This window comes from Sarcophilus harrisii, chromosome 2 (assembly GCF_902635505.1).
Source record: "Sarcophilus harrisii chromosome 2, mSarHar1.11, whole genome shotgun sequence".
In the NCBI taxonomy this organism is placed as follows: Eukaryota; Metazoa; Chordata; class Mammalia; order Dasyuromorphia; family Dasyuridae; genus Sarcophilus; species Sarcophilus harrisii.
Window position 1 is genome coordinate 445,849,724 of NC_045427.1, and position 144,179 is coordinate 445,993,902.

At 36.4% G+C, this 144,179-nt stretch overlaps 4 protein-coding genes and 1 pseudogene across 5 annotated transcripts; 4 read left to right on the forward strand and 1 right to left on the reverse strand.

Moving 5' to 3' along the window:
• The first annotated feature begins 2,588 nt into the window (after positions 1-2,588).
• Positions 2,589-48,041, forward strand: PTGS1 (prostaglandin-endoperoxide synthase 1). Of its 2 annotated transcripts, XM_031954249.1 has the most exons (11): positions 2,589-2,693; positions 3,037-3,108; positions 30,936-31,052; positions 31,226-31,366; positions 32,151-32,294; positions 33,547-33,728; positions 36,304-36,387; positions 36,946-37,192; positions 39,625-39,911; positions 43,755-43,902; positions 47,128-48,041. In XM_031954249.1, the coding sequence occupies exons 1-11, from the start codon at positions 2,687-2,689 to the stop codon at positions 47,481-47,483; spliced, it is 1,785 nt and encodes a 594-aa protein (XP_031810109.1). In that variant the 5' UTR covers positions 2,589-2,686; the 3' UTR covers positions 47,484-48,041. The 2 variants fall into 2 exon arrangements, with proteins under 2 accessions (XP_031810109.1, XP_031810110.1); XM_031954250.1 differs by lacking the exons at positions 2,589-2,693; positions 3,037-3,108 and adding an exon at positions 14,709-14,879.
• Positions 48,042-66,951: 18,910 nt separating this feature from the next.
• Positions 66,952-69,401, reverse strand: LOC100917649 (annotated as a pseudogene).
• A 35,428-nt stretch (positions 69,402-104,829) lies between these two features.
• Positions 104,830-105,759, forward strand: LOC100917912 (olfactory receptor 5V1-like). Its single transcript, XM_012540914.1, has one exon. It carries the CDS (start codon positions 104,830-104,832, stop codon positions 105,757-105,759), a length of 930 nt encoding a protein of 309 aa, XP_012396368.1.
• An 18,403-nt stretch (positions 105,760-124,162) lies between these two features.
• Positions 124,163-125,160, forward strand: LOC100927649 (olfactory receptor 1B1-like). The gene has a single exon (XM_003759044.2). The coding sequence runs from the start codon at positions 124,207-124,209 to the stop codon at positions 125,158-125,160; it is 954 nt and encodes a 317-aa protein (XP_003759092.2). The 5' UTR covers positions 124,163-124,206.
• A 5,359-nt stretch (positions 125,161-130,519) lies between these two features.
• LOC100928167 (olfactory receptor 1B1-like) lies at positions 130,520-131,545 on the forward strand. Its single transcript, XM_012540841.3, is given in 2 exon segments — positions 130,520-130,616; positions 130,619-131,545. Coding segments are annotated over 2 exon segments (966 nt in total). The 5' UTR covers positions 130,520-130,552; the 3' UTR covers positions 131,521-131,545.
• The last annotated feature ends 12,634 nt before the right edge of the window (positions 131,546-144,179 follow it).

The window sequence follows — 144,179 nt, forward strand, 5'->3', positions numbered from 1 at the left end:
CAGTGGCTAGAGCACCAACTCTGAAGTCAGGAGGACCTGGGTTCAAATTTGACTTCAGACACTTCACACTTCCTAGCTGTTTGACTCTGGGCAAGTCACTTAACCCCAATTGCCTCAGAAAAAAAAGATGTAAGTTGCCTTTATATAAACTAAAATTTCCATGTATTACTCCCCTCTTATTTCAGAAAACCATTCCATAATAGAAAGAATGTTTTAAAGGGGAAAAAAGGGGGGGGGGGAAGAAGAGCAAATATAATAGGCAAAATTGATCAATACATCAACAACATCTATTCATCCATCTGGACCTGATGAGGATCTCTCATCTCTGCAAAGGAGTTGGGACAAGTGTTTTCTCATTTCCCTTATTTGGAGCCATGCTATTCTTTGTAATTTGGTATTCACTTTTATTTATTGTCCTTTCCATTTCCATTATTGTAATCATTGTGAAAATTATTTTCTTAGCTCCGTTTATTTCACTCTGCATCAGTTCATGTAAAATTTTCCATGCTTCTATATGGTTATCTTATTCATCATTTCTAATAGCACATTATTATTCCATTATATTCATATACCACAATTTGTTTAGTCATTTCTCTGATGGACACATGCTTTGTTTCCAATTCTTTGCTATCACAAAAAGTTCTCTGAATATCTATAGGTGAAGCGTTTAAGTGCTTACTTTGCTGGGGATGCCAATGCAGACAAGAATCATTCGTTTTCTTGAAGAGCTTAAAATCTAAAGGGAGAGAGGGAATACAGAACGGCAGCACCAAGAGATTGATGAGCCAAGATGGAGTAAAAGCCTGCCTTTGAACAGGAGAAAGCCAGGGGACCTAGGGACAAAATCTGATTTGGTGAGTGGGGAGAAAGGAATATAAAAAGTGTGCTTGGAAATAGGTATAATATTCTATGTGAGAAGTAGAAAGTACCTCAGCAATCATCTGATCCAATTTCCTCACTTGTCTGAAGTCCATCCAGGGAATGGATTTAACCAACATGATACTAAGTAGCAAAGTCTGGACCAGAAGAATCCAGATCTCAAGATTTTTAATCCCGTTCTCTTTAAACTACATACACCATGTTATTTTTTGGGGAGGAGGAGTAGGGCTAAGATAACTGTTAAGGCTAAAGGTGTTTATTAAACATTTAGGCCCAGATGAGGCCAGGAAACACCAAGTTTATCCCTGTACCATTCTTTAAAGCTTCTGTGGTAGCACTTTTTCCTTATGAAAAGGAAGGAAAGGGAAGCATTCTATATAGGATGTTTTCCTAAGAGAACCTACTAAATCCCTCCACCAAAGCAATAAAGTGATTCATTTCCTGAAGTGACAGTCCCCTTACCTTTTCCTAAGGGAGAAACTTTATTCTGGGTTGAATGGGAGGGAAAACCTGTCACTCTTTTCTCCAGAAGGCAGGTCAGTGTCCTTTGGTCTCCCATTCCTCTTCCTTCTTCTCCTCTATCATTTCCCAAATCTGTGCCAGGTCCTCTTGTTAGTGCCTTTTAAGGGAGAAGCTTGGGAGTTGCCTGGGTGGGGACAGAAGACTAGGTGGATCATCCTTTTCTTGTGGCAGTGTTCCCCATTGGTTGGCTAGGATTGGAAGGACAAAAAGATCTTTAAGTATCCTAATTTTAAAGGAGTTCTAGAGAGACTCTGGAACTATGGTGCTTATTGTTCTTACACTTTTATTATCATATGTTTTGGAGTAGGAAGAGATCATGTGATGGAACCTACTCATTTTTCAAGATCATGAAATGGAGACCCCCAAATGGTGACTTCCTCAAGACCACAATGATAGTAAATTATAGAGCTGGGATTGAAATTTAAGGTTTCTTTTATTTAGTTCAATTTCTGTGCCCTTTCACTATTCTTTGCCTTGGGAATGAGGAAACTGAGGCAGGAGAATGGGTCAAGGAGAGAAATGAGAAGTAGGCAAACCATTTTGTCAGGTTAGAGTCAGAGGACCTGTGTTTGCACCCCAACTTTGCTACTTAGTAGTTGCTAGACATCGCGCAAGTCATTTCCCTTCTTAGATCTTAGCTTCCTTCTCTAGAAAGTGGATCAAGGTGGATTAGATAGTCTCTAAGGTCCGTTCCAGTTCTAAATCTTATAATTCCACCATCCTGTTTGAGGAATAATAGTTTATGTAATGTTGGCAATGGAAAAGTTCCAGAACCACACCACTTGGGTGTGGAATGGGAGATAGTGAGGTGTGACAGATATAGGGAGGCAGAGTTCAGCTCAGCAGAAAGAATTTGGGAATAAATAATCAAAAATTAAATTTATCAGAAAGGAGCTTCTCGCTTTGCAGGTAGTGAAGGACCCGTTCCCAGAAGAATTCAAACAACCCCTAGTCAGGGATGCTATAGAGGGCTCTTGGCGGGAGTTTGCATTTGCTGGTCCCTTTCATTTTTTTGTGAGTCTATGAAAAGTTCAGGAAATCGCCGCCCAGACTCCCCGACAATTCCAGAGCCTCAGGGGCCCCAACTAACCTCCTCCTGCTTGTCTGAGGGGGCAGGGCTGGCTGGAGATTTGGCGAATGCCAGAGAGAGGAGAGATGACTGGGAGGAGCCAAGGCGGGCAGTCCAGGGAGACAGGGGGTGGAGCCCGCATTGGTCAGGTTTCTTGGTACCGAGCGGACGAAGGCAGGCTGCCCGCCGACTTCTAGACTCAAACTCCTGCCCATAATGAGCTGTGAGTTCGGTCAGGGCAGCCTATTGGTCCCAGCCGGGGCTTCTCTGTGTTCCCACTTGTCTTCCCCGCTCTCCCCTTTCCCTTACTTTTTTCTGTCTCTCCTCTCCCTCTTTTCTCCTATTTCTCTTTCCCTTTCTTTTTATTATTGCCCTCGCCCCCCCCTTCCCTCTCTCCTCCCCTCATTCCTTCCCATTGTCTTCTTTCCCTTTCCCTTTTTTCTTTCCCTCCAATCTTTTGTACTCTTTTGCTCTTTCATCTCCTTTCCCTCTTCTTTTTTTCATCTCCATTTACCACTCTCTCCTCTTCTCTCCATCTTGACATTTCTCACCTCTTTCCTCTCCAGGGCTACATCTCTCCTTCAGTCTGTTGTTATTGCTGCAAAGTGTGTCTCCTGCTCCAGGGACCCCTGCTACAGGTAGGGCTCCTTTTGGGGAACCTGGAGGTGGGGAAGTCTGTTCCTTGGATGCAGATGGTTAGTTGGGAAAGAGGCAAGAGGATGTCCATTTAGGGCTTTGAAAATTCTGAGGGTCAGGAGAAAAGATGCATTCTAGTGATCAGTTCTGGGGTCAGGGAGAGGAAGTCTGCTATGGATTCGTCCTATTGATACCAGTTTATGCCCATTCCCAGCTTCCCACCTTTCTCCATTCCTTGGAGAGTTGGAAAGTCACTTCTCTCTAGAGCTCAGTTTCCTTAAGGAAATGAGACTAGAAAGTCTTTAGAGTTTAGCTTTAATATTCTGTTCTTTGTTTTCACCTTCTATATTCTAAGGAATTTTCTAGCCCTAACATTCTATTTTCTAATTAAGGCTCTTCCAGATTCAGTGTTCTATATTCTTTTTTTTTCTTTTTTTTAATTTAATAGCCTTTTATTTACAGGTTATATGCATGGGTAACTTCAGTGTTCTATATTCTAAGGTCTCTTTCAGGTTTAACATTCTATATCTTCAGGTCTAGGGGAGAAAATAAGGTCTCCTGGGTTTGAGGGAGACAGTGCCTAAGGATGATGGGATATGTTTGAGTTGGGCAAATTCACTCTGTTCTCCAAGGAGGGTGGTTTGAGGGGCAGTGGCTCAGTTAGAAGAAACTTCCCTTCACTTCATTTCCCTCGTCTTTCTCTTCCTCTCTTCCCTATTCTCCTCTTCTTTTTCCCCACCATCCCACCAAGGAGCTGCCTCTGACCTTTCCATTTACAGGCACTGTCCACTGATGGGGCCGTTTCCTGCTACAAAAGAACAGGTAGGCTCAAGAATGATGGGATGAGGAAAGGAGAAAGAACAGAGAAGGAGGAAGAGAATGGTGTTATTTTAGTCTCCTCTGAGGATCCCTTCCTCCTCTGCCCTCATGGAATGAAGGGAAGGATCTAGGCTCTGAATCCCTGTCTCCATGAGGGAGACTACTGACCTCTTAGCCTCTGTCTAGCTATTCTACCTTCTCTTTGTTCTTACTGATTACCCTCTCTCCTCTCTTCCCCACCCAAAATGATTAAGTGAATTGATTACTTTCCTGGTGTGTTACTGGTACCTGCTTACATTTGAGTTAGACTTAATTTTCTTCTCTGTGAAATCAAGTAAACGCCAGTGGAGTTTTCCAGATACTTGTATATACATCTCTGGCATTCCTACTCATATGGGAGGGTCTATAAAATATTTTTCTTGCTCTCATGATATGATATTTGTATAGTATTTTAAGTTTGTAAAGACCTTTACGGCTTTTTCCATGCCTGAGGCAATTGGAGTTAAGTGACTTGCCCAGGGTCACACAGATAGAAAAGTGTCTAAGGTCAGATTTGAACTGGGGTCCTCCTGATTTCAGAGCTGCAGCTCTAACCACTGCACTAACTAGCTACCCCTTTCATCTTAACAGCCCTGTAAGTTAAGTACTATTTTCATTTCTCTTTTACAGATAAGGAAATGGAGGCAAATAGTGGTTAAGTGACTTACTCAGGATCACAAAGCTAGGGAGTATCTGAGATGGGATTTGAACTTGTATTTCCTTGCTTCAGGTCTAGCCTTCAATCCATTTCAACTACCTGAGCATTCCTGGTTCATACCCAGAAATCCTTTTGAATTTGAAAAGGTAGTATATGGTATTTTCTGAAAAGAGCACTGTAAGGATAGGATAATCTGGGTTTCAATCCCAGCTCTGCCACTTATTGACTCTATCATTTCATCTTTCTGGGCCTCATTTTCTCCCATTGTAAAGGGATTGGTTTAGACTAGATGATCTGTAAGCTCTAATATTTTGTGTTCATGAGATCATCAAAGCAAATGTTAAAATTGGGAGAAATTTTACAGACCACATAGAGATTATCTAGTCTTACTTACTTCCTTATTTTACAGATGAGGAAAGTGAGACCTGAATAAATTAGGTGTAGCATGTGAATTGAAGTTAAATTCAGAATGGGAAGATAAGAATTTTTCAATTAAAAGGAAGGGAGCCCTTTGCAACAATTCTGTGAGGTTGTTAATATAAGTATTATTGTCTCTATCGTATAATTGAGAAAATTGAGTCTCAGAGACTTTGTGATTTACCAATGATTCTACAAAGACCAAAGTTCTAAGCCCCCTTTCAAGATTTAAAATACTATGAGACTTTCAATTGACTCTGTCAAAAGCACTGGACCAGAAAATCTACCCTTTTCATCCCAGCTCACTTCCTGATGCTTTCTTGACCTTAAAGGAAGCCCTGAGCTGGGATTTCATCACCATGAGGATGATGGGGAAGGAGAGAGGCTTATAATCTTTTTTCCTCCAGTATTAGGTTGAAGTAGCTTTGGGCCTGGGGATCTGGACAAAGTTTCTCCAAATAGGATGCTAGGAAATCACAGGATCAGAGACCTTAGAGTTAGAAGGAATTTTAGACATCAGAGAGCAAGTGTTTTTAATTCTCATTTTATACCTATATGAACAATATGGGGAATTTTATACATGTAAGGGGAAATTAGGGCTAGTATTTTGGTCTCTGCTCTAAGGTCCTTACGGCTCTAACATTCCACGTTCAGTGTTCTAACTCTACAATTTCAAATTATTTTGACGTAGAGGGATGTTGGGCATCCTTGCAGGATGTAGAGGCCTTTCACTCCACGCCTTCCATTTCCTAGGTTTTGGAGGTAATCCAGAGGGTGTAGATGACACGCTCAGGGTTGCACAATGAGTTAAGAATTAGAATCCAGATTTCCTCACTTCTGTGCTCTCATGCAACATATTTTTATTCAGGCTTCAACTTTCAAGATTCTATACTAGGCAATGAGTCATATTTAACTCTAGTCTCTCCCCAAATCCTATGAATAGTCAAGTTTTGATCAGTTTTGCCTTAAAAAAAAATCCCAACCCCCCCCCCACCAAAGCTTAAACTCTCTCCTATCTCTTTTCCTTATCACCCATACCATATCTGTCTTAATTCAGGGCCTATCCACTTCTTCTTCTTCTTCTTTTTTTTTTTTTTTTCCTGTGAGGCAATTGGGGGTTAGTGACTTGTCTGGGGTCACACAACTAGGAAAAGTTAAGTGTCTGAGTTTGGATTTGAATTCAGGTCCTTCTGACTCCAGGGCCAGTACTCTATCTACTGTATCATCTTAGCTGCCCCTAAGTTATTATTATTGTTATTATGTTTTTTTTTTTTGGCAAAATAATTGGGGTCAAGTGACTTGCCCAAGGTCACACAGCTAATAAATATTGTGTCTGAGATAAAATTTGAACTCAGTCCTCCTGATTCCAGTGCCAATGCTGTATCCACTGAGGCACCTAGTAGCCCTGCCTTATTAACTTCTTAGCCAGACTATTAATTATTCTCCTTGCTGTTAATCTCTCCCCTTGATAATTCATCCACTATGTTTTCTGACTCAAAAAGCTCTGGTAGCTCTCTGTTGTCCTGAGAATAAAATATGAACTCTTCTGCTTAATCTCCAGAGCCCTTCATAGTCTGGTTACAACTGATCTTTCCATGGTTATTATACATTAATCTCCATCACGCACTCTATATTCCAGCCAAACTGGCCCATTTGTTGTTCATCGGTTATAACATTGCCATTTCCCACTTCTGTGCCTTTGTATAGGCTAATCCTCTGTGCTTGGACTATACACCCCCTGTTTTTTTCCTCCATATATTGGATCCCTGCTTCCCTTTGTAGCTCAACTCAAATATCAATTTCATGTTTCCCTAGTCCCTGTCCCCAGATGCTAATTTTCCTGTCTTCCATGATTTTGTATTTATTTAGGTAAATGCATATTGTTTCCCTCCTTAGAATGTAAGCTCTCTGAGGGCAGCGGCTGTTATCTTTTTATCTATAATACTTTGCAAACGCCTGGCATATACTTATTGATTGATTGACAGGTAGGGTCTGATAGTATATCTTTCTACTGAAAGTTTCAATTTGGAGAGTGACTCTATGACCTACAGCCCCTCCCTAGATCTTGATTTCTTTCTTCATTGTGAAAATGAGGGACCAATGTTCTAGGCAACATTTTTTTTTAATGTAACAGAATAATGTTTGTTATCATATTGCTTCTAGCCCTAGTATTCAATGTTCTATGAATTGATGGATGAATTTGCTTATACATAGGGAAGGAAGAGAACATTCTGGTCAGGGGGAACAGTGTGAACCATAGCATGGTTGCAGAGAAACAAATGGTGTGTTTGTGGAGCTGCTTAACTCAGCTTGGCTAGAACATGGAGTATATGGAAGGGAGAGGATGAGAAGTAAAGATGGAAGGAGAAGTAGGAGCCAGTTTAGGGAAGGGCTTGAAGGCCACACTAAGGAGCTGGGAGGAGGGAAGACAAATACTATTGTATCAGGTGATGAGGACTTCTTCTCTGTGTGGAGGCATTTTAGTTGAAGAGGAGACAGTTCATTTTTCATGTATGAGAGAATTATTTTCTCAAAGAGAATGAAATTAATTTGAGGGACTAGGAGCCTGAATGCCTCTGCTCAGTGTGTCTAGCAAAAAACCGAATCCCTTGAAGGCCTTAGTCTGTACTGGACCCCTTCTCTCATTGTACTGAGGTAGAATGCTTTTCTTCTGCCTTTCATTGTACCCCCCAGCATTTATTTATTTAACACCATTCCTGGCACATAAGTGTTTATTGACTCAGCTCCCCTAGTCCAGCTCCTTCACTTTAGAGAGCAGGAAACTGAATCCCAAAGAGGAAATGTCTCAAGTTAGTCAGCATAGAATTGGGATCCAAATGCAGCTCCTTCTTACTCTAAGACAGCACTGCACCATGACTCCTGGGCCAACATGGCCCAAACCTCTCTTTGTGAAGATTAGATACTGTGACAGGTTGCAAACCCTTAGGACAGGGAGATGATATTGCATGGGCTCATTTTAAGTGAGGTATGTAGTACTTAGAATTTCCATATCAGCCCATAAAAGAGGTACTAAAATCATGGTACAGGATTCTCTTTCTTGGAAAAACTTCTGCTCATTGGGGGATGCTGTAGAGGAGAAAAGAAGTACCCAGAACATTGGCTTGGTATCCCTGAATTTAGGAGACTCCCTGAGTTATGAACCTTTCTGCTCTCACATCAGTGGAGCCAGGAATTGGGGAACGTGCTCATGTGTGGAAAGATGGAATGGGGTTAAGAAACCCCCTAATCCTGTTAGTATTTTGAGATCCCATGGACACAATCTATCAGGGTATGGAAAGACCCAGGCAAAGTCCAAGTGTTTTTTGGGCTGGTGTCTGTGGGAAGGAATGTGGGATGATTGCCAGCCTTGCCTATCCCAAGGCCCCCCACTTACAGACCCATTTACTTACAGAATGCAGGCTGTGATTACATTTTATCCAGCTTCCAGGGACCCCCCCAGCCTTTTCTCATTCCAGTTCCCACATAGAGGAGAGGGGAGAAGGAGGCAAGACTAGGGTTCCTTTTAGGCTTCCTTCCCCCCCCCCCCACTCTTCTCCAACTGGTGTTCCACTTATTAGACAGGATATAATGAACAGCTGTAAGTTGCTGGCTGATGATTTCAGGCCTTGTCTGAATAGCCTGGCCATTGGAGGGATTAGGTAAATTAGACAAAACCGTCTCCCTCCTTCCCCCCAAAGAATCTAGCATCTTTTGTTTATGCTATTTTAGTATCTTTGGGACTGGGCTTCTGCAAACTACTCTAAATATTATTCTTAGCAGACTATGGAAAAGTTAATCCAAGCCTCTCTCCACCTTACCAAGACTGAGTGATACTCCCTTTTTACTTTCCACAGAGGTCTCCTCTCCTCACCCCAAGTTCCACGCATTTAACTTGAGGAGACTCAAATCCCACCATGTCCATGTTCTGCTCTGTAGTTTGGGCTGAGATCCCGAGGTATGGGGAGGGGAAGTCAGAGAGGAAAGCTTGAAGGCACAATGATAGGTGAGCTGAAAACAGAGACGACTACAGGCATTTTTCCCCAGAATGATATTTGTTAGAGCAAGATGGGACCTTAGTCCAAAGGTCAGCAGAGTTGGAAGTGGAATTCGAATGTTAGAAATTGAGAATAACCTTAGAACATAGAATGCCAGAGATTTCGGAAACCTTGGAACATAGACTGTTAATGTTGGAATGGAATCTAGAGGTCATTGAGTCCAATTCCTAAATTTAATAGAGGATTAGAGTGGGCCCTAGGAAGTGGCTTAACCAGACAGTCAGACATTGAATAAGTGATTTTTGAGACCCTGGTCTGGGCTCTTACTCCTACAGGTGTTGTCAAATCCAAATGAAGAAAGAAATCAGCTCTGGTGATGATATGAGGGGTTTAGGTTAGATAGAAGGAAGTCTTTCCTAAGTGGGGATCATATGTAGGAGAGGTCTGGGCTGATACTTCCCTTCCCAATTTTTTTTTTCTAAAAGCTATTAACTCTGAGACTTTCAGGCTGGTGGTGAAGGATGGTCCTTGCTCAATCCCTCCCCCATTCCAAAAAGAAATCCAGAATGAAAACTTAGGAAAAACTCTGCTAGAGTTGAGTTCCAGGCTTGAGGCCATGGAACCAATTTGGGGGTCTTCTGTATTTATTTATTCAGTATAACGAGGATGTGTGGGTTCTTTCTGAAGATCAGGAAATGGACAATGTGACTTTCTAAGGTCATTTAAAGTAGTCAGGGTTTGCAGGGATCCTGGAAATCCCCTTCCTCTAAGCTTGGTCCTCTAGGAAAAAGTGACCAGAGCAAGGGAAAGTCAAAACCAAGCCATGTAGGATAAGCTAGGTCTCAAGGGGGCCTCTTACAGCTATTCTGGCTTCATCTTCATGTTACTATCTGGACTACCTTACCCTAGGCACAGATCACTGCAGCCTTGTAGACAGTTTTTAGAGAGAATAGGAGGTGTGTGTGTGTGTGTGTGTGTGTGTGTGTGTATGGAAAATGAGACCTTAGAGCCCTTCTACTGGGGTGGATTCCTCAGCTGTGTACGTTGTAACTAAGAGACCTTTAAATGTCCTGAAGCTACTGATACTTGTTGCAAAAAAATGAAAAAAAAAAAAAAAGGAAGAGGATGAGAAGGAGAATAAGGGAGAGGAGAAGAGGGAGTGGGTAAAAAAAGGAGGAAGGGACAACAACAAAGAGAAAAAATGAAGAGGAGATGGGGACTAAGACTAATAGGAGAAAAGGAGAGAAGGGAGACTAAGGTTGGGGTAGGGAAGAAGCTTATCTATTCTCCCACAGTCTGGTTGTTTCAGTCTTTGACTTTTGGGGGACACTGGGAAACTGGAGCAGTGTGGCTGAGTATCAGGGTCCTGAGTTCTCTGATAACTCAGTTACTGGATTTCATGGAGCAGAGATCAAGGCTGGTAATAGAAGACACTTAGACTAGAACAGGATTTGGTCCTCCAAGGCCTGCTGTCCTGGAAACCTGGAATGTTACAACTGAGACAAGTTTCTAGAGACTGTCGAGTGTAATACCCTAATTTTACAGATGGAAAAACTGAGGTGATTTGCCCAAGGTTACTTATCTAATTACTGACCACGAGTAGAAATCCAGTCTCCTGGTAGTCCTTCCAGATTTGATCAATTCATGGGGTTTCTATGGTAAAGGAAAGTACCCTAACTCAGGATCCAAGATCTGGGTTTCTGTCCCTCCTCCGCCACCCACTGTCTGGATCACTAGCCCCTTCATCTCTTAGAACTTTGATCTTCTCTATAAAATGGAAATAATGATTGCAAGGAGTAAATTGTAGAAAACATCACATAATGTTACTGAATTTCATTCTCCTCATAAAATGGGGATCAATAATGCTTGTTCTGCCTACTTTACAGGTGATAAGGAATATGCATGAGAAATGGGAGTTATTATGATTTTTGTTCTTTGACGTTAGCTCTCTAGGTGTGGGAAAAGGAGGCTTTCAAGAGGGCAGTTGCTGGAAGCTAGCAAATTCTTAAGCAGTCCGTTTTGGGTAAAGTGTAGCAGTACTGACAAGAGTCTTTTTCCTGGGGAGAGAGAAAAGAGGCTGACATTCAGCAAGATCCCTACTATATTCTGGATTCCAGCTCTGATCTGCTCATGTATGAGTCTGATTGATAAAAAGTGAAGCCCCCTGGAACTTCTCCTGAGTCCTACTTTTCTCCTTTGCCCTGAGTCTTCCTTTCTTTAATATTTTTCTATGCTCTCAGTCGCCTACCTTACACTAAATAGTGCCCATTGTGCACTGAAGGATTAAGCAAAATAATTTGCATTATTTTCTCATGCTTTCTCATGTTGGACTGGGAGTGGGAAAGGACTTAGACCATTGACATTTCTGTTTACTCACTTTCCTCAAACTGTAGATCAGGAGAGCTGGAAAGGACCTTATTTACTGGAGGAGAAAATTGAGGCCTAGGAAATTAGGTAATTTTATCAAAGTCTTATAGCTAATAATTATCAGAAGTATACTTTTATCCCAAATCCTCTGACTCTAAAACCAGAGTTCTTCCCATTATACAAGTTTGTCTTGCCTTGAATGGAAGGCCTATCTAAGGATGGGAATGGCTGTGGTATCTGCCCCTTTTTCCTCTTAATTTTGTTTACACACTATACTTCTCTTCCTTTCCTCCTGTTCTCATAATAGATTTATAGGTTATTATAGCTAAAAGAGATCTTACAATATCAGAGCTGGAAAAGACCTCAGGATTTGGAATATTACTGAGATGTTAGAACAAAAATGTCAGAACATAGAGAATAAATTTAAAAGCTGGAAGAAACTTTAGAATGTAGAGCTGGAAGATTTTAGAGGTAGAAGAACCCTTAGAAATCACATATACCCTATGTCCTATTTTATAGATAATGAAGCAGGCTTAGAGAAGGAAGTTATTAATATTTAAAGTTTCTAGGTGACCGACTCACTATTTTTTTAAAACTATTTTTCTTTTATATTATTCTTTTTTTGGGGGGGGAGGGGGGAGAGGCAAGGCATTTGGGATTAAATGACTTGCCCAGGGTCACACAGCTAGGTAGTATTAAGTGTTTCAGTTGGATCTGAACTCAGGACTTCCTGACTCCAGGGCTGCTGGTTTTTCCATTGCATCATCTAACTACCCCTCCTTTTTTTTTTTTTTTTTAATTATTATGAACTTGACATACACCAACAAACACGAACATTTCCATATGAATCTGAGATCTTATTACATACTACTATTTTTTGACGTATTACTTTTAAATTTTTTTTATTAAGGCTTTTTATTTTCAAAATATATACATAGATAATTTTCAACACTCACCCTTGCAAAACCTTGTGTTCCAAAATTTTTTTCCCTCCCTTCTCCCTATTTCTTCCCCTACATGGCAAGTAATGCAATATATATTAAATATTTTAAGTGAATTTTCATTTTTTAAGTGAATAAATAAAATATTTATTTCAAAGTTATTTTTCTTGTTTGCTTCTTTCTCTAAACTTCCTTCTGTTAACTACATTTAAAAAATGCTCACTGACAGTTTTGTTTCTTTCCTTTATTCTTGGCTTTATTTCTATTCTTCCTCCTCCCTGGTTCTCCTTCCAGAGCTCTTATTCCTTTCCCAACAATAAAAAAACAAACTCTTCTGTGTAACAAAGAAGTGTAGTCAAGTAAAACAACTACTATTCACAATGAGCAAAAATGTATCACCTGGAGCAGTTAGGTGGTGCAGTGGATAGAGCACCAGCCCTGAAATCAAGAGGACCTAAATTCAAATCTTATCTCAGACACTCAACACTTCCTAGCTGTGTCCTATCTCTGGCCAACTCACTTGACCCCAATTGCCTCAGCCAAAAAAAAAAAAAGTATGACCTGTTCAATATCTTGAGTTGATTACCTCTTTGATTACCTCTTTGTTAGGAAGTAGGCAGCATAATTTATCAATGGTCTTGTAACGAAGTGTTACTCATTGCATCGATCAGTTCTTTTCTAGTTGTTTTTCTTGTTTTGGGTCTGCTCTTTTTGCTCAGCATCAGTTCATATAAGTCTTCCAATTTTCTCTGAATTCATTCTTTTTGTTATTTTTATGAGTAATATTATTCCATTATATTCACATGCCATAATTTGTTCATTGTTGTTTGATGCTTTTCAGTTTTGTTCAACTCTTTATGACCCCATTTGGCATTTTCTTGGCAAAAATATTGGAGTGATTTGCCATTTTCTTCTCCAACTCATTTTACAGATGAGGAAAATGAGGCAGACAAGGTAAATCACTTGTTCAGAGTCACAGAGAAGGAAATGTCTGAGACCAGATTTGAACTCAGGAAAATGAATCTTCCTGACACCTGGATCCATGCTATATTTATTGTACCATTTATAATTTATTCAATCATTTCCAGTTGATGAACAGTAACTCCTTTTCTAGTTCTTTTCTATAATAAGAAGTGCTGCTATAAATGTTATGTACATATCTTTTCCTACTTTTTCTCTTTTTGCTGATTATGCTTAATATTGGTAGGTTAATAAAGGGTCTGCATACTTCAGTGATATTTAGTTTCAAATTGTTTTCCAGAATGGCTGGATCAGTTAAATTCATAGCTTCACCAATGGTACATTAGTGTATCTAGACTTCTTCATCTCCAACAATTATTACTTTCCTTTTTTATGTTAACTTTGCTCATCATTGTGAGGTAGAATCTCAGAGTTGTTTTAATTTGAATTTTTCTTATTTGTGATTTGAAGTATTTTTTCATATGGTTGTTGATAGAATGGATTTCTTCCCTTGACAGCTGCCTGTTTCTATCCTTCGACCATTTAATGTCTATTGGAGAATTGCTCTTGTTCTTATATATTTTAATCAATTTCTTATGTATCTTGGATGTCAGAGAAATTTTTTGCAAAGATTTTTCCTTTGTTAAATTTTTTTTGCATCTATTTATGTAATGATATGTTTTTTTATTGTTTTTATTCTTAAAATGATCTATTTTGTAATTTTCCTAATATTGAACTAAGCCTTTATTCCTAGTATAAATCCAACTTGGTAATGGTGTATTTATCTTCTGAGAATGTTGATGTAGTTTTCTTCAAGCTTTTTTCAATTTTGTTCAATATTTTTGCATCTATATTGATTAGGATTAATGATCTATAGTTTTCATTTTTTGTTTTGTCTCTCCCAAGTATAGTTATCAAGATCATAGTTGTATAATAGAAGAAATTTGGTAGGATCTTTCCTTTTCCTAATTTTTCAAATAATTTATATGACATTAGAATTCATAGTTCTTTGTTAGACTCCACTTGTAAATGCATTTGGTCCTGGGTTTTTTCCTTTAGGATTTCATTTATGTCTTATTCAGTTTCATTTTCTGCAATTAGGATATTTAATCTCTCCATTTCTTGTCTATTGATTGTGTCTGTGGATAACACTGACATTTCTACTAGGCTACCTCTAAAGATATAAAAGAGAAAGGAGAACAGACTCATGTGCAAAAATATTTAGGATGAATTTTTTTATTATGGCAAAGAACTGTAAACAATTGTGAAATGGCTGAACAAATTATAATATGTGAATGTAACAGTACACAAAGGTTATCTATTGTTCCACAAAACATGAATGGAATCATCTCAGAGAAATCTGGCAAGTCTTGTATGAACTGATGCAGAAATGAATGGAACCAAGAAAATAGTTTATAGAACAACAACATTGTTAAGTCACACAATTTTAAAAGATTTAAGAACTCTGATCAGTACTGTGACCATCCATATTCCAGAGTACTGAAAATGAACTAGGCTACCTCTCCTAACAGAGGTGATTGATTCAGAATGGAGAATGCAGTATGGATATGGACAATGTGAGAATTTGTTTTGCTTGACTATACACATTTATTATAAGAGTTTTCTTTTTCTTTTTTCTTTTAAATTAAAATTTTTTCTTTTAAGCAGGTAGACAGGAGAGAAAATAAATGTCTCTTAATTGAAAGATAAAATGAAAAAAAGTCAGAAGTTTTATGCTTGTATACATGTTTGTTTTGTTTTGTTGGTATATATGGCAAACAGTTCTTTTCCTTTTCATTTTAAGTTTAGTTTCTTTGTTTTAAAAAATTGGCTAATAGTTAATCCATTTTTATTATTTTTAATAGCTCTTTGTTTTACCTACCAAGTCTATGTCTCTTTTGACTTCAATTTTATTAATCTCTTTTTTGCTTTTCAGAATTTTTATTTTGATGTTTAGCTTTTTTAATTATTCCTTTTCTATTTTTGTTGTTGTTGTTTAGTAACATGCCTAATTCATTGATCTGTTCTTGCTCTTTCATTAATGAAGATTTTTAGATATATTAAATTTCCCCTAAGGACTATCATAGATGTGTCCCCAAAATTGTGATATGTAGCTTCATTTGTGTAATGCAATTTGAAAAAAATTCTCAATGTTTTGCATGATTTACCTTTGATCCACCATTTCTTTGTCATTAAATTATTCTCCATTTTAGTTCAAATTCTTTCTTCAGAGGTCCTTTATTGATTATGCTTATGTGTGTGTTTTTGTGTGTATTGTGATCAGTAAAGGATATGTTTAGTATTTTTCTGCATTTGTTTGTGAAGATTTTATGCCCAAGAATGTGGTCAATATTTATAAAGGTATCATGTACATCTGAGAAATACATATGTTACTTTACAACTGCTTTAAAGTACTTTTTGGTCTTTATCTTTTTATTTTTAAAAATTTTAAGTGCCTAGACCTGAAAAAATAAGATTAAGATCTCCAGCTATTATGATTTTATTATTTCTTCCTATAATTGGATTCATTTCCTCCTTAATATACAGATTTAGGAGCATTTCAGGTATATATCTATACATGTGTTAAGTTCTTATATGCTTTTATTATTTATGATTTTTTAAAACATGATATAGTTTCTCTGTTTATCTCTTGCCTATTTTTATAGTTCCCTTGTCTGAGATTATGAATGCTCCTCCTGATTTTTTTGAAATCATTTGAAGCATGATAAATTCAGCCCCTCATTTTATAATCTATGTGAATCTTCATGTTTCAAATGTGTTTCTTCTAAACAATACACTGTTGAATTCTGCTTTATAATTTATTCTGCTTACTTCTTTTATGTGGGTGAGTTCATACCATTCACATTCCCAGTTGTGACTGCTAATTATGTATTACCATGCATCATCTACTCTTTTAATCTCTCTCCTTTTTTTCTCCTTATAATCTTTATAAAGAAGGTGATGAAAAAGGGCTCTGAGCAACAGTAATGACCTACAATTGAAATGATTTTCTTCAGCTCCCCTGACCCTCTTCTCTTTCCTTTAAACAGACTAATTCTTACTCTTAATTTTTTTCATTTTAATTCTCCCTTAAAGATCCATACTTTGGAGTTGAAATTTGTTTTGTTGGTGACTATTCTTTCTTCAATATAACTTTCCTTTAAAAATTTCTTTTCCTTCCTTGTCCCTACCTGTCTCCTTGTTGAGTTTAATGTATTGTTTTCTACTAAACACTGTGTGTGTTCAGCTTTCCTGTGTACAGTTCAGATAAGAATGCTGTTCATGTGAAGTTTCCTCCCCATCTCCTTTTCCATCTTTTTGTATTTTTCTTCTCAAGCACTTTGATAATGAAAAATATCAGGTTCTAGTCCCTCATTCCACTTATCCAAATGTATTCCTTTCACTTGCCCTTTCTTCTCCTAAGATAATCAAAACAACCAAATCACCTTTAGGCCTTTGTTTAATTCCCTTTTTTAACCTTAGAGACATCAGGGTTCCAAAATGACAATTTTTTTTTCTCTTCCTATGCTCAAATACTTTTACTTTTCAAAATGTCTCCTGACTTATTTGCATTTCAAAGTTTCTGCTTACATCTGGTCTTTTCCTCTGGGATGAAATTGACCTGTTTTACCAAAAGTTTATTTTTTCCCTTTTAGGATTAGACTCTATATTTCAGGGTAAATTATTCTTGATTGTAAATGCCTATCATCTGCCTTCAGGGACAGTTAAAGATCTCTTCTTTACAGTAGTAGCTGTCATATATTATATGACCCTGGTTGTAGTTCCTTGGCACTTGAACAATTCTGTATAGCTTCCTTCAGTATTTTTAAATTTAACCTGGAAGCTCTCAATTTTGGCTATGTTATAGTCTTGAGCATTATCATTTTGAGATTTATTTCAAGAGATGTTCAGTAGATTCTTTCTATTTTTAGTTTGTACTCTCATTTTAATAGATATTATCAGTTTTCATCTGTTTTTTTTTTAAATCATGATCTGAAAAAAGTCAGAAGATTCTTCAGTCATCCTTCCATGAGTTGTTTACCAGATCTATTATTTTTGATAGTAAATTTTTTTTCACTTTTTAAAATAATATTTGGATTTTGTTTTCATACAAGACATCCCCAAAGTCTTAGTGAAATTTTAAGCTATAATGATGACAGCATCACAAATTAAGTTTCCATCATTCAAAACTGTTAGCTTAATATTATTAAAAATAACCTCCCCATGACCTGAGTGCAATTTTGTGCATTTAGAGCTATAAGATAGTCTTTTTTAAAATAATAGCTTTTTGTTTTTCAAAATATGTGCAAATATAATTTTTAACATTCACCCTTGCAAAACCTTGTGTTCTATATTTCCTTCCCTCCCTCTCTCTTCCCTCCCATAGAGAGCAAGTATTCAATATAGGTTAAATGTACAATTCTTCTAAACATATTTCCACATTTATCTTGCTGCACAAGAAAAAATGGATGAAAAAGGGAAAAAAATGAGAGGAAAAAACCAATCATGCAAACAACAACAACAACAAAAAGTGGAAATACTATATTGTGATTCACATTAATTCTCACAGTCTTCTCTCTGGATGCAGATGGGTTTCTCCATTGCAAGTCTATTGGAATTGGCCTGAATCACCTCATGTTGAAAAGAACCTAGTCTATCATAGTTGATCATCACATTATCTTGTTACTGTGTACGATGTTCTTCTGGTTCTGCTCATTCACTTAGTATCAGTTCATGTAAGTCTTTCCAAGCCTCTCTGAAATCATTCTGCTGATCATTTCTTATAGAACAATAATATTCCATTATATTCATATACCATAACTTATTCAGCCATTCCCCAACTGATGGACATCCATTATGAGATAATATTATGTTAAACTTTTAATAGCATAAAACTGCACTAACATTTTGGGATACCTTGTATTTCTTATTATTTCATAAAATAAGTTATTTCTGTCTGTTCTATTCTAATAATTAGAGACTTTCTTATATTGACAAGGTTTTCTATTTTCTCTTTCTTCTTTCCCCTAGGACTTTTATTTCATTTGTAATTTCATTTGTAATTTCATTTTCTCTCTTTCTTCACTTCTTCTAGGTATTATTTTTAGTCCTTGAGGCAAAGACATCTTCCCTACCTCAACCCTAGGCTTTGCTTATAGTTGTAGAAATACATGCTCCTTGTACTATAAACATACTCACATTTTAACTATCTCTAGATCCCTGCTATACCCCATAACATCCAATATCTTCTGTTTACTCATGTCCACAGCTTCACTTCCTACTTTGAGATAGTATCAAGTCCAGTCTTTGCTCCAACATGCACTATTGGAGTAGTGGAGTCCTGTGTCATCTTGACTTGATTTCCTAAGTATTTTAGAGCCCTGGCAGGTTTTGTGTAGGCCCCTGTACAGCAATTAATTTCAGCTCCCTGAGATCTGTAAGGCTCTTTGAAACATCTCCGATCACAGCATAGTGAGCTTCCATTATCCTTGCAGCGTCCAGGTCTGAGAGCTGTTCACTGTTAGGATGCTGAGGCTTCCTGCCACAATGAAGCTTCTGCATCTGAACACTGCAGTCTTTCTGTACAAAAGTATGGAGTGCTGCATGTTTCAGGTGCCCCTTGGAGAATCTTGAGTCTATACTGAAGGCTTATCTTTACTTTCATTGGCTTTTTTGAGGGGTCAGGACCTGTTTCTCAATGCCTGAGGGTTTCTTGATAGAGTAAAGCATTTGCTGTAGTTTCCTTTTTTTTTTTTTTTTTTTTTTTAGCTTTCTTGATTTTTTTTGATCTTATATTCTTTTTACATCTTTGCTGAAATATAGAAGTGAGAACTAGCTTCTCTGCTATCATTAACTCAAAGTCAGTAGATTCACACTTAATCTGCTGGTATTCCCTCCCCCAAACCACACTCCAGGCTATCTCCTCTATCCCTTTGTGTTAAATGTGATTATCTTAATGTAATATCTGCCTGACCCTGGCAAAATAGGAAGGAAGCCTGAGTCTGCTGATAATGGAAGGATCATTGAGTTGAAAGACTTAACTGCCATATCTGCTACTAAATTGCTTTATGATTTTGGACTAAACATTTCATGGTTCTTTGGATCTCATTTCCCTTAAATGTAAAATGAGGCAATTGGATGAAATATCTAATAAGGTTCTTTCCAGTACTAGAGCAGTGATCTATGATTTTAGGCAAATGTGATCTGATCCCCCAATTTTTACAGATGAATAAGCGGAGGCAGAGGTGGAGTATTTGTTCAGGATCACAGTTTTAAGTGATGGGACCAAGTAGGCTTCTAACCCAGCTTCTTTGACTACAAAGGGAGTGAATTTACTACTGCCTCACACAGGCATTTGTGTTGTTTGTCCCTGAGTGTTTCCAGGCTCTGTGAATGGCAACAAGGGGATAGTTAGAATGATTGTAAGTTCTTTCTTGCTCTGAGAGCCTGTAACTTACTTAGTACACACTTGAAAATTTCCAAGCATTTCTGTTCTGTTTTCTTGGCCTCTTTCTGCCCTCCCCTCCTGCACCTTCCTCCCTGACCCTCCCAACCCAGTGAGAATGTGGCGCCAGCCAGAACTGGGTGTGCCCAGCTAGGGCTTTAGGAGGGGGGGTTCAAAATAGCGTGACTTCCCAGAAACCAGAAGCCTGTCTTGTCTTCTCTTGCTTTCTCACTGTATTCTAGCCATATTACTGTTCCTTCTGTTTAGGGGTTGTTGGGGGGGGGCAGGAGGGGAAGGAGGAGGACTGTCATATTACCCCCCCCAACTTTAAATCCAGATGTGGCAAGCTTGGGTCACAGCTGGCAAGGGGGAAGGTCTGAGAGTGGGAAAGAAGGGAGGAAGCGTGGGAAGTTGGTGTTATTTTGAATGAAGTAACACTCATTTAGGAAAAGGGGTATGTGTGTGTGTGTGGGGGGGAACAGCCAGGTCTGTGACTAGAGGGAAAGAGAGATTAAGATAGAAACAGGAACAGAAGAGGAAGGACAATCTGACCTCTGAGTGGACAGAACACAGGTCTGCACATAACTCTTTTTCCTGAGACTTGGAGGAGTTGCAGTGGGAGGATAGGATAGTGTCAACAAAGGATGGTATAAATGGCAACTAGGTAATGCAAAGGAGAGAGGGCTGGATGGGTAGGCAGTGAGACCTGAGTTAAAAACCAGACTTAGATACTTATCACCTATGTGACCCTGGTCTAGTCACTTGATTTTTCTCAATCTAAATTTCCTCATCTGTAAGATGTGGATAATAATATCTTCTTTCCAAGATTGTTTTGTAAGGTCAAAATGACATATTGTTTGTAAGGCTCTATATAAATGACCTACTATATGCAGTGAGGTGATATAGTGGATAGGGAGCTGAGCCTGGTGTCAGGAAGACCTGAGAATGCATTCTCAGCCATTTACCCTCTGACTCAATTTCCTCAACTGTAAAGTAGGAATTATAATAACAAGCACCTATCTCCCAGAGTTGTAAAGATCAAATGAAATATTTGCAAAGTGCTTAGCATGGTGCCTAGCACATAGTAATCACTTAATGATTATTCTTCAATTCCTTTCCCAATATATAGGTTAGGAAACCCAGGGGATTTTCACTGATTCACATTTACTCTTAATTGAATTCTTTTTGGCTTTCAATTTCAGCATCTGTCAAATGGGATGATGATACCTTTATTTGTTTACTTTGCAGAGGTATTGTGAAGATCAGATAGATAATGGGTTTGAAATACTTTGAAAAATCTATCTTAGAAAATGAAAGTTATAGAATATGAGAGTCATAAAGGATCTATAGAGTATCAGACCGAAAGACTTGAGAAACCACCTACTTTAGAGCTCTCATTTTATAGATGAAGAAACCGAGATTCTGAGAAATAGTTATTTCCAACATTATTCAGTAAGTAGCAGCAGAGACAAGGCTAATTCAGGCCCTGGTTTAGGATTATTTCTGGGAATTCCAGGGCATCATAAAAACCAGGGTAGTGACAGAATAAATTAGGCATTGGCTTGGTAAACTCTTTAGCTGACTTGATTAGTTTCCTTTTTCCTGGGACACTAGATAGACAGCTTGAGCCGGAGAGATGGAGAAGGAGAGAAGGAGATGGCTTGAGGCAATTTCCCTTCCAAGCCCTCTCAGGCTCAGGCTGCTGCTTCTATTTTGTAGCTCTACCGCATATCTCTTCTCCATTGCTCCATCTCCCCAAATATTGTCCTCCTGCCAGTGGGCCTGAGTCTGACTCAGCAGGAAATGTTTATTCCCAAAAGCTACAGGGTAGTCTTTTATCAGTTGTTTCTTGGCCTTTGGTGTCATGAACCAGGCCTTGAGAGGCAGTGAAATAAGTAGCTTTCCTCAGGAGCCTGGGGTATGGCCTGAAGGATAGCTGCAGATGGAAGCCACAGTGAACCCTGCCATGGGTTCAGAGAATGGCTGAATTAGAAAGAAATCTCAAAGGCACTGTGATCAATCTGTCTCTGATGAATAATGCCCTCTTTGTGTCCCTAATAAATAATCACCAGCCCCATCCCCTCTTCTCTATCTATACCTGTGGGCACACTCCCCTTTACTGCCTTAATCTCTGGGAAGGGGGGGCTGAGGCGTGACTCACTTTCTACATGGTATAGCCTTTCTCCATCCCCCAAGTTTCCTTCCAAATGCAGCATGGCTAATGAGTAGATGAATCTGCATTTCTACTCTCACTGAACTAGGCTAGTCAATGCCTTTGTGGTTTGGATCTTCACTGACTTTGGGCAAATGTCTGTGTGGAATCTAGGAATTTTGGTGGTCCTTCTCCTGACTTATTTGAAGCTTACAACATCAACAATCATCACCTTTCCCCTAAAATAGGAAAGAGCAGACTCCAAAAAGTAAAGAACAGAGGCTATTATTCATGAACCTCTAGTCAGTCTTGGATGGGAAGTATCTGAGACTTTTCTATCTCTTTCACCCAAACAGCAGGGCAGGAAAAATCCTATTTACCTTTCTCTTGAAAATGAGGGGGGGTGGGTAGCAGCTAGATGGTGCAATAGACAGAGCACCAGCCCTGAAGTCAGGAGGACCTGAGTTCAGATGTGATCTCAGATACTTAACACTTCCTAGCTGTGTGATCCCTGGGCAAGTCATTTAATTCCAATTGCCTCAGCAAAAAAAAAAAAAAAAAAAAAAAGAAAATGAGGGAGGGGAGGGAATGTGGATTGAAGCATAAAAGAAAATGAGGGAGGGGAGGGAATGTGGATTGAAGCATAGTATTTTTGCCCTTTTTTTTTTCTTTTCTTTCTTGTGTTTTTTTCCCTTTCTGGTCTGATTTTTCTTGCACAACATGACAAATATGGAAATATGCTTAAAAGAAATGCACATATTTAATCTTTGTCAGATTGCTTGGGGGGGTAAGGGAAGGAAAGAAAAAAATTTGGAACATAAAATTTAAAAAAATGAATATTGAAAACTATCTTTACATGTATTTGGGGAAAAAATAAAATACCATTGGAAAAAAAAAAGAAAACTTGGGGAGAATTCCATTACCTCCCAAGGCAGCTCATTCTACTCTGGAGTAGTTCTCATTATTAGGAAACATTTCCTTCTATCATGCCCCAATAACTCCCACCTGTTGTTTCTTTTTTTTTCCCCCTATTCTTTAGGGTCAAGAAGAACATCTTTCATGTGAGAGTCTTTCAAATACTTGAAAGTAACTATGATGTGCCCCCAAAGTTTTTTCATCTTTGGGTTGAATATCATTTTTCACATAATATGATCTTGAGATATTTATTATTACTAATTGCCTTCAAATTTTGCTTTCTTGTCTTTTTTGGAGGGGAAGGAGGAGGTGGTAGTGGTGAGACATTTTGCCTTTTGCTGTTACAGTGTTTCTCTTCTTCCTAGAACAGCCTTATCTTTCCTCCAAAACAGCCCTCAAAACCTTTAATGTCAGCTAACATATTTCCTTTGAGTTTTCTCTCTTCTCCAGTTTTCTCTTTTTCTAAATATCCCCAATATTGTTAGCCAATGTGCATCTAACATGAACTCAAAGTCTTGGGTGCCCTTCTTTGGGCACTTTCTAGTTTATCAGTGGCCTTCTTAGTCTGTAGTGCCCAGAAACACAACACTAAAGTTGAGGTCTGATGAAGGCACTATGCAATGGGACTGTTATCACCTTAAACTTCTGTATGCTACTATGCCCACTTAATCTAGTCCAAGATTCAGATAACATTTTAGGTTTGCCTATCATAATGCTGACTCATGTTGAACTTGCAGTCCACTAATCCCTCAGATTTTTTTTTATAATAATAGCTTTTTATTTTTCAAAATACATGCAGAGATAGTTTTTTAACATTCACCCCTGCAAAATCTTTTGCTCCAAATTTTTCTTCTTTCTTTCTTTCCCTTCCTCCCCCCTCTCCTAGACAGCAAGTAAGCTAATATAGGTTAAACATATGCAATTCTTCTAAACATATTTCCATATTTATCAGATTTCCCCCCCAAAATATCATTGTTCTTCCCAGCTTCCTATAGCTTATAATTGTGAAGTTGATTGTTTTGTACGTAAGTTCAGGACTTTTATCACTACTGAATGTCATCTTATTGAGTATAGCCCCATATACTAGTCTGTACAATGTACAATATGTAGTGTCCTTTTTGGATTCTGTCATACATCGTGTTAAGTGTCCCTCCTAGTTTTGTAAATCTGCAAATTTGATGATTATAGGGTCCTGGGGTCCTTCACTGGAGACCTCCTTCCATGTTGATATTGCACCATTAGCAATTAATGCTTTGATCCTGGTCAACCAACCAGTTCTGAATCCAGCTGGATGTATTGTTTTAAAATTCATATTTCTCTATCCTGAGGCAGTAAGGTTATACAGTGGGTAGGATGCTGACTCTGGAGACAAGAAGACTGGAATTCAAGTTCAGCCTCAGTCACTTATTAGTTGTGTTTCACTGGGTACCTCATGTAACTTTTATATGCCTCAATTTCCTCATCTATAAAATGGGGATCATAATATGATCTAATTCCCAATGTTTTGTAGGGATCAAATGAGATATTTGCAAAGAATTTAGTGGTGTGACTCTAAGTAAACACTTAAGACATTAAGTAAGCACATAATAAAAATTGATTCTTTCTCCTCCCCCCTCCCTTCTTCTCTACAAAAATAGTTGGAAACTTTAATCAAAAGCTTTGCTTAATACCTTTCTGTGTACTTTTATATCCATTTTTTCATTAGAGCTTCATAATTGTCCCACAAAGTAGGGAGAACATATTCATAAGAAGTACAACAATTATTATACTAAATATAGTAAACAAATATGCTTTAATAAATATAACAATATAATCAATATAGCATAATCATTAATTATTATAATACTCAAGAAATGAGCAAAGGAAAAATGCATGTAGAAGAGCCAGGACTTGGACTCAAATGTAATCAATGTGGACTTGTAGTCAGAAGACCTGAGATCGAATTCAGTTTCCTACCTTTCCCATCTTCTTATAACATCCCATGACCACATACTCTGTGATCCTAGTGACTCTGATTCCTATTCTTCTTTACACAAGACACCCCATCTCCTGACTGAGCATTTTTCCTTGCTGTTGTTCCCCATGTCGGTAATGCTCTTCCTCTTCATGTCTGTCTCTTGGCTTCCTTGGTATCCTTCAAGTCTCAGCTAACATCCCAACTAATGCCTCCCTTTCTGTAAAAAGCCTTTCTAGGTCTTCCTTATTCTGAGTAGCTTCCTCTGATATTATATCCAGTTTATTCCTTTGTCTTTCTTGTTTGTACTAGTTATTTGCATATTTTCTCCTCCCTTAGATTGTAAACTCCTTGAGGACAGGGACTGTTTTTCTCTTACTTTATATCCCCAGTGGTTAGCACAATGCCTGGCAAATAATAAGTACTTAATAAATGTTTATTGACTTTACTTGACTTACTTTCTTTCACTTACTGGTTGTGTAACTGTGGACTTTATGAACTTATTTTCCTCACCTAAAATAACAGGATTAATATTATTCCTCCCAACTCCCTTTTAGTAATGTTTTGTGAAATGTACTTTCACAGAGCACCCTAAGCTCTAACAAATATTATCAAAGTATGAATAGGCATTTATTAAGTTCTGGTATTTCCAGAACCTGTATTAGGCACTGGGGATATCAATTCAAAAGCAAGACAATCCCCAAGTTCCTCAAAGCACTGTCATTCTACTGGAACAGGTGTTTTTTGTTTTTTGGTTTTTTTTCACTGCAGTCTGTGAATATTGTAATTGGGAAGATGGATTGGAAAGGGGCAGAAGCTAGATTTAGGGAGATCTATTAGGAGAAAATTATTGTAGTACTCCATGTGAGTGGTGATAAGGACCTGAACTAAGGTGCTCGTAGTATGAGTCAAGAGAGGGACATCTTTTATATAAGATGTTCTGGAGGTAACGTTGACAATTCTTTGCAACTGATTGGATAGTGAAGGTGAGTGAGTGAGGTGTGGAGGCCGAGTTTTAGATTTTGACTCTGGATGACTGGAAGGATGATACTGCCATCAACAGAAATAAAGAAGTTAGAAGAAAGGGTGGCTTTTTTTTTTTTACATTTTTTTTACATAAAAAAAATATGAGGATCTCCATATACAAAATAGAAGACAAAGAGAAGATTGTTTATGAAATTGTGAATTTTAATTTTATGCTTCTTGTTTATTTAAAATGTATATAATAAATTCAGCCCTTTCCTTTCAAAACAGTCCTGCTTATTTATTTGCGTTTCCTTCAGAACTTCTTTCTGCATTCCTCTGAGTGCTTTTAAAAATGTTTAAATGAACCTCTTTTTTTCCCTTTTTATTTTTTGGACATCATTCTTGCTACCCTAGTTATATTTCTTCCTTAATTAAAAAAGAATAAAATCCTTTCTTACAAATAAGCATGATCAGTCAAAATAAATTCACACAATAACATGTCCAAAAATGTGTCTTTTACTACAATCATTGCTGCTCTCTGTTAAGTAGGTGAGTAACATTCTTCATCAAAGTTTCTCTGATGATGTGACTGGTCATTGTTTTAATCATAATCCTTAGGTCTTTTGAAGTTTTTTTTCTTTACAGTGTTGTTATCATAAACAAATTTTCTTCAAGTTCTGCCCACTTGACTATATCATTTCATATTTTTCAGGATTCTCTTTTGCTGTTTCTTATGACATTAATGCACCACAATTTCTTCAGTAATTCCTTGAATAATGGACCCTCAGTTTCCAATTTTTTGCTTTTATTTATTTCCTTTTATTCTTCTCTTCAGAATCCGGAAGCTATTTTTCTTATAACTATTGTCCTCCTTCTTAATTTCTCCCATCCTATTTTTGTCTGTTGTTCTGTTGAGTTTGATTTATTTTTATGCCAATCTCTTTGTGTATGTGTGTATGTCTTTAGCTCTTATTTGTCTAGTTCAGATACGAATAAAGTTCATCTGCTATCTGCTGTCCTTACCATTTCCTCTACAACTTCACATATCCCCTAATTATGAAAGCTATTGAGTTTACCCCATTCTTCCTCTTTTAGATTCCTTCTATTTTCTCTTTTGTTTCCCATCTGAAACTCACAGAACAGACTTGAACATATTAATGTTTCAAAAGGACACTTGTTTTTCTCTTCCTTTTAGGATATTAAAACCCTGCATCATTATATAGCCTCTTCTAATTCCTCAAACAGATTTCTTTTTTTCAAGGTTTCTCTTCAGTCTTAGTTTCCATTTCAAAGCCCTTAATGAGCTTTGGACTTTTCATTAGGAATGCTTGAAAGTCCTCTCATCTTTTAAAGATCCTTTTTTTCTTTTTTGGTGGTAGTAGAAGTAGGAGTGGGAAGAAGGGTTAATTCAGCTTTACAGGTTTAAGTTAATCTCACCTGCAAACCCTCATTTTTACCTTTTGGAATATTGCATTCTAAGGTCTCTTCTTAGTTGTAGTGAAAGTTGTCAGGCCTTGTATTATCTTGACTTTGGTTCTTTGCTATCTGAACTCTCTGACTGCTTACAGTATTTTTTCTTTGACAAGGAAGCTCTGCATTTAATGGTAATATTCCTAGGTGTTTTCATTTTGAAATTTCTTTTTAAGAGGTGATTGGTGGGTTATTTCTGCTTTTATTTTGCTCTCTGACTCTAACAGATCTGGCAAAATTTTCATTTATGTATTGTTTGAAATATATTGCTCAAGGTTTGTTCATTTTTTAGTATTTAAATTATGATTTGGGGGAAGTTTGTAATTCTTAGATTGTCTATCCTTGATCTTTTTTGATTTCATATGTTTTTGAGGCCAGATATCTTACATTTTCTTTTATTTTTTCAATATTTTGATTTTGATCTAACATTTCACATAATTAAATGGAGTCACTGATTCCTCTTTGGTCAATTCTAATTTTAGGGAATGCATTACTTAGTACAAAACTAAGATTTACTACTTTCTATTCTAAGCTTTTTAGAACTAAGCTATTTATTTATTCAACACTTTAATCTTTCAGTTCTTTGCTCCAAATTGAAACCTTTTGTTTAAATTTTTATCCCTTGCTGTATTTCTTCTAGGTATTTGTAATGTTCAGGCTAGCTTTCTAGAGGTCCTTCAGTTAGGCCTTGATCTCAGCAGGATAGATGCCTAGAGAATGATCAGGAATAGAGTCTAGAATCTTTATTACGCCCCAGTCTTGATCTTAGTGGAGGAGTGCAGGAGAGCCACCAGGAGAATGGGCAAAAATGGAATGTCTCATTTCTAGTCCTTCTTAGCCCTTAAACACCTTGGTTTGATTACATCATTATAGCATATTATGTATGTGTGAACTAACGAACTATTATATCACCATGCTAAGTATTAAGGATATGGATACTAAAGAACCATCATCTCATCAATTCCACTGAGTTAACTCCTTGTTGTAAGTATTCTTGCTTCAAGTATACTTCTCCAGAGTTTCAGCCCTTTACAGATATTCATGTTACTCTTGCACAAAAAAAAAAAAAAAAAAAAAAAAAAAAAAAGATTCTTCTTGCAGTGGCTTTGGAGTTATTTTCTCCTTCAGCAGCTGATGGATTGGAAAGAATGCTAGGCATGGAGTCAGGAAGAACTGAATTCAAAAAGAGTTTCTGACACTTACTAGCTGTGATACCCTGGGAAAGTCACTTAATCACTGACTTGTCAGTTTCCTCAACTATAAAATGAAGGTAATGATAGCACCTACTTTACAGGGCTTTTGTGAGGATTGAATGAGTTTTTATTTGTAAAACATTTAGTATAGTGTCTAGCACATAAAGATTCTTAATAAATACTTACTGTTCTCTTTACTTTTCTCCTACTTGGATTTTTTGATATCTCTGGATATCTTTGGATATCTCATAATTTTTTATAATAGTCTTTCTATATCTTCTTGTTTTTACTCATGTCTCTAGCCTCAATTTCTGAAGTGGGGCTTTGTGCTATATCCAAGATCCATTTCCTGTTTCTTTTTTGGATGTGCCGGCCAACCTTGTTTGGTTTTATTTTTGCCTTGGATTAACTCTGATAATAGTGAAAATAATAATTATAACAATAATAGCATCAAGCATTTATGTGACACATACTGTGTAAGTACTTTACAAATATTTCTCATTTGATCCTCATAATAACCTTAGGAGGCAAGTAATACTGTTATCTCCATTTGACAATTGTAGACATAGCTAGTCAGTATTTGAGGCAAAATTTGAACTCAAGTCTTCATGATTACAGCCCATCACTCTATCCACTGTATCATCTAATTGCCTAACCTCTACCTCCTGGGTTTAATTCCTCCCAGGACCTTTGAAATTCAAATTATTAGATTTTCAGAATCCTTTATGGTATCTCAAATCAGAGTTCTAGGATCCTTGGAACTTCTGGTCTGAGTCCTACTGCCATTCCTGGATTGGTCACTGCCACTCCTGGTTGTCTCCGAAGTCCTTGTAGGTAATTTTCCATCCCTCTATCCCTCATTGGGATTTCTTGTGGGCAAATCTCTTCTTCTTGCCTCTGGATACAGGACCTTACAGAGCATACACCTCTGGCCAGTCTATGGTCATACAGACAATTTGTCACACTTCTTTGTACCTATGCTGGCTTTCTTTGCGTCCCCCTTTCCTGCTGACCGTGAACTATTTATGTAATTCTGGGAAGATGTCATTCACTGTAGCTTCTTATTAGATTTCTTGTTCATTATTTGGTGTGGTGTGTTTTTAGATTTTTATAGGAATGGTTATGAGGGAACTAAGCTGCCTCCATTCAGACAGTCCTTTTGATTGGATCTGAGATTGATTTTCAACATGTTGAGTTTGACATGCTAATGGAACATCCAGCTGGAAGTATCCAACAGGGAGTAGGAGATGCAAAACTGCAACTGGACTTTCTCCCTCTAGAGAATAAAGAGGATGTTTAGATATGAGAGTCATTTGCATAAATATGAGTTGTTGCCATGGAAGCTGATAAGATCACAAAGATGGATAAAAGAAGATTAGGAGGGCCCATGACACAGCCCTTGGATAGGGGTGTGACATGGGTTAAGATCCGGTAAAGGAAAATAAAAAAGATTAGTCAGGGAGATAAGAGAGCCACAGAACATCAATGTCACAAAGATTCTGAGAGGAAAGCATTAGTGGTCTTAGTCATTATTGGTTCTACCAGGTTCCTTTTAGATAGTTTAGAATTCAGGGGTCCTCAAACTACAGCCCTCGGGCCAGATGCAGCAGCTGAGGATGTTTATCCCCTTCACCCAGGGCTATGAAGTTTCTTTTCTTTTCTTTTTTTTTTTTTAATTTAATAGCCTTTTATTTACAGGTTATATGCATGGGTAACTTTACAGCATTAACAATTGCCAAACCTCTTGTTCCAATTTTTCACCTCTTACCCCCACCCCTCCCTAGATGGCAGGATGACCAGTAGATGTTAAATACATTAAAATATAAATTAGATACACAATAAGTATATATGACCAAAACGTTATTTTGCTGTACAAAAAGAATCAGACTCTGAAATATTGTATAATTAGCTTGTGAAGGAAATATGAAGTTTCTTTATTTAAAGGCCCACAAAACAAAGTTTTTGTTTTTACAATAGTCATCCGGCCCTCCAACAGTCTGAGGGACAGTGAACTGCCCCCCCCCCCAATTTAAAAAGTTTGAGGACCCCTAGTAGATGCCTGAATTCTATGGGATGTGAAGTGGTGGTTGGGAAGCAGATGGTGTCAAAATGGTTTATGAGGTGGGAAGAAGGAAAGCTAGGGTCCTGGCAGATTCCCCTCAGAGAGGCCAGTGATAAATGGGGAAAGGGCAGGGGAAAATCTGGTGCAATGGATTTGGAGTTGGAGGAGCTGCATTTGAAGCTTGCTCCTTATTATTTGTGTGACACTGAGAGAGTGATGTAACCCCCTTAGGTATCAGTTTTCTTGTTTATAAAAGCAGGCAAGTGCTTTTTGGATGTGGTGGCCATTTATAGCCTCTTTCAACTCTAATTTACATGATCCTAAGTACATGTGCCACTGTGGCATTTGTCAAGGGGGAGAATCTGGGTACTTTTGAGTCTTCTGGGGTTGATCACTGGTGAGTATATGGGGAGTATTTTATGGAATATTTAGAGATGTTTCTTTTCCCCATAATTCTGTAAACTCTTTCCCCACAGTGAACCCCTGCTGTTACTTCCCATGTCAACACAAAGGTGTCTGTGTGCGCTTTGGCCTAAACCGCTACCAATGTGATTGCACCCAAACTGGCTACTATGGCTCCAACTGCACTGTGCGTGAGTATTGCTCCCTGGGTCCCCATCCTTTACCATCTTTGCCTCACCTCTCCTTCTTTCCTTGACACCCCTTCCCCCCCATTCTTCCTGCCCTCCTGTATCTCTATATTCCTCTGAGCCTGCACTGGAGGATGTCTGATGAGATTTCTGCCTGCTACTCTCTCCCATACCAGCGGAGCTATGGACTAGAATCCGGGAAGCCTTGCGCCCCAGCCCTTCTTTCTACCACTTCATCTTGACCCATGGTCGCTGTATCTGGAACATTATCAACTCTACCTTCTTACGAGATGTTCTCATGAGACTTGTGCTTACAGGTATGTCTCTGTTCCAATCCCTATCACATCTTTGGGAATCTGCATCCATGAGTATCCTTCTTTATCCTCATATCTGAAAGGAGCTATAGGGGTATTGAATATAATGTATTAGAAAGTGTTAGGCTAGAATATAGTGTTTAATCTGAAAGATACCCTAAAACAAACAATGCTAGAAATTAGAAGGTTAAAGTTAGAGAAATTAGAATGTTAAAACTGGAGGAGATGTTAAGACACAGACTATCAAAAATTAGAGCCAGAATCTTTATCCCAATTTGTCAACTTTCCCCCTCACCAGGGAGGCCAATGGGGAGGTCCTGGATCTGGAGTGACTATATTGGTTCAAGGGACAGCAGCTTCAAAGGGAATTTTTAGTTTGGGGTTTGTCTGGGCCTTGGGTTCCGGGTAATCTATGGAACATCAAGATGTTCTGCTTTACTAAGTTAGAGGAATTCACTGCATCTGATAAGTTCAGCAGACATAAATACTAGAGTCAGTTTGATGTCAGATAAAGCTTTTACCAACTATGTTGGAACTTTGGGGTTCCTTTAATCTTATGTCTCCTATTTCCCCCTTCGTACTGGGGCACTGTTGTTCCTGCATGAGAGGGCTTGTCTTCTTTTCAGCCTGCGCAGCTTCTTAAGGTCAAGAGTTCTCTCTCTCCCTCTCCCACTGGGTGTGCTTTGAGCACAAGGATCCTCTGTCCCTCTCCTATGGGAAATCCCTGAGGGCAGTGACCTAAAAGTCTTTATGCCTAAGGGATTGTTCTGTCCCTCTCTTCCCAAAGTTCGAGCAAACCTGATTCCTAGTCCACCCACCTACAACTCGGAACATGGCTATATCAGCTGGGAGTCCTATGCCAATTTGAGCTTCTATACTCGGGTGCTAGCCCCTGTACCTGAAGACTGCCCTACCCCTATGGGGTTCAAAGGTAATTTCTTGGCTTAGGGGTGGTGGTAACCCAGGGGTTCAGCATTGAGTGATGGGGGGGTCTTCTTAATCCCAGGCTATATTATGGTCAAAGAATTTAGAGCTGGACAGCATCTCAGAGATTATCTGATCTACCTACTATATTTATAGATGAAGAAACTGAGGTCTAGGGAGCTTAAGTGACTTTCTCAATCTCACCCAGCCAAGAAGTAGATGAGTCTGAGCTCAGTACTCTGATCCCCAAATCCTGAATTCTTTCCATCACATCACAATGAAGATATGACTGAAGGGAGCTAGATTATTGTTTTGCTGCCTTCTGCCTGGTCAGACTCCATCTTTGTTGCATTCTGGGTTCTGCATGTTAGGGGGATGTTGACAGTCCGGCAGAGTTTCCAAGGAGGACAAACAGAATGGTGAGACCAAACTTGGAATATTTAACCTGGAAAGGAGAAGACTTACAAAGGACAGGATGTAGTTCTTCAAGTACTTGAAGGGGCGTCATGTGGATCTTAAGGACAAAACTAGTAGCAAAGGGTGAGGTGGAGGAGGTGAGGAAAGAAGTTGCCATAGTAGAGTTATATTTCAATTCAGCATAATTAAAACCCCCTGACACTCATAATTGGTCAGAAGTGAAATGGGCTATGCCTTGAAAAGGAGTGAGTTCCCCCTTCATTAACAATCTACAAGTATAACCTGAATCATCCCTTATTGAAGATACTATAGAGAATGTCCAGAAGCCATTTGTACTAGAGGACCTCTAAGGGCTGTGATTCTCTCAGCTGAGTCTCAGGAAATCCTCATGAAGGGAAATTATTCTATCACAGATGAGGGAACTGAGACCCTGGAGATATTCAGTGACTTCCTTAGCATAACACAATTGAGTTAGCTTAGAGAAAGGTCATAAGCCAGCTTCCTAGACTCCTAATAATTTCCCTTCCTTCCTTCCTTCCTTTCCTTCCTTCCTTTCCTTCCTTCCTTCCTTCCCTTCCTTCCTTCCTTCCTTCCTTCCTTCCTTCCTTCCTTCCTTCCTTCCTTCCTTCCTTCCTTCCTTCCTTCCTTCCCTCTTTCTTTCTTTCCTTTCTTTTTTCTTTTCTTTCTTTCCTTTCTTTCTTTCTCTTTTTCTTTCCAATCTGGCTCAGATGAGCTGAGGGTGGGTGGGCCCAAGAGGTATTGAGGAACCAGGCAATATTCTTTGGTTGACTGGATTATGGGAACCTCCTCAGCCTGCTCCACCATGACTCCTTTCCTCATAGGAAATAAACAGCTGCCAGATCCAGAGTTGCTGGCCCGACGCTTCCTGTTGCGGAATGAATTTGTGCCAGACCCTCAGGGGACCAATCTTCTGTTTGCCTTCTTTGCCCAGCATTTTACCCATCAATTCTTCAAAACATCTGGCAAGATGGGCCCTGGCTTTACTAAAGCCCTGGGCCATGGGGTGAGTTCCTTAATTCTATTCCCTGTATAATAATGCATACATACACGTATATGTTATATGTATGTATATGTATGTGTATATATATGTGTGTGTATGTATATATATTTGTAGTCAAGTGATCTGACTGTCACTTTGAGCTAGTGATTTTCTTTGGGATCTCAGTTTCCTCATCTGTAAAAGAAGGGAAATGAACTTGATCATCAAAGTCTCTTTTGGCATGGGAGAGATCTTTGGAGAGATCTTTCTGTCAGACCCCTAGGTTGTCATTCCATCAAAGTCAACTTGTATCCTCTTGCTCTGTTTCACTGCTCTAAGGGAGATATAGTTCATAAGAGTTACAAGTATCACCTTCCCATGTAGAGATACAAACAATTAACTTTATTGAATGAAAACTTTTCCCCTTTCCTGTTTACCTTTTTATGCTTCTCTTGAATCTTGTATTTGAAAGTCAGATTTTCTGTTCACCTCTGGTCTTTTCATCATGAAAGTTTAAAAGTCTCTTATTTTATTGAATATCCTTTTTCCCTCCTGAAACTTTATGCTTAATTTTGGTAGGTCATTGGTTTTTGCTTGTAATTATAGTTTTTTTGCCTTCCAGGATATCATCTTCAAAGCTTTATGCTCTTTTAATGAGGAAGCTGCTAAATCCAGTGTAATTTTAACTGTGACTCCTTGATATCTGAATTATTTGTTTCTGGATGCTTGCAGTATTTTCTTCTTGACCCAAGAATTCTGGAATTTGACTATAATTCCTGGGAGTTTTCATTTTGGGATTTCTTTCAGTGTTGTTTTACCCTGCTATTCAAGTTCTTTTTTAAAAAATGGCTTTTAGATAGTCTAATACAGTGGTCCTCAAAGTGTAGACCAAAGAATTGTTGGGGTCTCTGAAACCCTTTCAGAGGGTCTACAAATTCAAAATTATTTTTTATTTTTAATATAGTAAATAGCTATAAATATAACCCATGTGAACAAAAACTCTTTGAACAGATCCTCGATAGTTTTTTTTTTTTAACAACATGAAGATACTGAGAACAAAGGTTTGAGAACCACTGGTAATACTACCACACTATCTATTCTGTATCTGTTTTAGAGATCAGTTGTTTTTCCAATGAGGTATTTTATTTTATTTTTAAAATTTTTTTCATTCTTTTGATTCTGATTGATTCTTGATTTCTCTTAGAGTCCTTTGTTTCCACTTGCCCAATTCTAATTTTTTAAAAATGATTTTTTTTGGGGGTTAGCTAAATGGCACAGTGAATAGAGCACTGGTCCTAGAGTCAGGAGGATCCGAATTCAAATCCAGTCTCAGATACTTAACACTTACTAGCTGTGTGACCCTGGGCAAGTCACTTAATCCTAATTGCCTTTTTTTTAAAAAAGGGGAAGAAATTATTTTTTTCAGTTAACTTTTGTACCTTCTTTTCCATTTGGCTGATTTTACTTTTTAAGGAGTTGTTATCTTTTTCCAAGTTGATGACTATTTTTTCTTTTTTTTTTCTTTTTTCTTTTTTTTATTTAATAGCCTTTTATTTACAGGATATATGCATGGGTAACTTTACAGCATTAACAATTGCCAAACCTCTTGTTCCAATTTTTCACCTCTTACCCCCACCCCTCCCTAGATGGCAGGATGACCAGTAGATGTTAAATATATTAAAATATAAATTAGATACACAATAAGTATACATGACCAAAACGTTATTTTGCTGTACAAAAAGAATCAGACTCTTAAATATTGTACAATTAGCTTGTGAAGGAAATCAAAAATGCAGGTGTGCATAAATATAGGGATTAGAATTCAATGTAATGGTTTTAGTCATCTCCCAGAGTTCTTTTCTGGGCATAGCTGAGTTCAGTTCATTACTGCTCCATTGGAAATGATTTGGTTGATCTCGTTGCTGAGAATGGCCTGGTCCATCAGAACTGGTCATCATATAGTATTGTTATTGAAGTATATAATGATCTCCTGGTCCTGCTCATTTCACTCAGCATCAGTTCGTGTAAGTGATGACTATTTTTTCATGATTCTCTTGCATCCCTCTCATTTCTTTTCCCAATTTTTCTTCTACCTCTATTATTTGGTTGTTAAAATCCTTTTTGAGCTCTTCTAGGGTGGACATTTTTGGGCTTGAGATCAATTTATACTTATTTCTCTTTGAGTTTTACATGTAGGCATTTTGACATTGTGGTCCATCTTCTGAGTTTGTGTTTTGATCTTCTCTTTTGCTATTGTAGCTTTCTGTAATCAGGGCTTTTTTTGTTTTGCTCATTTTTGAACTATTTTGTGACTTTTAAAGTTGAGCTCTGCTCCTGGGACATTATCTCAAACTTCTTGATTTGGGGCCATTTGCTGGTTGTGCCAGGGACTCAGTTTGCCTACTGAGCTAGGATCACCTGATCTGGCTGCAATTGGGATTTCATAGAGCCCTCAGATTAAAAGAATCCTTGTGGGGTCATCTACGCTCTTACGTTGGTCCTAGTGTTTACATTTTGTTCTCACCTCTCTCCAAAGTCCTAATTTACAGGCAGGAAAAACCTGACCATATTAATTGAGTCCCCTCTCTGGTCTTCTTAGGTGGACCTCGGCCACATTTATGGAGACAACTTGGAGCGCCAGTATCAACTCCGTCTTTTTAAGGATGGAAAGCTCAAATTTCAGGTAGTCTTGGGGTTCTGCAAAATAAAGTCTGAGCCCTTGCCAGCTCTGGAGTAGCCAGAAGGAGGAGTAGAAGGTTTGGTATAAAGTGGGTTTAAGTGCAAAGGACTTCCTTTCTTTTGGATATACTTTGGGTGAGAGACATACAGGTCAGAAGTGGAGATGCCTAATAATTCTTTGATCCCCTATCCCTCCATGCTATGTGAAACAGTGACACTTATAGTCAGATATGCAGAATGGGTTCAGGGGCAAGAAGAGGGACAGGCTAACCTGATGTTTGGAGAGGGGATATTACTTACTGCTGACTTCAGATTTCTGCAAAACTATCACATGGAACAGAAATTTAAATGGGTAACAGACAAATTTGAGCTCAGCATAAGGCTTCTTATCATCAGAACTATCCAGCAATAGGACTGGTTGTCTTAGGAGATATTGAATTCTCTGCCACTGGAGAGAGCTGGAAGGTCAGTTACAGCATTGCTCCTAAGACTCCTCTTATGGGTAGGATTCTAGAGGATATGACTAAGTTATAGGTGACCAGGTCCTTTGATTCTCTTGTAGATGGTGGATGGGGAGATGTATCCACCATCAGTGGCTGAGACTCAAGTGTCCATGAAGTACCCCGCAAATGTGCCTGAAGCTCAACAGATGGCCGTGGGCCAGGAGGTGTTTGGGCTGCTCCCAGGCCTCATGATGTATGCTACCATCTGGCTTCGGGAGCATAATCGTGTCTGTGACATCTTGCGAGATGAGCACCCCACCTGGAATGATGAGCAACTCTTTCAGACAACCCGACTCATCCTCATAGGTGAGGGGAAGCTCTGTGCCCAGATCCAGATTTGTCAAGGAGATGTTGGAGGTTCCTTTCCCCAAAGCCTACATTGGGAGCAGCGGTACTGGGGAATGTGATGAAACAAAAAGAACTGGTCTTGAGGTTGTGTTTTGGCTATATTCCAGGTATTGGCTATGTGAGCTTTGGCAAGTGGGTAGGGCTCCCTTGCCTGAATCTCTGAGGCCTTTTTGCACTGCTGACATTCTAGGTTCTGTTTTCTAAGATTTCATATGTGGAGCTCTATTCTGGGTAGGTGGTACAGAGGATAGATCAATTGACCTGGGGGAGGAAGACTGGATCTCAAAATTGACTTTAGATACTTACTGATCATCTTAGCTTGGATAAATCATTTAACTCCTGACTCAATTTCCCCATCTGCAAAATGGGGATCATTAGATAGCACATACCTCTCAGGGTTACTGTTGTGAGATTAAATGAGAAAAATATTTAACATGTACTTTGAAATGCTATATAAATGCTAACTATTATGTAAAGCCTGTTAATTTTCTCCCCTAGGATATCTTGTGTTAGCCAGGCCTGCCTCTGGAAAGCTAGGCTAAGGGATGAAGGTCAAAGGATTTAGGATCCTAGTTCCTGTTCCTCTAGGCAAATTTGAAATTCTCATTGATCATGGTCTCTTCTAGTTAACAACTACTTTCTTTCCCAAGGGGGAGTCCAGCTCAATATAAATATGGAAATGAATTAAATGTATTTCTCTAGCTTTCCCATTGTAATTAATTACTGAGCTAATCTTCCTTAGTAATAGAATTAGCTGAATACATGTAGATTCTTATAACCTTTTATTTATAAGTTAGCTGGTCATAAAGTTTTATCACATGCCAGCCATGTGCTAGGCATGATGCCAAGGAGAACACAAAGAAACACAAAAATGTGTTGTCTCAAGAAGTTCACAATCTAATGGATGAGATAATATGAAAATAACCATATATATACATATATATAACCATATATATATATATATATATATATATATAAAATATGCACAGAGTAGATGGAAAGTGAGCACAATCATAAATCAGAAGGCAAAGGCATAAATAGGACAAGTACTTTATATATTCACAAGCTTTCCAGTGCTGGTAGTAACATTAAGTAGTATAAATTTAATATTTATTTATTTTATTATTGAAGAATAAAATCATCATAAGTTTGTTCATTAAAATTTATGAAGCATCAATCGCCATTGGCATGCAAAGTAACACATGGGACATCTGAAATAAATTCTATCCAGATGAAAATGAAAAAAAAAAATCCCATCAGGTACAAATTAACTTCAAGATATCGATCATAGCTATTGAGCATGAGGTTTTTATGCTCTTCATAGTTCATAGCACATTAAAATCTACCAGTCTAGCTGGCAAATGCTTCTTTGTCTCCATAAACCATCTCGGCCAAGAAAGAATAAGGCTTAGTGAGGAATTCCATCTTTTCTCCTAAACGACATAGCAGACTTTGTTAGGCTCTCCAATAAGAGTGCCTTAACTGAGTTCTTTTGAACATTTCCCACCTGCTTGCTTCTTGTTGGTTAGGACAGGGAGACAAGAATGATTCAGAGGCTGGGCATTCCTAGGTTTTGGGGTCATTGTTGCCTGAATGTCAGATCATTTCCTGCTTAGCCATCCTGAAGGATCCCTCCCTGACATTACTCTGGTGACCCCCTCATCCCCCCTTCCCTCTGACTCATCAGTTCCTGTCCTTTTGAGCAGATAGACTTCTCTAGGGAGAGGTTATAGGGTGGGGACTTGTCTCAACTAGAATTAGTATAATTTACCAGGGATGACTTGGAGGAGGGACAGGAAAAGTTCAAGAGAGGGAAAGATGCAAGATAAATGGACAAGCAAGAATTGAGTGAGCTCTAGTGATTCTAGATTCATGCCCATCTTTCCCACTCCCTTCCCATCTGTAAACATTACATGAGGTTTGATACAGTTGTGGCATTCTTTGATTCTACCTACATTCTACCTACATGACTGGGACATTGTTTCACCTTTTTTGTGAGTATTTTCCTTCTCTGAGATTGGGGTTTGGTTTTCCTGTGTGATGGTGCCTGAGGCTCTTGGGGAACCTATCTTTTGAGCCCTTTAAGGAATTTTCAGAGTTAGGAGTTAGGGTAGTCCCCAGATAGGAAGATAGATTTGACATTTTAGACTTCAGTCAAGTCCTCTCATTTTACAGATTAGAACATTTAGGCCCAACTGCCAAAGAATTTATTTAATTCCCAGGGGTTGTAAATAGTAGATCCAGGACTCAGCTTGTCTGAACCTGCAGATTTGGTACTCTCTGCCTCTCTCAGTACTGCCTCATGAATGACCCAGTTCAGCTCAAGAAAGGGAAGAAGGAGCTATGGCCTCTTTCTTCTCTGATCCTTCTGACCTGATTAATTCCTCCAGGGGAGACCATCAAGATCGTCATTGAAGACTATGTGCAGCATCTCAGTGGATATTTCTTGAAGCTGAAGTTTGACCCTGAACTGCTTTTTGGAATCCAGTTTCAGTATCAGAACCACATCTCTGTGGAATTTAACCATCTCTATCACTGGCACCCACTAATGCCTGACTCCTTTGTGGTGGGACAGGAGGAATACAGCTATGAGCAGTTTGTGTTCAATACCTCCATGCTTTTGGATTATGGTGTGGAAGCCCTGGTGGATGCCTTCTCCCGACAGAGGGCAGGCCAGGTAGGTCCCAAGTTGGTGTTGGCCCTCATTCCCACTTTCTTGTGCCAATTCTGCCATAACCAAAATGAGGTAGCAATGGAAAAAGTAATGGTTAAGGGTCAGAAGACTTGGATTTGAATCCTGACTCTGTCAGAAGAAGTTACAGTTCAGTATACAAGTATAAGTTGTTTTAGTAAGGAAACCCATCTTTTAGATTTTGTTTTTACAGCATAATTGCCTGAGAAAGCATTTACTCAGCTCTTTCTTTGTACTTGTATTCCCAGTGCACAGTGCCAGGCATGTTGTAACATAATAATGATATCTCTCAATTATATATCACTTTAAGGTTTGCCTTAATCCAGGTTGTGTCATTTGGTTCTCACAGCAGTTCTGTTAGTTAGGTGGATGCTGTTTATCACTCAGGATAGCTAGATGGATAAAGTACTCGGGAAAATTCTTGTTCGAGAATTCAAATCTGGCCTCAGATATTTACTAGCTGCGTGATCCTGAGCAAGTCACTTAATCCTGTTTGCCTCAGTGTCCTCATCTGTAAAATGAGCTGGTGGAAGAAATGCAAAGCACTCCAGTATCTTTGCCAAGGGAACCCCAAATGGGGTCATGAAGAGTTGGATACAACTGAACAAGAGATTTATGGCTCTCATTTCACAGATGAGAAAAGTGAGACTGAGACATAGGTTAAATGACTTGCTGAAGGTCATACAGCTAGTATGTGACAATTCAGGTCTTCTTGATCCTAAAGTCAAATGTCAATTGAGGTCTTTCTGATTCTAAGTCCATTCACTTCTGAATGTGAAGTGAATATAAATACATAACATTTTGTGCAGCTAAAATGAACTAACATATATAAAGCACTTTGGCAACCATAAAGCGCTACATAGATGGTAACTATAATTATTCTATGTTGACTGAGCAATTGATTTACTATGTGGGAAGATTAGCTAGCTATTATATAAAACCCTAAACTCGGTGCTACCAGACTCAACCACAAGAGGGCAGAAGATCCTAACAGCAGATGCAACCTAGAAGCCAGTAATTTCAGACCCCATTTATGGTTCCCACAGGACAGGTAGCTGTGGGTTAGTGGTTGAGCAGCTGCGATTTGAAGTGTGGTTGAGTAAGGTTTAGGTGCCTTTCCTGACCCCCACTGACTTGATGACTTTGGACAAGGCATTGAGCCTCTCAATGCTCCTAGGCAATATCAAGTTGCAGATCTGTGAGGAGAGAGGGTATTTTCTCTTTGGGAGTTTTTTACCCCAATACAATCCCAGGTCTAGTGCAAAAAAAAAAAAGTATATCAGAAAAATGGGGAGGGGGCAGCTAGGTGGTGCAGTGGATAAGGAGTGGATAGATATGGCCTCTGACACTCAATACTTCTAGCTGTGTGACCCTGGGCAAGTCACTTAACCCCCAATTGCCTCAAAACAAAACAAAACAAAAAAGGATATTGAGGATTACTCTCCAGAGCTATTATAATTATAATGCTACCAGCAGCAATATTCATTAGTCTATAATACAATATCATGTTATTATTCCAAATAAACAAGATACTCTTAAAATGAAATCCTACAAAAGGAAACAAACAAACAAAAAAAAAGTAGATGTATCCTGAAAAATGATGGCGTAGAAAAAGTGCTGAATTTGGAGTGAGAGGAGATGGTTTCAAATCCTAGCTTACTATACTCTCAGAGGTCAAAAGGCTATCTTATCAAAGGAAGGTCTCTTAGATGCTATCATCCTATAAAATCTGAGTTGCAGTTCTTGGGTTTCCCCTCTCTGAACCTCAATATCCTATCTGTAAAAATGAATAGAAGAGTGAATCTGAAGGTTAAGTGAAGCAATAATAACTCACATTCCATATAACTTTAGGTTTTACCAGTTACTTTTTTTGGTAACAATTTTGTTGAGATTGGTAGAGATAACATGTGAAAGGCACCAAAGCAGTATTAAATTCTATTTTCCCCCTCCCACAAATTTCCCAAATTATAATATTAAAAATTACTTTAGCATTTAGATTTGGTGGGTCAGTAAATATATTGCAGGATGTGAAGTCAGGATTATTTGAGTAAAAATCTGAACTCGGACACTGACTAGCTGTGTGACTTTGGGCAAATCATTCAACTTCTGTCTGCCTTAGTTTCTCCAACTATAAAATATAGATCATAATAGCATCTACCTCCTAGAGTTGTTATGAGGATCAAATGGGATAATACTTGTAAAGTGTTTTTGAAAATATTAAGATATTATATAAATGCCAACTATTATTATTATTATTAATAACCTGGATTCAAATCCCAGCCACTTACTAATGTGATTTTGGGCAAGCCACTTCCCTTTGAACCTCAGCTTACTCATTTTTAAACCTGAAAAGGATAAATTAGAGGATCTTTTAAATCTCTTCCAGATTTAAACACATGATCTTCTGAAAGCTTTGGATTTTCAAGTCCAGTCCCATGGCATTTATTGTTTTTCAGTTATGTTTCACTCTTCTTGACTATATTTAGAGCTTTTGGAAGCAAATATACTGGAAGGGTTTACTATTTTCTTCTCCAGTTTATTTTATTGATGAAGAAACTGAGACAGGTGTTAAATGACTCCCTCAGGGTCACACAGCTAGGAAGAGTCTGAGATACCAGCTGTCTTTATTGGTTCCTGGCTATTTGACCTTCAGTTAATATGCTACCACTGGGTAGGTGTAGTTGGTGGTTTCCAGTTTTGTATTGTGTAGTCCCATTAATTAGGTTTCTTAAAGATAGAGGTACTGAAAAGGGGAGTGTTTGCCCATTCACCTATGCTTTTAAAAAAGAGGGAAAAATAGTTTTCTATAGGAAAACCACTGACACTTTTCACCTTGTAATGTCTTGGCTAGCTTTCTGGGGGACCTCTGGACAGGCCTTGGTCTCAGCAGGATAATCACTATGAGGATAGTCAGGAATAGAGTCTAAAGTCTTTATTGTCTCCTTCATAGTCTGTTCACTCTGACTTACTGACTTGATCTTAGTGGAGGAGTGCAGAGCCACCAGGAGGATAGTCAAAGATAGAATGTCTCATTTCCAGTCTTCTCAGCCCTTAGATACCCTATTACAATTACAATATTATAGCATACTGAATATATGTGAATTAGAGAACATCACCATATTAAGTACTAAGTATATATGTAAACTATAGAACCATCACTTCATCAATTCCATTGAGTTAATACCTTATTTCAAGTATACTTCTCCAGAGTTCTGGAACTCTACATCACCTGATGAATTTATTCTTCATGGATAGTGTGAAGTGGGAAAAGGGTTTGGAAATAGAGACAAATAATCCAGTTTTCAAATCCTATCTCTACCATTTTCACTTGGTTTGGCCAAGTTTCTTATGGATCTTAGCCCATTTGTAGAAAGGAGAGAGGGAGGTCAGACTTGTTTATTCATTTAAATTGTGTGACTTTTTGGGACCCCATTTAGGATTTTTTTTTGGCAAAGATATTTGAGTAGTGTACATTTCTGTCTCCAGCTCATTTGACAGATGAGGTATGGAGGTAAACAGAGTTAAGTGATTTTCCCAGGTCCACATAGCCAATAACTGCCAGAGGTCAAATTTGAACTCGGGTCCTCCTAATTCCTCATGTCAACTATCTGCCAAAATCAGACTTGATGATCCCTAAGTTTCCTTCCAGTTCTGGCTTTTATGAGTGTTGCTATAAATAGGAATAAATAGCTACAATTGGTACTTTAATTCGTAACCCTTAATTTTAATGAGTAAAAGTGATTGATCATAGATTACTTTTTTTTTTTTAAAGTATGAAAATGGCTCCTATTCTCTGGCTGTGACATGACTGTGCTTCTTCTTCCCCAGATTGGTGGAGTTGGGAACATCAACCACCATGTGTTACATGTAGCTGTGAGCACCATTAAGGAGTCAAGGGAGCTGAGGCTGCAGTCCTTCAATGAATATCGAAAACGATTTGGCTTGAAACCCTACACCTCCTTCCAGGAGCTCACAGGTTAGTGGCACCCACCTTGGTTTCCTCCAGCCTCTGACTCCCATGTTTCCTGTCTGGGAAGAAATGGACTTTATGGTATGGGCCAGGCACTAGAATAGATCAAAGGAGAAGGAAGCTGTGAGAATAAGGTTGAAATTTAACAGTAATATTACTGACAATAGTAAAATGTAGAAGATCCTTTCTTATTTGTCAAGGTAGGGAGAGATGCTAATCTTTTTATCTTTTAGTATATAATAAATGGTCTTCCTGAGCTTCTATGGAAAAGTTTTGATTACCAGTTCTTAGATATGCTGGTCCTTGGACAACAGAAAGATAGTCTATTCCTGGGAATATAACTGGTCTTTTCAACTTGGTGTAGGATCCACAAATATTGTGTCTTAGGGGCCTGGCTTTTGTGTCCCGAGAGTTCATTTAAAATACATCAAAGCCTCAAAAGAAATACATTAGGGGAGGCATACTACTATTATCACCCCTAACTACCACCACTACTACTACTGCTGCTGCTGCTAGCTGCTGCTGCTGCTACTGCTACTGCTACTGCTGCTATGGTTGCTGCTGCTAGCTGCTGATGCTACTGTTGCTGCTGCTGCTGCTGCTACTGCTGCTATGGTTGCTGCTGCTAGCTGCTGATGCTACTATTGCTGCTGCTGCTGCTACTGCTGCTATGGTTGCTGCTGCTGCTACTGCTGCTATGGTTGCTGCTGCTGCTACTGCTGCTATGGTTGCTGCTGCTGCTACTGCTGCTATGGTTGCTGCTGCTGCTACTGCTGCTATGGTTGCTGCTGCTGCTACTGCTACTATGGTTGCTACTGCTGCTATTGTTGTTGCTGCTGCTGCTACTCCTATTGCTCCTATTGCTACTGCTACTGCTAGCATTAGTAGTCTGTTTCATTTATCTAGCATAGAAGTTATAGGTAAGTGCTGCTAAGAGTCAGAGAGGCTTAAGGTATCTGGCTTTTCCTGTTCTATGATCTAACTGTATGCTTGTATGCCAGATTCATTGTTAGGGAAATCTGGTTTTTCTCAGAATATTGGGCTCCCCACTGTCATATTCAGTGGCTCATTACTTTCACCCTATTTCTGAGACATGTCTATTTTGGGCTATATCCTGGGATATAGAAGGGATGGACATAAAAGAAGTAGTCAAAGTACAAACATGAATTGGAAATAGGAAATGTAATTTATTCTTACTTGAAGAAAGTCATAATAAGCACAAGAGAATAATAGTGAGCACTGAATAATGACCAGAACAAAATCCAAAAGCTTGTGTGGAGGTTAATATTCAAACTCCACTGGAGGCTAGAACAGGTTTTTCCAGATTGCTATTTAGCCATTTTATATTCCACTCATGTTGACATATTCACAGCAATCAACTGAGTGTGATCTTTGTGATCTCTCTGATGCTGATTCCTGCCTTTGTGCTCCCTTAGCTTTGATTCTTTCTCCTGGTGATGGTTGAATTACTCCAAGGAGGTACTTTCTCTTGTTGCCAGACACTGCCTCTCTATAGAGTATACCATCTCCACTGCTAATGGCTTTAGGTCTCTAGGGCTTTGGATTTCCCACAAGCCTCTATACCTAAGGAAGTAAGATACACAAAGGAGGAGGTTCCATACTAGATAACCCCTACTTGATTCTCTAATCAGCTCCAGGTTGTCCAGCCTTTAAATGGACAGTATAATCATTCTTTAGTATATTCATGGAGTCCTGTATCAGCAATCAGTGAGGCTCTAACCTAGTGCTGTGTCAGTCATAGCTCCCTCTAAATTTCCAAATGGTCAACAGGAATGGTTCCTGAGATCCACAGGTAGGCAGGTCTACACATGTATAATGCTTTATATTTTTCCAAGAACTTTGATATTCCTTTACCTTCTGTGACCCTTGCTTTTAGCTCTTGACCTCTCTTTGAATCAAATCATGGCCTTGGGAACTTAGAGCACCTTGGGTGTTTGATGATTTGAGCATTTTGTACACTCTTGTACAGTTATTCAATGATTTTGGAGTGGACTAGTGAATTGCTCTAAGTAAATTGGGCTCTAAGTCCAATTTAACTTTGTTGGTTCTTGAATGGATTGGACTGCACAGGAATGGAAACACAAATTACTACCATCCTTGTCATCCTTTTCTCTATACTTTTTTCCTTTGTCTTTCTTAGTATCTGGATAGCTCTAGTTCTCTTTGTAGTAGCCTTAGAGGTAAATTCATTATAGATATTCATTTTCTAACTACTGATCTATTTGTTAGATGAGAGGTTTGAAAAACTTTCTGTGTATCTTTTGAAAATAAGCATTTCTTAGTTCATGTTATCTGTTGCCCATGATATGCTTTCCCACTAAAAATCCTATGTCCCAATCCTAGCCTAATACTCTTGCGTTAAAGGAAGGGCTCATGTTGTCCTTATTTTTCAAAAGAAGAAACTGAGGTTCATATACAGGTCATAAACTTATAGGATTATAGGTTTAGAGGTAGAAGACCTTATATACCATTGAGTCCAACTCTCTTATTTTGCAGATGAGGATACTAAGATATATAGTGGTTAAATGGCTTCCCCAGAGTCACAGTTAGTGAATGTTTCGCCAAAGCCCAAGATGTAGCCACTATGTCATGCTGCCTCCATATTGAGCATACTGAAATGCCCTGAAATGACAATTCTAAGATGTCTATGACAATGATGATAATATTTGACACTTATACAGTACAACTTTTTTTTTTTTTTTTTTTTTTTGCTTAGGCAATTGGGATTAATTGATTGCCCAGGGTCATACAGCTAGGAAGTGTTAAGTGTCTAATGTTGAATTTGAACTCAGGTCCTCCCAACTTCAGGGCTGATGCTCTATCTTCTGTATCATCTAGCCGCCCCTGTATGATAACATTTACAAAATATTTTATGTTTATCATTTCACTTGATCCAAGAAACAACTCTATAAGGCAGGCGCCATGATTATTTTTATTATATAGAGAAAGAAACAGGTTAAGTGACTTTCTCAGAATTTCATAGCTACTATGCATCTGAGGTAGAATTTGAATTCAAGACTTAAGGTCTGACATTCTACTCACTACTCCACCAAACTGTCTAATCCCAAGTGTATTGTTCTTCCTGTTATATTACATTGGTTTTACAAGTGAACAGGGAAGGTTACTTCCCAATTACATAGCATGTACACAATTATTTCCAGGGTAGGGAGAGGAACTGATCTGATTTGTTCCCCTTTTGCCTCTTTGTAGGAGAGAAGCAGAAATCAGCAGAACTGGAGGAACTATATGGAGACATTGATGCTTTGGAGTTCTATCCAGGCTTGCTTCTAGAGAAATCTCTGCCTGATTCTATCTTTGGAGAGAGCATGGTGGAGATTGGGGCCCCCTTCTCCCTCAAGGGGCTGTTGGGGAACCCCATATGTTCTCCTGAGTACTGGAAGCCAAGCACATTTGGTGGTGAGACTGGTTTCAACATTGTTAAGACAGCCACGTTGCAGAAGCTGATTTGTCTCAATGTCAAAACATGTCCCTATGTTTCATTCCGTGTGCCTGACCCACACCAAGAAGACAACCAGAAGGTGAAGAGGCCATCTGCTGAGCTATGAGAGCAGTACTGGCATTCCAGAAAGCTGTGTGTGGTTCCTATTTGTGATCTGGAATTTGGGTTCTTAGTTTCATGTTTCAGACTGTTGGGTCCTTAGTTGGTTTCCCTAGTGTTCTGGAGCACTGCATTCTTAGCTAGCATTTCAGAGTTTTGGATTTCCTAATAGAGCTTTGGTTCCTAATAGACATCCTGGAATACTGACTGGCTTTCTAGAACCCCCAGATCCTAATTTGGTTCTCTAAAGCACTGATTTCCTCTGCCCTCTCCTGAATCACTAAGAGAACTTTGATCACCTAAGGAAGGACTCTTTTATGTGCTCAGGGTCCAGGAAAACAATATTGTGTGGGACAGTGGATTGCTGATGAAAGTGAGTGAAGTGGGATCTCTTCCTGGCCCTCAGATCCAGCCTAGTATGTTGGTAATGGTGGCTATGAATGGGCAGAGGGAATAGCTGATCTGCACTTCCCTGACAGTACTCCCTCTTCTCTTGCCTTGGATTTCCCAAGAGGGGCTCCCAGATCATCAGCTGAGACTAATAAAATTATCTTTTCAAAATGTCTTCCTACTTGTCTCCTGCTAACTTGGAGCTGTATCTCCTCCACTGCCTTCTTACTTCTGGAAACAGGTGTAGACATATCACTATATGTCTTGCCTTGTGCTACTTTTCTTCTGTTACTTTTCTATACAATTGGAGCTGAATGGTACTTTACCTCTAAACCTCTCTGATTTACCCATGTTGATGATAGTGCTTTAAACATCATTGTGGCTCAATTCTTTTCCTAGATATTTAAAAAATTATGTTTTTAAAAATAAAGAAAATTCTAGGTACATTTCATGAGTGAATTTGGAAGCAAAAATCCTAAATGAAATACTAGCTAAAAGATTATAAAATATTACAAAGATTATATATTAAGACCAAATGGGATTCATACCAGGAATGCAGGGATTGTTTAATATAAGGAAAACTATTAACATAATTGATTATGTCAATAATAAAAATAACAAAAATCATATAATATCAATAGATGCAGAAAAAGTGTTTGATAAAGTACAGCACTCATTTCTGTTATAGCCATTTGAAAGTATATGCACAAATTTACATTTTTTTAAAAAAGAAATATTTGCCTAAAAGCATTAGCAAGTATTATTTGTAATGTAGATAAGCTAGAAGCCTTCCCAGTAAGAGTAAGTGTGACAAGGATACTCACTGTCACCAACATTATTCACTATTGTATTGTAGATTCTAACAATAGCAATAAGAGAAGAAAAAGAAATAGAACAAATCAGAATAGGGAATGAGGTAATAAAAGTATCTTTTTTTGCAGATGATTATGATGATATTCTTGGAAAATCCTAAAGACTCAACTAAAAAGAAATAATTTCAGCAAAGTAGCAACTTATAAAAGAAATATATATACATATATTTATTTTATCATATCATATATATCATTAGCAATACTAAATATCACCATCAGGAACCTGCAGGAAGAGATAGATACCACATTTAGAATATTCTAGAAAGTTTAAAATACCTAGGAGTACACCTACCAAAATAAAACTAGGATTTATATAAAGAAAGCCATAAAAAAAACTTTGTACATAAATAAAATCAGATTTAAATAAATGGAGAAATAGTAATTGTTTATGGGTAGGTAGGGCCAATATAATAAAAATGAAAATTTTATCAAAATAATCCATATATTCAATGCTAACTCAGTTATGTTACCAAAAATTATTTCAAGGAGCTAGAAAAAATAATTACAAAATTCATTTGGAAGAACAAAAGGTATTAATGGACAAAAATGTAAAGGAAGGAAGTTTAGCAGTATCATATCTTAAACTATATTATAAAGCTATAAATATCAAAACTGGTACCACTAGATCAATGGAACAGAGTAGATTTTCAATCTACAATAGTAAATGAATATAGTAACCCAGTTTTTGACAAATGTAAAAACTTATATTTGGGGAATACGAATTATTTGGTAAAGATTATTAGGAAAGCTAGAAAGCAATCTGGCAGAAATTGGGCATAGAACAATATCTTATATCATTTACCAAGATAATTTAAAAATAACCTACATATAAAAGTCTGGATAACAAGAAACATATTACCTATAAGACTCATGGATAAGTGAACAATTTATGAACAGACAAGAGATAAAAAGTATTGCAAGATGTAAAATGGATAATTTTGATACACTAAATTAAAAAGGGTTTGTACAAATAAAACAAATATAGCCAAGATCAGAAGGAAAACAGAAGACTGGGGGAGAACTTATAGACAGTTTTTCAGATAAAGGACTCATATATCAAATAATCTTTGTCAAATATATAAGAATGTGGGACTGCTAGGTGGTGCATTGGATAGAGCACCAGCCCTGAAGTCAGGAGGATCTGAGTTCAAATTTGGCCTCAGACACTCAGCAGTGCTTAGCTGTATGACCTTGGGCAAGTCACTTAATAAGTCACATATTGCCTCAAGAATATATATATATATATATATATATATATATATATATCATATATATATATAAATAAAGAGATATATATATATATGTATGTATATGAGTGTGATTCATTTCCCGATAGTCAAAGATTATGAACAAGAAGTTTTCCAATGAAGAAATCAAAATAATTTAGTCATGAAAAAATGCTCTAAATCATTACTGACTAGAGAAATCTTGAGATGACATTTTAGATATATGAGATTGGCTAAAATGATAGAAGGGGAAAGTAACAAATATTGGAGAGGATGTAGAATTGGGACCTAAATCCAATCCTGGGGCATCTGTGAGCTTATATAGAACCATTTTGGAGAGAGAGTTGGAATTATTCTTTTTTTTTTTTCCTGAGGCAATTGGGGTTAAGTGACTTGCCCAGGGTCACACAGCTAGGAAGTGTTAAGTGTCTGAGACCAGATCTCAGACCTGACTTAGGTCCTTCTGACTTCAGAGCTGGTTCTCTATCCACTGTACCACCTAGCTACCCCGAGTTGGAATTATTCTTAAAGAATTGAGCTGTCTCTTCCTTTTGACTTAACATTACCATTATTACATCTATTTCCAAAGATAGAGAAAAAGGAAAATAATATACATGTTCTAAAACATATATAACAGTTCTCTTTGTGGTGGCAAAGAAATGGAAATTGTGGGAATGCCCTTCATTTGGGGAATGGCTAAATAAATTGTGTATGCTCATAATGAACTATTACTTTTCTATGAGAAATGATGAGTTCAATGATTTTAGAAAAGCATGGAGAGACTTCCATGAAATAATAAAGAGCAAAATGAGTAGAACTATAGCAGTATTGTTTTAGGAACATCTTTGAGCAACTAAGTCATTCTGACTATTATAAATACCTAAGTTAAACACAAAGTTCCTGTGAAGGATGATGTGTTTTGAATCCAGATGTATATGTGTATGTATATGTATACATACACACATTTGTATCTAATGATTGCCATTTCAAAGTTTGGGATGGGAGGAAGGAGAAAAAAAAGGAAAGTCATGATAGCTATTGTATATTTGAAAGAAATAGCAAGTTATATATAGTGGATCTACAACTTCAGGCGCAATCGCCTGTTTTTCTACTCCACTTTGTTATGGAAATGCTTATTTTATTTCTTAGGTCAGAATAAAATTAATAAAAAATAAAATTTTATTTTTAATGAACAAAAATCTATTTTTCTCTCTAATTATTCTTGCAGAGAGAGAGAGAATAAAAGAGAAAGTGGGACAGAGGGAGGGAGAGAACTATTTTAACATACAGTGAACCAAAACAAATCCCCACTTTGGGTATATCTAAAAAAAATGTTTCACTTGGTTCCCTATGCTCATTCATTGTCTCTCCCTCATAAGGTGGATAGGGAATTAGCCATCTGGAATTGTGGTTGATTGTTGCACTGGTCAGAATTTTTTAACCTGTCAAACTTGTTTGTTTGTCTTTATTGTGTTATTTGTTATTCTATCATTATTCTCTTTCCACTCATTTCATTCTGTATCAATTCATACACATCTCAGGATTCTCTGAAACTTGTATTATTTCTTACAACACAATAGCATTGCATTGCTTTCATGTTACATAATTAGTTCAGCGTTTTCATAATTGATGAATATCCCCTTTATTTCTAGTTCTTGCTACAAGTAAGTGCAACTATAAATATTTTCATACAAATAATTCTTTCTGAATTTCTTTGATCTTTGCAGTTTATGCCTGATAGGGGCAGTTCAAAAAATATGTTCTATTTAGTGACTTTTTGGGTGCAATTTCAAACTATTCTCTAAACTTACTGTGCCAATTGCATAGTTTCACTAATAATAATAATTGCATTAATGAGACTATTTCTATACAGCCCCTTCAACATTTATCATTTTCCTTTTTGGTCAAAGGGTCAAAAGTCCCTTGGACTTTTTTTTTTTGATTTACATTTCTCTAATTACCAATGATATGAATTATTTTTTCCCCTCAATATGGCCATAAATAGATGCCTTTTCAATGTCTTTTGGCCATTTATTAGCTGGGGAATGACTACTATTTTTATAAACTTGAATCCATTCAATCCCTTCTACTTCTGACATCCTATGTTCATAGAATTTTAGATCTAAAGACCTCTGACACCATTTAGTCCAATCCCTTCATTTTATAGCTGAGGAAACTGAGGCCCAGGGAAGTTAAATAACTTGCATAGGATCACACAGGCAGTGGTAGAAGTGGTATTTGAAAATAGGTCACCCTGAATCCAAATGTCCTGCCCACAGTACTATTCTATCTAATGTTGTGTTCTTAAATGTGTGCTACAACATAAATATTACAGCTGGAAGTTACTTTAAAATTACTCTAAGAACCTCTTTGGCTCAGGCCCTTGAAATAAAGGCTGACCTTTTGAGTACATGGAAAAATTTTCATTGTATACATCTTACCTCTACCGGAACTATGTCTGATACTGATATTTAGGAGGTACTAGAATGCACCTGTGCTCAGAATCCCACCATTGATGTTTTACTTCTTTGAGATAAGGCACTGTCTCCTATTCCCATGCAAATGCTTGTTAGTATGATTATAATGATCATTGATATCTCCTGTGAATCAGTTGATCAGACAATTGAGGGGGCTTCAGAGAATTGAAAGAAGGTAGTGATGGAGAACAAGCCTAAATTCAAGACTGGGAGTGGGTAGATTTGGGAGAAGAGGCCTAATTTTGGGGGAAGGAGAAGGCTATCAAGGAGAGGGAGAGGCTGACAAATACAAAGGATGTTCCCAAGGACTAAACCAGCATGGTCATCATTCTTGCCTTTTCTAATTAGATTCTAAAAGAGATATCACTTAAGGGCCAGGATGGGGAAGGGCAGGACTAGAGGAAGAAAAGCAGATTTGTGGGAGCTCAGTCTGGCACTGGGAACCAATGTTGGGCCTGGAGATTATAGGCTTCATCTTTTTGCCCAAATATTGCTCTTCCACTTATTCTCAGAGTCAACAGGGACTTCAGCGACCATCTAGTCTAACTCATGCCAGAATGGGAATTTTCTGTAACAGACCTCATACATAGTCATCTAGCTTCTATTTGAAGACTTTCAATGAGGAGAAAACCCATTGCCAATGCAATACTCTAATACATTTTTGAACAACTCTAATTATTATAGGGCTTTTCCATGAACTGAACCTAAACTTACCCCTTGACCACCTCCTTCCTTCCTCCCCCCAAGTTAGTCTTAAGAGCCAAACAGACCAAGTCTCATCTGTCTTGTGTTAAAGCCCTTCAAATATTTTATTGCACTTGCATACCTTCCATCCCTAAACCTTCTTTTTTCCAAGCTAAATGCTCTCACACATTTGGTTTAGCCTTAAAAACCTTCACCATTCTCATTGCCCTCCTTTGGAAGCTTTCCAGCTTTTTAATATCCTAATATTACATAAGATCCAAATGTGACTTCATTCTAGTCATGTATATATTCATACATCCATTCAGTACTTGGTCTTTGGGTAAATTGTAAGTACCACAGATTGTTTTCAGGGCTTTCCCCTATCTCTATAACAACAAGAAGGCTCAAGAGAAAGGGTTGGAGCCAGCCTAATCTAGGGGGGAAATCTGAGGGATAGATGCAATTATTCAGACTTTATTAAATAAGCACTTACTATGTGCCAGGCATTGAGCTTGTTATTAAGAAATCAAAATTTAAAACAATGAAACCATTCTTGTCTTCGAAGATCTTACTTTGTATTGGAGAAGGGCATTGAATATGTTCAAACATAATTATATACAAAGTAAATATAAAATGAATACTGAGTACACACAGTCAAGAAGGAACAGAAAAAGCCTTGTGGTAGGAAAAAAAAGTTCAGAAATGAAAAGACCTTCAAAAGGGCAGATGTAGGATGATGGGTAACATGTATTGAGCAACTGTACATATTACTGCATTTTACTCAATGGTCCAGATAGAAAGAGAGATTTGAGGGAAGAGAGTTAATGGTCCCTTCATTCTGGTTGCTTATCAACTTAATGCAGAATATCCTGTCATTCTAGAGTACAACCCTCTCTTAAAAATGAAGGAAAATGAATTTCCCCAGAAAAATAATGATCACACAAGGAGTTAAGTAGCTCATCTTATTTGAAACACAGCTGGGGGCCTTAGGAAGATTATTAGATTGTTGGATTGGATGACCTCAGAAGTTTCTTCTGCTTAAAATCCTATGATCCTATGGTCTTTGGATTTTCAATTTATTGCTCTTTTTACTACATTATGATACTTCTCTTGGTCTCTACCCAAAGGAAATTCTTAGACTTATGGGGGAGACGTAGTCCCTACCCAAGGAAAGCTTTTAGTTTGATGAAAGAAACAATAATTTTTGCAAAATTTAGAAGAAATGGAAAGGATGTGATTTGGTGGAAAGAAGGGATAAAGGACGGGGAACAGCAACCAAGCTATAGACAAAAAGTGGTTCAGCCAGTGCTAACAACTGAATACCGTATGATGTAGAATTAACAAATAGTGTGATCTGCCTGCTTCATATGAGACTTAGAATAGTCAATGAACATGCTTAGTTAAGACATTAATGCATTGAGGACATCAATCTTTGTTATTTAACTTTTCCTTTTTTTTCCTGAGGCAATTGGGGTAAAGTGACTTGCCCAGAGTCACATAACTAGGAAGTGTTAAGTGTCTGAGGTCAGATTTGAACTCAGATCCTCCTGACTTCAAGGCTAGTGCTCTATCCACTGTACCACCTAGCTGCCCCCATTATTTAACTTTTCACAATAAGATCCAGAAAACATCAGGTTTGAGTGGAAACAATTCATTCCCTAGAAATGGAAGGAAAAAATCTAATGAGATCTAGGACTTCACCTTGCTTAGAAGCCTTCACAGATCCCTGTTTCAGGTCAGGATAGATATTGTATCAGTATAGATGACCATCATTGCTTTATCCTTGTTAATCTGGACAGAGACTAGAAATAGATAAAGATTGTGCTTCCATAAAACAGGGTCATCATAGTGAGGCAAGAGCTATAGATGGGGAAGATTCTGTGTTTTTTTGTGACTGAGGGAATTTTTAGGATTATAGTTTGTAGATAGTGGAGACGGGGTGAAAAGGAGGCCATCAAAAAGCTTACACTTTCATCATCCCTATGATTTCACTGATGTAAGGTGGGGAACAACAAAATAGTTTTGATATTATAGAAATAGTAGATAATTCACTATGGAGAAGAGACATTAAGGAGGAGTAAAAAACAAAACTGGAATCCCAAAATCATTCTAAAGTCGAAAAGTTATTTAGGTACAGGTAACAATAATGATTATGAGGAACTGTCTGCTAGAGGATTTTCTTGGCATTTTTATCCCATCTTTAGGGCAAATGTTTCCAGTAAAAACTGCATATAATCAGCCCCTTTCCATATTTTGAAAGTTTATATACATTTTTGTCAATAAGTATTTATTAAGCATGCTATGTGCCATATCTTATGCTGGGAATACAAAGACTCTCCCCAAAATATGGCCTTACATTAGGGAGGGTATCTATCTGGGAGACAACTTGTACATATATAAATATCTATAAAATAATTGCATAAATATAATTTTTTTGCAGTTAGAAAAAGTTACTTAGCAGCTCTGGAAAATCTGGAAAGGCTTTGAAGGGAGAGGGAAAATGTTCCCTTTACTGAAGTTGTGTTTCCTTTAAGAAACTGTATTTCCTTTTGATCTATGATCCCTTTTGGAGTCTCAGCCCCTCCTGGGGAAGGCATATCCTGCCCTTCTCCCCTCCCCCCCAGATAAGTTATACTTTCCTGGATGCCAGAGCCTTTGATTCAATTAGAAATCAATTAGAAAAAGCACCCCTTTGAAGTATTGTTAATTCCAATAGGAGATCTGGGCTGAAAACTGATAAGCATCTAAGCTGGGAACCTTGGCTCCTGAAGTCTCAAGACTCCTTAAAAAGGGCAGTATCTGGACTCATTCTTTGTAGAGGGCCAAGCAATTTGCTAGGACCCTGCCCACTGAGAAGGCATTCTCTCAGCTTAAGACTCCATTTCCCTAATAGGTCCTTACCATTATAGAAGTCAGTCTCTTAGCAAATTGGTTTCTATCCAAAAATAAACTTTCATTTTGCCAAATAATAATTTGGGATAAGTGAATTCTTTCACTTTAAACATGCAGCTGACTGAAAGGGGCTTTTAAAAATTCTCTCATTGCCACTAACCTCACACATCACCAAGAACTGAAGGGATACAAATTTCATCAGCTTCATGTAGAAGATGATGTTGGAGTTGAACTTAGAAGAAAACTAGGAATTCTTAGAGTCAGAAATCATGAGTGATTTCCAGATATGGAAAACAATCTATTTAAAGACAAGGAGTTGGAAAATGGAACGTCTTTTGTGAAGACCAGTAAGAGCAGCAGCTTATATGGTATTATAGAGTGTTGAGGAGGAATAATGTTTAATAAGTTTGTATAAGTGGGTGGGAACTAGATTGTGAGATTTTTAAAGGTCAAACAATGAAGTTTCTTTCTAAAAGTAATAGGGAATCACTAGATTTATTAAATAGTGCGAATAAATAAATAAATTTGATTCTCAATGACTACCAATAGGTCTTAGGTCAAACCCCAATTGGACATTGTTTGGATCCAGATTGTCTCAGATTGAATGTAAGTAGCAATTCTGCTTTAGCCAGAAATCTTCAGGGTCTTCCCCTCTCAGATTTATTTATTATTTTTGGGGACTAAAGGTAAAAGAGGAGATTCTTTGCTTCAATTGCTACCTTGTCTTAATCACTGGATGGGTATGGTCTTAATCAAAGTGAGACCTGTTGAGGATTTTAGTTTTAAAAGGCCAAGGTGTCCCATTTTATCTGAATCCATCTCCAGTCATCTTGTTCTATATATGACCACTTGACTAAAATGGCTCTAGAGGGGAAAGTGCGGCAGATGATAGTGACCTCCTGACCATATATCCTGGTGGGACATAATTAAATTGCTCCAACAGATAAAATTTAGAAGACCACTAATGATAAACAATAACTCAATCCCTATACTCCTACAATCTGGTTAGCTTACATCTCAGCCCACTGTGGGGACTTGTCTTGACCTCCATCCCTTGAATTATCCCCAATCACTAGGTTAATTGCTGCCAAAGTTCAATTACATATGTTTTCTCATAATGGATAAAACCATCACTAAGCCAAACAAAAATATTTTTCAAGAGCTGGGCCTGGATATGGAGGGAATTATTGGATTAGCTGGGGAGGCAAAGTGTTGGGATTAAGATTGGAGGTCTCAACCTCTGGCAATGTTGCAATTTATTCATGAAGGATATTCCTGCTAAAGGGACCTGGTCAACTACAATTTTAGATGTCCCATTTCCATTTAGTAATAAAAACCTTTTGTACCTTACCTATCTTGTTAGAGCAACTGATGTAAATTGTCCCCCCTTTGTAGGGGAAGGGTTGGAAAGGTCCTGAATCAAAACTCCTTCCAGCCTTGGGAGGGGCCCCACCCTCCTGTTCATAGGAAAACTCTCAGATAGTAATCTTCTCCTATTCAATTGGAGATCTGGATCTCGGACATAATCAGTACCCTCTATTGAAAGGTCCCCTAGCTCAGGGCAACAAAAAATCCAATAGAATCAAATGCTGTGTGCCCAAACTTTTGCAAATAATCCTAACAGGATTTTGCCTGCTAAGAAAGCTGTTTTCTTAGTGTAATAAACCTACTTTTTGCCACAAACTTCACCATTTGAGTTTGTGAATTCTTTCGCAAAGAATCTACATCAACCAGGGGATCTCTCAACCCTCATTTCCCATACCTCGACATTTATAATGGGAAATTCTAATGATGATATAGCACCTATAGGACCCAAAAGCCGCTAGGACTCAATGACATGAAAATAATGTATTTTTTCTTAAAAATAGTTTAACGAGTTGCTATTTTAGGGAGTTTATAGCTCCAGAAGTCCAATTGTTGTTTAATCTGGCCATCTTTTTGCTGCCAATCCAAAACTCTACTAGTTCAAGTCATTATGAACAGAGAACTCTAGAAACATAGAGCCCATAGCCTCACAAGGGCTCAAGAAAAGAGACTGCTGGAAAGCCTGCTTTAATTCTCTTGAAGCTATAACTCCAAGGCAGACTTATTAGTAATCCAATAAATGATAGACATTAAAATGCACAAATGTGGAACACAAGTTCTCCAAAGCTCAGGGAATACCTCCTTCTTAAACTTTGAAAGAATAAGTATTAATAATTTATTATGCATTTGGAGCCATCTGCATTCTTCCCATCCAATATATCCTAAAAACTTAACTGTAGAGTTGGATCCTAAATAGTTTTTGGGCTAATCTCCCACCCCTTGCTTCTGATCTATGGGTTTTGCTGGCATGGCATCATCTGACTCAGTTACCAATATACCTCAATATAATGATAGACTTCAATGCCCCCTGTAAGTGGGGCCTCTTTGCTCATAATAATTGTATTATTAAGGAGAATTCAATTAATCTTGGAGAAAGATGGCAAAAATTCATTGTACTCCTTCCTAGAAAAAGCAAATTGAACCAAATGCTGATTGGGCCCTACCTTCTCTCTGATCGGCTAGGGTTGTGGTTCCCCAGATGCCTGCCCAATGATTTGATCAGATTTCCACAGAGGGATCAATGACTTATCACTGTAGCCATATCTTACTGAATTTGCACTTGAGTAGGGGACAGTGTTTTATCTCAAAGGAATGAAACTCTTCTGCTGGGATTTCAGGCATTGTGGTATATTGGTACCTCAATTCGTGAGCCAAGAAGACATGGTGCCAGTGGAGACAAAATATATACAATGAAAATTTCTCCATGTATTCAAAAGGTCATTGAAAGTTCTTCCCAGATTTATTTAAGGACAGAGAACAAGACAGCTTTCTTATCATTTCCCTTGTAGCTGTTCACAGGAACTTCATTATATTCTCTAGAAACTTATCTTCCTGCAACATTCTTCATATCAACTCTGAAATCCATGTCTCTTTAGTGTTTCCTACCCCTTGGATCCCTCTTTTCCTTTTGACGAGAGAGTAACCATGAAGAATTCCTCCTGAATCTCCTATTTAAACTATTAAACTATCCTCTGATTTAAAAAAAAAATTAAAAGTTCATTTTCTTCTGGTTCTTACTGATTAATTTTTTCTTCCATTCAAAAGGGAAGAATTTATTTTTCTTAATATCTTAGTTTTTAATTTTTTAAATAATTGCTTTTTATTTTCAAAATATATACAAAGATAGTTTTTTTAACATTCACCATTGCAAAAGCTTATATTCTAAATTTTTCTCCCTCTCTTTCCTCTATGGCCTGCCCTAGACACCAAGTAATCCAATATATGTTAAACATGTGCAACTCTTCTATACATATTTCCACATTTATCATGCTGCACAAGAAAAATTATATAAAAAAGAAAAAAATGAGAAAAAAAGCCAAGTAAACAATAACAAAAAAGGCAAAAAAATACTGTCTTACTTCACACTCAGTCCCCACAGTTCTCTTTCTGGATACAAATGGCTTTCTTCATCACAAGTCTATTGAAATTAACCTGAATTACCTATTGATTCAGGTTGAAAAGAACCAAATCCATCAGAGTTGTTCATCAGGTAATTTTGTTGTTGATGTGTACTAAGTTCTCTTGGTTTTATGCACTTAGCATCAGTTCATGTAAGTCTCTAGGCCTTTCTGAAATCATCCTGATGATTGTTTCTTATAGAACAATAATATTCTAAAACATATATGTATATATATCATAACTTATTCAGCTATTCTTCAACTGATAGACATCTACTCTTAGTGATTCATTTTAAAAATCAATTTAAATTCTTTCTTCTTGCTTTGATAGTATAGCTTTGCCAGAGATGATAACAAGAAACAAATTGTGCTTCTGATACTCCCATGTTCCTCTAACATATAATTTAGTGGTTCTCTGAATCAAAGGGAACTTTCTCCATATTAGAAAAAAGAGGTTCTCTATACAGTCTAAACCTCACTTTTGTCTCTGGGAAAAATTTGTTTTCATCAGCCTATGATGAAATAGGCTATTAACAACATGTTAGCAACAACAACAACAACAAAAATTAGTGTAAAGCGTTTTTAATAATTTAAATTTTTTTTTTAAGAATGCCTTTTATTTTCAAAACATATACATGGATAATTTGACAACATTGACCCTTGCATAGTCTTGTGTTTCAAATTTTCTCCTCCTTTCCCCCACCCCTCCCCTAAATGACAAGCAATCCAATATGTTAAACATGTTAAAATATATGTTAAATCTAATATGTGTAAATATTTATACAATTCTCTTGCTGCATAAAAACATCAGATCAAAAAAAGAAAGTAATTGAGTAAGAAAACTAAATGTAAGTGAACAACAACAAAAAGAGTAAGAATGTTATGTTGTGATTTACACTCAGTTCCCACAGTCCTCTCTCTGGGTGTAGATGGCTCTCTTCATCACAAGATCATTGGAACTGGCCTCAATCATCTTATTGTTGAAAAGAGCCACATTTATCAGAACTGATCATTGTATAATGATGTTGTCGTGAACAATGAATTTGTTATTGATTCTGCTCATTTCACTTAGCATCAGTTCATGTAAGTCTCTCCAGGCCTTTCTAAAATTATCTTCCTGATTATTTCTTATAGAACAATAATATTCCATAACATTCATATATCATAACTTATTCAACCATTCTCCAACTGATGGGAATCCACTCAGTTTCCAATTTCTTGCCACTACAAAAAGGGCTGTCACAAACATTTTTGCACCTGTGAGTCCCTTTCCTTCCTTTAGGATCTCTTTGGGATATAGGCCCAATAGAAATAATTTAAGTTTAAAAGAATGAATAAAAAGGGTATACATATACCTTTTATTTTATGGTCTCTGTGTCGATGATAGAGGGACGATCTTAAGGTAATTGGTAGAAGTTGGAAGAAGGAAAATTTAGACATGAGACCAAGGAAAAATTCCCCAATTATCCTAAATATGGAATTAACTGCCCAACAAACTGTTGTTTGTTGTTTAGCCTTTTTCAGTTATATGTAACTCTTTGTGACCTCATTTGGGGTTTTCTTGGAAAGATACTGGAGTAGTTTGCCTTTCTCAACTCATTTCCTTCCTCAACTCATTTTATAGATGAGGAAACAGAGGATAAGAGGACTAATGGACTTGCTGAGTGTCACACAGTTAGCCTGTGTGACATTTTTATCTGAGGCCAGAGTTGAACTTAGGAAGAGAAGTGTTCCTGACTCTAGACCTGATCATCTATCCACTGCCTGACTTAAATACCCAAGGAAGTAATGAGTTCCTCATTATGAGCATACTCAAACAAAAGGTGGAGGACTCTTGTTGACTATTGTATAAGGAAATCTTTTTAGTTAAGGGTCAACTCAGTGGCTTCTGAAATTCAGTGATTCTGTATAAACAAGAAAACATTTAAGGAGAAAAAACAAGGAAATGTTATTATGTAAAAATGTAAAAAGTATAATGTAAAAGCTTATACTTTTGAAAAAAGAAATAGTTAAAAATTGTAAAGGGAGGTTTTACTATCATCAATAAAAATATAGATAAACTGAACAGAATATTAAATGAATCAAAGCTAATAGATATGTGGAATAAAGAATTATTTGGGAAAGCAGAGATTATATAATTTTAGGCACACAAAGAATTTATAAAAACAATAATCCTATTTTGGTTCACTCAGAAGATATATGAAAAAGAAGAAATGCAGAGATTTTATACATTATACTTGAACAGCATAATTCAATAAACTTGGTAGCAAGTGTAATGCCAGAGAAACTGAGGCAAGATAGAGATTAGAGAGTATTTAATAATTTATTTAAAAGGGAGATTTACTGGGACCAAATGGATCCATGGTTTGGTCCCAAGGCTGAATGAGACTATCGTCTCCAAGAATCCAGCAAAGAATCCGAGTTTTCAATGACATATATATATATATACACGTGGCTCAGACACAGAGGGTAGACTGAGGCAGGGGCGGAGTCAGGGTGCTGAGAGCGAGAACGGGACTCTGACAGGGTAGGGTAAACCACTGGAGATGGGGGGAAGGAGATGGGGAGAAGCATCTTGATAAGACAGTATCTGACATTCTAATAGCTTATGATGGGGAGAGGCATTCTGATATTCTAAAATATAAGATCTTTTATCCTTATAAAATATTCTGATTAAGAGGGAGGGGTGGTTTTGCAGGATTGAGCAGAACAATTATAAATTGAGGCAGAAAAATTAGGGAAACTGAATCAGGACAATAAAAGAACTGTGGCATCAAAATTTATGGTATGTAGTCATAGCAATATTGCAATACAATATAAATTTCTTGAAGGTAAGGGATATATATAAAGTAAACTGAGATCTTTTGGTGGTCCTGGATCCCCTTCTGGTGAGCTCCAAGACCCTGGAAAAAGCATACCTTTCCCAGACAATGCCCAGTTAAGTGGTCTCATTCAATTGGAGATTAGTCTGACATCACTCCCAGTAGCTCAAACTCCTAAGATAAATGATCTCTTTTCAATTAGAGATCTAAACAACATTGAAGGAATCTCATTCAGTTTTGAATGCAAGCCCAAGTCTCAGATGACTAATAAAAGACAAGTCTGAACTCCGAATCTTTGCAGAAATATGAAAACAGGAATTTGCTTTGTCAAGGAAGCTCTCTTCTTGGCAAGGCTGCCTGCAAGGACTTTTGCCCATTGTGAAGATATTCTCTTCTCAGTGTTAACTTTTGCTATTTCCCTAACAGGACCTTTTTAGCCACTAAGAAGTCTGTCTTCCCTAGCAAAGCTGGCTTCTCAGTGCCAAATTCCTAATGAGGAGTTTTGCCCACTATGAAAGCTTCCTTCCTACTCTTTTGTCAAACAGATTTTTGGGTTTGTGAATTCTTTTTCACTGGACCTGTGCTAACCAGAGGGGATTCCCCACTCCAATTCTCACACCTCTTCACTACAACTAACCTCACTCATTTGTACCTTATAATATATATATATATTTATATTTATATAATGTAATATAAATATAAATATATATATATTTAGAACTCATCATAGAGCCTTGAAATATTCATATTGAATAATTAATAAATGCTAGTCAAATTGCATTTAATTTAATAGTCTGAAGGAGATCCAGGTGTAGAATTCCTAGATCATTAAGAAAAAGGAACTCACAAAATTACATATCTATTTAATGGGGTTTAGAAAAGAGACAAAGAAAAAGCCAACAGAAAATAGGAAAAGAAAAATAATGCAAATACTACCTGAGATCAATGTGATTGCCAATAAGAAAGCAATGATAAATAAAATCTAGAGATGTTTTTGTAAAGGCCAATATAATTGATTCTTTAAATCAGCAAAAAAAAAAAAAAAAAAAAAGAAAGAAAGAAAGAAAGAAAGAAAAAGAAACAATAAAAAGAGGGCAAGCCTTAAATTTCAAAATTACAATAATAAACTCATGATTTTGAAATAAATCAAGGATATAGTCGGAGATTATTACATGCAACTATATGCTGTGCTCATATGTAGATAAGATGAATCTTGATTACTAAAACATCATTAAAGAGATGGTTAAAGAGCATCTAAAGGAGGAAATGTTGATTTCAAAAAACCAAATTGGCTTTATCAATAGCAGGTTGGTCATGCCAGATTAATTTTATTACTTTTTGTGCCAAGTTACTAAAATTATAGACAAAGGAAAACTATATTTATAGTTTGACTAGACCAGAGGAAAACACTTCATGAAGTATCTCATCTCATACAAAAGATAGATAGATGTAAATTAAATAATAAGACAATTAGATTTAGAACTAGTTAAAAGAGTGGATTCTATGTCAATCTGTCAGAAGATCTCTAGGAATCTGTGCTTGGCTTCTGCACATTTTTAGCTATGACTTGGATGAAAGCATAAATAAGATGTTCATCACCTTTGCAGATGATACAAAGCAATAACGGTTATTTAACATATTGGATGAGAAAATATAAAAAATCTGGAGAGGATAGAGCCTTGAGCTGAATCTAGTAAGATTCAATTCAGTAGGGTCAAATAGAAAATCTTATATTTGCTTTTTTAAAAATCCACTTTATAAGCACAAGATGCAGATGACATGATGATACAACAGTTGGTATGAAAAATGGTTTGGGGCTTTTGTGGATTGAGACTTCAGTGCAAGCCCAAAAAATCATGTGATATACAACGATATGGTATTTTGGGCTTCATTCAAATAGGTTTCTAGTAATTGTCATTTAGAATTCTAGAATTTCTGATTTCTAGGAATAAGGAAGTGATAGTCCCCTTATTATTATTATTAATTATTATTATTATTAAGTTTTAATAACTTTATAGTCTAAGGACACTGATAAGTTCAAAACATTCAGAGAAGGGCAACCAAGTTATTGAATCCATTTGAATTCATGTCAGGAGAAATAGATGAAGGAATTGGAACTTTTCATTCTCAAAAAGAGAATACTCAGAGAGGACATTATAATTGACTTCAATTATTGGATGACATTAGACTTATTCTGTTTGACTCTAAAAGACAAAACTAGTAGCAACAGTCGGAACTTGCAAAGAGCAAAATTTAGGATTGATATTAGGGGAAAATTTCCTGACAATTGATATAACCAAAAATCTTAATGGGCTTCATCGGAGATCTTCAGGTTGAGCTTAGATGATTACTTGGTGGGTATTTTGTAGTGGGGATTCCTTTTGGGAGAGGGGCTGGACTAGATAGTTACTGTGGACTCTTCCAAATAAATAATTCTATAGTACTGTTTACAAACTTGAAAATGTTTGTTCCATGGATATAAAGGAAATAGAGCATTATTTCTAAAGATACAAAATATCCAAATTAATAAAACAAGAAGTAAATATTTCTTTTCATCTTTTTTTGAATAATGTTTTTCCCAATTACATGTAAAAACAATTGTAATATTCATTTTAAAATGTTGAATTCAAAATTCTCTCTCTCTCTCTCTCTCTCTCTCTCTCTCTCTCTTTCTCTCCATTCCATGAGAAGTCCAAGCAATTTGATATAGATTGTACATGTGAAGTCATGAAAAGCCTCTTTCCATCCTAGCCACACTGCAAAACATAATTCAAACAAAACAAAACAGCAAAAATAAAGTAAAAGAAAATTATCTTTTAATCTGCATTCAGAGTTCTTTAGTTCTCTCTCTGGAGGTGCATAACAGTTTTCATCATGGATTCTTTGAAATTGTACTGGAATATTGTCTTGATTAGAGTAGCTAAATAATTCATAGTTCATCATCTTTACAATACTGCTGTTGATGTGTACAATGATCTCCTATATCTGCTTATTTCACTTTGCTTCAGTTCATATGTGTCCACCCATATTTTTTTAAACCATCCTGCTTGTCATTTCTTGTAGCCTATCATAGTCCATTAAAGTCATATACCACAACTTGTTTAGCCCTTCCCCAATTGTTGGATATCCCCCAATTTCCAATTCTTTGCCGCCACAAAAAGAGCTTTTATATTTTTTGTACAAATAGATCCCTTCTCTCTGCCCCCTTTTTAAAATTTTGAGATAAACACTTAGTAGTGGTCTTGATGATCAAATGGCACACAGATTTATAGACCTTTGGCCATGGTTCCAAATTTTTTTCCAGAATAATTAGATCACAACTCTAGTTAGGATCCTAATTTTTCCACATCTCCTCCAAAATTTATCATTTTCCTTTTCTTTCATGTTATGCAACTTGATAGGTATGAGGTAGTACCTCAGATCTGTTTTAATTAATAATTTGCTAATCAGTAATGATTTAGAGCATTTTTTTTAATGTGACTATTGATAGCTTTGATTTCTTCTTCTGAAAATAGCTTGTTTATATTCTTTGGTCATTATTCAACTAGGGAATGACTTTTAATTTTTAAAATTTGGTTCAATTCCCTATATATTGTGAGAACTGAAGAATTTATCAGAGAAACTTGCTGTAAATTTTTTTTCACAGTTTCCTATTTTCCTTCAAATTTGGGTTGCAATGATTTTTGCAAACCATTTAAATTTTATTATAATCAGAACTCTCCATTTTACATCTTGTAATGCTTTCCATCTCTTGTTTGGTCACAAATTCTTTCCTTCTCCATAGATCTGATATGTAAACGATTCCTTCCTCTCCTTATTTGTTTACAGTATTGCCCTTTATGACTAACTCCCATTTTGATCTTATCATAGTATATTGTCTAAGATGTTGGAACATGCCTAATTTCTGTCATAATGTTTTCCAGTTTTCCCATTAGTTTTTGTCAAAAAGTGAATTGTCCTAAAAGCTTGGGTTTTTAGTTTTATGAAACACTAGCTCATTATGTTGTTTGCTTTTGTGTACTGTGTACTTAATCTATTCCACTAACTCATCACTCTTATTTCTTAAGTCCTCATTTTATTTATTTATTTAGTTTATTATATATGTATATTTTTCCCTGAGGCAATTGGGATTAAGTGACTTGCTCAGGGTCACACAGCTAAGAAGTGTTAAGTGTCTGAGACCAGATTTGAACTCAGATTGTCCCGACTTCAGGGCTGGTGCTCTATCTACTGTGCCACTTAGTTGCCCCCTTAGGTCCTCAGCTTAACCTGTAGCACTTTATAGAGTGATTTGATCCCTCTCTTTACCCATTATTCACCTCCAGCAGTGGGTCCAAACCCCTGGGATCTCAAAGCAGGGGAATGTAGAGGAAAGACCATTGGATCAGAAAATACTGCATCACAAGATCATATGGATTAGTCAAGTGTGAAGGGAAATTCAACAGCGATTCTTTATCTTGTTTCTGTCACGGACTCTCTTTCTTTTGGAAAGAAAGGTGAAATTTGTTGTCTCTTTCTTCCCAGAATGTCTATATATGCACAAAATATAATGGGTAGAATCACAAAGGGAAACAATTCTATTTTAATGTAATTATAAAACTTAAAAAAAAAATAAATCCAAGCACTCCAAGAACCCCTATTTTAGAGATAATTTAATCTGCCTCCTGCCCCCATTTCCTTAACATATGACTTTAAAGGAAACTCTAGGTAAATAAACAGCTGAACTGAGATCTGGGACCAAAGCTTTGGAGTGAATTCAGGGGTGTTTTCATTATTCTACACTACTTCCAATCTGGGACTTGGGCTCTTACACCACCTTTGACCATTCATACCACCAATTTTATGATTTCTCATCAGTCCATGACAGACTGAAGACTACTGGAAGTCACCCGACTAGGAATCTAGTGCTGCCTTCCAATGGGTAGATGAGCAGCTATTTGCTATGGTGTTCAAAAGGAATTCTATTTTATGAGGTTGACATGGGAGAGGTATCTTGTCAGCCTATTAAATCAGTAGAAGAGATATTGACTGGGGCACCATGATACAGTCTCATACTCACTTTTCACTCTCTTTCCAAGGAGAGATGTTAGCAGTATGTGAGGTAGGGGTGAGGAGAGTGGGAGGAGCTACATCTTGTGTTTCCCTTAGGTGGCCTGATGCAGTGGAAAGGAGACCCCAAGTAGTTGTATTTTGGGAGTTCAATTGGTTCTCTCGATTCCAATGTTCTCTTTTGGCATCATCAGCTGCTTGGTTGGCACCAAATTTTAGAATGTTTTAGTCAAATACATAGTCATAGGAAAAATCCTGGTGATGGAACAGGTTCCTGAAAATCTGTCTCAGGTAGGAATAGTCAGATTTGTCATCAAAATGCAATGAATGACAGAAATTCAGGTATGTGGCAAACTCAGAAGAGTAGCTTTTACATAACATTTCAATGGCAGTGAATATTTCCTTTTCACTAATTCTTTCATATTTTTGTCTCTTGGTAGCAGCCTTCAGCCCCTGCCAGGGGAGGGAGCCCAAACTATAGTACATCAATACATAGCCCAGGAACTCCAAGTCATCCCTTTGAGATTGTTCAATTCCAAGATGAGTGTTGATGGAGACATAATGAGGAGTTCCTGTAAGGTTTTTATTCTCACAATAAGATATGTGCTGATGGGTTCTAGCATCCTGGTACTTCTTGGTCAACCTGAAGTCTATGATGTAAACTACATTACCTTTTTTTCCCCAGTCCCATAAGAAAATTATCTGGCTTCACATCTCGGTAGAGGAAGTTCTTCAAATGGATGTATTCTGTTGGTGTTTTTTCTTCTTTAAAATAATAATATAAAAATAAGATCCAAAATCGCAGCCAGCTGATAAAAGTTCAGATCTTTTATTGTGTCCTTCAATATAGCTCGGTTAGCTCAGGTCTATCTTTCTGCTTGGTTCCAAGAGCTCCCTCCAAATGTCTCCAAATCCAAAGGTTTGTCCTTCCAACTCCAGCCAGCGCGAAGGTGCAATGAAATCTCTCTTGCCTCGGAGATAGGGCTTGTAGGCTTCCTCCCAGAGTACTCCTCTCTGACTCCTGGAATGTTCCCAAGTAACTCTCCCCAGCTCTAAGAGCTTCCTGTATATATATATATATATGATCTTTCAAAGGTTAAATCCTCCTTCTGGAGAGAGGGATTCTGGGTTATCTCCCAGAGTGCTCTCTGGCCCTAAGAACTTCAAGGAAGCTGTGAATTCAGATATCTTTCTAAACCCTGAAATCTCCCAAACATGTGAACTCCAATGAGTACTTAAATACTTATGAACTCTCTAAAGGTGTGAACACAAGCATTGTTTCTATCAGTTGTACTTAGTGCCTTGTTTCAAGTTCTGGCCCAAAATATCTCCTTCTAAGACCAAATCAATCATATTGAACCATGCTAAATTAGATAATTATTGTTTCTATCAACTCTAATGGCTTAACAGTTTGTAAAGATTCCAACAGTATTCAATCTGACTAATCATTTAGTCAGCAAGTAGGATGATTTTCAGACTGAATTTTCATAAGCAGAAATTGAAGAGATCTTCAAGGCTTGGTCCCCAAAGCTCCATCACCATGACATTGTAGTCCTCTTCTGCCCCACACCATTTAATTGTAGGAATGCACACTCCTCCCTGCATCTTTTTGTAGATTTTGCTCTCAATATGGAGCTGAGGGTGTTTGGTTTTAACACATTGGCTTTTTCTTCTGCTGCAATGTCAGTACTGAGATAGATGTCTCCAAAGGAGCTGCTGCCAATCTTTTGGCCTAACCTGTACCAGTTCCCAACTCTCAGCTCCATGATGGTGATAGCTTCAGCTCTGGCCTGGTTCACTCCCCTCCCCTCTCAACAGCTTCCTGGGTCTATGCTCTAGAGGAGATGGAGCTGCTGCTGCTGCTAATGCCGGTTTGGCTCTTGGCTCCACCACCCTTATGGTCTGCTTTCACCATCACTTTCTGGCTGCTCTGACACTCCCAGCACCTCAATACAAGGCAGATATGACAGTCTGTGTGCCATCACCCCTGCTCTGGCCCCTACCTGTCCTGTTCGTCCTCTCCTACCATGGATGGACTCAGATCTTTGTGAATTCTTTCAATGGTTATTTTATCCTTTGTTTCTAGGACATCAGGGCAGTTTTCTTTGATGATTTTTTTGAAAGATGATGTTTAAGCTCTTTTTTCATATGGTTTTCAGGAAGTTCAATAATTCTTAGATTGCTTTTTCCTAGACCTATTTTCTAAGTCAGTTGTTTTTCCAATGAAGTTAAAAAAATTTGGTTTTGTTTACTGATTCTTGATGTCTCATTGAGTCATTCATTTCCATTTGTTCAATTCTAATTTTTAGTGAATTGTTTTCTTCAGTTAGCTTTTTTAAAGCTCCTTTTGCATTTGGCCAATTGAATTTTTAAATGAGTTGTTTTGTTCAATGGATTTTCCCCTCCTTCCCCCATTTCACAAATTCTGTTTTTCAAGGAGTTGTTTTCTTTTTCCATTTTGTCAAATCTATTTTGTAAGGAGTTATGTGTTTTTTCCATTTCATTAAATATATTTTATAAGGAGTTTTCTTCAGATAATTTCTGTTTCTTTTTTCAAACTCTCCTGCAATATTTTCATTTGATTTCTCCATTTTTCTTCTAACTCTCTTTTAAGATTTTTTAAAAAATTCTTCCAGGAGAGACTTGTGAGATGGGAACCAAGTCAAATCACCCTTTGGAGTGATCTTTGAAGTTTCATCTGGAGATAATTTGCTTTTAGTATCCTCAGGGTCTGAGGTCTGTCCTTCCCTTTCTCCATAAAAATTATTTATGATCAGAGATCTTTTTGCTTTTTTGTTCATTTTTTTAAGGTTGACATCTGTTCTTAGGGTAAAGGGGAGATTATCCCAAGCTTCCTCTACAGGCAACAGCAGCTGCCCTGGGTCAGTGCTGTTGACTTCTGGCGTTGGGTGGGCGTGGTCAAGTCCTGTGTTATTTTGGAGTTCAGAGGCTCATTATTTGCCTTTTGTATTTGTGTTGGATGTCTCACAGCTAATCTGCTATTCCACTTGTTTGTAACCAGGACAGAGTAGTCAACTTTGTTGTATTTTGGCTAAGAACCTCCCAGTAGCTTCCCCAGTGTGGGCATGCCACACCACCCTGAGTCCCTGCATTAAACCTGTGCTTGGCCAGCTCCCCCTTCCCCCCCAATTGAAACAGACCTTTTCTGAAGTTCTTACAAAGTATCTTCTTCTGGAAATTGTTACACGCCAAATATTTGTGGGTTTTGTCAATCTTTAATCAGTTTAGAGACTTGATTTGTTGTTAATCTGAGGGACATCAGGGAGAGCTCAGATAAAGACCTGTGTCCTCTCCACCATCTTGGCTCTGCCCCTAAGGCATAGAGAAAGGCTATCACATGGGACAAAAATTTAAACACATAATAAAAACAATTTTGAGCTCAGCATAAGGTTTCTTTTTTTCTTTCAAAAAATTTTAAAAATAAGGTTCTTAATCATCAGAACTGTCCAGCAACAGGACTGGTTGCCTTAGGAGATATTGAATTCCTTGCTATCAGTGCATGCTGGAAGGTCAGTTGTCAACATTGCTCCTAAGACTCCTCTTCTGAGTAGGATTCTAGAGGATATGACCAAGTCATGGATGATCAGGTCCTTTGATTCTCTTGCAGACAATGGTTAGGGAGATCAATGGCTGAGACTCAAGTATTTATGAAGTACCCTGCAAATGTGCCTGAAGCTCAACAGATGGCTATGGGCCAAGAGATGTTTAGGCTGTTCCCAGGTCTCATGATGCATGCTACCATCTGAGTTTGGAAACACAACTGTGTCTATGACATCTTGTGAGATGAGCACCCCACCTGGAATGATGAGCAACTTTTTAGATGACCTAACTCATCATTATAGGTGAGGGGAAGATCTGTGCCCAACTCCAGAATGTCAAGAAGTTGTCAGAGGCTCCTTTCCTCAAAGCCTATTGGAGAACGTGATAAAACAAAAGGCACTGGTCTTGCATTTGAGTTTTGGCTATATTCTAAGTACTGGCTATGTGAGCTTTGGCAAGAGGCTAGGTCTCTGAGGCTTTTTTCATTGCTGACATTCTAGGTTTTGTTTTCTAAGATTATATATGTGTAGTTCTCTCCTAGGTAGATGGTGCAGAAGATAGACTTGGAGGCAGTAAGAGTGGACCTCAAAACTGACTTTAGATACTTAATAGTCATCTGACCCTGGACAAATCATTTAACCTCTTTCTGCCTCATTTCCCTCATCTGCAAAATGGGGATCATTAAGTAGCACCTACCTCTCAGGATTATTGTTGTGAAGATAAAATGATAAAATATTTATCATTTGCTTTGAAACCTGAAAATTCTGTATAAATGCTAACTATTATGTAAAGTCTGTTCCTTTTCCCCACTAGGATATTCCTATATTAGCTAGGCTTGCCTTCAGGAGACTAGGTCGATGACTAGGTGCCAAAAGGTTTAGAATCCTATTTCCTGTTCCTCTAGGAAAATTTGAGGTTCTCATTGGTCAAGGTCTCTCCTGGTTCCCACTACATTCTTTCCCAAGGGGGGGGGTTCAGCTCGATTATAGATATGGAAATGAATTAAATCCATTACTGTAGCTTTCTCCCTTCTCCCTTGACCAAGCTCACTCCACTTTTATTTATTATATTCAGTATATTTATTTAATTAATTTTTATTTAGTACATTTATTAAACTAATTCTCTTTCTGATGGCATTAGCTAAATTCATGTAGATTCTTATTACCTTTATTTACAATAAAACTGGTCATAAACATTTATCAAATGCCAACTATGCATTGAGCATTATGACAAAAGGGACACAAAGAAACACAAAAACGTGGTTTCTCAAGGAGCTCTCAATCTAATAGGGGAGATAACATGAAAATAGCTGGATATATACAAGATATACATAGAGCAGATGGAGGGTAAGCTCAATCATCAATTAGAAGGTAAAGGTATAAATAAAACAAATACTTAATTCACAAGCTTCCCAGCACTGGTATCCACACTTAGTAGCATAAGTTTTATATTTATTTATTTTATGATTGAAGAATAAAACTACAAGTTTATTTGTTAAAATTTGTGAAGCATCAATTGCCATCAACATGTAAATTAACACTTGGAACATTTCAAATAAATTCTATCCAGATGGAAATAAGAAAAAATTCAGGGTACAAATTAATCTTAAGATATCCATCATAAATATTGAGCATGAGGTGTTTTTTGTTGTTGTTGTTGTTGTTTTTTAAAATAACTTTTTATTGCCAGAACCCATGCCAGGTTAATTTTTTACAACATTATCCCTTGCACTCACTTCTGTTTCGATTTTTCCCTTCCTTCCCTCCACCCTCTCCCCCAGATGGCAAGCAGTCCTATACATGTTAAAGAGGTTACAATATATCTTAGATACAGTATATGTGTGCAGAACCGAACAGTTCTCTTGTTGCTCGGGGAGAATTGGATTCAGAAGGTAAAAATAACCCAGGAGGAAAAGCAAAAATGCAAGTAGTTTACATTCATTTCCCAGTGTTCTTTCTTTGGGTGTAGCTGCTTCTGTCCATCATTGATCAATTGAAACTGAGTTAGATCTTCTCTTTGTTGAAGAAATCCACTTCCATCAGAATACATCCTCATACGGTATCATTATTGAGGTATATAATGATCTCCTGGTTCTGCTCATTTCACTCAGCATCAGTTCATGTAAGTCTCGCCAATCCTCTCTGTATTCATCCTGCTGTTCATTTCTTACAGAACAATAATATTGCATAACATTCATATACCACAATTTACTCAACCATTCTCCAATTGATGGGCATCCATTCATTTTCCAGCTTCTCGCCACTACAAACAGGGCTGCCACAAACATTTTGGCACATACAGGTTCCTTTCCCTTCTTTAGTATCTCTTTGAGGTATAAGCCCAGTAGAAACACTGCTGGATCAAAGGGTATGCACAGTTTGATAACTTTTTGGGCATAGTTCCAAATGACCATGAGGTTTTTATACTCAAATTTAATAAACTCTTTCGAGTTCATAGCACTTCAAAATCTACCGGCAGAGGCTTCTGTGACCCCACAAATTCTCTCCTGCCAATAGAGAGTAAGATCATAGTGAGGGAATTGCATCCTCTTTCCTTTCCTGTTTAGTAAAAACAAACGGTCTGTGTAGCAGACTGTATGAGGCCCTCCAACCAAGAGCTCTTTAATTGAATTCTTTTAAACATTTCTTACCTGCTTGTTTTTGGTTTTTGGTTTTTGGTTAAGACGGGGAGATAGGGATGATTCAGGGGCTGGGCATTCTTGGATTTGGTGCCACTGTTGCTTGAATGTTATATCATTTCCTGCTCAGTCAGCCTGAAGTTTCCCTCCCTGACATTACTTTGGTGACTTCCTCTTCCCCAGTTCTTTAGTCTGACTCAACAGTTCTTATCCTCTTGAACAGATAGATTTCTTTAAGGAGAGGTTATATGGTGAGTACTTGTCTTAACTAGAATTAGTATGATTCACCAGGAATGACTTGGAGGAATGATAGGAAAAATCCAGGAGAGGAAAAGATGCAAGATAAAATGGATAAGCAAGGATTGAATAATCTCCGGTGGTTCTATATTCATGCCCCTGTAAAATGTAAAATGTAAAAAATAGTAAAAATAGTACCTACTTCAAAAAGTTGCTGTGCAGCTAAAATGAGCTAACATATGTAAAACACTTTTCCAACTATAAAATATTATATAGATGATAATTATAATTATTGTTGTTCGATTGATTGATTTAACTCTATGGGAAGATTAACTATTGGTTATGTAAAAACTTAAATGAGCTGCTCCTAAGCTTAACCACCAGGCGGCAGCAGATCCTAACGGCAGATGCAATACCAGTAAATTCAGACAGTATTTATGGTTCCCACAGGACAGCCACTGTGGTTAGTGGCTGAGCAGCTGCATTTTGAGGTATGATAGAGTTGAGTTCAGGTGCCTTTCCTGACACCCACTTGTATGACCCTGGACAAGACACTGAGCCTCTCAATGCTCCTAGGCAATAGCAAATTGCAGAGCTTCGAGGAGGGAGGGCAAACCAGGTTAAGTGACTTCCCGAGGATCTCCCAGCTTGTAACTGTTTAAGATTGGATTTGAACTCAGCAAAAGGAGGCCCAGCACTCTATCTACTTTGCCAATTAGCTGATGAAATCAGACTAGCTGATCTTTAAGGTTCCTTTCAGTTTTTGATCTTAAGAGCTCTTCTAGACATGGGAATAAAAGCTACAATTGGGAAACTTACTGACCCTTTATTTTAATGAACCAGAATCACAGATCATAGATAATTTTTTTTTAAAGATTGGATCTGGCTCCTTCTCTCTGGCTGCAATATGACTGTTGTTCTTCCACAGATTGATGGGGTTAGTAACATCAACCACCCTTTGTTGTATGTGTCTATTAGCATCATTCAACACTCAAGGAAGCTAAGACTATAGACCTTCAATTAATACCACAAATAGTTTTGCTTGCTGGAGCTCAGAGGTCAGTGGCATCCACCTTGGCTTCCTCTATCCTCCAATCCCATGTTTTCTGTCTGGGAAGAATGGAACTTTATGGTATGGATTGGACATTGAAATAGATAAAGGGAGAAGAAGGCTATGGGAATAAGGATGAATTATAATAGTAATAATACTGATAACACTAATACTTCCAGGATCTTTTCTTGTGTGGGAGGGGTAGGGAAAAATGCTAGCATCTTTATCTTTTAGAATATAATAAATGGAAAACTTCTGTGGCAAAGTTTTGATCACCTTTACTTTGGAAGGTTGGTTCTTGGATAAGATGGATGGTCTTATTTGAAAGCCTTTTCAACTTAGTGTAGGATCTACATATACTTGGCCTTTGAGTACGCAGAGTCACCTTCAAATACAATGAAACTTCAAAAGGAAGACATTAGGAAGGAGCATACTATTACTACAATCACTGCTACTACTACTGCTACTACTACTCCTACTACTACTACTCCTACTACTACTGCTACTACTGCTACTACTGCTGCTGCCCCTGCTCTGCTACTAGTACTGCTACTACTTCTATTGCTACTACTACTACTACTACTACTACTACTACTGCTACTGCTGCTGCTGCTGCTACTACTAGTACTTCTACTACTTCTATTGGTACTACTACTACTACTACTACTGCTGCTGCTGCTACTGCTGCTGCTGCTGCTGCTATGATTGCTACTACTACTACTAATGCTATTGTTGCTGCTGCTTCTGCTACTAGCATTAGTAATCTCTTCCATTTGTCCAACATGGAGGCTATAGGCAAGAGTTGCTAGAAGTCAAAGAAGCTCAGAGTACCTGACTTTCCAGGCTCCATGATCTAATCATTTGCATGTATATCAGATTCTTTTGCTAAGGAAGCCTGGCTGACTCTCCATTTATTTTGAGTGGCTCATCACATTCATCCTGTTTCTGGGACATATCTATTTTAGGCTACAGCTTAGAGTTCCTCTCCCAAAAGACGGGTACAAGTAAAAGAGATACTGAAAGTACTAACATAAATTGGAAATAGGAGAGGTAACATTTCTATTTGAAGAAAGCAATAATAAGTACAAGAGAATCATAGTGAATACTGCAGAATGAGCAGAACAGAATCCAGAAGCTCACATGGGAGGCTATTATTCAAGTCTCATTAAGATGTAAAACAGTTTTTGAAAGATTGCTACTTAGCCATGTTACATTTTACTTGTGTTGACATTTTTAGCTTTTAGCTCTTGGCCCGTCCTTGAGTCAGGGCCTTGGGAACCCAAAGTAGCTTGGATGCTTGATGATGTAAGCATTTTGTACAGTCCTATTTTGTCATTTAATGCACAGTTTGGTATTGGAGTGGGCCAAAGTGGGCTATGAGTCCAATTCAACGTTGTTGTTATTTGAACAGACTGAGGTACCATGAAGTGCAGATTTCTACTATCATTGTCATCCTTTTCTTTATCCTTTCTTCATTGTCTCCTTAGCCCCTGGCTAGCTCCAGGTCTCTTTGTCATAGATTTATTATCACATTCATTTGAAAAGATTCAATTTTTAACTATTGATCCATTTGTTAGATGTTAGACTTTAAAAACTCTATAATTATTGTTAATTTTAATCTTTGATGTTTAAGTTATCTGTTGCCTATGGTATGTTCCCCATCAAAATTCCATGCCCTATTTGAGCTATTGGTCCTAGTCTAAGCCTGATTGTTGTTTGCCCTTCATTTTCAAAGAGGACTATGACATCAGGGAGGGGATACCAAAACATGCAAGTGAATTTGATGTAAGTGAGGGAGGGCTGTGCAAGGTCAGCTGCCTCAGTTTCCCCTCCAGAGCCAGCTGAGTCCAGTGGCCAGATATAGATCAGCATGACTGGAGATGGCCCTGGATAAAGTGGGAGACCTTGACCTCTTTAGACTAAGATCTTCAACAGGTCTCAGTTTGACTGAGGCAGCACTGCAATGCAATGATTAAGGCTGGGCAGTAATTGAAGCAAAAAATCTCCTCTTTCACCTAGTCCAAAAAAATCTAGATGAATGAATGAATCATTCATTCATGATGAGGGGAAGACTTTCAGGGTTTCTAGCCAAAGCAGAAATAATTTATATTTAATCTGAATCAATCAGGACCCAAACATTCTTGTGTTAAAGGAAGGGCTCATGTTGTCCCTAATTTTTAAAAGAAGAAACTAAGGCTTATATGTAGATCAGAGGCTCATAGAATTATAGGTTAAAAGATAGAACAGTACTTAAATGTCATTAGTCCAACCTTCTTATTTTAAAGATGAAAATACTAAGACACAAAGAGATTAAATGGTTCCCCCAGAGTCACAGTTAGTAAATGTCTCGAAGGAGGATTCAAACCCAGATCTTCATAACTCCAAAGCTGTAGCCACTATGGTAGGCTGCTTCTGTATTGAGTGTTTACATGGCCCAGAAATAACAAATCTAAGATACTGATGAAAATGATGATAATATTTTACACTTATATAGCACTTTTAACATTTACAAAGTGCTTTATATTTATCATTTCACTTGATCTCTCAATCAGGTAAGGTAAGTGCTATGATTATTTCCTTTATTTATTTATTTTAATTAATTTTTTAATAGCCTTTTATTTACAAGTTATTGCATGGGTAATTTTACAGCACTGACAATTGCCAAATCTTTTGTTCCAATTTTTCCCCTCCTTCCCCCCATCCCTCCCCTAGATGGCAGGATGACCAGTAGATGTTAATTATATTAAAGTATAAATTAGATACACAATAAATATACATGATCAAATTATTATTTTGCTGTACAAAAAGAATCAGACTCTGAAATATTGTACAATTAGCCTGTGAAGGAAATCCAAAATGCTGGCAGGCAAAAATATAGGGATTGGGAATTCAGTGTAATGGTTCTTAGTCATCTCCCAGAGTTCTTTTGTTGAGCGTAGTTGGTTCAGTTCATTATTGCTCCATTAGAACTGGTTTGGTTCATCTCATTGCTGAGGATGGCCAGGTCCATCAGAATTGATCATCATATAGTGTTGTTGTTGAAGTATATAATGATCTCCTGGTCCTGCTCGTTTCACTCAGCATCAGTTCATGTAAGTCTCTCCAGGCCTTTCTGAAGTCATCTTGTTGGTCATTTCTTACCAAACAATAATATTCCATAATATTCATATACCACAATTTATTCAGCCATTCTCCAATTGATGGGCATCCACTCAGTTTCCAGTTTCTGGCCACTACAAAGAGGGCTGCCACAAACATTTGTGCACATATAGATCCCTTTCCCTTCTTTGTGATCTCTTTGGGATATAAGCTATAGTTATTTCCATTAGAGGAAACAGGATGAATGATTAAGTGATTTTCTCAGATTCCCATAGCTACTATGTATCTGAGGTAGAATTCGAATTCAGAACTTTGACTCCAGGTCTGACACTCTACCAAATTATCTGATCCCAAGTTTATTTTTTTTTTTTCCTGATAAAACACATGTTTTCCACTTCCTAGTTACCTGAGCATGTTTGTAATTATTTCCAGGGTATGGGGAAGAGCTGATCTAATTTGTTTCCCTCTTTCCTCTTTGCAAGAGAGAAGCAGAAATCAGCTGAGCTGGAAGAGCTGTATAAAAACATTGATGCTTTAGAATTCTACCCAGGCTTACTTCTAGAGAAATCTCTGTCCAATTCTATCTTTGAGGAGAGATTGGGTCTCCCTTCTCCTTTAAAAGAGTTTTGGGGAACCCTATATGTTCTCCTGAGTACTGGAAACCAAGCATATTTGGTGATGAGAATGGTTTTAATATTGTCAAGACAGCCTCACTGCAGAACTTGGTTTGTTTCAATGTCCAATTATGTCTTTATGTCTCATTCCATGTATCTGATTCAGACCAAGAAGACAAATAAATGTTGACAAGGCCATCTCCTGAACTGTGAAAGAAGCATTGATATCTCAAAATGCTGCGTGTAGTTCCTGTTTTGTGATCTGGTATATGGGTTCTTGGTTTCATGTTTCCAAGTATTGTGTCCTTAATTGGTTGGCCCAAATGTAGTGGAACACTGCACTCTTAGCTAGCATTGCAGAATATTGGATTTCTTGGTTAGTCCTCTAAAGCTTTGGTTTCTGATAGATATTCCTGAATATTGACTAACTTTCTGGAACCTCCAGATCTTAATTTGGTTCTCTAAAAGCACTGATTTCCACTGCCTACTCCAAATGAGGACTTTAATCACCTAATGAAGGACTCTTCCTCAAGCTCAGGGCTTGGGGAAAGGCCCTCAGATGTGGTGTGTGATTGCCGGAAAAAGCAGGCCAAGTAGGATCTCTTTATGGCTTTTAGGTCCAGCCTACTGTGTTTTCATTGTGGAATTCTGGGGGACTATGTATTGATCATAATTACTATGGATGAGCATAGGGAACAGTTGATCTGCACTTCCTAGATAGTACTTCATCTTCCCTGGCCCTGCATTTCCCATCAGTTTCTGAGTGCTCAATTGAAGCTAATAATAAAATGATCTTTTTTAAAGATTCAGTATTTAATTTTTATTCATTTAAAAATTTGAATTTCTGAATTCACATTCTTCCTCTCCTCCCTCTACCCATTGTTGAATGTAAGAAATGTGAAATCAATTATATATTTAAAATCATGCAAAATATATCTCCATGTTATCCATGTTGCAAAAAAAAAAAAAAAAAAAGGAAAAGAAAAAGAAAATGAAGAAATTGTTTCAATCTTCATTCAGATTCTACTAGTTCTTTCTCTGAAAATGGATACATTTTTCACCTTAAGTCCTTTATTGAACTTAATTTCTATTGCATTATGGTCTGAAAAAGATACACTTAATATTTATGCTTGTCTGCATTTGTTTGTTAGGTTTTAATGCTCATCTTTTGTGAAGTTGTCATGTAAAGCTGAGAAAACGACATATTCCTTTCTGTTCCCCTTCAATTTTTTCCAAAGGTCTATGGTATCAAACTTGTCTAAACATTTTATTTTTCTCCTTAAATTTGTTATTTATTTTATGGTTTGATCTATCTAATTCTGAGACAGGAATGTTGATGTCTCCCACTAGTATAGTTTCATAGTCTATTTGTTACTGTAACTCATTTAACTTTTCCTTTAGGAATTTGGATGCTGTACTAATTGCTGTATATATATTTAGTATTGATAGTACTTCATTGTTATGACGCTCTTTAGCAAAAAGTACTTTCCCTGCTTTTCTATTTTAATAAGATCTATTTTTGCTTTGTCTGAGATCATGATTGCTACCTCTCAGGTTTTCCTAACTCCAGGCCTGACATTTTATTCACTGTACCACTTAGTAGTCCCAGTTATGATTTGTTGTTCAATCCTTTCAATCATGTCTGACACATCCAAATTCCTAAAGGAAAAGTTTTGGGTTTTCTTGGCAAAGATACGGGAGTGGTTTTCATTTCCCCCTCCAGCTCATTTTATAGATGAGGAAACAGAGACAAATCAAGGTCAAGTGACTTGCTCAGGATCACACAGCTAGTAAGTATTTGAGGCTAGATTTAAGTGCAGAAAGATGAATGTTCCTGATTCTAGACCTAGCACCCTATTCATTGTGCCACCTAATTGCTTCTTCCCACCCCAGTTTTGATAATTAACTGTATATTTCCTCCATGCTATTTTTATCCTTTTTTAATCTCCCTTCTCTTTCTCCTTCCTCTTCTCTCTCTTCTCACTTTTATCTCTCTTTCCTTCTCTCTCTTTACGTCTCTCTCTCTCTCCTCATTCTCCCTCTCTTTTCTTTCTGTCTCTCTCTTTCTCTGTCTTGGTCTCTCTGTCCCTCTTTATCTTTCTATCTCTGACTCTGTGTCTCTCTTTGTCTCTTTCTCTATTTCTCTCTCTGTTTCTGTCTCTCTGTCTCTGTCTCTCTCTCTCCCACTCTCTCATTCCCTCTTAAAATTTTTTTGCTTCTGACCCCTGTCCTACTTAATATATCCTTTCTTCTGTTATCCCCTTTCTCTCCTGCTTCTCTGTTGGGTAAGAAAGATTTCTCTATTCAACAGAGTGTATATATTATTCCTTCTTTTAGCCAATTCCAATTAGAGTAAAGTTGAAGCATTGCCTTCTACTCCTCCTCCATTTCATTCTGCCCTATAAAATTTCTTTCTTGAGTGCCTCTTTTATGTGAGATAGTTTCCCCCCTTTATTTTTTGGAATCATCCCCACATAATCAATTCATTCTAGTACCCTTTGCCTATGTAGGGTCCTTCTAAGTGTCCTAATAATAATATAGTTCTTAAGAGTTACAGGTATCATCTTTCCATATAGGAATGTAAGTAGTTTAACATTATTGACTCCTTTATAATTTATCTTTTACATTGACTATTTTCTGCTTCTCTTCAGTCTTATGTTCTCTTGAGTCAGACTTTCTATTCAGCTCTGGTATTTTTATTAGGAATGCTTGAAAGTTCTCTATTTTATTAAATTTTCAATTTCCCCCCCAAAAGAGTATCCTTTGTTTTGTTAGGTAAATTATTCTTAGTTGCAATCCTAGCTACTTTGACTTGCAGATGACCATATTCTGAGCTCTCCACTTTTTAAATTGGAAAACTGCTAGTTTTGTTTCATCTGATTGCAGTATTTTCCCCTTGATATGGTGTTGGTGTTCTTTTTCCATAACACAGTCAGGTGATAAAAGAGTTCAGATCTTTTATTGTGTTCTTCAATATAGCCCGTTTAGCTCAGAGCCTATCTTTCTGCTTGGTTCCAAGAGCTCCCTCCGAATGTCTCCAAATCCAAAGGTTTGTCCTTCCAACTCCAGCCAGCACCAAGGTAGAAAATGCAATGAATCTCTTGCCTCAAAGATAGGGCTTGTGGACTTCCTCCCAGAGTGCTCCTTTCCGACCCCAGTCAATGTTCTGGAGAAATTCCTTCCAGAGGGCTCTTCTCTGACCCCAGTCAATGTTCCCAAGAAAACTCTCTCAAGCTCTAAGAGCTTCCTGTATATATATGATCTTTCAAAGGTTAACTCCTCCTTCTGGAGAGAGAGGGATTCTGGGTTATCTCCCAGAGTGCTCTCTGGCCCTAAGAACTTCAAGGAAGGTGTGAATTCAGATATATTTCTAAACCCTGAAATCTCCCAAACATGTGAACTCCAATGAGTACTTAAATACTTATGAGCTCTCTAAAGGGGTGAACACAAGCATTGTTTCCATTAGTTGTACTTAGTACCTTGTTTCAAGTTCTGGCCCAAAATATCTGCTTCTAAGATCAAATCAATCATATTGAACCATGCTAAATTAGATAATTATTGTCTCTATCAACTCTAATGGCTTAACACTTTGTAAAGATTCCAACAATATGGGAGCTCTGGGACTTTGCTATAATATTCCTAGGAATTTTCATTTTTATTTTGGGATCTTCAGGAAGTGATTGGTGGATTTTAAAAATTTCTGTTTTATCCTCTGATTCTAGGATATCAAGGCAGTTTTATATGACAATTTCTTGAAATATTACAACTAAGGTCTTTTTATTGTTGCTTTCAGGTAGTCTAATAATTCTTAAATTATCTCTCCATTTATTTTTCAGATTGTTTTTTCAATCAGATTTTTCACATTTTCTTCTATTTTTCATTCTTTTGAATTTGATTATTTCTTGTAGCTTGTGATATCATTAGCTTCTACTTTCCCAATTCTAATTTTTAAAAATTAATTTCTTCAATGAAATTTTGTTAACTTTTTTTCCATTCGGTCAATTCTACTTTTTCAAGAATTCTTTTCAGTGAGTTTTTGCATCTCTTTTTTCACTTGGCCAATTCTGCTTTTTAAGGCTTTCTTCTCTTTTATGGATTTTTTGACTCTTTTATTATTTGGCCAATTCTGTTTTTGAAGGTGCTGTTTTCTTCAATATGTTTTGTGCCTCTTTTACCAAGCTGGTGACTCTGTATATAATTTTCTTGCCATCACTCCCATTTATTTTCTAAAGTTTTCCTCTACACTTCTTGTTTGATTTTAAAAATCTTTTTGAAGCTCTTTCGAGAATTCTTTTTGGACTGTGTACAATTTATGGCTTTTTTTTTTCTTTGAGGCTTTGCTTTTTAAAGTCATTCTCTTCTTCCAAGTTTGTGTCATGATCTTCTCTGTCAACATAGTAGCTTTTTTATGGTCAGGTTCTCTCTCCCTCCTTCCCTCCTTCTTTCTCTCTCTCTCTTCCTCTCTCTCTCTCTTTCTCTCTGTCTCTCTGTCTCTCTCTCTCATAGTTTATTTTTCTAAGAGTTACAAGTGCTGGTGCTTCTTTTCACCCTGAAATTACAATCCAGAACTGTCAATAAGCAATGAAACAGGGTATTGAAACCAGTAATATCCTTCTGACCAGTTTTCTGACCCCCTACCTTTGGTGACCTGAGAGCTCCTGAAGCTGCCACTGTCACTCTCAGAGCTGATTTCAAGACCTGCTGCTGATATGGCAGCTTGCAGTATGTTCTAAGCCTATCACCATCCCACTATCACAAATCTTTCTTACTGATACCCTAAGTTAATGTCTCAGCCCAACCTTTTATTAGCTTTGGTATTCTAGAATTCAATTTGAGGTTTTATTTTAAAGATTTTGGAGGGAAGAATTCAGGAAGAGTTCAGCTACCTTTGCTCTGCCATCTTGTCTCCATTCCCAACGTAATTTCTTCAATGTTGCTTTCTGTTTATCTCCTGCTAACTTGGAGTTACACCACTTCCATTGTCTCCTTGATCCTAGAAACAGATGTAGATATACTGTCAATCATCATGTCTTTTGCTATTTTCTTTTATCACTTTTTTGTATAGCGTGAAGTGAATGGTATTTTACCTCTAAACCTCTGTAATTTGCTTATGTTGACCATACTGTTTAAAACACCATCATGGTTCAATTTATTTTCCTAGACATTTTTTTAAAAATTAATATTTTTTAATTAATAGAAATCTATTTTTCTCTATATTTCTATTAGTGACAGAAACCTGTCACTAAGAAAAATAAGAAAGAAAAACAAAGCCATTGTCAAAAATACAATTAAGAAAAATAAATCCCATATTAAGTATAGCTAAAACAAATATGTTTCACTTTGTACCCTGATTTCATCCATCACCTTTCTCCCAAGAGGTATTTAGGACTGATTCATTATTGGTCATTGCATTGATCAGAGTTTTTAAACCTTTCAAACTTGTTTGTTTTTACTGAGTTGTTTGTTATTCTATAATTGTTCTCTTGGTTCCGTTCACTTCACTTTGTTTTTCCTGAAATGATTTCCTTATTTCTTACAATATAGTAGAATCTCCTTACTTTCATATACTGCAGTTGGTTTAGCTATTTCCTAATAGCCCCTTTGTTTCCAGTTCTTTGTTACAAAATAAGTGCAGTAATAAATATTTTCATGCTTATAATCCTTTTCTTCTTCCTTTTTTTCTTTTTGCAATTTATGCCTGTTAAGGGTAGTTCAAAGAGTAAATACTCCTTAGTGACTTTTAGGGGGCTGTTCCAAATTGCTCTTTAAAATGGCTAGACAATTGTATAGCTCCACTAATGCTAGACAATTGTATAGCTCCACTAACTATGCTTTAATAAACCTATTTCCCCATAGTTCCTTCAACATTTATCATTTCTTTTTTTGGTCTACTTCACCAATCTGATGGCTGATGTAGGATTTTAGACTTTCTTTTATTTGAACTTCTCTGATTATTAATAATATAGATCATTTTTTCATATAGCTTCAGTTTCTTCCTTAGAAAGCAGCCTGTTCAATGTCCTTTGAGTATTTGTTATTCAGGCAATGATCTCATTCTTGTAAACTTGAATCATTTTTTTCTAAATCTTGGAAATGAGATCTCCATTTGAGAAATTTGCTACCAAGAACTTCCTCCCAAGTTATCTGTTTCTTTTTTGTTTTTAACTGCATTGATTTTTGTCTTTTTACTAAGCTCTTCCCTTTCTGGATTTTCTTAAGGGATCTTAATGATAACAACAATAACACAACAATATTTCTATAGAATTTTCCATTTTATAAAGCATTTTCTTCTCAAAATTTTTATAAGATATGTGGTATATGTATTGTTAGTACCATTTTACAGCTAAGGAAATTGAGGCTAAGAGAATTGGGTGAATTTCTCAAGGTCATTAATACCTTGTTGTGAAGGAATTTATTAGATGCTTTTCTCTTGGAGAGGAAAGATAAAATGTGTGTGTGTGTGTGTGTGTGTGTGTGTGTGTGTGTGTGTGTGTGTAGGTGGAAGTAAAACAGTGAAAATACTTTGGATAAAGCATAAGAGTTTTTTTTAAAACATATCATCTTATCTGATCCTTATGACAATCCTATGGGCAAATTATACAGAGCTGAGAATTGTCATCTCCATTTTTTAAATTGAAGAGCTAAGGTCCAGAAAAGTATCACAGCTAGGAAGATGCAAAACAGGGATTAATAATAAAATACTCAAAAGCACTTTTTTCATAATTTGTGACATAGGGAGTAATTATTATTATCTGATTTTGCAGGTAAGGAAATTGATATGAAGTTTAGAGAAGTTAAATGGCTTGCTCAGAGCCACCAAAGCAGTATTTGATTCTCTGACTCTTCAACAATCATTCTTTCTACCATACAGTTGCTTCCCAGAAAGGAAGTAGCTCAGGCACCAAAGTCTGGCTTGTCTCTGGGATTGAGGATAGTGGATAATAGGCCTAATTCTGTTGTGAAAATATGGTTATGAAAATAATGGTGAGAATTTAACAAGCACCTTTTATCATATTGGTAGGAATGAATAATTCTGAACAGAGGTTTCAGAGACAAACTTGAGTTTAATTGAATGAAGTTTCCTAATATTTAAAGTTGGCCCAACGTGGAAATAGTTGCCATCTCTAAACTCTTCAGAAGAGAGGCTGAATAGTCCTATTCAGAGTGGTTGTAGAAGGTTTTTCTGATTTAATTACAAGTTGGTCTAAATGATCTTCGAAATTTCTTTTATCTTAGAGATTCTTGACTTCTAAACCTAGTTTCATATGAGGCTCTAGAATCACAGTAAATTTTGGAATTATATAATCTCAGAACTGAAAAGAATCATGGGAGATTAGAAATGGAATGGATTTTGTAATTTAGAATGTCAGATTTACAAAGGACCTTAGAGATCATTTAACTGATCTTTCTGTTTTCTAGTTGAAGAAACTGAGGTCCAGCTGATGGGAATGATCTGGCTAAGTCAATACTTGAATCCCAATCTTGTCAATGCATCGTGATCTCAGCTTTTTTGGGTAGGGGCTGGAGGGACCTGGTCTTTACACTGAAGATCAGAGTGGGTTATCCAAAGCATAAACAACTGGATATGAGGAGGGAAAGTGAGCTGTTCATAAGGAAAGTGAATGACTATTTTCTTCTCTCTGGTCTCTTAGAGGAAACTTTTCTGTCTCCAAGCCCAGAGAGGGAGTAAGGATGAAAGGAAATGGCCCATGGGGAAAACTGAATGGCTCCTAGTGTGAAATGACATCAAGAAAGTTTTTTCTTTATGGTGAGATCCCCATTGTGGCCTAGCTAACAAGGCCCTTGGGAGCTCACTCTGGAGATGCCTGTTTCTCTGACTCTGACACTAATGAATCATTTGGGAGGCAGAATTTTGTCACCCAACTAATTGAACTCATTGGGTAAAAGTTTGACTTTTTCTGAGCAAGTGGCTAATTAGGAACCCACTGAGTCAATGTCTCTGCTCATTCATTTCCCTGAAGCTGCCACAAAGTCCCCAATGCTGGAGTGATTTTTCTCAATAATACCCATTGTTTTACATCATGCAGATCCATCTAATACTGAGAAATAGAACTGCCATCCTGAGTCTTCATTGCTGTATTTAGCTCATCTGTGTTCTAACGCTTGGTTCCAGTCTGAATCTATGGTGTGACTTTAGACAAGTAACTTCCTTTTCTCAGTCTTGTTTTCTCCTTTGTAAAATAATTATCTATTCACCTACAGGGTGGCTATGAAGATCATATGGGACAATGTTTGTAAATTAATTTTTTTGTAAATTAAAACACTATTAAGTGCAAGAATTTATCCCATTGTTTCATTTTTTTCTACTTGGGTTTTAGTACCTGGCTCTGATCCTAATTTGCTGAGTGATATGAAGTCATTTCTCTGACATCCTCTTTTTATCAGTTTCATCATTACAAAATTAGAGAGGTAGACTAGGTGACATCTAAGCTCCTTTCCACTTCTGACATATTTACCATAGTTTTACAAATTTAAAGTTTCAAGGGACCCCTGACACCATGTAGTCCAACTCTTTCATTTTATATCTGAGGAAACAGGCCCAGGTAAATTAAGTAATGTGGAGACTGAGTGAAGATCTCATGGAGACCTCTTATTGGGGAAGGGGGTGAGTACCAAGGAGAGGGAGGTGCTGACAAACTTAAAAGATATCCCAAAGACTAATCTCGTATGATTCTCATTCTTGCCTTTTCTTATTAGATTATAAAAGAAAGACACCACTTAGGTGGCCAGCATGATGACGGGCAAGACTAGAGTCAGAAAAGCAGATGTGTAGGAGCCCAGTCTGGCACAGGAACTCACATTGGGCCAGGCCTGGAGCCTATAGGGTTCATTAATTTGCCAAAACATTTGCTCTTCCAGAAACTCCATCCCAGAATTAGCTGGAACTTCAGAAGCCATTTATTGTAACCCATGCTAGAAGAAGAATCTTCTTCTCTAGCAGACCTCACAGGTGGTCATCTAGCTTCTGCCTAAAGACTTATAAAGAGGGGGAAATCCATTGCTACTGCAATAGTTTATTCCACTTTTGGATAACACTGATTGTTACTGAGTTTCCCTAAAAATCAAGTCTAAACTTGCCTCTTAGTTACCTTCCCCTCTCCTTTTTTTGGGGGACGGGGTTCTTAATTTAGTCTTAAGAACTAGGCAGATCAAATCTCCTTTCTTTTGTATGTAAAGTCCTTCAAATATTTAATGGCAGCCCCCAAGTTTTCTTTTTTCCCCCAAGATAAACATTCTCATATCCTCAGTCTTAGACCATCAAATGATGCCTTAAGAATCTTCACTATCTTCACTATCTGATCACTAAGGATCAGAGCCAGGTACTAAAACCCAAGTAGAAAAAATGAAACAATGGGATAAATTCTTGCACTTACTAGTGTTTTAATTTACAAAAAATTCAATATATTTCCCCTTAGAATACTTACAAAGTGCCTATCTTGAGGGCAGCTAGGTGATGCGGTGGATAGAGCACCAGCCCTGAAGTCAGGAGGACCTGAGTTCAAATCTGGCCTCAGACACTTATCACTTCCTAACTCTTAGCAAGTCACTTAACCCCAGTTGCCTTAGCAAAAAAAGTGCCTATCTTGTTAAATTTTCCCCCTTCAAAATCTAAAACTGATGAGAAATAAAATGCAATTTCTTATTTAGTTGTATAGTCTTGTCATTCTTCCCTCTCAGTTATCATTGTAAACATGTTGTGTTTCAGTTACATTTTAGAATCATTGGGTTTTTGGTGGTTTGGTTGGAAGTCTGACCACAGTTGATGAGCCTGTTCTAAGGGATGGTTATATTCCAAGTGAAAATTTTGGAAGCTTAAGGACCTTATACTGGGTATTGTCTAAGAAATGGATAATAGATTTTCAGCTGAGGTCAAGCTCTCTGTATACATTTTACAAATAGAATGTAAGCTTTTTTTTTTTTTTTTTTTTTTTGCACGAGGCAAGTGGAGTTAAGTAACTTGCCCCAAGTCACACAGCTAGCTAGCATATGGTGTGTATGAGGCCAGATTTGAATTCAGGAACTTCTGACTTCAGGGTTAATGCTATATCCACTGTGCAATCTAGCTACCTTAGAATGTAAGCTTCTTGAGGCCAAGACTAATTTCATTTTTTTATTTTTTTGTTATTTATAGTGACTGGTATTTAGAAAGGAAGGGCAGAAGCAAACAAATATTTAATAAGTACCTACTATGTGCCACACACATGGCTAAACATGCTAAACACTTTGTAAATATTTCATTTTATCTTTGCAATAATTCTGAGAGGCATTATTTCTATTTTACCCTTGAGGAAACTGAGGCAGATGGAGGATTCATGACTATCTTAGAGTCATTTAGCTAGTAATTGTTTGAATCTAGATATGAACTCAGGTTTTCCTGACTCCTGACTCCATCCAGCTGCTTAGAAGGGATGAGAAGAAGCTGGATAAAAGGGGCTTAATTAATGTTTTGTTAATCTCATGTCTTACTCAGCAGACATGAGATAGAATACTATGAGAAGCTATTGAGGCAAGTAATGAGATGATGCTTTACTACAGAGAATGGGAAAGAAAGAGGACACAGGGATCTAGAAGAAGGGTTTCCTTTCATTCACAGAATTTGAGTTGCAGGAGAGCTTAAAGGCCATCTGGTCCAACTCTGAGCTGAGCAAGAATCCTCTCTACCCCATCACTGAAAAAAATATCAGTTGAAAATCTCCAGTGATGGGGAATCCAGGATCTCTGGAGGAATTCCATTCCCTTTTTAAATAGCTCCAGTTGCTAATTTTTATTTACATTGAACCCAAATCTCCTTATCTGAGATTCCCCTCCACCAACTGCTCCTAGATATGCCCTTTAAGAATAATCAGGGATAGTTCACTCTTTCTTGTACATGAAAATCATTCAGAGACTTAAAAACTGTCAATGTCCATATGTGCAGAAATTACCAGAACTTATTCTGCAGATCCTTTTGTTTGCCTGGTGAAAAGGGGATTTTATTTATTCAGTTTCATCTCTGCCCATGAATTCAAATGCTCCTCTGTTACTCTTTAAGACAGATAAAGCAACGGCTAAAAATATGTTAAATGAAGGACATTGCAGGAGTGAAATATATTATTGAAGAGGTTCAAGATAGATCAGAAATGAGACTGAGATTAAGGGGAAGTTTGAGGGATAGATGCAATTAATCAAACAACAAACATTTAGCAAGGACCTAGCATTTGCCAAGCATTGAGCCTGGTATTGAGAATACAAAAGAAAAAACCCAAAGCAGTTCTTGGCCTTGAATTACATACATTATTTTGGAGAAGAGCATACAATATTTCCTCAGATAAGTATATGCAAAGTAAATACAAAATAAATTCAAAGCACACAATTATGAAGGAACAGAAAAAGTCTCATGGTAGGAGAAGGCTTGGGTTCCATACCAAAAAGGCTTTCAAATGGGTAATTTAGGAACTGATGGGCAACACATGTGATTATCCCTCCCACATCACGGGGGTGAAGGGCATGGTACCCCCATAATCTGGAAAATCTGCATAAAATTTTTGACTCTCCCTTTGTACCAGAGAAGCCTAAATTATTATAGCATCAAAAGATAAAATATGTTAATATTATACAATACTACATATATATTATGCAATTCTGAGTTTCTACATTTTTTTTCTCTGTTATGCTGGACTTTGCATGTTATCTGTGGCTTCCACAAAATTCTCCCAAAATTCCCATTTAATTTCTTACACTGACCTGTCATATATTGAAGACATGATAGGGAAAGGATAACTGTATTGAGTAACTGTTATTTACAGTGTCTAGGTCAATGGTCCTGATGGAAAATATAGAAGAAGAGATCCAATGATCACTGAATACAGGTTGCTTGTCAGATTTATTCCAAACACTGGAATCATAGAGTACAATCCTCTCATATTACAAATGAAATGACTGAGTCCCAGAAAAATTGAAATCACACAAGTAGTTAAGTAACCCAACTAGTGGTTAAACACAGCTATCTCTATTGGATTCTGCCCAAGGGGAATTCATAGCCTTTTGGGAAGATGTGGTCCCCGTCTATGGGAAGCTTTCATTTAACAAAAGGAATAGTAACTTTTTAAAAAGTTTAAAATGAATGGAAAGGATGTGATTTGATGAAAAGAAGGGAGAGGGGAGAGTGAGACAAAGATTGGAGAATAGGAACCAAACTATAGACAAAAAGTGGATCAACCAGGGTCAACAACTAAAGACCATATGACATGGGATTATAAACACTCTGATCTGCCTGCTGCATATGAGACTTAGCATGTTCAATGAATATGATTAACCAAGACATTCATGCATTAAGAGTGTCATTTTGGGGGCTTTTTTAAACTTTAACCTTTTCTTTTTAACTTATAACAATAAGATCCAGAAAACATTAGGTTTTAGTAAAAGCAAAGCATTCTCTAGGCATGGAAGGGAAAATCTAATGAGAGCTAGGACTTCATCTTACCTAGAAGCCTTTATAGATTCTGCTTGATATCATTATTCCTTAGACTGTATATAAAACAATGGAATTAAAGATCTATCAGTATAGATGACCATCATTGCCTTATCCTTATTTGTGTATCTGAATAGAGATTGGAAATAGATATAGTCACATAAAACAAGGTCATCTTAGTGAGGTGAGAGCCATAGATAGGAAAAATGATGGGTGGACAATTCACTGGAGAGGAGACACTAAGAAGGACTAAAAGAAAAGACTAGTGTCCTTAAGTCAATATAAAGTAGAAAAATTCTTTAGGTGGTAGCAACAATAATGATTGTGAGGGACTGTTAGAGAACTTTCTTCACATTTTTATCCTATCTTTACGGTAAATGTTTTCAGTGAAGAGATCACATGACATATTTTGAATATTTTTATCCACTTTTATCAGCCAACAAATATTTTTTTTCATTTTTTTTTGTTTTTGAAGAGGATCAGTAACATCATGGAGTAATGTCTTGACTTGTATGTGAATTGGATTTAAGTGAGGCTGTCTTCCAGAGTCACTGAAGTCCAATGGCAAGACAAAAGTCAAGATAACTGATGCCCAAGTGAAGTGAATGACTTTGGCATCTTCAATGTCTGATCAAGCTCTAAGTGCTCCACAATGCTTGCTTCAGGTGACCTTATTACCACTGGAACAAATTTTTCTCATCCATCCATTTGGTCAGAGAAAGTCTTCAAATGCTTGGAACAGACATCTTGCTAACTCACCAATAGGTTGAGGCTTGATGATTGCTCTCAACCTTGTTTTACCTCACCAGTTGAGAACATTTTACTGTCCACTGTGGCAACTTCATCAATTATAGTTACAGAAGCAATAGGTGAGATATTTATTAAATATGGTCTGCACCATATCCTATGCTAAGCACAAGAAATACCAAAAACAAACAAACAAACAAAAAAGAAATCATTTCATTCCCCACGTGGCTGTTCACTTGGATTTCATCAGTCTCCTAATTTTCTATTTTCCTGCAGCTCACATCTTCTCAGTATTCTCTGGTTCTTGAGTCTCTTTCTTCTTTTTAATTGGAGAGGGTAAAAGGTAAATGGGAAGAACTTCTCACAAATCTATTTAATGAGAGGGCCCAGGGGAGCTATTTCATCATTTCCCATCTGACTGCAGGAATTCATCATCATACTCCCCATAGCAGATACCTTCTCAATTTCCTTTCTCTACCCCTGATTTTCAGCTTCTTTTTATGTATCTTTCCACATTAGATTATGCCTTTTCATTCCCAGCAATAGCACAAGGTCTGGAAATGGGTTTAATAAATGTTTATTAAGTCTGAGTGATTGACACATAAACTTTAACCTGCTCTGTGCTTCTCTATTTCACTTCCCCTTGGTGAAAGACTGATAGCTTCTTACTCCTGGATATAAAAATATCAGACAGTGTAGACATCCAATTGACTTTAACTCTATTGAAGCTCAGAACTCTTGAACTTAAGAAATCCACTGGTTTCAGTATTTCCCAGTAATAGCAATTAGAGGCATTGCAACCATGACCATCTAAACCCCAACCAATTTTGCCTTTTTTTTCATTATCTTGTATTATGAAAATGGTAATAGATGGAATTCCTTTTTATGGGACCAAGTGTGCAAAATTTTCAGTTTTCGCCACCTAAAAAGCCTAAAAGGTAATGCCTATATTGGCCTCCAATTGATTCAAATGATGTTTTAAAAAGTAATCATCCCTAAGCTTTACCAATTTAAAGAATTCTGCAACTGACATGCTCTAAATCATTGCAATTAGACTACTTCCTAAGTCTTTTTTCCAATGTTTCACTGACTCGTTAAATTTTTTTTGCAATTATTGAAGTTATTTAATGTTAAAAACCAATCCACTCTCTAACTCTCCATACTAGAAAGCTTTTCTCTGACCATAGTATGGGCTTGGGGACCAGACAATGAGATTAGTAATATGGTGAGCTTAAAGCTCTTTAATCACTTCCTTTTATTCCCAATCATGACTATACCTATTAGCTTGTTTTATAGTCTTCAATTTCATGAGATTTAAGACCTTTTCCAGAGAAACTTCTATATTAGAAAGCATACTTTCAAAATGTTACATATTAATTTCTGCCATCATTAAAAATGACCTCTTCAACTGGGTAATCAACAAATCCACTAAATTGTCCTTATTTCAGTGTACTTAAAAAATAAAATAAAATCTTATTTACTTCTGTTCTCACTGATGAACTTTATTTGTTTATTTATTTATTTTATTATAGTTTTTTATTTACAAAGCATATATGCATGGGTAATTTTTCAACACTGACCCTTGAAAAACCTTCTGTTTCAAATTTTTCCCTCCTTCCCACTCCCTCCTCTAGATGGCAGGTAGTCCAATACATGTTAAATATGTTAAAATATATGTTAAATCCAATATATGTATACAGTTATCTTGCTGCACAAGAAAAATCAGATCTAGAAAGAAAAAAAAACCTGAGAAGGAAAACAAAAATGCAAGCAAACAATAACAGAAAGAATGAAAATGCTATGTTGTGGTCCATACTCAGTTCCTATAGTCCTCTCTCTGGGTGTAGATGGCTCTCTTCATTACTGAACAATTGGAACTGTTTTGAATTATCTCATTGTTGAAGAGAGCCATGTCTCACTGATGAACTTTTAAAGGTAATTTAAGTTCTTTCTTCTTGTTATGTGCAATACAGGGCAATACAGCCCTGTCACAGATGGCAGCAAGAACCATATGGTGCTTCTGGCATTCCAATATTCACTTAATATTTATATTAATAGTCTCATTGAATGAATAGGAACTGTCTCTCTGTTCTAAAAAAGAGGCTCCTTAAATATACCAAACATCACTTTTGCCTCTGGTATGGGGGAGAGGGGGAAGAATTTTTTTCTCACTGCTCTATTATTCAATAGGCATATATTGATGAAAAAAATAAAAAGGTATCATATAATTTCCCTTTTGCAGTCCCATTGTCAGTGTCAGGAAGAAGAACTTGAGATAATGGGTAGAAATTGGAAGGATGAAAATTTAGGCATGGGTTTAAGGAAAAACTTCCCAACTACATATATATGGAATTAGTTCCTAAGGAATTAGTGAGTTCCCCATTACTGAACATATATATATATATATATATAGCTTTTTATTTACAACTTATATGCATGGGTAATTTTATAGCATTGACAATTGCCAAACTTTTTGTTCCAATTTTCCTCTCCTTCCCTCCATCCCCTCCCCTAGATGGCAGGTTGACCAATACATGTTAAATATCTGAACATATTTTTTAAAAATTGGATGACACTTGTTAAAATTGTTGTATAAGTTAACCTTTCTAGATGTGCATAGATTCAGTGGCATGTGAAATTTGTTTCAATGCTAAACTTTTGTGATTTTGTATAAACCAGAAAAAATTTCAATGAGACAAAAAGAAAACAATATTATGCTAAAATACTCTATTCAAATAACAAATACCCAATTGAAACACATAAGAATCCTGTTATTCTACAATAAAAATTATAATATAAAACATGCTTTTGTAACAAGAAAGTTAAAAATCAATTATAGTAGGAGATTATGCTACTATCATTAAGAAAGATTAACAAGAAATTACAGAGCTAAGTGAAGAACAAAATTTAAAAATATTTATGGTGAAGAAAAAGAAATTACAAAACTGAATAAAATATTAAATGAATGAGAACTAAGATACATGGAAATAATTAATTGGAAATGCAGAGATTATATATTTTTAAGCACATAAATAATTTATATAAAATTATTCATAATTTGGGACCCATTTGTGTTGGGTCACACAAGATATATGTAAAGAAAAATATGTAGAGATTTTATATATTACATGTTATAATTTGATACATTTAATATGATTAATATGTATAGGGCCATGTGAAAACCAAAAATTAAATAAAACTTGGTTGAAAAGGGAAATTATAAGGGAATTTAAAATTAAGGGAAATTAAAAGGGAAATTATAAAAATAATTGCAGATTATGCCAAAGAAAATAACAGTCCAAATAATATGTATCAAAATTTATGAGGTATAGTTCAAGCAATATTATGGTAGAATATAAATTATTTGAAGGCAGGATCTATTTTTTAAAAACACCTACAGTACCTAATTCCCATTATCTTGTTTTCCATGCAAATAGTCTTCTCAGACACTGTAAGGACTTGCTTACTCTTAGATCACACAAAGCTGGTATTGTTTATTTTTGGCAAGTTAATGTTAAAGAAATCTAAATCACCCCTTTCCCCCAGAAATTTTGGCAGTCTACCTTCTAAGTCTTCCACTTCATCTTTTTCAATTAATATTGGTACTTGTGCTGTCTTTTCCTTTACCAATCTTTAATTTTCCTTCGCAGTAACTGGGACAAGTTATATTAATTGTCCAGTGATCTTTCTCACTGGAGATCTCTGAAGTGAGAAATGGAATCACTCCTTCCATTGCTGGTGTTTTTCATATACAGGAGAAGAATCTTTACTAAAGGTGAAGACTAATGCTTTGACATCCTGAACCTAGAGCCCCTCTCTTCACCTATCACACATAAGTAGCAGTTGTAGAGCTCTTGTGTGTCTGTGACTATATTCTCCATAAAGTAAGCAATTTTTTGGGTTGTGACCTTTGCAGTTTCTCCCACAACCATTGAGATCCAATCCATTATCTCAATAATGCTTTCTTTGTTCTATTTTTACAAATTGTGGATCTGATGGGAGTAATCTGGTTAGTAAGAAATAAAACTAATTCTCATGTGCCATGGAGAAAATAAAATTTACAAAAATTTAAAAACAAGATTTTAAAAGTTGATAGTTGGTTTTATGAAGTTAATTTTATGTGATTTTATATTTTCTCTGGATTTCTTCCCTTTACATTTTTCTATCCTTAGTCTAGGAGGATAGAACTAGCATTAGAGGCTCCAAGGTACAGGTTCTGGACCTCATTGTCCCACAACAGTGGTAAGAGCCTTAGACAATTATGTTATCAATGATGCTATTAGGTTGTCTCAGGAAGATCCTTATCACAGACTCAACAAAAGCTAATGCCTGTCCAATATGGGGGGAAGGCTGTAGTAAAAGAAAATGCATGTAAATTTGGAAAAACACATGCTCATACACTGAGAGCCATGTCTCCCATAGCCACCTTCCTGATGATTGATGTATCGTGAAATACCCAAGTCATAGACGATTACCAGGAATTTTGACTATTGCCATCTCCTTCTCAGAATTATTTTCCCCCTTAAAATGCAAAATATGTAGTCTGCCCAGAATAACTGTTAATTTAATGCTATTAACTTAAATATTTTCTCCTTCCTCTTAAATCCTCCACTACTACTGATATTTCATCCCCATTAGAGTGATTCATTGCTGCCATTGGCCTGATGTTCTTTGGTGTTATGCTGATTCAGCTTACCAGCTCTTTGCTTTTCTGCTCTCTCTGGCCTTGGTGCTGACAAGATTGAAATGGATTTTAAAAATTCAGTATTAGAGAAAATTTCCAAGAATAAAAATTAAACTCCCTCCTCTGGAAATAATGGACTCCTTGTTATTGAAATACTTGAGACTGAATGGTCACTTGTTAGAAATTTTCAGGAAGTAATTTTTGCTTCATATAAGAGCTTGACAAAATGCTCTCTGAAATATTATTCAAGTCCATGAATCTCTGAGACTGTATTTTCTAAATCACGTTCTTCTTAGACTAGTTTAAAAGTCCTTATATCTACCAATAACATAGTTATATTAGTGTTACTTTTTATGTGATTCTAAAACATGTTTTAAAATTGTAACAATTTATAAGCAAGAAATGAGAAAATATTTATTTTCCCATTATAATGGGTTTTAAAATACTTGGTACATGAGACACAGTAGTCAATGACAAAAGTAACCTAGTATCTGATAAACCCAAAGATCCCAGGTTTTGGCATAAGAAGTTACTACTTGACAAAAACTGCTGAGAAAACTGGAAAATAATAGGAAAAGGAATAGGACAACATCTCACATCATCTACCAAGATAAATTCAAAATGGGTGCATAATTTAGACATAAAGAGTGACATCATAAACATATTAGAAGAGCAAGGCATAGTCTGACACTTGTCAGAGATATGGGAAGAGAAAAATTATGATCACATAAGTGATAGAGAGCATTACAAAAGTCAAAATAGATAATTTTTATTACATTAAATTTAAAAGCTCTTGTAAAGCAAAAATATTGCGCTAAGATTAAAAGGAAAGCAGAAAACTGGAAAACACTTTTAACATTGTAAAGGTCTCATTTTCAAATATATAGAATGCAGAGCCATTTTAAAAAAATACAAGTCATTCCCCAATTTATAAATCATTTAAGGATACAAACAGGCAGTTTTCAGATGAATAAATCAAATCTATTTTTAGGTACTTGAAGAAGTACTGTAAATCACATTTGATTAGAGAAAAGCAAATTAAAACAACTTTGAGATAACATTTCACCTCTACCAGACTGACCAATATGACAAAAAAGGGAAGTGATAAATTTTGGAGAGGATGTGGGAAAGTTAGAATACTAATGTGCTATTGTGAAGTTGTAAATCGATACAAGCATTCTGGAGAGCAATTTGGAACTATACCCATAGGACAACCAAACTGTGCATACTCTTTGATTCAGCAATACTACTAGATCTGTATCCCAAAAAGATCATAAAAAGGGAAAAGGACATACAGATGTAAAAATATTTATAGCAGTATTTTTTGTTGTGGTAAAATATTAGAAATTGAGGGATGCCCATCAATTGGAGAATGGCTGAATAAGCTGTGGTATATGAGTGTAATGGAATACTAATGTGTAATGGAATGGAGATAAGAAATGATGAACAGTAAGATTTCAGAAAATTCTGGACTTATATGAACTGATGATGCAAAGTGAAATGATCAGAACCAAGAAAACATTTATCAGTCACATATCACATGATCAAGTATGACTCAGCTTTTCTCAGAAATACAAGAATTCAAGACAAATACAAAAGACTGACAAAGGGAAAATGCTATTTGTAACAGATATAGAAGTGATAGACTCAGAATGTAGATTGAAGCATTTTCTTTTACTTATTATTTGATCTTTCTCATGTTTTTCCCCCATTTGATGTTGTTTATTCTTTCATAACTGTGACTAATATGGAAATATGTTTTACATGATAGCACATGAATAAACTATAGTGAACAGCATACCATTCTTGAAAGAGGTGAGGGGAGAGAGCAAGGGAAGGAAAAAATTTGGAATTTTTTTTTCATCCTTGAATGCTTTTCAGTTTTGTAGATCCTGTCAGTGCTTATGCTCCACTAATATAGGCTTTGTTTACTTAACATTATCTTTATATTGTGATGAAAGATCAAAGATATATTGGGATGCAGGGAAATCAGGGAGTATTTCTTTACTTTATGGGCATCTAGGTGGTACAGTGGATAGAGAACTATGTAATGTTCTGGTTAGTTTTCTGGAGGTCTCTGGACCAGCTTTTGTTTCAGCAGAGTAATCACCACCAGAATAGCCAGAGATAAAGTCCAAAAATCTTTATTGTCTCCTTCACAGTCTTGTCTCCTTGCCTGAGGCCCCAGGCCAGCTTTCTGGAGGTCCTCCAGAATGTGTCTTGGTTTCTGTGGAGGAGGCAGGATCATCACCATGACAGTCTCTGTCTTGAAGTCTGTCTCAGTCCCAGAGCTTGTGCTCCAGACTCTAGCCTCCAGCCACCACAAAGGCGGGAGATGGAATGAATGTCTCTGGCTGAGTTTGTTCCAGCTTATATACTCTATTTTAATTACATCATGGAGGCGTGAATCTTGTAGAATAAGTGTGAATCTTGTAGAACTATATTAAGTACTAAGTACATGTACTGAACTAGAGAACTATTAATCACTATGCTAAACTAGATAACCATTGTCTTATCAAATCCATTAAGTTAACACCTTGTAAGAATCCTTGTTTCAAAATTCTGGCCCATTACAGAACTAGACTTGGAATCAGAGAAATTTCTCTTCTTGGGTTCAAATCTGGCCTCATATACTTGTTGTGTGACCCTGGGCAAATCACTTACCCCTGTTTGCCTCAGTTCCTCATCTGTAAAATGAAGTAGAGAAGGAAATGTCAAACTAATTCAGTATCTTTGCCAAAAAAACTCCAAAATGTGGTCACAAGGAGTTGGATGTGACTGAAATGATAAAACAACAATGTTTTTACTGGTCACAGCCAAAGACACTTGTTCAATTATCAATTTATTATTCTTGAAGTTGGTATTATGGATGAAATCAGTATTTGTTTCTTATCATTCTGTAAGTTCTCAGTATTATCCCTGGGTCCAATCTTATAATTTAAGAACAAAACATGATTATTCTTGACTATTCCTCTAAAATATCCTCTGAAACCCATCTCAGCTGGGCAAGAGACATGTGTCTTTCTGAAATTGTTGATGGAATCCATCATGATATCTGGGTTTGTGTTCTGATGGCTCAATGATATTTTGTCTGAATGCAATATCCATTCTTATCCTTTTATGGTGTGGTGGTAAGAGCATTGGATTTGGACCCAGGAGAACTGAGTTTAAGTGCCAGTGTTACTATTTAAGAGTTGAATTTAAAAATCACTTAAAATCAGTGAGCCTATTCCTTCATTTATAAAATATTGATAATATTTGCATACCAACTTCAAGGGAAGGTGTAAAGAAATGTGCTTAAAAAGATGAATTAATTGAAATTGCATATTCTGAGGCTCCAAATAAGGATCAAACAAGAGTTAGAAATTTTTATTTAGGGCTCTCTCTTTCTCATCCATTTTGCTTTGTACCTAGGTATAAGGAAAGGTAAACATATTTCCAAGGGCACTAAGTTAGTTCCAATTTGGATGATGATGAATGGAAGTTATGGAGATTCTTTATATCTCTAAGGATCACTTTTCTTACTAGATTCTGAGCAAAAATCTCTAAGGGCTTTGTTAAAAATCTCATAGGTCCCAGGAGAAGATCAATAAAGATGATAGCTGTTGTTAATAGATGGAAAAGAATGAGAGCAGAGCCCTTGTAGCTACAAAAATGTGGGGGAAGAGAATGCCCAGAGCCCAGATTTGGGCTCTGTGAGGGCCTAACATAATGAATAGTAGTTTATTCTTTTCTTTTCCATATGAAGAATATTTTGTGCTATATTGTATAATTTCATATCTAAACTGGATAAGGTTAAAGACATTGGGGTCACTTGCTCATTTACAAATGGTGAGAAACATGATTTGTGAGAATTCCAATATGCTTTTCTATTTTCTTTTTAATTTTTTGTCTGCTATCTATATATTTATGAAAAGATTGATTATGTATAAGTTTGAAGGAAATGAGATAGCCTCAATCCTTGAGATGCTAAGAGACTGGGCAGGAATGATGAGGTATGCCTGGTGAAAATTTAGAATGTTAGAAATGGGAGGAATATTTGATAAAATACAGTATGTTACAACATGGAATGTTTGATATGGGAGGAACTTTAGAATATAGAATACTATGTAAAAAAGAAACAGAATAGCTAATAGGAAGGTGATTTAGAACTGATAATGTTAGAATATAGCATCTAGAGTGCCAGATTTACAAGAAACATTAGAAAACAAAGTGTTGGATTGTAGAATGCTTGTGCTGGAACGTTAAAAGAGACCTCAGAATATGCATTTTTAGACATAGATCATAGAATTTCAGAACTGGTAGGTAGCTACAACCCCATTTAATTGCAACCTCCATTCAATTTCTCACTTTACATATGAGAAAATTGAGGCTGTTATCTAAAGTGACATCCAAGATTACAAGGTAGTAAATGGCTCCTCTAGGAACAGAACTAAGACCTGAGTGCAGTGTTCTTGTTTCTCAGTTTTGTAGTATCCAAACTCCTTCTACTCTCTCTAAACTCCATCCCTCAAGGAAACTTTCTATTTAAGAGGATATGCTGTGAGGTTGGACAATATGATATGTCTGTAAGCATTTAATATCATGAATCCTGTTCAAAGTCAAATTCAAAATGAAAAAAGTTTTATTTAATATCTGAGCAGCGACAAGAAGGGTTTCAAGAATGGTCCCCTTCTTTCTTTTCCTCATTTAATATTACTTTTAGAGAAATCTGTGTTACCTTTAATATCATACAATTAGTCTTAACTCTAGTTTAAGTGATTTTTCTGTTCCCCTCTTTCTTGTATGCTTGTTCACAGGTGCTTATATGTGTTAGTGTGTCTGCCAAAGATCACTTTGCATCAACATGCTTCTTTCAAACTTCTTTCAATAAAAGACAGAGGTATTCTTGCTACGTGCTTTAAGCAATAAATAACTGGACCTAATATCTCCCAAATGTGATACTGACTAAAAATAAAAATGCTTTTAATGTGAATTTTGATGAAATTAGTAGTGATAATTTTTTAACAATTTTAAAAGGACTTCTGACAGAAACCAATAACTGTTTATGTCTGCATTGACTGGGTTAAAGAAGTTTCAATAGTTGTGGCATATTTCATTGCTGAATATTTCTAATACCTTTCTTATTTTGTACCAAAATCTGTTTATCTAGAATTCAAATACCAACCCTACGTTCATTTCCAGTGTTCCTCTCCTGATTCTTCTCGTTCTTCCCTCTGGAGCAAGGCAGAACAAATATATTCATTCCTCCATAAGTTTCTTTTTCAGTTCATTGTATAATGGGAAATAAAAACCATTGTATTTTGAATCATAAGATCTGAGATAAAATTTTAGTACCATTAACTTATCACTGGTAGTAAGGGTAGTAAGCACTTATTCTTTTTGGCAAGTCACTTAAGTTCTCTGAAAATAAATATCCTTATATAAAAACAGAGTGTTTTGGAGGGGATGAGCTTTAAGGTCCTTTCCAACAATTTTTACCTCAGAAGATAGTCGGTTCCTCATCACAAAAGTTCTTCAGGAAAACATTGGATGAACTTATCACAGATGTTGGAGAGATAATATTCTTTCAGGTATGAGTAGAATAAATGGTCTTTGAGACCTCTATATTTCAAAGACTCTTTAGATAAACCCTAATGAATTGCCAGTAATAGTGGAATTTTTGAAATGTTGAGTTATCTTTCAATGAAATATTTATGGGCTATTAGTTTACTGATAATTGGATATATGTTTAAGAAGGAAAGCTCTGATTGCTTATGGTATATGGAATATCTATACTTCAGAGCTAAGTAGAGAGATAAGTACAAGTACTTGGAGAATAGTAAATTAAGGGAAAGGAAATCAAATCACTCTAATGGGAGATATGGATTTGTAAAGTAGATATGTTTCCTATTGACAGAATATTTTAATATATGGAGTGTCCTAAGAATCTTAGTGCAGTTTTGAGCAGTTATATTTGCTAGACATATATACATAAACACATACATACATAATACATAGGCTGTCCCAAAAATCTTAGTGCAATTTTGAACTTTAATAGCCCAAATTTAATGCTATTTAAAACACTACAACTTTTGAGATTGCCTGTATATTATCATTTCTCATGTCCTTCAACAATTCTATGAAAGGAGAGATGACAATAATTAATTCAGTTATGCTGCTAAGGAAGTCTTGGAAGAAATTATCTATCCAAGGTCATATCCTAGTTAACAGTGGAGATACGATTTGAATTTAATCAACCCCAAATCCAGTCTTCTTTCTATTATATTAGAGAGTTGCCTGGAGCAGTGCAAATTTAAGTGCCTCATAATATGTAAAAGAAGCAGAGGTTTGTCTCAGGTTTCCTGGCTTAGCAAACAGTTCTCTATCTCCTATGCCACATTGCCTCTTGTAACATTGTTGTTTCTTTTAAAAAAGGAGTGAATGAGCACTGGAGAAGAGAGTTTTATAGAAACTTTGTAACCAAAGAATTAGACTAAGGGGAAGAAACTGAGCAAAGTAAAAGTGCTTGTGGAAATTTTAAGGGAGTGAAGAACATGTTTGGTATGAGATAAGAATCTGAAAGAAGAAATAAACCAGAGGTATTGATTTCTTGGTGCCACTCTGAGGTGTAGCAGTCAAAAAAGCTTAAATGACCTTAAGATGTACTAATAGAAAATCCCTGAACATTAAAGGGGCAGTGATAGTCCTTTTGTACATTATCCTGGTTGGACCACATCTTGATAGTTATCTCCAGTTTGAGCACCGTATTTGAGGATGGCTAGCTACAAGTTGGAGTTTGTCAGAGGAGAATTTGGGGTTGATGAGATTGACAACCATATTATGTTGGAGAAAAGCTCACTTTGAAAATGGGAAGACTGCAAGTAAACATGATCAATGTCTTCAAGTTGATATGAGGCAATAAACTTGTTCTGTTCTATTCCAGAAGGTAGAATTAGGAAAAATGTATAGAAATTCAAAAGAGTCACATTTTGACTCAATCCAAGGAAGCACAACTCTCCCAAAGTTAGTGGTTCACTTCAATGGGAATTGAATTACTCATTATGGCAGAACTTTAAGCAGTTGTTAATGCTCTTGTAAATCAGATGCTTGCTCAGATTGGGATCAAGCTGAATGACCTCTGAAGTCCCTTCCAGTTTAGGGATTTTATGAATCTTATGCTAGAGAAATTGGGGAAGGCACTGTGATTGATCATGAGTAAAAACAGGGGAACCTAATTAGAGAAAGCAAACATTGCAGGCAATCTTTGGCCCCTAGGCCAGATACTCTTAAGCCCGCAGTGCCAAAACATATAGAAGAGATGGGTCTCCGTGTAAAATATTTAGGTAAAACAAAATGGGATTCTTTTCTTTTCTTCCTTGCAGCATCATCTCCTCCCATTCAAACATCCTTATTAAGATAATAGCAGCATTTGTGCCATAGGAACAACAGCACTGAGAACATTGTGATTAATGGCTTAAAATGAGAGCATTAACTAATAAGACATAACTAGTATTTTAACATTTTCAAAATGCTTTCTTTACATCATTGTTGGGAAGAAGATTGTGAAAAATTACATCTCCTATTTCACAGATGAGGCAATCAAGTGTCAGAGAAATTCTGTGATTTGCTCAGGGAAAACTAGCTAATAGGTTCCAGAACTCGAAGCAGAATCTTTGATAGAATAATAATGACTTACATTAATATAGTACTTTAAAGTTACAGAATTTTCTCTCATAACTGCCCTTTAGTATAAGGAGAGGAAATATTGTTAACCTCATTATAGAGATGAGGAATAGAAGATCTAATCACTAGTCTCCAGATCTCAAGTTCATTGTTCTTTCCACAGTACTCTGCTTTCTCTCAGAGATGAAATCATAGGATTCAGAGCAGGAAAGGACTTTAGAGATCATTTAATTCATTATCTTAATTTTACAAATAAGGAAATGGAGGCCCAGAGAATTTATATCTTTTATGAAATTTTTTTAATAAAAAAATAAATTTTCAAAGTCATACTGGCAAGAAGCAAAACTTAGATTGTAAGCCAACATTTTCAGATTCCAAATCTAACACTTATGTACTAACCTATTTGCTTCTGCCTCAGAGGTATAATCTTCTACCTTTAAAACAAAGCTTCATGATCATGTACTATCATAGTGTCAGTGTTTATGTATTTAGTAATAATTTACATCATTGTTGACTATATTTAAAAAAGAACCTAAGAAATCAAATTTCAGAAGCCTCTGAAAAAATCACCTCTGCAGGTCTTGGGATTTGTATAAAAAGAGTTTTATATCTCAGTATTGTCTCAGGGTTTTAGATGACATCTTATCTCTTTTTTTCCTCCTTCAGGTAAACATTAATGTCCTTAATCCTGATGGCCACCCATAATTACACTTCAGTGACTGAATTTGTTTTCTTGGGTTTGACTAACCGACTGGATATGCAACCAGTCATCTTTGCAGTCATCTTTATAATGTATCTAATTACAGTAGTGGGTAATTCCTTGATCATTACTGTAACCTGGATAGACCCCAAGCTCAAAACTCCTATGTACTTCCTCTTGAGTCAGCTCTCCACTGTTGACATCTGTTTCACCACCATCACTGTCCCCCAACTGCTGATTCACACCTTCTCCAAGAACAAGACTATCTCTTTTACTCAGTGTATGACTCAGGTCTTTTTCTTTGTAGCTACAGGTAACATGGAAGGTTACCTATTGGCAGCTATGGCCTATGACCGTTATGTGGCTATTTGTAATCCTTTGCGTTATGGGGTCATCATGACCCAGAAATTATGTATTTGTGTAGTCCTGGTATCTTGGTTTCTCATGTTCTTGAATTCTCTTTTACATACCATCCTTGTCTCAAGACTTCATTTTTGTAATAATCACATTTTACACTTTTTCTGTGATGTCCCTCCCCTGATGCAACTCTCCTGCTCCCGCCCTATCATTAATGAACTGGTGCTTCTAACAGAAGGGGCTACAGTGACTCTCTCTCCATTTGTCTTTATTCTGGCCTCTTATGTCTGCATTGTTGTCACTGTGCTTGGTCTACGTTCAACTGCAGGTTTACGCAAAGCTGTCTCCACGTGTGGCTCTCACATTGTGGTTGTGACATTATTCTATGGAACTGTTATCCGGCTTTACTTCCAACCAGTCAGTAACTATACCCTGGACCGGGATCGACAGGTAGCAGTCTTCTATACAGTGGTTACTCCTATGCTGAACCCTATCATCTATAGCCTGAGGAATAAAGAGGTGAAAGGTGCTCTCCAGAGAACTCTGAGCAAGATCTTCCAGTAAATATGCAGCTAACTCTGCTTTGGCCACTTCATCTAATATACAAACAAATATATACATTCTAGGCAACTAGATGGGGGAATGGAGAACATGCCTTTGTTTTTTGTTTTTGTTTTTGTTTTTGTTTTTTTTAGAGATAAAGAAACTTTAATGCATAAAGGATCTGTTATTTCCTATCCAATTTTTTCTTTCATGAGGCAGATTAGTTTATCTCTGTGTTTTTAGTATATGATCTTCATGAACTTCTGTAGTTGAATACATTTATCACATTGTAGCAACCATCTGGCCATAAGCTCCTGTGACATTAGTTAGTTAGGCTGGTTTCCATTCAACATACACATAACTTTGCACTGAAAGCCTTTCTCTTTTGCTGACATTTCTTTTCCTGTATGCCTTTGAAAACCCAGGATCATGATGAGGTATAAGAGAAAGATTTTGGTGGAGTAATAATATCTCATATTTATTTATTTTTCTTTTTAATAGTTAACATTTAAAATGTGAATGATTACATTTAATTCTTCCAACAATTCTTTTAGTTCAGTAACTTTAGCATTTTTATTCCCACATTGCCGATGAGAAAATTAAGAAGTGTCACAAGTCAAGTCAGAGTCAGAACTGGACTGTACTTTAATATTTCTTAGGGTAAAGAGGAATTTCACAGAAATCCAAGGATCTAATAGTGGAATGAGCTACTTCCTGAGCAGTTATTGGATGTTTTTAAAAAGAGGTCCAATAACTATTTGTGATATTGTAAGAGGAATATTGCTTCACATTGAAGTTGGATTAGATATCCATTCCAATAACAGACCTTATGTCCAGTCCATTGTCCATGGAATCTCAAAGCTTCCTTTTATATACAATTATACAAAGCAGTGTCAATAGTAAATTCTTTATAGTTTCGATTTCAATTTCATATTAAACTGATTAATGCACATCAAATTATTGATAATTCTAGAGTCTTGATAATTTATCAGTACTCAGAAATTAACATTTAGATGAATGACAAGAAATGGCTTTTAGCTGATTTTAGAGGACATCTTGTCCACACCTTGGATTTTCACAGGTAGACTCTGAACCATGTGAGGAAAAGATGAGGGGAAGGGAAATGTTTAAATAAGTAGTAAATATAAGATACAAAGTTGAGGCTGGGTGTCAACTCAAAAGAACATTGATACATTGAGAGTAATGTGAAATGTGTGGATTTTAAGAAGGCTAAGGACCAAGCCCACACAAGTATGGGAAGATTGAACCAAGAAATTTGTACTGGAGGAAATCAGATAGACTATATGTAAAAGAAGAAACAAACTTGTTCTATCTGGCCCAAGGCAGTAGAAATAGACTCAATAGATTAAGATTTTAGGAAAATATAAAAATGACATACAATCATAGATTTAAGTCTGAAAGGTACTTTAAGATCCCTCTGACTTCCTCATTCAGGGATAGAGATCCTAGGAATGTTAAATGATTTGTCCAGATCATAAAATAAACCATTTATAGTCCAAAAGGAATCGATTGTCCATTACTTCATGTGTGTAGGGAATCCAATGATTCATGCAAGTTTTGAAATCCTGCAATAGTTTCATCATGTATCAGGGAATCCAATGATTCCTGCAGATTTTGAAGTTCTGCAACAGTTTTATCAACAATTTTTTTTTTAATCTTAGGGAATCCAATAACTCCTGTGGGTTTTTGAAGTTCTGTAACAGTCATTATCAGCCATGTTCTTTCAGTGTCATATGTTTCTTAGGTATTCTCCTTTGTTTTGAGGTTTTTTGCTCTTTTTCTGTCTCTCTCTGATGAACAAGGTGAATATGGCTTGTTGGCACCCATCTGATTCCTTCTTTATCTGTAGAAATACAAGCAAACCCTCTTCCCCAAGCATTTAACCTATCTGGTCCCTTCCATTCACCACTTTCTGGATCTCTCCACATCACCTGGCAATTATCTAAAGATAGTGGAGCTGTTTGCACTGGACATTGCCCTTCCAGTGGGTTATAAAACCTGTCCAGAAATTATAAAAACTGGCCAGAGCCAGTGTATCTTTATCAAAAATTAAAAAATAATGGTATAGAGAGCTAAATTTTAAAATTCTCTAGTGTTACCTGTGGCTCCCTCTTTCTTTTGTTTTTGGAGGAATGTCTTAATGTCTCTGTTTCTCCTCTCTACTATTGCCTGTCCTTGAGGATTAAAAGGTATGCCACTGATGTGCACAAATGTTTAGAAGTATTTGCAGGTCCATTATCTGTTTTTATTGCTTGTGGCACACCCATAATTACAAAAGCTTATATGAGGAATTCAGTGATCACTCAGGCTGTCTCTTTGGCTACTACCCCATGTTGGGCACCAAAATGTAATGTTCTCTTGTTCTGTTTTCTTGGGGTCTCTGGGAACAGTTTTCGTTTCAGTTCAGTAATCACCAGAAGAGTAGCCAGGGGTTTATGTCCAAATCCTTTATTATCTCTTTCAAAGTCTTGTCTCCTTTCCTGGGACCTGGTTAGCTTTCTTAAAGGCCTATCTCTCTCCTTGTTTCCAAGAGCTTGAGCCTCCATCTGTCTTCTCTGGCTTCTGAATCTCCCTGAATGAATTCTGGCTAAGGATCCTACATTATATTCTCTACACTGAGTATAAACCAATCATTATATCACTAGAAAACAAGTATTTGTTTAAATTAAATCAATCATACTAAACCATGCTAAACTAGATAACTATTGTCTATCAGTTCCACTGACTTAGTTCTTTGTTCTGATCCATAATACTGACACATAAATTATTCCATGCTTCCCTAATTTGTTTATGGTATTACCTAAATCATGTACCCGCTTTGATCTTATCTTGATATATGATATAAGATGTTGATATAAGACCTAGTCTCTGCTATGCTGTTTTCATATTTTCCCAGCAAATTTTTGACTAATAGTTTGTTTTTGTTGCAAATGTTTGGATCTTTGTTTTTCTCAAACACTAAATTATTATGGTCATTTAGTATAATGTATTGTGTATCAAATCCATTTAATTGATCTACCACTATATTTCTTAGCCAGTACCAGATAGTTTTGATGATAATTTTACTGCATAATAATAGTTTGACAATTAGCAAGATGATTTCAGAAAAATCTGGAGAGATTTAAATAAACCGATGCTGTGAAGTGAATAGAATCTAAAGAACATTGTGCATGGCAACAATAAAATTATGTGATGATTAACTGTGATGGATTTGGCTCTTTTCAACAATAAGGTGATTCGGGTCAAATTCAATAGATTTGTGATGGAGAGAGCCATCTGCATCCAGAAAGAGGATTGTGGGGACTGAATGAGAATCACAACATAGTATTTTTACCTTTTCTGTTGTTGTTTTCTTTCTCATTTTTCTTCCTTTTTGAAGTGATTTTTTCTTGTGCAGCATAAATGTGGAAATGTTTCTGGAAGAATTGCACATGTTTAACATATGCTGGATTACTTGCTATCTAGGGGAGGTGTGGGGGAAAGGAAGGGAAAAAGAATTTGAAACAAATTTTCAAGGGTGAATGTTGAAAACTATTTTTGCATAGATTTTGAAAATAGAAAGTTGTTATTAAAATATGTATATATATGTTACAGAATGTCAACTACATTCTTGACCTTTTGTTCTAGATGAGTTTTGTTATTATTTTTTCAAACCATATAAAATGTTTTGGCAGTTTGATTGGTAAGACACTGAATAAGTAAGTGAATTTAGGCAGAGTTTTCATTTTTATTATGTTGGCTTAGCAATGAATAATGTCTAATTGTTTGGATCTACTTTATTTTTGTGCAAAGTTCTGTATTTAATTGAGTGTGTGTGTATTTATATTTATTCCTCTTTGAACCAATTCCAGTGATAATAATTATGCTAATAGTTTTCCTAATATTGAACCAGCCCTGCATTCCTGATATATAGCCTACTTGGTCATAGTGTATTATCCTGGGGATGATTTTCTGTAATCTTTTTCCCTAATATTTTATTTAAGATTTTAGCATCAATATTCATTAGGGAGATTGGTCTATAATTTTCTTTCTCTGTTTTCAGCTTACTTGGTTTAGGTATCAGAACCATGTCTGTGCACAAAAGGAATTTGGTAGGACTCCTTCAATCCCTATTTTTTTCAAATAGTTTATATAGCATTGGAGTTAATTGTTCTTTAAATGTTTGGTAGAATTCACATGTAAATCCATCTGGTCCTCAGGATTTTTTCTTAGTGAGTTGATTAATAACTTGTTCTATTTCTTTTTCTAAGATGGAACTGTTTAACCAATTTACTTCTTCCTCTGTTAATCTGGGCAAGCTATATTTTTGAAGGTATTCTTCCATTTCATTTAAGTTTTTGAATTTATTGGCAAAAAGTTGGGCAAAGTAACTCCTAATTATTGCTCTAATTTTCTCTTCATTAGTGGCGAGTTCTCCCTTTTTATTTTTAAGACTAACAATTTGATTTTCCTCTTTCCTTTTTTAAATCAGATTTACTAAGGGTTTATCTATTTTGTTTTTTTTTTCATAGAATCAACTCTTAGTTTTATTAATTTATTCGATAGTGTTTTTTTACTTTCAATTTTATTAATCTCTCCTTTTATTTTTAGAATTTAAAGTTTAGTGTTTGACTGGGTTTTTAAAATTTGTTCCTTTTCTAGCATTTTTAGTTGCAAGTTCAATTCATTGAGGGGATGTGGGAAAATTGGGCACTGATGCATTGTTGGCAGAGTTGTGAACTAATCCAACCATTCGGAGAATCTGGTTTAAAAAGTTATCAAACTGTGTAACCTTTGATCACAGTGTTACTACCTTTTCCGAAAGGAAAAAGAAGAAAGGGATCTGTTGTGCCAAAAATTTTGTGGAGCCCTGTTTGTAGTGGCCGAAACTGGATGCCCATCCATTGGGAATATGAATAAATTGGGTATATGAATTATGGAATATTATTGCGAAAATGACCAACAGGATGATCGGGAGGCCTGGAAAGACAATGAACTGATGCTGGTGAAATAACAGAACCAAATTTTCCCTTCAAAATACTGTGGGAGGATGTTTCTGATAAGTGGATATCTTTGACAAAGAAGTCTAATTCAGTTCAATTGATCAATGATGGGAATAGTTACCCCAGAGAAGGAACACTGGGAAATGAGTGTGGACTGTTTGCATTTTTGTTTTTCTTCCCAGGTTATTTTTACCTTCTGAATCCAATTCTTCTTATGTAACAAGAGGACTGTTTGGTTCTGCACACATATTGTATCTAGGATATACTATAACATATTTAATATGTTAAGACTGCCTACCATCTGGGGAGGGGGTGGAGGAAGGGAAGGGAAAAGTTGAAACAGAAGTGAGTGCAAGGGATAATGTTGTAAAAAATTACCCATGCATATGTTCTGTCAATAAAAAAGTTATAATAAAAAATGCTTTAATTGACTGGCAAAAAAAACATCTATCTGCTTGTCAATTCTTATAATACAATTTTGTTCTAATACCTACATATACCACAATATATACAACATATACCACCATATTATTCAGCTGATCTCTCATTAACGGGCATCCCCTCCATTTCCAATTCTTTGCCACCACAGAAAGAGCTATTATAAGTATTTTTGTGCACATGGTTCTTTTCCCTTATTAAAAATCTTTTGAAGATAGAGACCAATATTGATATTGCTGGATGGTTTGATTTGATTACCCTTTGGGCATAGTTTTAAATTGTTTTCTAAAATGGGTGATTCGTTCACAATTTCACCAACAACGCATTCAGGGTTCAATTATCCCACATCCCCTGAAACATTTATCATTTTTCTTTTCTGTCATATTAGGCAATCTGATAGGTGTGAAGTGGTACTCAAAGTTATTTTAACTTACATTTCTCCAATCAATAGTGATTTATATCATTTTTTCTCCAGATAACTGTCATTTTCCCCCCCTCAGAAAACTGCTATTTCATATCCTTTAATCATTTATCAATTGGGGAATTACTTGTATTCTTTAATTACTCAGTTATGTATATATATATATATATATACACATATATATTTAATAATTGAGGCCTTTGTCATAGATGTTTGCTGTAAAAATTATTTGCCATTTTTCTGCTTTCTTTCTAATCTTGGTTGCATTGGTTATAGTTTTGTAAAAAATTTTAATTGAATATAATAAAAATTATCAACTTCAGATTTCATAATACTTGCCATGTCTTATCTTATCATATATTCTTCTCATTTGTTTTTGATATCCCCATTCATTTCTAAATCATGTACACATTTTGATCATATCATGGTTTATTGTATAAAGGTTTGTCTACACCTAGTTTTTGCTATGCTGTTTTTGTTTTCTCAGCAGATTTTGTTACACAGTGAGTTTTTATTCCAGAGGAGAGGAACTTTGGGTTAATCAACCTTGAGATTACCATGATGATTCACTAATGTGTCTTGTGTACCTAATCTATTCCACAGATCCATCACTCTATTTCTTATTCGGTATCAGTTTTAATTATCTTTTTTGGTTATCTTTTAAAAATATAGTTTGAGATCTGATACAGCTAATTCCACTTTCCTTTCATTTTTTCCCTTTAATTTCATTGATATTCTTAAGCTTTTGCTCTTCCAGATGACTTTTGTTATCATTTTTTCTAGCTCTATAAAATAATTTTTGGTAGTTTGCTGTGACAATGAATAATTAAATTAATTTAGGCAGAATTGTCATTTTTATTATACTAGCATGGCCTGTCCATGAGCAACTGATATATTTTTAATTCTTTAGATCTGATTTTATTTGTGTGAAAAAACATTTTGTAATTTGTTCATATGGTTTCCAAATTTGTCTTAGCAGGTACAGTCCCAAGTATTTTATATTGTCTATAATTATTTTTAAATGGACTTTCTTGCTGCTAGGCTTTGTTGGTTATATAGAGAAATGCTGTTTATTTGTGCTTTATTTTATATCCTGCTTTCTGATAAAATTGTTAATTATTTTCACTAGCTTTTTAATTGATTCTTTTTGATTCTCTAAGTATCTGCAAAGAGTGATAGTTTTGTTTTTTTCATTGCCTATTTTAATTCCTTTGACTTCTTTTTCTTTACTTATTTCTAAAGCTAGCATTTGTAGCACTATATTGAATAATAGTGGTGATAATGGGCATTGTTCCTTCACCTTGATCTTACTGATAATTCTTGTTTATCCCCATCTCAGATAATGTTTACTGATGGTCTTAGATAGATCATTTTAAGCAATGCTCCCTTTATTACTATGCTGTCTTGTGTTTCTAATAGGAACAGTTTACTTTGTCAAAAGCTTTTCCAGCATCTCTTGAGGTAATCTTATTTTTGTTGGTTTTATTATTGATATGGTCAATTATTGGATGTTTTTTCTACATTGAATCAACTTTGTAATCCTGGCATAAATCCCACGTGGTCATAGTGTGTAACTCTTGTGAGAATCATCTTGCTAGTGTTTTGTTTTGTTTAAAAAAAAATTGTCTCAATGACCTCGAAAAAATAACAACAAAATTCATATGGAAAAACAAAAGGTCAAGAATTTCAAGGGAATTAATGGAAAAAAAACATCAAATGAAGGTGGCTTAGCTGTACCAGATCTAAAATTATGTTACAGAGAAGCTGTGAAGACCGCATATTTTAAAATCAGCTGGAGTAATTTTGCTCATATAATTCCTGACTTTCCTTTGGTAGGTAGATTCCCAAATATTTTATGCTATCAACAGTTATTCTGAATGGAATTTCTCTTTGTATGTCTTGCTGTTGGATTTTGTTGGTGATGTATAAAAATGCTGAGGATTTATGGGGATTTATTTTATAACCTGCAACTTTGCTAAAGTTATGGATTATTTCTAATAACTTTTTAGTAGAATCTCTGGGGTTCTCTAAGTATACCATCATATCATCTGCAAAGAGTGATAGTTTGGTTTCCTCATTGCCTATTCTGATTCCTTTAATCTCTTTCTTGACTCTTATTGCCGAGGCTAGTGTTTCTAATACAATATTGAATAATAATGGTGACAGTGGGCAACCTTGCTTCACTCCAGAACTTACTGGGAAAGGTTCCAGTTTTTCCCCATTGCATATGATGCTTACTGATGGTTTTAAATATATGCTCCTGACTATTTTAAGAAAAAGTCCATTTATTCCTATACTCTCAAGTGTTTTTATTAGGAATGGATGTTGGATTTTATCAAATGCTTTTTCTGCATCTATTGAGATGATCATATAGTTTTTGTTAGTTTGCTTATTGATATAGTCAATTATGCTAATAGTTTTCCTAATATTGAACCAGCCCTGCATTCCTGGTATAAATCCTACTTGGTCATAGTGTATTATCCTGGGAATGATTTTCTGTAATCTTTTTGCTAATATTTTATTTAAGATTTTAGCATCGATATTCATCAGGGAGATTGGTCTATAATTTTCTTTCTCTGTGTTCAGCCTACCTGGTTTAGATATCAGTACCATGTCTGTGTCTTAAAAGGAGTTTGGTAGGACTCCTTCAGTCCTTATTTTTAAAAATAGTTTATATAGCATTGGGGTTAATTCTTTAAATGTTTGGTAGAATTCACATATAAATCCATCTGGTCCTGGGGATTTTTTCTTAGGGAGTTGGTTAATAGCTTGTTCTATTTCTTTTTCTAAGATGGGACTGTTTAGGATATTTACTTCTTCCTTTGTTAATGTGGGCAAGCTATATTTTAGAAGGTATTCTTCCATTTCATTTAAGTTGTTGAATTTATTGCCATAAAGTTGGGCAAAGTAATTCCTAATTATTGCGCTAATTTCCTCTTCATTGGTGGCGAGTTCTCCCTTTTCACTTTTAAGACTAACAGTTTGATTTTCCTCTTTCCTTTTTTAAATCAGATTTACTAAGGGTTTGTCTATTTTGTTGGTTTTTTCATAGAACCAACTCTTAGTTTTATTAATTCAATAGTTTTTTTTACTTTCAATTTTATTGATCTCTCCTTTTATTTTTAGAATTTCAAGTTTAGTGTTTGACTGGGGGTTTTAATTTGTTCCTTTTTCTAGATTTTTAGTTGCAAGCCCAATTCATTGACCTTTCTCTATATTTTATACAAGTAGGCCTCTAGAGATTAGAAATTTCCCTTATTACCTTTGGCTGCATCCTCACATTTTGGTATGATGTCTCATTATTGTCATTTTCTTGGGTGAAGATAATTATGTCATGATTTGCTGTTTCACCCAATCATTCTTTAGTATGAGATTATTTGCTTTCCAATTATTTTTTGGTCTACTTTCCCTGGCTTTTTTGTTGAGTGTAATTTTTATTGCATCGTGGTCTGAGAAGGATGCATTTATTTCTCCTTTCTGCATTTGAGTTTGAGGTTTTTTATGTCCTAAATATGGTCTATTTTTGTATAGGTTCCATGAACTGCTGAAAAAGAAAATGTACTTCTTTCTGTCTCCATTTCGTTTTTTCCAGAGATCTATCATATCTAACTTTTCTAGTATTCTATTTACTTCTTTAACTTCTTTCTTATTTATTTTGTGGTTTGATTTATCTAATTCTGAGAGTGCAAGGTTGAGATCTCCCACTATTATAGCTTTGCTATCTATTTCTTCTTACAGCTCTCTTAATTTCTCTTTTAAGAATTTAGATGCTACACCACTTGGTGCATATATGTTTAATATTGATATTGCTTCATTATCTATGCTACTGTACATGTCACTTTCACAAAAATTGACTATTAAGACACAAAATCTCACAAATAAATGCAAAAAAACCAGAAAAATCTTTTTCTGATTCATAATTCTATACAAATTATATTCAGTAAAGTGTATTTGAAGAATATATTAAACTAAATAACTTTTTTATTTTTCTTAATGAAAGCTTTTTTTTTCAAAATATGTTGGATAATTTTCAATATTCACCCTTACAAAAGCTTGTGTTCTAATTTTTGCCCTCACTCCCCCCACCCCTCCCCTAGATGGGAAGTGATCCAATATATATTAAACATGTGCAATTCTTCACACATATTTCCACAACTATATACTGCACAAGAAAAATCAGAAAAGGAAAAAATGAGAAAGAAAACAAAATGCAAGAAAACAATGACAAAAAGAGTGAAAATACTATATTGTGATTCACATTCAGGTCCCATTGTTTTCTCTCTGGGTGCAGATGGCTTTCTTCCTCACAAGACCATTGGAACTGGCCTGAATCATCTTGTAGTTAATGAGAGCCATGTCCATTAGAACTGATCACTATATAATCTTGCTGTTGCCATGTATAATGATCTCTCAGTTCTGCTCATTTCATTTCCTGTAAATCTGTAGGCCTCTCTGAAATCATCTGCTGATCATTTCTTATAGAACCACAATATTCTTTAACATTCATATACCATAAATTATTCAATCATTCTCCAACTGATGGGCATTTGCTCAGTTTTCAAGAAATTAAATAACTTAATGCTAAAGATTACGTACAACATACATACAAATATAGAAACCCAAGAAGATAATCCATCCCAATTAAACATCAATCTAGAAATTATGAAATCCAAAGGAGAGATTAACAAAATTTAAACATTAAAAAACCCTACACTGAATTATAACAAAGCCAAATGCTGGTTTTATGAAAAAATCAATTAACTAGAAAGGACAGAAGAAAATCAAATTTCAAATATTCAAAGTGATAAAGGTAAATTAAAACTAATGAAGATGAAATAAAAGCAATTATTGGGAGTTATTTTGCTCAATGGTAGACCAAGAAAACTGAAAATCCTAAAGTTATAAATTGTATTAACTAACAGTATGTGAAATAAAATACATAAGTTACTCTATCTTAGAATGAGAAATCAGACAACTCATAAATGGATCAACTAGATTTATAAGCAAATTCTACCAAACATTTTAAAAAACTAATTCCAATATAACACAAAGTCTTTGGAAAAAAAAACCAGGTAAAGATGTAATCCTGCTAAATTCCATGACACAAATGTAAGCTTGATACTTAAATTAGGGAGAATCAAAGTTGTAAATGAAAACTATAAGGCAAATTCCTTAGGAATGCTGATGCAAAAATTTTATTTTATTTTATTTTATTATTTTTTTAATTTTTCTTTCTCCAGCTTATTTTATTTATTTATTTATTTTATTTAATAGCCTTTTATTTACAGGTTATATGCATGGGTAACTTTGCAGCATTAACAATTGCCAAACCTCTTGTTCCAATTTTTCACCTCTTACCTCCCCACCCCCTCCCCTAGATGGCAGGATGACCAGTAGATGTTAAATACATTAAAATATAAATTAGATACACAATAAGTATGCATGACCAAACCGTTATTTTGCTGTACAAAAAGAATCAGACTTTGAAATATTGTACAATTAGCTTGTGAAGGAAATCAAAAATGCAGGTGGGCATAAATATAGGGATTGGGAATTCAATGTAATGGTTTTTAGTCATCTCCCAGAGTTCTTTCTCTGGGCGTAGCTGGTTCAGTTCATTACTGCTCCATTGGAAATGATTTGGGTGATCTCGTTGCTGAGGATGGCCAGGTCCATCAGAACTGGTCATCATGTAATATTGTTGTTGAAGTATATAATGATCTCCTGGTCCTGCTCATTTCACTCAGCATCAGTTAGTGTAAGTCTCTCCAGGCCTTTCTGAAATCATCCTGTTGGTTATTTCTTACAGAACAGTAATATTCCATAATATTCATATACCACAATTTATTCAGCCATTCTCCAACTGATGGACATCCATTCAGTTTCCAGTTTCTAGCCACTACATAAAGGGCTGCCACAAACATTCGTGCACATACAGGTCCCTTTCCCTTCTTTATAATCTCTTTGGGATATAAGCCCAGTAGTAACACTGCTGGATCAAAGGGTATGCACAGTTTGATAACTTTTTGAGCATAGTTCCAAACTATTCTCCAAAATGGTTGGATTCGTTCACAACTCCACCAACAATGATGCAAAAATTTTAAATAAAATATTAATAAGGAGATTACAGCAATATATCACAAAGATTGTACACTGTGATCAAGCTAGATTTGTACCAGCAACATAAGGCTGGTTAGGAAAACTCTACTAATAATCTACCACAGAAATAAAAATAACAAAATTATATGATTATTTCAAGAAATGTTGAAAAAACGTTTTGCAATATGCAATACCTATTCCTGTTAAAAGCACTAGAAAGTACAGACATAGAGTTTTCTTTAAAATGATTAATGATATCTATCTAAATCCAAGAGCACGCATTATTTGAAATCTAAAAGCCTTTCCAATAAAAACAGGGGTGACAGAAAGGTATCCATTTATCACCATTACTATTCAATATTTTACTAGAAAAGCTAGCTATAGTCATATAATAAAAATGATATGAAAGGGATATGCATATACAGTGAAGAAATAAAACTATTATTCATTGAAGATGATATAGGAATTACTGAAAAAAGTGGGAAAGAAAGGGAACCAAGCAATGCTAATTCTCAAGGTATATTACAAAGCAGTAAAATTAAAATAATTTGGTACTAAATAAGGAATAGAGAGGTTGATAGATGGAATCAAATAAAGTACCCAGTATACAAAAGCAAATGAAGATAGTAATCTATCCTTACTATTGGGACAAGAACTCCCTATTTGACAAAAACTATTGGGAAAACAGAAAGTAGTCTGGCAGACATTTGGCATAACCCAATGTTTCACACCATCTTCCAAGAAAAGTTCCAAATAGGTATATATTTTAGATCTTTTGGTTTTATTATTCAGTTGTGTCTGCCTCTTCTTGATTGCATGAACTATACATAGCATGCCTATACTGGCCATGGGTTTCTTTTGGCAGTAATGCTGGGATGATTTTCCATTTCCTTCTCCAGTGGATTAAGATAAACAGAGATAAGTGACTTGCCCAAAATTATAGACCCAGTAAGTGCCTGAAGTCATATTTAAACTTTGGTCTTCTTGACTCCAGACTCAGCAGTATATCCAATGGACCACCTATCCACCTCATCGGATTTAGATTTAAAGAGTGATATAAGCAAGTTAGGGAACTTTGAAGAAATTCCTTGTCAATTTTATGAAGAGGGGCAAAGTTCATATCAAACAAAAGATATAGAAAGGTTTATAGAGAATAAAATGGATAATTTTGATTGTGTAAAATTAAATTTTTTTTGCACAAACAAAATCAGTACAGCTAAAATTAGAAGTAAGGCAAGAAAATGGGATGAAACTTGCTACTCAAGATACCTCCCACATTTCCTTCTTGATGGGTATTTGATTTATTGAAATAAAATGCTGGAAAGTGAAATACACAGAGCCAAAACAACAACAAACACAATGGTGGTAACAATGTAATTGGAAAGAAAACAAGACAATTGAAAATGGATATAATAAATTTACAAAGAACAAGCATGAAACCTCCCCCCCAAAAAAAAAAGAAGTATAAGGAGGAACTTTGCCCCACTGTTCTACAGAACTTGCAGAAAGGAGTTCAAATGTGTGGGAAATTGCACATATTATCAAGTTTTTTTATGTATCGATAGCTTTTCTGGAATTGTTCTTTTCTCCTTTTGTTGGTTAAAATTTTATGTAATATAGGATGGCTGTTTGGCGGAGTGGTAATAAAAGGGAAAATTTTAGTCTCTTGTAAAAACAAGAGCCACCAATAAAATATATCTTTTAAAAAATCAATTTCCCTGTCTAGTTTCTTCTGTTTCTATTCATAGTCAATGAAAGAAATTTGTCCAACTTTTTTATTGTCAGAAATCATTTAGATCAAATCCTTGAATGGGATTTCTTTCTACAACATGGAGGCTCTGCTTCATGCTCTCCAGGAATTCCTCAGACCTAATCCTGATGGAGAGATCTGGTCAAAAGTCATTTTTTTTCTACTTTAGCTTGGCACAAGAAGACTGGGAACTCTGAGAACACTGGGGCTGGAGTCTAGAAAGGAGTGAACATGAGGAGCATTCCAGTACAGAGAAATGCTATCTAAGGCAAGCTGTGGATCCAGAATTATACCAGGGACTATGAAGGGCACAGGTATCTTCTGGCAACTTTGTCACTCAACACCCACTTGTGGATCATAGATGCAGGGTAGACTAAGGACTCAGATCCCAGGAAAAGAGCAGCATCTTAATTCTATCACGTTTCCTCAATGGGTATATGATTTATTGAAGCAACTAGGGAGTCTAGAAATTTGTGCATCGTACAGAAGGATTTTAAGAAGTTAGTAGCAAGATTCGTGGCAGTAATCCCTCATAGTCAATAAGGAAAATGTGTGTGTGTGTGTGTGTGTGTGTATGTGTGTGTGTGTACATGAAAAGGAAAGGAGTTTGCACTCTTTCATGAATTCTCAAAGATTTACTCAGAAGATTTTCAGAGTTGAGCATATGGGGAAAAATGCAGTCATTGGCTGCTTGATCTCACTGGATCTGTTTCACCTTAGGGAACACTTCTCCTGACCCTTCAGTCTTCAGGCTGCTGGTCTACATTCTACATTCTACTTCGACTCTGTTCCAGCTTTGTAATTTCTCAGTCTTCTTGAGGGATCCTACAATGTACCCAAAGTAATCTCAGTGCTTGCAGTTGAATTCTGCAGCCTGGGCAAAGCTGGGTTGGAAAAACTTAAATCCTCTGTCTTCTCCCTCTTTCTCAAATCATCCCAAAGAAGGTGAGAAAAGTTGGGAAAGATATGTGAAGGTGGCTAGTCAACTAATGGGCCTGGAAACGTTAAGTGAAAGGAATGGATAAGATAATAAGAACTTCCCTTTTAAGAGATTGCTCTTTAAAAAGTGATTTCCTTATAACAGCACCATGTAGTAGTGTTTAGGCTTGCTTTCCCTATTTTACACCTGAAAAAAACTGAAGCTCAGAGTGAGAAATTGATTTGCTCGGGCTTGCAAAGCTAGCATTTGAGTCTAAATTCAAATATAGTGTTCTTTTCCTTCCTTTATTTGGAAACTACATGTTTACCACAGTGGTTGGCACATAGTAAGTGCTTAATTAGGGATTTTATTTTCATTAAGAAGTTGTGTAGACCTTCATTTTTTTCCTAATATGCATTGGCATTGCTGATATGACTCTAGAGGTTGTTAACTTGGACTCCTCTCAAGGGAATGTGGGAGCTTTTCCCTCCCTTCCCTGAGAAAATGCCAGACTTGGCAGTAGAAAGCAAAGGCTGAAATCCTGGATGAGGGAGGGATGCACAGACAAGACCCCAGAGACTCTCAGACCTTTAAATATCCTTGAGTGCTGCTATTTCTGAATTTCTGAGAGCCATGAAAGGAAGGATATTGGTTGTGGAAATAAAGAAGCTGAATTCAGATAAATTTACTGCTTGTGTGATCTTGGCTAAATCATTTAATTCCTCTTAGTCTCAGTTTCCTCACAAAATGAGGAGATAAACTAAAAGACTTTTAAGGTTATTTTTGATTTGAAATCTATGAGCCTATGACCTTTCCAGGCCAGTAGTAGAGACTTGCATGCAACATGACAAGGCCTGGTGACAAATTCTGCTCCCTCACCTTTAGAGTTCCAAGTTTTGATCTCAACCTCTCAGGTAGTGTAAATTTGGAAAACTACTTTGACTTTACTCCACCTTAACTTCTGATTTCTCTTCTACTTTCTCAGTTCCCTACCTACACATTCCTTTCTTTCTTTCCAGTTTTCTTATTTTCTCTGTCCTCTGTCATTGTCCCTTATAACTTTGCCCTTAAACATTTTCCTCCACTTGACGTTCTGTTCCTATTCTCTGATAATCTCCCATTGCCCCATAGTTATCTATTTTCTGTCCTTGTTTTTCCTCATTGCTTTGCTCTATGTACTATTATTCTTTCCATATAGTTGTATACTATTTCTTTAAAATCCACATCCAGCTTTCCTTTGGCTCTTGTTCCACTTTTTCTCCTTTCCTCCATCTCTTTCCTTTCTCTTTCTGTTTATCTCTATTCATCAATGTCTCCATTCTTTTCATTCTCTTCTATTTTCTTGTCCTTCCTCACCTCTTTGCTTCTCTCCCCACCCTTGCCCTGTTCAATTCCTTCTCTATCTTCCATTTCTCTTTTGTTACTGTCTACTCCTTTCTGCCATCACTACATCTTCCCTTGTCATTTTATTTTTCTCCCTCTCTCAGTATTTCCTCCCCTTTTACACTGTATCTTTCCACTACCGTCCATCCTACTTTTTATTTATTCCAACGTCAGTCTCAACCTGCATATTTTCATCTGTGGCTCTCACTTTATCTGTATATCTCCCATTTGGTCTCTCCTAGTACTCCTGTTTTGGTCCCTCATTCTCTTTGTGTTTTCTGACTGTTCTTTAAATATTCTGAATCTCAGTTCTCCTGTCCAGACTTGATGAGGATTCAAAAGCCTCATCTATGCTGCTTTGGATTGGGAACTGGTCCTAAGAAAACAAAAGTGAGAACAAAGTTTGACATTTAGTTTGTCATATGACTAGATGAGGTCAGGTAAAGCTGTAAGAAATAGTTTTATTTCTTAAAAGCTAGAGTGCAGAAAGGGAAGAGAATAGTGTTAAAATCAAGTTTTGGAGACCCACAGGCATGATAAAAGAAAAGGAGGAGGCATAAAGCGAAAAGACAGTTGAAGTAGAAGAACCAGCCATGATTCCTTAGGTGCCATAGACCTCAAGAAGGCACTTCAATGTTAGAATCCTAAAGTCTGGAAGCAAGTTATAGACCATATAGTGCACCCTCCATTATTCTGTTTCTGTAATATTTTGATTAGTTGTCAGCCACTCACTTAAATACTCACTCAGCTTAAATCTTCCCATGATGGGAAATTCATTATTTTTCATTTCATTTTCAGACAAATATTACTAAATTATTATTTGATAATATGTCAATTTCCACACATTTGAACTCCTTTCTGCAAGTTCTGAGAACAGTGGGGCAAAGTTCCTCCTATATAATATATATATATATATATATATATATAGACAATTACCTTGTCTTCTGATAATTTTCTTCCATTGTTTCTCATTCTGATCTCTGGTACAAGAGGAATTCCTCTCTCATGTAACAATATCTCAGATCTTTGAACATTCCAGTTTCATGTCTACTGCATATTGCACACTCTTCAGTCTTATTGAAGAATCTTGTATTTTCTTTGTATGGCTGAGGGTGAATTAGGTTGCCTAAGATAGCACAGGCAGTTGTGGCAAAACTAGGAATGTGATCAAAGTTTCTAACTCTGACACTGTGTCCTTAACAAATACTATGTATTTACTTTAGAATATAGACCAGGGATCCTCAAACATTTTAAATAGGGGGCCAGTTCACTGTCCCTCAGACTGTTGGAGGGTGGACTATAGTAAAACAAAATTTTGTTTTCTGGGCTTTTAAATAAAGAAACTTATAGCCCTGGGTGAGAGGGATAATCTGTCCTCAGCTGCCACACCTGGACCTGAGGCTCATAGTTTGAGGACCCCAGAAGACTGTTGGACTGGAAATAACTATTAGGTAGTAGAATTTTAGAGTTGGAATAGGCTCCAGATGATCTCTCTGAAACAAAGGACTCTACCTAGAAATTTTGAGGGTATAATACATGTCTAATCCTTCACCAATGTCCATAGATATCATATGAATACTTTTAATCTATATCTATATCCATCTATTTCTATATCTATATGTATCTATATTCCCATACTTATATATCTTTGGGTATATAGTGTGTATATATGTATATATCTATATGTCTATGTACAGTTTGTATTAATAGCTATACTTAAAATTGTACTAGAATTTTGAGACCATAATATGTATGAAAAAATATGCTTTATACACATCAATATGTGTGTCATATATATATATATACCATTTGCTTTTCTATTACAGACATTAGGATAAATATTATCCTTGACTCTTCCCATAAGGGAAGGAAAGTCTTAGTAATTTTTCATCTCTGGGTATCCCACAATAGCTGTATTCTAGGAACATCAATAATTTCTTTATAAAAAGAATAAAATGGTTAAACAAAACTAGATGACACAGGTATGTATATGACTGTGATTGAGGAATTCCATACGTATTGGGGAATGAAATAATGGAAGCATGTCATCACGTCTTCTCTGGGGCTATGCCAAAACCCTCATGTCACAGATAAATAAACTGGGATTCAGACAAAAAGAATTTATCAAATAATATAGTGCTCAACAAAGTTATGACACTTTTTAATGTGGATTTCTTTTCTGTCCAATTAGATTGCAAGTTCCTTGAGATTAAAAACCATATTTTCTTTTTACGATTTGTGTCAGCTCTGCCTGCCCCAATAGCGTCTGATTACTGCACAATATATTATTTTGTTGCTTTTTGATTAAAGACATAGAAGAAACATCATTGAAAATATCAAACAGGGAGATTACTTCAGAACTAAATTAATTAATCATTTTGGTTGAGATCTGTTTGAAAAATGCCCTCATCCTGTCTCTTTCCCACAGGTGCTTCTGACCTCTCCTTCCTACACCATGGCTTGTGCCTCTAATGCCTCCCACACACCAGTATTCCTGCTAGTGGGGCTGTGGAGAGGTGGTCCTCCCAAAAGCCTTCTTTTCCTGCTATTTTTGACTATTTATATGGGTGCTATGGTGGGTAACTTAACACTAGTTTTTCTTATTTCCAGAGACTCACGTCTCAGTACCCCCATGTACTATCTGCTACGTGGCCTTTCTGTGGTTGACATAGGACTGGCCACGGCTACCTTGCCCCAGTTGCTAGCCCACCTGGTTTCTGTCCAACCAGCCATCCCTGCTGTTCGTTGCCTAATCCAATTTTTCTTCTTCTATATATTTGGTGTTACAGACACATTGGTGGTGGCTGTCATGGCCCTGGACCGTTATGTGGCCATCTGTGACCCATTGCATTATCCAATTGTAATAAATCAACAAGTCTGTGCCCGCCTACTAGCTTCTTGTTGGTCTGTGTCCTTCATTCACTCTATTCTGCATGCAGGACTACTATTGCCTCTCCAATGGACTGTTGACAATGAGGGTGCTGTCTACCTCCCTCATTTTTTTTGTGATCACCGGCCCCTACTGAAGACATCCTGTTCTGACACTCAAACCAATGAGTTGCTAATCTTTCTGGAGGGTGGGTTGCTCATGATGGGACCCTGTGCTCTCATTCTACTCTCCTACGCTCGCATCGCAACTACCATCTTGCGGCTGCCCTCAGCTGCTGGCCGAAGGAGGGCTTTCTCTACTTGTGGTTCCCATCTCACCATGGTCATCTTCCTCTATGGTACCATCATTTGGGTCTACTTCCAGCCTCCTTCCCAGAACTCTCAGGAGCAGGATATGGCAGCTGCTTTCATGTATACAGCCATTACCCCTCTTGCTAACCCATTTGTCTATAGCCTCCGCAATAAGGATGTTAAGGGTGCCCTTCACAGACTTCTTGTTCCCAGTCAAGTAACCCCTTGATTGTTCTGGCTCTACGATACACAGGTAATGTAGGACAGTTAACAAAAATTTAGAGCCTTATAGATAATGATGGTGAATGGAAATCATAAAGATCATGGAAGAACTTGGGTAACAGGATTCCAGATGACATAATATATAGACTTTGTTATTTTATAAATTACTTTACAATTTTTGATCCTCAAAACTACACTGTGAGCTATGTAGTACAAGTATTATTATTTTCCTTTTTCAGATGAGGAAACTGAGGTTCAGAGACATCAGCTAACCTTCCCAGTATCATACAGGTATCAACAGGTAGAATTTGAAACCAAGTTTTCTGACTATACATCTAATGATCTTTTCAACTCTGGTCCAGGCTGTTGTTTTGTTGTGTTTTGTTTTAGTTTTTTTTTTTCTGCCACATGTATTCAAGGTATAGAAAATGATAGAGATAAGGCAGATCCATGTCAAATTAATAATATAATGTTTCAGTCACTTACTGGGAGTAATTCTTCCATTAATATATTCCCACCACTGTCTGATTTTTGTAGATAGTCTTCCTTCATTCCTGTAACTAATAAAGGTATCCCTTTTGGTCATCCTTGTGATATTGAATTTTTCCATTTTCACTCTGCTAGTCTTAAGATGATAGACACACATTCAGATGCTGGGGACTTATTTGAAGCCTTCTTAACTGGATCAGACCTGCCAAAGCTTGTGTTCTGTATAGCTTTAGGAACTCAGGCTCAATCCTAGGTCAGTTTTTATAAGTCTTTCTGGGTTTTTCTGAGAACAAGCCTGTTTCATCATTTCTTATAGCACAATAATATTCCCTCACACTCACATAAAAACTTGATCAGCTGTTCCCCAATTGATGGGCATCTCTTCAGTTTCCAATTCTTCACTAACACTAAAAGAGTTTCTGTAAATATTTTTTTCTTCATAGATATTATTTTCCTTTTTAACCCGTTGTGATACAGACTTAGTGACAATAATGCATGTTTTTTTTTTTAAACTATTTGGCCATAGTTACAAATTATTCTACAAATGAATCAGTGTGCCACTTTATCAACAATACATTATTGCTATAATTTTCCCCTACAACATTTGTTATTTTCCTTTTCTGTCATACTGTCCAATCTGATTTGTGTAGTGTGGTATTTCTGAGTTGTTTTAATTGAATTTCTCCAATCAATAGAGATTTAGAGCATTTTTTTCATATGTCTATAGATTTGGTTATTTCATCTGTAAGTGGCCTGTTCCTATTCTTTGATTATTTATCAATTGAAGAATGACTTTTATTTCTATAAATTTGACTCCATTCTCTATATATTTGAGAAGTGAAGTCTTTATTAGAGAAATTTGCTGTAAATTTTTTTCCACAGTGTATTTCCCTTCATCCTATTTTCTTCCATTTATCTTACTGTCTCTTATCACTCCATTCATCCTTAAAAGTGTATTGCTTCTTACTTTTTTTTTGCCCAAATATGCCATCTCTTGAATTAGCTTCTCCTCTTCTATCTTCCCTTCCAGGGTAAAAGTTTTCTTGACTCTTTTATGTCACATAAGGTACCATTCTATCTTTACTCCTTCTTCCAATGCATTCCCTTTTTCACCCCCTTATTTTTTTTAAAGATAATTATCCCAACATATTCAGCTCACATTTATGTCCTCTCTATACACTTCTAATTGCTCTAATGATGAGAGTATTTTAGAGAGATAAAAATGTCATTTTCCCATATAGAAATGTAAATAGTTTAATATTATTAAATCTGTTATTTCTGATTTGTTATGCTTCTCTTGAGTCTTGTATTGAAAGTCAAATTTTATATTCAGCTCTTATCTTTTCATCAGGAATGCTAGAAAGTTCTCTATTTTATTAAATATTCATTTTTCTCCCTAAAGGATTTTCTAAGATTTGTGTCTTGATCTTTCCATATGGACAATGCAAAAGAATCCTGCACCTAGTGCTAGTAGAGAGCCTTCTATAATCTCCTTCTGACCATCTGTGTGACTCCATTATTGTCTATGTGCTGAGAGCTTTGTAAAATGCAATTGTACATTCAGTAAAATACATTCAAGACCTACTGCTTGATTGTTGGGAAGTGGCCTACAAATGGACTGTGCTCTACTCCAACCCCAGAGAGGTAGATCTTTCTGGATAACCTCCTGTGTTGTTCTGGACTAGAAAATTATTTCACCTCATCCTTTCATTGATTTTGTTGCTCCAGAATTCATTTTGAGGCATTATTTTAAAGTTGTTCAGAAGGGAATTTGGGAGAGCTCAGGTAACTCTCTGTCTTTATTCTGCCATTTTGACTCTACTTGCCCTCCTCTTCCATCAGTCCTTTTGTTTTTTAAACAAAGCTGCCTAAACTCTTTGAGTCTATTTATTCACTAATCAACTTCTTGCAATTTTCTTTTCTTTTTTTGTTTTTGTTTAAATTTTTTATTTTTTCTATATATTCTTTCAAAATCTTTTAATATTTTGTTTTTCCCAGTTGCATGTAAAACAATTTTTTCTATTTGTTTTTAAATTTTGACTTTCAGATTCTCTCCCTTCTTCCCTCTTCATGTGTCATCCCCGCTTTGAGAAAGCTCATGTGAATTTATGCAAAACGTTTCCATAAAAATCATATTGCAAAAGAAAATAGATTCCTGTCCACAAAAAACTCAAGAAAAATAAAATTTAAAAAAATGTATATTTCATTTTGTACTCAGAAACAAGCAGTTCTTTTTCTGTGTATACATAGCATTTTTCATCATAATTCTTTGACTTGAGAAAAGAGCTGCTATAAACTATTTTTATACATACAGATCCTCTTTTTTTTTTAAAAAAAAATATCTTTTAGGGTACATGCCTAATGGTGATATTAGATAAAAAGGTATGCATGATTTTATAGCCCTTTGGGCGTAGATCTTATTTTTTGATTATCTAATTGGGAAATGGCGTATTATTATTTTTTTTTACAATAATTTGACTCAGTTCTCTATACATTTGAGAAATGAGGCCTTCATCAGAGAAATTTGCTTCAAAATTATTTTCACAATTGCTATTGCTATTTCCCATCCATTTTTTCTATTTTGTCTCTCCTTTCATCCTATTTCTCCTTAAAAGTGTTTTGTTTCTGACCACTCCCTTCCCCAATTATCTCCTCTCTTCTGTCAACCTTCTCCCATCCTTTTATCCCCTTCTCTTACTTTTCTGTAGTGTAATATTGATTTCTATGCCCATATCAAGTATATGTTGTTTCCTCTTTGCGCAGAGCCCTATTTCCAGGGTAAAAGGTGAAATACCCCAAACTTCAGGGATTTTGGCAGTTGTTTTCAGAAATCTTTCTATTGATTGATACTGAGAGCCTGCACTACAACTCAAATGTAAGTATAGGCAAAGCAACAGAGTCCTGTTTCAGTGCTAGCAAAAAAAAACAAAAAAAAACCAATTATCTCCTCTGATTAACCCTTTACCTTCAGAAGTTGCTGGTGCTGCTCTTATTGATTCAGTGTTCTCAAAGCACTCCTGGTATGACAGACTTTTCCTGTTGACTTTCCAAATCATCCTTGGCATCTGTGAGCTGAGAAATCTGGATTGTCACTGCTACTGTCAATGATTCAGAGGCCCTAAGGCTCACTTCTGGTTTGCTGGGGATGGGACTGTGCTGGCAAAGTTTCTGCTGGGACTGCATTGGGCCTGAGTTGCACTTCTGCCTGGTGCAACAGACTTTACCTGCTGACCTTGCAAGCTTTTTTCTATTGGAAAATTATTTCACTCCATCTTTTTCTAGGTTCTGATACTCTAAAATTTGTTTAGAGTCATTATTTAAAGGTACTTGGAAGGGTTTTAGGGAAAGCCTGGGCAAATCCTTGTCTTTACCATATTGGTTTGCTTTTAAATTTATTTTCAAACTCATCACTAAACTAAAATTTATCTATTATTTGCCAGATCCAGTGTTTTTTTTTCTCAATTCTCACCCTTTCTGGAAGTTAGGGGTGAAATCAGGAAGCTAAGAGTCTGAGCACTGTAGACATGAGGGACAGCCAATGCAGAAGCACAGAGAAGGAATATGGAAGGTCATGTGAGAAAGGGCAAATTGGTCAGCATATCCAGAAGGCAAAGTATGTGGAGTAGGGAAAACTATAAGAAGACTAGAAATATAAGAATAGTGGGTTGTAAAAGGCTTTAAATGTTCACCATGAGACTTTATTTGCCCTTATAAGTAATAGGAGAGTAAGATGGTCAGACCTACATTTTAGGAAAATCACTCTGTCAATTGAATACAGAATAATTGGGTGGGAAGAGACTTGCTGCAGGGAAATCCATTAGAATATTATTTCATTATCCATGTATGATGTGGTAGGGTCTCATGTATAAGGAGAAAAGAATTAAAGAGGTGCTGTAAAAGTAAAAATGACAAAATAGATATATGAGGTAAGTTACAGAAATTGAGGATGAGAGAATGGAAAGATGGTAGTGCCCTCAGTACTAATCATAAAGTTGAGAAAATGGGATGGGTTAGTGGGTAAGATAATGAATTATATTTTGAACATGTTGAGCTTAAGATGCCTAAAAGATATCCATTTTGAGATGTCCAAAAACCGGTTGGTGATGTGAGAATGAAGATCAGGCTAGAAATTAGATAGGATATATAGATTTTTTAACCATCTACACAGAAATGACAATTGAACTCTTAGAAGCTAATATTGCCAATAAGATAGTATAGAAGAAGGAGAGAGTCCAGGACATAGTTTTTGGAACACTAATGTTTAGTGAGTATATTTTGAGAGAAAACTCAAGCAAAAGAAGCTGAAATGTGGTCACACATCTAATTAGTGAAAAGCTAGAGACAAGATTTATTTCCTAATTCCCTATGCCATTCATTTCAAAATGTCACACATTTAGAACATTGACTACTAGATCATAAAATATAGGGCCAGGTGGATCATTAGAATTTTTATGTTTAATTAGACAAGGCATCGGAGACTATGTGGGAAAAATCAAAAGGTTGGATTGAAATTGATGACTCTTGTCCAATTTTCTCTTTTCATAGATGAAGAAACTGAAGCCCAAAGATGAAGTGTCTTGCCAAATAACCCAAAAAGTTATGTAAATTTCTTATCTGCCTTTTCAAATTCATTTCTGAGTCACAATGGATATTTTTTGTGGCACTAAATTAAGATGTTAGCCATTGATGTGTTCCTTAAGCAGTACTATATCTTATGTGCAATTTTTACCAGCCCTACCCACATTTACAAGGCCTGGCATTGTTATGTTCTTGATAGTTTTTCTTCATTGATGACTGAAGGTAGAGAATTAGAGACTTATGACAAGGCAAAAGAAAGGGACTGACTGAGATTTACTTATGAACTCATCTTTTCTCCTTCCTACAAGACCCTCTGACTTAACATTCCCAGCATGAATTGTGCCCCTAATGCTTCTCATACTCCCATATTCTTGCTGGTGGGACTATGGAGAGGTGGGCCCCCCCAACCATCATCTTTTCACTGTTCTTAGTTGCCTATGTGGCTGCTGTTGTGGGTAACTTGATGTTGGTACTGCTCATCTCTCAGAATTCACCACTAGGTACACCTATGTACTATCTCCTTGGTGGCCTCTCTGTAATGGATGCAGGACAGGCCACAGTTACTTTGCCTCAGCTGTTGGTCCATCTTGTCTCTCCTCAACCAGCTATTACTGCAGTCCGTTGCCTGGTCAAGTTCTTCTTCTTTTATCTGTTTGCTGTTACAGACACACTGGTGGTAGCTGTCATGGCACTGGACCGTTATGTAGCCATTTGTGATCCCCTGCATTATTCAACTTTGATGAATCATCATGTTTGTGACTGCTTGATGGCTTCATGCTTGATCCTGTCCCTGTTCCATTCCCTTTTGTATTCAGGGCTCTTACTGCCTCTTCAGTGGGCTGGGGACAGTAGGGGTGCTGATTACATCCCTCACTTTTTCTGTGACCACTGGCCTCTGGTTCGAGCATCCTGCTTTAACATCCAACTCAATGTGTTAGCAATCTTCTTAGAGGGTAGCTTATTTGTGGCAGGTCCCTGTGCTCTTATCTTGTTCTCTTATGCCCGTATTGCAGCTGCCATCTTCCACTTACACTCAGCAGCTGGCCGCTGGAGGGCTGTGTCCACTTGCAGCTCTTACCTCACGATGGTTAGCTTCCTCTATGGCACTGTCATTTGGGTCTATTTTCAGCCACCTTCCCATAATTCCCCAGAGCAGGACATGGCAGCGGCTGTAATGTATACAGCTATTACTCCGCTAGCCAATCCATTTGTCTACAGCTTCAGAAATAAAAAAGTTAAGAACGCACTCCATAGACTTCTGAGTTCCAGTAGAGTGAACTCCCAGTTGCATTTGCCCTGACACATGGGGGCATCCTTACAATAGATCTATTCCCAGGAGCCCATGGATCCATGTGCATACCAGCCATGCCATGTTGGTCTTAGCTCCAGCAAAATATTCATTCTGATTCAGTATAATCAATAAGCAAATGTACTTTCTGAAGCTGAACACATATGTACCACACATGTATGTGAGCTTGGTTTTCAAAGAAACAAATATAAATATAAATGAATATTGTTGTAATTAATAAAATTCAAAATAATTGCAAAAATCATTCCTGAATTCATAGTAATTTCTGGTCATCATGCATTTTTACAATAAATTAACGAGTTAAATGCACAACAAAGGGCTTATATGCCAGGCACTGTTCTAGATTCTGGGGAAGCGAATGCAAAGAATGAAATGATTGCCATTCTGAAAAAAATCACATTAAAATGGGAAAGGCAACAAGTACATAAATAATCACACACAAGATGAAGTTAAAGAGAATAAAATACAAAATAGGAAAGATGGCATTAGTGTTTGGGATCACAAACATTCACAATAAAATTACTAGAAATATGATGGGTTTTTTACATTAAAAAGAATCTTCACATTTAAAGGTTGGGAATCATTGATCTAGAACTCAGTATTTTTCATTGGTTATGATAAATCTATGTAATATTAACATATCCATTTATTTAGGATTTATTAGAATCTTATCCTATTCGTAGAATTCATTAATCTGCTAGACTATAAATCTCTCTGGTCATGGTTTCAGAAAATCTCAGTGTCAAAAGAGACTCAGAATCCATAAATTATACTCTTTACCCAGGCTAGCATCTATTCAACAAAATAACCAGTAATTAAGAACCAAGCTTTTCCTGAAGATTAAGGGGACTTGGAAGAGAAGTCATATCCCATATTGGGAGGCTTTACTTGTGGGTGGGCAAAATCAATATAATAAAAGTGACAATTTTACCTCAATTAATTTACTTGTTCAGTACAGTACCATTCAAACTACCCAAAATTATTTTTATAGAACTAGAAAAATAATAAAATTATCTAGAAGAACAAAAGGTCAAGAATATCAAGGAAATTAATAAAAATGTGAAGGAAATTTGCCTGGATATGCCAGATCTCAAACTGTATTTTAAAGCAGTATTCATCTAAGCAATCTGGTACTACTTAAGAAATAGAGTGGTTTATCAACCAATCAATTAGATTTGTACTTAATCGTACAGAATACATTGTAGTAAATGACCGTAGTAATTTAATGTTTGGTAAATTCAAAGATCCAAGCTTTTTTGCATGAAAACTCACTATTTGACAAAATCTGCTGTGAAAATGGAAAACAGTATGGCAAAAATTAGGTATAGATGAATATCTCACATTGTATACTAAGATAAGGTCAAAATGGGTACATTATTTAGATATAAAGGATGATATCATAGCAAATTATAGAAGCATGGAATAGTTCAGGACCTCATAAACTTTTTCCATTCACCAACCCATTTGGCTTGAGAAATTTTTTATATGACTCTTAGTATATAAGTATTTAAAAGAGACATACAAATATTTACTAATAATTAATCATAATTTCACCTTCAGTTATGAGATCTCTGTGGAGTTATGATCCATAGTTTAAAAACCTGGGGAATAGTTTCAGATCTATGAATAAGAGGATAGTTTATTATAAAACAAGAGGAAAAGAACAGTATGAGTTGGGAAATGGATAATTTTAGATACATTAAATTTAAAAGGTTTTGCACAAACAAAACCAATGCAGCCAGGATTAGAAAAAAAGCAACAATGTGGGGAGAGATCTTGACAGCAAACGTCTCTGATGAAAGTCTCATTTCTCAAGTATATAAAGAATAGGGTCAAATTTATATGTATAAAAGTCGCTCTGTAGTATTATTTATGTCACACCTGTCATATTGATTAATATGACATAAAAGGAAAATAATAAAAGCTGGAGGGGATGTGGGAAAATTGGGACATTAATGTACTGTTGGTAGAGTTGTGGATTGATCCTTCCCTTCTGGAGAGCAATTTGGAACTAAGTCAAAAAAGCTATAAAACTATGCCTACACTTTGATGCAGGTATACCAGAATTAGATATGTATCTCAAATTGATAAAATAAAAAAGAGAAAAGAACATATTTTTATAAATATAGTTCCAGCAGTTACTTTTGTACTGGCAAAGAATTAGAAATTGAGGGGATAAAGAGATCATAAAAAAGGGAAAAGAACCTACATGTGCAAAAATGTTTGTAGCAGCCCTTCTTGTAATGGCAAGGAACTGAAAACTGGGTGGGGAATGGCTGAATAAGTTATGGTATGTGCATGTTATGAAATATTATTTTATAAGAAATTATCAGCGCAATCATTTCAGAAAGGCCTGAAGAGACTTAACATGAACTGATAATAAGTGAAGTGAATAAAAACAGGAGATCGTTATACATGGCAACAAGAAGATTATATATTGATCAATTCTGATGGAGATGGCTGTATAAAAGAATTGTACATGTTTAACATATATTGGATTACTTGTTATGTAGGGAAGGGGTGAAGAGAAGGGAGGAAGAAAAATTTGGAACACAAAGTTTTGCAAGGATGAATGCTGAAAACTATCTTTGCATATATTTTGAAAATAAAAAGCTATTATTAAAAAAACAAAATTGAGGGGATACAGAACAATTTGGGAATGACTGAACAAGTTATGCCTTGTGATTATAATGGAATACTATTGTGCTATAACCAGTGATGAGCAGAATTTCAGAAAAAAATGTGAAAAGATTTACACTAACTGATACAGAGTGAATTGAGCAGAATTAGAACAATGTATACAGTTAATAGCAATATTATATGTTGATCGATTGTAAATAACAACTATTCTCAGCAATACACAGATCCAAGACAATTCCAAAGGATTCATAACAAAAAATGTTGTCCATTTTCAGAAAAAGAATTGATGTTTTCTGAATACAGATTAAACATTGTTTTTCATCTTTTTAGGGTTTTCATGGTGGGTTTTTGAGGGGGATGTGTCTTATTTTGCAACATGATTAATGTAGAAATAAGTTTTTCATGATTGCACATGCGTAACCTTTATCAAATTTCTTACTTCTCTCAGGGAGGAATCTAGGAAGGAAAGGAGAGAGAAAATTCTTCTGGTCATATTACAATATTTTACTTTTGCTTTTTTTTCTTTTTATGTCCTTTTTCTATTTTTTCTTATTTAGTATTTAGTTTTAAATAAGTGACAAATATCAAGTAAATTTTAAAAATTAATGTTTAAAATTGTTTTATATGAATTTGGAAAAAATAAAATGTTGTTTTAAAAATAAAGTGCAGCTTAATCACTAACTTTTACCTGAAGAGTTTAATGATCCCCTAACAGCTAGGCTCCTTATTTTCAAGCTACTTTATATTTAATTATTTTTTGCATTTCTTTCTCTGTGTGTATTTAATTAATAGGTTTGTATTTATTCTGTATACACACATACATTACATACACATATTTTTTGTCTTATCCATTAAAATGTAAATTTATTTTGAGTAGAGAAAACAGCTAGCTAGCACATTGGATAGAGTGCTATTCTTATAGTAAGGAAGACATGAGTGCAAATCTAGAATCAGATATATACTGGCTGAGACTTTCAGAAGGCACTTCTGTCTACCTTGGTTCCTCATCTGTTAAATGGGGATAATAATGGCACTTGCCTCCTAAGATTGTGAGGATAAACTGAGATGTGTAAAATGCTTTGCAAACCTTAAAATACTATATAAATGTTAACTACTATTACTATAGCTATATCATGGGGATTATTATATTCTTTGTAATTGTATTTCTAGAGTCTAAGACAATGACAGGCACATAGTAGATATTTGATAATTACTTGTTGATTGATACTCCCCAGATTACCAATGTTATAATGTGTTGTCAGGAACTGAAAATACAGCAGAAATCAGATGGAGCAAAGGAGAGCAGGATCACTACTTTCCTAGTGCTAGAGATAATATTAATATTTATTAGAACTTTTACACTTACAAATCTCTCATTATATCCAGTACTCATTTTGCATATAATAAATACTCACTAAATATTTGAGTAACTGAATACATCTTTTAGAAAGTGTTATATATATATATATATGGATATTTTATCCACACACTGGCACTAGGTCTTTCCATTTTCACTTTAAAGCATTCTCTGATAGGATTCAATGCAGAGTTGTTAAAAGAGTACCAGATTTGGAGTCAGAGAACATGGATGCACATGTTAGTTTTACTTATTATTTGCTGTGTGACTCTTGGAAAGTCATTCTCTTTCTTTGGGACTCATTTAGCTTTTCTATATTATTAGGTGGTTAGATTCTAAAATTCTTTCTAGTTCTAGAGTCCAGTAACTTATGAACTCATAACTATATATCTAGATATACACACACGTGCACACTCCAGAAAACATACACGCAATAAGATGCGTGTATCCCACCTGCGATCTTTATCCACCTATAAGGAATTAAGTAATTCTTAAAAAGGGATATTTCTATATCTTGACCAGTAGCATGATCTTAAGGAACTTATAGTCAAATTTTCTACATTTTAAGATCTTTCAACATATCTGACATATTGCCTTATACTCGGTAGGCACCCATTAATTGATGAACAAATGCTTGTCTGAAGTAAAAAGTAAATGTTGGATCTAGGACTTGGACCGAAGTCTTCTGAATTTAAGTATATTACCTGTACATATCCAGATCAACAATTTCTACTTGGACTCTTACCTCTATCTCTTCCCACCAGAAAACTGGAGACTTCCTGGGATTGAATAGTGTGAAGACTGTGTATTTTAAAATCAGCCGGAGTCAGGAATTCAGGTTAAGGGAAAATCGTCACTTTTTATTCTCAGCGAAGAAAGATTGGAGGTGGAAGGGAATCGGAGATAGCAATGTGTGCAGCTGAGTCAAGAAGCTATCTAGACCAGTAGCCATACGACCAGCAGCTACAAGCAGGGAACCCAGGCTCAATCTCTCCCAGCCTCTCTTCCTGTCTCTCTGCCTCCACCCACCAAAATCGTCATTTCCTATACAACACATCAGGACTTGCACAGAGAGTGGGTGGGGACCATTCTTTATCCAAGCATGTATATTAATAGAGTGTAGTCCAATTACTATGTAGCCTCATGTGCTTGGGACCTCAGTGCATCAACTCAAGACTCAGCCCATTACATCTCCCGCTTTCTTTTGTTTTAGAAGACAGGTGGTCATGCCATCTCTGACTCCTCAGGGAGGTCAGAGCCCCCAAGGGGAGGTGATCACAGTCTCCCTGACTTCTTAGGAAAGGTGGTGAAAGCACCAAAAAGGAGGTGATCACAGCCTCCCTAACTTCTCAGGAAAGGCGGTGAAAACACTAAAAAGAAGATGATCATGCCCTCCCTGACATCTCAGGAAGGGAGATGAAAAGTACCAAAGGGAAGTGGGGGTTGCTAGCGGGTTTCCGGGCTGAAGGGTCTTATTATGCACAAATCCATCAGGATGGGACGTATTACACAAGCACATAGCAATAACGCAGAGGCTATTAGGGATGACCCTCCCCTCAGTCAGTGCAGTCTTGATGTGGTATAACAAACATGAATTGTACACGCAAGTAGCGGAATAGCAAACAATATAAATCAACATGGTGTTGGAAAAGATCACCAGAAGTCCTAGAAGGAGGGTATGTAAACAACAGTCACACATACACCTTCTTCAGCAGCCAAGAGATAGTCCAAAACCAATCTATTGTCCATTGCTTCACATGTCAGGGAATCCAATGATCCCCCTGAGTTTTTGAAGTCCTGCAAAAGTCTTTTTATGTGTTAGGGAATCCAATGATTCCAGCAGATTTTGAAGTCCTGTAACAGTCTTATCATTTCTCAGAGAATCCAATGATTCCTGAGAGTTTTCAAGTCCTATGTCTCAGAGAATCCAATGATTCCTGAGGATTTTCAAGTCCTATGTCTCAGAGAATCCAATGATTCCTGAGGGTTTTCAAGTCCTATGTCTCAGAGAATCCAATGATTCCTGAGGGTTTTGAAGTCCAACAATCTTTGATGTCCATGAGTCAAACGCCATAACTTGCCACGCTCTTTCAATGGTGAGCACAATCAGCAACAGAACCACCTGATATTTCTTGGGTCGTCTCCTTTGTTTCAAGGGTCTGCTCCATCTCTCTGCGATGGACAAGGCGAATACAGTTTGTTGGCACCCATCTGATTCCTTCTCCACCTGTAGAGATACATGAAAACCCTCTCCCCAAAGCGGTTAGCCTATCTGGTCCTTTCCATTCACCACTTTCTGGGTCTCTCCACATCACCTGGTGATTATCTAAAGAGAGTGGAGCTGCTCACACTGGACACTGACCTTCCGGTGGGTTATAAAATCTGTCTGCTGGAGCCAGTGCATCTTTGCCAAAAATCAAGAAGTCCATAGTATAAAGGGTTAGATTTAGAAGTTCTCTAGGGTTACCTGTGGCTCCCCCTTTCTTTTGTTTTTGGAGGAGCGTCTTAATATCTCTGTTTCTCCTCTCTACTATTGCCTGTCCTTGAGGATTGAAAGGTATGCCCGTAGTGTGTAAAATATTATACTGTGCACAAAAGTGTGCAAAATGTTTCAAAGTATAATCAGGACCATTGTCTGTTTTATTGCTTGTGGCACACCCATAATGGCAAATGCTTGTGTGAGGAATTCAGTGACCACTTGGGCTGTCTCTTTTGCTGCTGGTATTGCAAAAGTGAATCCTGAAAAAGTGTCTACCACAATGTGGATAAAAGACAGGTGACCAACAGATTTATAATGGGTCACATCCATTTACCAGATTTCATTGGGTCTCAAACCACAAGGGTTCTTTCCTGGAGGCAGTGTAGGAGTGTGGAAAGGAAGGCAAGCCATACAGGCTTTTACTATACTCCTAGCTTCCTCTCTTGTTATTCCAAATTGTAAACGTAAAGCTCGAGCAGCCTGATGATATTTGGAATGAGATTCCTGGGCTTCTTGGAATAAAGGAGTATTGACCAACATAGTTAGAAGGTTATCTGCCTTTGAATTGCCATCAAAAATGGGACCTGGAAGTCCACTATGAGAGTGGACATATAATATATAGATCTTATCTGGATGCTTTCTCACTTGCTCTTGAAGTTTCTTTAAGAGCTGATATATATATTAGAGGCTGCAAATTTTATTTGGGCTGTGGCAATTCTTTGTACCACACCTACTGAATAGGCTGAATCAGATATTATATTTATGTCTCCTGGATAATAAGTAAGAGCTAGAATGATCGCTTACAATTCATTCTGCTGATGGACCGAAAAGGAGTTCTGACTACTCTCTTTATAGTTAGATCATGAGAGTACACAGCACAAATATTATGTTTGGATGCATCCGTGAAGATAGTTGGTCCTTTAAGAGGAACTTTAGAAACTTTTTCTTCAAGAATCCATCGCCAATTATGTAATAGTCTGGTTATCTTTAATGGAGACCCATGTATAAAATTTGGAGCCATGACTAATAAAATTTGCCACTCTGGGATGGTCTCACAACACATATTAATTTGTGTATTGGTATAAAAGGTATATATCTTGTCAGATCTTGTCCCAGATAATTGCACTGCTCGCTTAATGGTCTTTAATAAAATTCTAGCCACAAGCACTGGGTAGGGAGTAAGGCTTTGTTCTGGTTGTGCCGGGAGGTTCACCCACTCTATCACACTGTCTCCTTGATGAAGGACTGCTGTGGTGCCTCTTGTGTGGCAAAAACTGATATTTCCAAGGATTTTTGAGTGACTCTTTCAACCACATTGGATAAAGCCAGTTCAATTTCTCTCAAAGCCTCTTGAGCTTCTTTTGTAAGCTTGTGTGGTGAATTTAAAGCACTGTCTCCCCTCTCCCCTTAAAATGTCATATAATGGTCAAGCCTAACACTGGTCGCATCCACTAGATATCTCCTATCAATTTCTGAAAATCATTCAATGTGTTTAGCTTTTCTGTTTTTAAGGAGAGTTTTTGAATTGTAAGCACCTTAGGGTATACTTCATAACCTAAATATTGAAAAGGAGCATGTCTTTGAATTTTTTCTGGTGCTATGTATAATTTGTAATTCCTTAGTGTTTCTATGGTCTTTTGTAGACATGCTTCTAACGTTTGTTCCTCAGGTGCACATCCCAATATATCATCCATATAATGTAATAGCATAACTTTTGGGAATGCTTTTCTTACTGGAGCAAGAGCAGCAGGAACATACATTTGACACATAGTAGGGCTGTTTTTCATTCCCTGTGGCAAAACTGTCCATTCATATCTTTTATAAGCCTCAGCTAAGTTAATGCTGGGCACTGAAAAGGCAAATCTTTTCATATCCTCCTTATCCAGAGGAATAGAATAGAAACATTCCTTAATATCTATGATCCAAAGAGGCCGTTCTCTAGGCAATTGAGTAGGAGATGGAAGTCCAGGCTGAAGAGTTTCCATAGTTTCCATCTGTTCATTCACCTTTCTTAAATCTGTTAACATCCTCCATTTTCCAGATTTCTTTTTTACAACAAACACTGGGGAATTCCAAGGACTTAGAGAAGGTTTTAAGTGTTGTTGGTCAAGCTGCTCCTGTACTATATCTAATAAGGCCTGAATTTTATCGTTACCTAAGGGTCACTGTTCTATCCACACTGGTGTATCAGTTTTCCATTGGATAGGAACAGGTGAAAGTGTTGGCAGGCTTTCAACAGCAGCCCTGCTTAAAAAACAGAAGTACTCATTTTAACCCTAATTGCTGTAAAACGCCTCTTCCCCACAGATTGATGGGGATTTTTTCAACTATAAAAGGAGTAAAAACTCCTGTTTTGCCTTCAAAAGTCCATCTCATAGGGTCAGCACTAACTTATGCTCCTATTGATCCTCCTACGCCAGACATGTAGGTGTCTACTTTAATGTTTGGTCAGTGACTGGGCCAATTGGCACCTCTAATGACTGTATGATCTACACCTGTGTCTACCAATCCTTCTAATGGTAGGCCATTTATATAGATCGTGAGCATAGGTCGGTCAGTTATTACAGCTGCTGTCCAGTATATTGTTGGATTTTGTGATCTGGAGTCAGAATCTGGATGACTATCACCAGCTTGCTTATTAGGATTCTGTATGAGTAAACCTGATGCTACTATTTCTCCTGGGTGATAAGTCGCACATTGTCTGCCTGTATTGGTGACTGGGATATTATCTACACATTCCCCAGTTTCCCACATCAGTATGTGGATGGACACTGTTTTGTACGTATTCTCAGGAGATAAAATGGTCAAGCCTACTGTGCCTGGAGGCAAGGGATCCATAGGCTGGAGAGGAACAGATTTCACCTCTCCAGGGGGTATCTCAGTTGTCTCAGCTGCATACAACTCTATTATCCCTAATTGTAATCCCTTTCTCCCATCAGGTTGCTTCCTGGCTGATAGATTGTATAATCCCTTTCTCCCATCATATGGCTTCCTGGCTGATTGATCATATTGGTGTATTGGACTTCTAGGCACTCTCTGGGTGCACCATTGGCTGCCATCATGCCCCAAGTGTTTTTTGCCTGGAACCCTGGGGCTGGGCCCCTCATCCCGTTTCCCTGAACCTGTCTACATTCTGAGGCCCAATGGAAACCTCTGTTGCATTTTGGACTTGGGGTACTGGGTCTTGTTCTCCCACCCTGTTTTCTCACCCTGCCTCTATAGCAACACTGAGCTTTCAGGTGCTCTACTTTACCACACTGAAAGCATTGACAAGTCTCTCTGGAAGTACCTTACCAGAAGGGACCCTGTCTTCCCATGTTGGGATCTTGGGAAGTCTGCATCATAGTCTGGTTATAAAAGGCATTTGTGCCCACTGTGGCACAGCGTCTTATGAACTCCTCTAAAGGAGCATCCTATGCAGTCCTAGTATAATTCTTCTGCACACCTCATTAGCATTTTCCTTAGCAAGTTGCCTTATTAAAACATCTGTTAATGCATTTTCCCCATTAGTTCTTGTGATAGCAGTCTGTAAATGTCCCACAAAGTCAGCAAAGGGTTCATCTGGCCCTTGTGTTATTTTTGTGAAGGCCTCACCTTTGTCATTTTTATTGTGAATCGAAGCCCATGCTTTAATAGCATTAGCAGCAATTTGCTCATATGCTGCTATGGAATAATTAATCTGTACTGTGACGTCTGCATAGGGACCTACACCTGTTAGTAGGTCATAGATGATTGCAGCATGAACTGCATTTTGACTATTTTGTTGGGCTTGTATCCTACAGAGCGCACTATATTCAGAAAGCCACATGATGCACAGAGAGTGGGCGGGGGCCATTCTTTATCCAATCATGTATATTAATAGAGTATAGTCCAATTACTATTTAGCCTCATGTGCTTGGGACCTCAGTGCATCAACTCAAGCCTCAGCCCATTACAAGCAGCAGTTACTAAAACCATTTGGTATTGGCTAAAGAATAGATTAGTTGATCAGTGGAATAGGTTAGGTTCAAAGGACAAAACAATTAACTATAGCAACCTAGTGTTTGACAAACCCAAAGACCCCAACTTTTGGGATAAGAACTTACTGTTTGACAAAAATTGCTGGGAAAATTGGAAATTAATATGGCAGAAACTAGGCATTGATCCACACTTAACACTGTACACCAAGATAAGATCAAAATGGGTTCATGACCTAGGCATAAAGAATGAGATTATAAATAAATTAGAGGAACACAGGATAGTTTACCTCTCAGACCCGTGGAAGAGGAAGGAATTTATGACCAAAGAAGAACTAGAGATCATTACTGATCACAAAATAGAAAATTTTGACTATATCAAACTGAAAAGTTTTTGTACAAACAAAACTAATGCAGACAAGATTAGAAGGGAAGCAATAAACTGGGAAAATATTTTTATAGTCCAAGGTTCTGATAAAGGCCTCATTTCCAAAATATATAGAGAATTGACTCTAATTTATGAGAAATCAAGCCATTCTCCAATTAATAAATGGTCAAAGGATATGAACAGACAATTCTCAGATGAAGAAATTGAAACTATTTCTAGCCATATGAAAAGATGCTCCAAGTCATTATTAATCAGAGAAATGCAAATTAAGACAACTCTGAGATACCACTATACACCTGTCAGACTGGCCAGAATGACAGGGAAAGATAAAGCGGAATGTTGGAAGGGATGTGGGAAAACAGGGACACTAATACATTGTTGGTGGAACTGTGAATACATCCAGTCATTCTGGAGAGCAATTTGGAACTATGCTCAAAAAGCTATCAAACTGTGCATACCCTTTGATCCAGCAGTGTCACTACTGGACTTATATCCCAAAGAGATCATAAAGAAGGGAAAGGGACCTGTATATGCACAAATGTTTGTGGCAGCCCTCTTTGTAGTGGCCAAAAACTGGAAACTGAGTGGATGCCTATCAATTGGAGAATGGCTGAACAAATTGTGGTATATGAATATTATGGAATGTTATTGTTCTGTAAGAAATGACTAATAGGATGATTTCAGAAAGGCCTGGAGAGACTTACACGAACTGATGCTGAGTGAAATGTACAGGGCCAAGAGATCATTATATACTTCAACAACAATACTATATGATGACCAATTCTGATGGACCAGGCCATCCTCAGCAACGAGATCAACCAAATCATTTCCAATGGAGCAGTAATGAACTGAACCAGCTATGCCCAGCGAAAGAATTCTGGGAGATGAACAAAAACCATTACATTGAATTCCCAATCCCTATATTTTTGCCCACCTGTATTTTTTATTTCCTTCACAGGCTAATTGTACAATATTTCAGAGTCCGATTCTTTTTGTACAGCAAAATAACAGTTTGGTCATGTATACTTATTGTGTATCTAATTTGTATTTTAATATATTTAACATCTACTGGTCATCCTGCCATCTGGGGGGGGTGGGAGGAAGGAAGGGAAAAATTGGAACAAGAGGTTTGGCAATTGTCAATGCTGTAAAGTTGCTCATACATATAACCTGTAAATAAAAGGCTATTAAAAAATTGTCTCAATATTAATTAGGGAAATTGATATATAGTTTTCTTACTCTGTTTTTAGCTCTTCTTGGTTTATATTGTTCTTTACCTATTTTTTCAAACAATTCATATGGTTTTGAAATTAATTGCTTTTAAATGTTTGGTAGAATTGAATCATGAACTCATCTGGCTGTGGGGATTTATTCCTAAGGAATTCATTAATGGCCCATTCAATTTCTTTTTCTAAGATGGGACTAGCCATTCCATTTCCTGATTTGTTTATCTAGGCAATTTAAAAAAATTGTTCATCAACTTTACTCAAATCATCACATTTATTGTTATATAATTGGCCAAAATATTTCATAATGAATGCTTTAATTTCTTATTCATTGGAGGTGATTTTACCCTTTTCATTTTTGATGCTGGATATTTGGTTTTCTTATTTTTTCTTCATCTATCATATCCCCCCTCCAGATTTATTTGTTAGTTCAATAGTTTGTTTTAAAGTTTCAATCTTATTAATCTCATTTTTGATTTTCAGGATTTTCAATTTGGGGATTTTTAATTTGTTCTTTTTTCAAATTTGTTTAATAGTTGCATGCCTAATTCATTTATCTATTCTTTTTCCAGTTTGCTGTTATAAGGATTTAGAGGGGAAAAAA

What these genes read in the sequence shown, in the direction of transcription:
- PTGS1 (XM_031954249.1), top strand. An exon ending in TACCCCTATGGGGTTCAAAG is followed by an intron (nt 32,295 to 33,546) that starts GTAATTTCTTGG and finishes CTTTCCTCATAG; the next exon opens with GAAATAAACAGCTGCCAGAT. An exon ending in CTCCTTCCAGGAGCTCACAG is followed by an intron (nt 43,903 to 47,127) that starts GTTAGTGGCACC and finishes GCCTCTTTGTAG; the next exon opens with GAGAGAAGCAGAAATCAGCA.
- LOC100917912 (XM_012540914.1), top strand. Translation starts at nt 104,830, where the DNA reads ATGGCCACCCATAATTACACTTCAGTGACTGAATTTGTTTTCTTGGGT.
- LOC100927649 (XM_003759044.2), top strand. Translation starts at nt 124,207, where the DNA reads ATGGCTTGTGCCTCTAATGCCTCCCACACACCAGTATTCCTGCTAGTG.